Source organism: Triturus cristatus, chromosome 5_2 (assembly GCF_964204655.1).
Source record: "Triturus cristatus chromosome 5_2, aTriCri1.1, whole genome shotgun sequence".
Taxonomy (NCBI): domain Eukaryota; kingdom Metazoa; phylum Chordata; class Amphibia; order Caudata; family Salamandridae; genus Triturus; species Triturus cristatus.
The window spans coordinates 1,077,157,127-1,077,301,305 of NC_140588.1; the positions used below are offsets into that span (position 1 = coordinate 1,077,157,127).

Below are 144,179 nucleotides of genomic sequence, written 5' to 3' on the forward strand. Positions count from 1 at the left end.
GAGACTTTCTATAAGCTCCATGGTAGTATTGAGGTCTTTCACGATTTAAGAGTAGAGTTGGAACATGATGAGGATGTCATCTAGATAAATGAGGCGAATACCCCTCTCTCTCAGAAGAGAGACAATAGTCCTCATGATCTTGGTAAAGCACCAAGGGGCAGAGGAAAGACCGAAAGGAAGAGCTTGAAATTGGAAAAGACGCAGATGAATTGAAGAAAGCATTGGTGTTCTTGTGCCATAGGGATGGTGAAGTAAGCGTCCTTTAAGTCCAGCTTCACCAACCAATCTCCTTTCAAAAGAAGGTCCCTGAGGAGGTGAATACCCTCCATTTTGAAGTGTCTGTAAACTAGGTACTTGTTTACTTCCCGAAGGTTTAGGACTGGTCTCCAACCTTTTTCCTTTTTTTGAACGAGAAAAAGAGTGCTGACAAATATTTTTAGAGACCATGGGACTTGTACGATAGCACCTATTTGAAGCATTGAAGAGATGTCTTCTTCGACAATCTTCTGATGTTCTTCCGAAAGCGTTAGGGGTTTTGGGAGCTGTGATTGAAAGGGAGTGTCTCTGAAGTCTATTTTGAAACCTTGAACAGTCTCGAGAACCCATGGGTCTTGAGTTAGAGATTCCCATATATGGTAAAAGTATTTTAGTCTACCCCCTACTTTTGGGGGGGAAGAAGAGGAAGGAAGAGGAAGACTTACTTTGAAGGTTGCAGTTGTTGGGATTTCCACGGGATCTGTAGCCTCTGTTTCGTGGTCCTCTCCCTCGTTGAGGATAGAATTGCTGATTGGATGGGTAGAAGCCTCTACCTGTTCCTCTGAATGTTGAGAAGGGCCGTTGGTTACCACGGCCGGAAGAGCAGCCCCTTCTTCCAGCCTCTCCAAAAAGGTTGGTGTTGAAGACGCGTTTCATATTTGCTTGAGCCCTGTCAAGGGCAGTAAAGGTTGTGACATACTTTCCTATTGATTTTATCATGTCTTCTCCAAAGAGGAGGCCCTTAGGGTTATCGGAGGGTTCTTTTTCGGCTAGATCACCCAGTTTAGGGTTGATCTTGGTAAGGATGGTTCTCCTTCTTTCAATGTTGAGGCTTGAATTTGCGTTGCCGAGGAGGACGATGGCTCTTTGGTTCCAGCCTCGAATGAGGTTGACGTCGAGAGGGGTGTTGGAGATGTGGGATTCTTCGGCTAAGTCAAGAATCCTGGTGAGGGGGCAGCAGATGTCAAGAAGGCGATCCTGGCAGCCCTTAAGCGCTCTCTCTAGACCTTTTCTAGGGTCCTTCCCCAGTTTAAATAAGAATTTGTTCAAATCAGGTTAGGGGTTTGCGAAACCTTATCTTGAATGGAGGGTCTTGGGCACTTGGATTTGAGTGTGTTTCTAGTCTCTCTTTCGAGAGTTTCTTAACCATCTTCTAATACATTTGGAAACATGTTCCTGAGTGAACCATTTGGAGCTATTGGGGTGGGAGATATTGAGAGGGGAGAACATTTCCTCTCCTAGAGGGTTGAGGATAACGTTTTTAGAGGAAGAAGGCGAGTCGACATCGCCAGGGTTATTGAATTCGAGGTCTTGGGCATCTAAATCCAGTACAAATTCATCATAAGGGTTGTTAAAACTTTCTTCCTCCTCCTCAGAGTCAGTGTCTGCATCATTCTGAGCACTATTAAAATTTGTGCCGCGAGGGGCACCGGTCATATTTGTGCCGCTAGGGACACCCATCATATTTGTGCCGCGAGGGACACCATTAGCATTTGAGGCGCGAGGGCCTCCCATCAACAGTGAGGTGCTAGGACCTCCCAAATCAATTGAGGTGCTACGACCTCCCATAGTGCAGTCAGAAGGATGTTCGCAATTTTTAGATTTTTTTGCTCCTTATACCACGAAGAGTGACCTCGTCGGGCAGATCGTCGTGATCGAAGGAGAGAGACCTCTTAGAAGACATCACTTCTTTAAGAGTAGATAGCATACAAGATCTCATTTCTTTGTGCAAGAAGTGTTTAAATGAATCGTTGGCATGATTTGGAGATCTGGCAGTAGCGTCGTCTGAGTCAAATTCTGACATGTTAGTATTGAAAAGGATGTGTTATGGTCTCCCTTGATTTGTTCTCAGAATAGATTTTAAAATTAATTGGCCTTGAAGAGGTGGTTAAACTCTGCTGGTTCAGAGTAAACTGCCGTATGTTGATGGGCAGGGGTGTCAAGGGTTAATATATTGGTATTGTGTGAGCCTCAAAGTTCCTTGTAATGTTCTCCACGTTTTTTTGTTTTTTTTAAGTGAAGAAAGCTATCTGCGGCAGCAGCTGATGAGAGCGATGTAACTGAAACCCTCGCTCGAGCTCAGCTGCTGCCAGACAAGAGATTAGAGGAAAGGCCATTGTGAGCAGGGCAACACGACGGCACCGTTGCTAAGGTGTTTTTCTCTGTGGTATACACGCGCTCGTGAACACGGAGCGAGCGCGTCGGTGAATTTTCGGATAAAACTTGTAAATCCTAATCAATTTGAAAAATGAGCAGAAAATACCACCTCCCATTAAAAACGAGAGCGGGACGGCGCGAAGCCGAAGTCGGATGAATGAGACTGAAGCAAGCTCGTGTTTTTCGTCTCGACGGAGGAGAGCCCGTCAAGAGGTAATTCCTTCAGGAAGGGGAAGGGCGGGTGGGCTCCGACGACCACAATAGGAAGTAGTTAGGGCGAGGTGGGGGGGGGGGGAAGGGTGGGAGAGAAAACCCAGGATCACCCCACAAAACCGAAGCTTAAAGCCATGAAGATAGAAGCGCTAAGAAGAGATTCAATTTATAGAAGATAATTCTTCAAGATACAGAGTATGGTAAATATTACTTAAAAATATAAGCAAGAAGAAATGTGTGTACTTATCTGCTTGCGAGCCGCATTTCAAAGAGACAGTCTGTTTGCTCCACATGCCTTTTGTATCTTCTGCTCACTGCATTCTAGAACTGTTTTCTTTGTGATGTAGTGCGGCTGCTTGTGATCTGCATTAAAAGATTAATGCATAATGTATCCTCCGGTCTTGTAATGAAATTCTAATGACTGAGGTACGCATATTAACTGTAGCATGTGTTGTGCTAGAAATCTGGATGATTTATGTTGCTTTTGTAATGGTTTGCGTTCCTGGTATGGCGGAATGGTGAGTATTGTTGCTTTAAATGTTGCTATAAGCTAGGAAAATACTAATATATCATGGAATTAGTGTGGGTTTAAACATTAGAATCTTCATTTCCGTATATCAATTACTCTTTATGTTTGTTTTGCTTAAATTGGCATTCGGGCCTACTAGGCCATGATATTCAAAATGGAGTTCGGGAGTGGCCACAGTCATGTGAGTGCGATGTCTACTGCGCAGACTCGGATGGCTCTGTAGATCTCCAGGCGTCCTCCGGCCAGGGCACAGTGTTCCTCGTCAAGGATAGGAACGTGGAAGACTGCCAAAACTCAACCAGTGTGAATGACAGAAAAGACAATGGCCACCTGTCCTTAGAGTCCTGCATATTGATACTTCGGACCCTTTCACATGAGAATTGTCCAAACCACAGGATGACATCTTCGGATCCATGAGAACCAAGTAACTTTGAGAATTGCGTCCCATATTGCAAATTTTAGTGGCTTAGCCAATCCTAATCATCCCAAATTCAGCCAATGTTGCATGTTATCCAAAATTTATTATAAAAGGGGTTAGTAGAAGAGGGTCTAAGCTAGTGCGTTCCAGAAGTGTGATCCGAATCTCCGTTGATCGATTTGCTTGCACGATTGTCTGGTCCTTTGGATATCTTTGGGACTGTGTTGTGCTAAGCGAAAGAACTTTACTCTGGACTTATTTAGGTCGTGGCCTGCATTCGATCGGATGGTCATATCGAACAAGTAACTTACCTTCGGTAACACTTTTTCTGGTGGATACAGTTTCTGCCTGTGGATTCCTCACCTTGTGAATATCCCCTGCACCAGCAACATTCGGAAACATTTGTAGCAGTCCACGCCGATGAGGTCGAAGACTACGTCACAGAGACACGGCTCCGATCGCGACTCCCCTGATGTCACCGGCTCCATAAGTCCTCGTCGGCGTGATGACGACAGTTCCGCCCTTATTTCCATGCCTTCGAGGCACATGGATGGACTGACAGCAATATATATACACAGTACATAATATACAAAGCAACACACAGTGTGGAGAATAAATAGGAAGGCAAAAGAAATAACACAATGCCTTTGACAGTAACAAATACATTTTGAAACACCATCATTATGTCATGCCCCGCGGTCCTGCCCCCGAGAGATGTATAAGTATATAAGGAGCGTAGGCGCGTGCAAACGCTGCTTAGCGTTCTTGCACCTAGCCCCATTTCCGTCCCCTTGGTGATTTCCTGACTTCCGGTTTGTTAGTGTTTCTGTTTCCGGTTGCAGTCGGCCCGAAGTGAACGAGTGCTGGCGGACTCGTTGTTCCTTGTCTGGCGTGGCGTTGGCGTTGCCGTGTTTGCAGAAGCGGCAACAGTAGGCGCGCGTTCCATTTGGTTGGTGTTGCTTTACCCGATTGAAGTCCCGTTATCAAGTAAGGTCCAGGATTCCGTCTCGAGTCCTATGGTGTTACCTTGGGTCCCGTTCCACAAGCTGTTCTTCTGTGTGGACTCCTGTTTTGAATCCTGCATTGGTATTTTTTGTTCATAGTAGTGGAGCCTGCAGTTAAGGCGCCTCTCTGTCGTTGACATGCCGGTGTGAAACCTGTTTCTGTTATTGTTTATCTTGAATATCACTCGTCCTTTGATCTAAAGATCTTCCATTGATTTAGAAAGGTATTCCCGTTCTAAATCCTGCACTACGTTCCTCTATTCGTATTGTAGGTGGGGTTAACTAGCGTGGACCATCGCACACCATTTAGGAGGCAGCAGTGCATTACAGAAAACACAGTAATATCCCTTTATAACACGGTCATAGAGATAGGGTGGGGTTTACATATGATTATCCTCCATGAATTCCTGACCAATGAATATTTCTACCCTTCAGCCCTTTAGTAAACCACTCACCTTAGGAGATTATTAGAAGAAGACGTTATTTTGCCTCACTCCCAGTTCGCTTGGATACTTACGGGGTGAGCCCGGCACATACCTTGTTTAAGCACCGTCTCAAAGAGATTGCTTGTTATTAAACTTGTGTCTTGTCATAGGGATTTCTAGCATTGTGAGGCAAATAGAATCGTGCTGAGAGTTCCTCGAGAGGTGAAAGATAACCGTGGTAGGTTTCCCTAACCTAGAGGGTCCATACATTGAGGTCACTTGAAATGGATGCACATTAATTTAGATTTTGTTTTACAGCTGGGAGTTCCTGCCTTTTAACCCTGCGTGGCGCCTACCATCTAGTGCGTGTCAAGGAGGGAGACGAGTGGAAGACAGCCTTCTGCACTAAATACGTGTTATATGAGTATTTAGTGATGCCCTTTGGGCTTTGTAACGCCCCCGCTGTGTTTCAATTCTTCATAAACGAAGTACTCTGGGATATGCTTGATTTACATGTAATCGCCTATATTGACGGTTTGTTGATCTACTCTCCATCCATGTCTGAACATGTAGGCCACGTACGAAAGGTGTTGGAGCGCATACGCGATAACCACCTTTATTGCAAATTGGAAAAATGTACCTTCCATACACAAGAAGTGCCTTTTTGGGGTTTTATTGTTTCACCTCGCGGACTCAGTATGGATCCTGTCAAAGTCAAGGCCATTCTCTCTTGGCCAGCACCTGGTACTGTCAAAGAACTACAGAGCTTTCTGGGTTTTGCCAATTTTTATAGGCGTTTTATCCAGAAATATTCCGAATTGGCGCATCCCATCACTGCCCTCTTGAGAAAGGGAGTTCCATATGTATGGTCAGGAGAAGCGGAAGCTTCATTTCAGCAATTGAAGGTGGCCTTCACGCACGCTCCTGTTTTAAGGCATCCGGATCCAGCCTTGCCCTTTGTTGTGGAGGTGGACGCCTCTCAAGTGGCAGTGGGAGGGGTTCTGAGTCAAGCAGATCCAGAGGTCGGGGAGTGTCACCCAGTAGCTTATTTCTCCCACAAGTTCACTCCTGCGGAATATAATTATGCGGTGGGAGACAAAGAACTCCTGGCGATAAAGAAGGCTTTTGAGGAGTGGAGGCAGTATCTCCTAGGCGCCCGTTATCCAGCTATAGTATACACAGACCATCGCAACCTCCAATACCTTAAGTCGGCTAAAGCCCTGTCCATGAGACAACTCCGCTGGTCCCAATTCTTCTGTGAATACGAGTTCACTATACAGTACCGCCCACGGAGAAGAAACGGTAAAGCAGATGCCTTATCCCGGCTGGGATTTAAGCAACCCGAAGAGACAGCAGACGCACCCCGTCATTCCCAGTGATTTCATCGTAGGGGGGGTACTCACGGAGGAAAGTTTTAGGGATCAGATCAGACGGGGTCAACTCTCAGCGAACATGCAAGAAATTGTAGGGTCCAATGAGACAGTCACTAAAGATGGTTGTGTTTGCGTTCAAGGAGGAGTGGTGTTGCCCACTCCAGGCTTACAAGCTCAGGTATTGGACTGGTATCATTCGCACCCCATGTCAGGTCATCCGGGAATAAAAAGGACTACCAAAGTCATACGTGAACGGTTTTGGTGGCCAACTATGCTGAAGGACATAGAAAAGTATGTGAGAACATGTCATGTATGTGCCCAAACCAAGGTGTCCCATCAGAACCCAGTGGGCCTGCTTCTACCACTCGCCTCTCCACCTGGCCCGTGGCATACGGTGTCCCTAGATTTTATAGTGGAACTGCCGGTAACCAAACAAATGAATAATACCTTGCTTGTGGTGGTGGATCATTTCACGAAGACTGCTCATTTTGTCCCTTTGACTGGGTTGCCCACAGCGTCAGAATTGGCCTCTATATTTTTGCATTAGGTTGTCCGCCTCCATGGCTTCCCTGCTGTCTTGGTCTCGGATAGGGGGGCCCAATTTGTGTCTCTGTTTTGGAGGTATTTATGTGCCATGCTGCAGATCGATGTTCGACTATCCTCTAGTCATCAACCTCAGTCGGATGGCCAGACCGAGAGAGTTAATCAGTGCTTCGAGCAATATGTGAGGAATCAAGCCCTGCACTCCTTAGCGGAATGGGATGAGTGGGTGTGGGTGGCGGCAATCTCGTATAACAACAGTCCGCATTCTTCCATCAACCATACCCCTTTCTTTTGTTCTCACGGTTTCCACCCCAAGTTGTTACCTGTAGGGGTCCCCATTGACAGCCCGACTCCTGCTGCCAATGATCTGGTGCTGAAACTACAGGACATACACAAGAAAACATTGGAAGACCTAGACTTGGCCAAGGTGAGATACAAGGAGGGGGCAGATTTACACAGGACATTGGAACCTATTTATACTCCCGGGGATAAGGTGTGGCTTTCCACAAAACACATAGCGCTCAGTGGTCCTCACAAGTTTAACCCCAAATACATCGGTCCTTACAAGGTGATTAGGGTGGTCAATCCGGTGGCTCTGAAGCTTGAATTACCTGCTTCCTTCAGGATCCATCCAGTATTCCACGTATCGTTGGTGAAACCTGTTGAACCTGGCACTAAGATCCCTAAGAAACCTGCTCCTGTTGCCATCCAAGATAGTGACGAATATGAAGTTGAAGCCATAGTAGACTCTCGCACCGTTGGTAGATCTCTCCAATATCTTCTGCATTGGAAAGGGTATGGGGTGGAGGAACGCACCTGGGAGTCTGCTTGTGACGTGCATGCTCCCCGGCTAGTACGGCTTTTCCATCAAAGGCACCCAAATAAACCCAAGCCAAGGGGAGAGCATTGTGGGGGGAGTGTGCTGTCATGCCCCGCGGTCCTGCCCCTGAGAGATGTATAAGTATATAAGGAGCGTAGGTGCATGCAAACGCTGCTTAGCGTTCTTGCACCTAGCCCCATTTCCGTCCCCTTGGTGATTGCCTGACTTCCGGTTTGTTAGTGTTTCCTGTTTCCGGTTGCAGTCGACCCGAAGTGAACGAGTGCTGGCGGACTCATTGTTCCTTGTCTGGCGTGGCGTTGCCGTGTTTGCAGAAGCGGCAACAGACGCGCGTTCCATTTGGTTGGTGTTGCTTTACCCGATTGAAGTCCCGTTATCAAGTAAGGTCCAGGATTCCGTCTCGAGTCCTATGGTGTTACCTTGGGTCCCGTTCCACAAGCTGTTCTTCTGTGTGGACTCCTGTTTTGAATCCTGCATTGGTATTTTTTGTTCATAGTAGTGGAGCCTGCAGTTAAGGCGCCTCTCTGTCGTTGACATGCCGGTGTGAAACCTGTTTCTGTTATTGTTTATCTTGAATATCACTCGTCCTTTGATCTAAAGATCTTCCATTCATTTAGAAAGGTATTCCCGTTCTATATCCTGCACTACGTTCCTCTATTCGTATTGTAGGTGGGGTTAACTAGCGTGGACCATCGCGCACCATTTAGGAGGCAGCAGTGCATTACAGAAAACACGGTAATATCCCTTTACAACACTGTCAGAGATAGGGTGGGGTTTACATATGATTATCCTCCATGAATTCCTGACCAATGAATATTTCTACCCTTCAGCCCTTTAGTAAACCACTCACCTTAGGAGATTATTAGAAGACGACGTTCTTTTGCCTCACTCCCAGTTCGCTTGGATACTTACGGGGTGAGCCCGGCACATACCTTGTTTAAGCACCGTCTCAAAGAGATTGCTTGTTATTAAACTTGTGTCTTGTCATAGGGATTTCTAGCATTGTGAGGCAAATAGAATCGTGCTGAGAGTTCCTCGAGAGGTGAAAGATAACCGTGGTAGGTTTCCCTAACCTAGAGGGTCCATACATTGAGGTCACTTGAAATGGATGCACATTAATTTAGATTTTGTTTTACAGCTGGGAGTTCCTGCCTTTTAACCCTGACGTGGTCCACCAACACTACCTGCCTTTCTCCCCGCCTACCCTTGTTTTGTTTCCCTGTTTTCCCCTAGCGTGTCATCCGTTACTCTAGAGTCTGATAGAGTCGGAGGGCCGTAGGGGACGACTGAGGACTTATCTCCAGTTTCCTGACGCTCCTGTGGAACATACTCAGCGATCCTTACACATTAAAATTGTAGGTATACAAGGGTGGACAACGGGGAGGCGGGTGGGTCAGTGAGGAATCCACAGGCAGATACTGTATCCACCAGAAAGAGCATTACCGAAGGTTAAGTAACTTGTTCTTCTGATGGGTACTTCTACCAGTGGATTCCTCACCTTGTGAAAAGATTCCCACAGCAGTCCCACTCCCGGAGGAGGGTGTCCACCCTTCTATACCAGAAAGTCCTGAAGGACGGAACGAGCAAAGTGTCCGTCCCTCCTCACCTCGGTGTCTAAGAAGTAATGCTTCGCAAAAGTGTGGAGGGAGGCCCAAGCTGTCACCCTACAAATATCCTCCACAGGAACACCTCTAGACATGGCAGACGTGGAAGACTTAGCCTTAGTAGAATAAGCTCTTAAACCTTCTGGAGGTTCCTTACCAGCCAAAGAGTAGCATATCTTGATGCACAAGACAATCCATCTGGAAAGGGTGCGCTTGTGCACTGCTCTGCCTTTCCTGCAGCCAACAAAGCCCACGAAGAGCTGGTCGTCAACTCGAAAGTCTTTTGTCCTATCAAGGTAGAAGTTCACCGCCCGCTTAGGGTCCAGACGGTCAAGCCGCTCCTCCTCCTTGGAAGGGTGAGGGGGAGGATAGAAGGTAGGGAGGGTAATGGACTGCCCCAGATGAAAGGGAGTTACCACCTTAGGCAGAAAAGCAGCCCTGGTCCCGAGTACCATTCTTTCAGCATGAATGGTCAATAACGGGGGTTTTGAACTCAGAGCTTGAAGCTCACTTACCCTCTTTGCCAAGGTGATCGCAATGAGAAACACCGTCTTAAAAGACAGTCTCAAAGGACACTTGTGTAAGGGCTCGAAGGGAGAACCCATAAGATAAGTTAAGACAAGATTTAAGTCCCATTGAGGCACAATAAAAGGAGTTGGAGGAAACTTGTTTGTAAGACCTTTCAGAAACCATAAAACAATAGGCGATTTAAACAATGATGGTTGATCCGGCAAACAAAGGAATGCCGACAAGGCTGAAAGATATCCCTTCACAGTGGCTACAGCAAAACCTTGATGAGCATGAGCAAGAGAAAGGGCAAACTAAAGAATGTCAGCTAAACGAGCCCTCAAAGGATCAATTGACTTCTCCCCACACCAGAGCACAAATTTAGACCACCTTTAGGAATAGATAGATTTGGTGGAATGACGTCTGGCAGACAAAATTACATCTACCACATCTGGCGGGAGAGCAAAAGAATTCAGGTTGCCCCGTTCAATCTCCAGGCATGAAAGTGTAAGCTCTGGAGGTGGGGTTGTAGAACCTGCCCCTCAGACTGTGAGAGGAGGTCTGCCCTGAGAGGGAGACGGAGCAGAAGGCACGAGGAGCGGTGAAGAAGATCTGTATACCACACCCTTCTTGGCCACTCCGAGGCGATCAATATGACTTTGTTGCAGGGATTCTGCTTATGCACAGGACTATGCACAGGAAACCAGGACCTCAGTGAATTGTGGTGTACCAGAAACTTACCTCAGAACCCAGAACCCCTTATCCGACCAGCATCAGTGTCCCATTCGTTATCCGAGTTTTATCTCGGCGGTCCCAATGCATAGACAACCCAGAACAAGCGACTTAGTGTATTCTCAGGAATGGTGGGAATCAGAAATACCTGTTCGTAATTATTCTCATATCAGTCCACAACAGAATAAACAGAGACACGGTAAAGTTTAAAGAGTTTATTTTATAAACCTCGTGTCCTAAGATGCAGTACTTTGGCTAACATAAGCAGACAAATGATTAAAATCAAAACCATCAGCATAGTTACAATACCATAGAAAATGAAAGGAGTAATCATACTAAAATGGCAGTGGATCTCAGCCACCTTCCTTTCGCTAGCAAACTAATATTATTAGACTAGTAAAAGGTCTCTAGGCTTGAATGGGGAACCCCATACCGTAAATATCAGCTCAGTGAGATCACATCACAGGATCAGCTAGGCTCTGCTCCTGGGAAAGCTCTTCTTGCGAATGTAATGAAAAACATGTAACACTGCAATATTAAAAGCACCCGACTTTCAGGTATTTGCAGCTGTGTGCCTGTTATGGCTAAATAGTGGGCCGATCAACCTGAACCCAACAACATGCACCGTCAAGCGACCCAGACTGTTTCTTTACACGATGTGCAGACCAAGCTCGCTGCTCACTGTTTGGGATGTGAACAACAGACAGTTCTCATGTGAAGCAAAGTCGAGCAAGCATTTCTCAATTAATAACATGTGACTACAGTGTCGTGTGCAAAAGCAGCAAAAGCGGCAAGATGGCTTTCTAACATCTAACGCGGTTGTGCTAACTTAGCATTGTACGTATATAGATAGCAATCTTCACTACAACTTGGGCCCGGTCTTGGCGAATCTTCCTCAGAACCCGAGGAATCAAGGGTATGGGATGAAAAGCGTAAAGGAGATGAGTGCCCCAACTCAACTGAAACGCGTTCCCCAATGCTCCCTGCATCGGATACTGGAGACCGCAGAAAGACGGGCAGTGAGTGTTCTCGTGAGTGGCAAACAGGTCCACCCGAGGGGTTCCCCACATCTGGAAAACGTGACGAACCACCTCTGGATGAAGCCTCCAATCGTGGTCGGCGGAGAACTGCCGACTGAGACTGTCTGCACGAACATTTAGAACTCCGGCCAGATGATTTGCCATCAGACAAATCTGCTGATCCTGAGCCCAGGACCAGAGACGCAGAGCTTCTCTGCAGAGACAAAGCGACCCCACTCCTCCCTGCTTGTTGACATACCACATCGCGGCAGTGTTGTCCGTCACGACTTGAACTGACTAACCGCGAAGGGAAGGGAGGAAGGCCTTGAGCGCCAAACGTATCGCCCGTAATTCCAGAAGGTTGATGTGAAGCAACCTTTCCTCTGGAGACCAGAAGACCCTTGGTCTCCAGATCCCCCAGATACGCACCCCACCCTAAAGTGGATGCATCCGTTATCACTGTGGCCACCGAAGGAGGTAGATGGAAGGGTTTTTCTTGAGACAGATTGCCCTCCACGCTCCACCAAGACCGATCCAATGCAGCTTCTCTGGAGATCCTCAAAGACTCCCTGAGATTTCCTTTGTGCGGATACCACTGCCTGCGGAGGCACCACTGGAGCGCCCTCATGTGCCAGCGTGCATGGTTGACCAACAGAATGCAGGAAGCAACCAGACCGAGCAGGCGAAGGACCTTAAGCACTGGAACGACCGCTCCATTGTAAAACAAGGGAATCATTTCCTGTATGTCGTGAATCCTTTGTGGAGGTGGGAATTCCTGACACAGTAGTGTCCAGTACCGCCCCTATGAACAGGTTGCGCTGAGAGGGCACAAGGTGAGATTTGGGCACGTTTATCGAAAAACCCAATTTGTACAACAACGGAGTTGTAATCTGCAGATGATGAAGCACCTTCTCTGGCGACTCCGCTTTGATCAGCCAGTCGTCCAGATAAGGGAAAACTGAAATCCCCGACCTTCCGAGATGGGCTGCCACCACTGCCATCACCTTCGTGAAGACTCGAGGTGCAGTAGCAAGACCAAACGGAAGGACCGCAAACTGATAATGTTGCGACCCTACCGTAAACCGGATATACTTCCTGTGCGACTTCAGGATGGGGATGTGAAAATACGCATCCTGCAAATCTATCGACACGATCCAGTCCTCCTGATGCAGCGCTTGCAGAACCTGCGCAAGGGTGAGCATCTTGAACTTCTCTTGCTTCAGAAAAAGATTCAAGATCCTGAGGTCCAATATTGGACGCAATCTGCCGTCCTTTTTCAGACTCAGGAAATACCGGGAGTAGCATCCCTGACCCCTTTCCTGCTCTGGAACCACCTCAATCGCACCTTTTTTCAGCAATGTCAGGACTTCCTCCTGCAGGAGAAGGTGGTCCTCTGAGCAAGCCCCTTGACAAGGAGGGTAATTTGGAGGGAATTCCCGAAAGGGAAGGGCATACCCATTTTCTACAAGTTCTAGAACCCAAAGGTCTGTAGTAACCGATTCCCAATCTTGTAGAAAACGGGTAGGCCGGCCCCCCACAGGACCAGCATGATCCAGAATGGTGGATCTAGGGCTGCTTTGCAGTGGTGGGAGGGGCTGAGGAGGAGGAAAAGGAGGAGGAGGAGAGCTGTCGACCTAGAGTGCGACCTCTGATTCTGCCTCTGTAGCTCTTAAACAGAGTGTTTTGCTGCTGTTGATGCTGCTGCTGGGGCTGTCTGTAAGAACGAAAGGTGGACCTTCCGAAGCCCCTGTATCTCTTGAACAAACCCCTTGGCTGAGTTTGAAGGCCCAAAGATTTAGCCGTGGCCTTACTCTCCTTAAATCTTTCAAGTGCAGCATCCGCTTTCTTGCCAAAAAGTCCGGAGCCATCAAAAGGCAAGTCCAAGAGAGTTGACTGGACATCAGGGGAGAACTCTGAAGACTTGAGCCATGCACTCCTCCTCGTGGCAACAGAAGATCCCATGACTCTAGCAACAGAGTCCGCTGTATCCAAGCCACTTTAGATTACCCGACGTGCTGCCGCTTGGGTATCCAAAAGGACCTAATTGAAACTCATCCTATCCTCTTCTGACAGCTTTGGGGCTAGCTGCTTTGCGGAGTCCATAAGAGCATGGATATATCGGCCCAAAAGACAGGTGGCATGCGTCGATTTTAAGGCCATAATGGCAGAAGAGAAGACCTTCTTGGCCGACTGATCCAATTTCTTCGCCTCCCTGTCACTCGGGACTTGGGGAAAAGAACCTGTTGATCTTCTGGAACAGGCAGCCTGAACCACCAGACTCTCTGGAGATGGATGAGATGTTAAGAAGTCTGGGTCCCCTGGAGCCACCCTATACCTCCTAGCAAAAACTGCAGGAGCAGAGAAGGGCTTACGCCGTACCTCCATTACTGGTTCTATAATGGCGTCGTTATAAGGGAGTAAAGGCTCCGATGCAGTAGAAGGAGAGTGCAGAACCTCTGTCAGGATGTTAGACTTAAACTCTGCAGAAGGCAACAGCAGATCTAAAAGTTCAGCCGCGGAGGAGGAGCCTAGCGCGCAACCAAGATGGCCGCATAGGCTTGTGGCTCCCGAGGGCCTTCGCAACCTCCCACGTCTATCCTGTCATAATCCTGATTTTTTCGACGGGCTTTTGTTTATGATCTTGCGCTAAGGTGCCACTCGTTTTCCGAATCGAAATTGGACTCCGGGAACCGGTTTTTTGGCGATCTGAAGTTTGCGGCCTTCTCCGGCCTTGGTCCCGGACTCGGGTTGGTGAGGTGCCCGGCTGCGAAGTGAACAACAGCGGCATGCCAGGCTGGGCCTGCCCCGGACCCCGCACTTTCACTTTCGGTTTCGAGTTGGTCTACTGACACTGATGAGGAGACATTGGGAGAGCTGCGCAGAGTACGGAGTGCAAAGCCTAGTCTTGACCTGTAAACGGGCCTAATTCAGCTAGCGGCCAGGGTCTCCTAGCCTTCCTCCGGATGCTGGAGGGTGCTGACCTTGCTGATCGCTGACGACAAGAGTGGATGGTGACAAACTGAAAGCCAAATCTACCCGGCAGGGAGCCTATTCCCAGGCCAACAATATGGACCGCTATGCGCAGCCAAAGGGATCCCCTAGTGGATCACGTAAATCGCCTGAGCCGCCCAAGGAGGCCTCGGGCGCATCACCCGAATTGACTCTGCTGGATGTCATGGGGGCCATTGAGGAGATGAAGGTGACTGTGAACCAACAACTGGATACTCTGGCCAACAAATTGGACTCGGTGCTGATTGATGTCACCTTGGTCAGAGCGGACCTGTCGAAAACCAATGACCGGGTCGACTCGTTGGCTCAAGCGTCGTCGAGCCTAACGGTAGATGTGGCCGCTTTGCAGACGACGGTGCGGAGGTTGCAGCTCACTAGTGACCTGACTGAGCGTCGCCTCGAGGACTCTGAAGGCAGGGCCAGGCGGAACAACGTCCGCATTATCGGCGTGCCCGAACGATCGGAGGAGTCTGCTGTGGATCTCTTTGTGGAGGATCTAGTGGTGACTCATCTAGCAGCCAAAGGGCTGAGCAAGTTCTTCGCTGTTGAACGGGCCCACAGGGTTCCAGGGGGGCGCCTAAGGTGGGGGCCCCCCCGCGGCCTATCATTGCCCGACTTTTTAATTTTCGGGATAGAGACGCTATCCTGCAGGCGTCGAGGGTGGCTGGGCCATTACGATTTGAGAACTCTAATGTTAGCTTTTACCCAGACTTTACGCAAGCGGTTCAAAAGCAACGGATGGGTTTCTCGGCCATCAAACGGCGCTTGAGAGACATGGACTTCAAGTATGCGATGCTATTCCCGGCTAGGCTGCGGGTCGAGCTAGATGGTCGCTCACACTTCTTCGACCGGCCGGAGGCGGTGGGAGAGTGGCTGGATGCCCTGCCCAAGAGTCAGGAGCCGGAGGGTCGGATGACGGAAAACGGAGAGGGTCTGACGGAGTAGGAATGGAACAGTGATTTTGGCGCTGGACTGCACTGGTAACGTTTTGCACCTGTGGCTGCACTGGACTCCAGTTTGTGACACTTTGCCCCGTGGTGTTTGGAGGTTGCGGGGGGCTTACTGGGGCCCTTTCCTCCTTCTGGGGGTTCTTTTTTTGTCCTTTCTGTAGTGAATTTTATATTGGGGCGACAGGCACACTGCAGGTTGGGGGGGGCTGTTCGGGCTCACGCAGGGGTGCAGGGAGGGGGGAGTTTTGTTGGGGTTGATGGGGTGGGGTTGGGGGTTGTTTGTTTGTTTCACAAGGCGGGGTAATATTTCATGTTGTGCTACTATGATTGTGCTCCCCGGGAGAGGGATGTTTTGTGTTGGGAGGGATGGGGGGTAGGGGGCTGAAACTTCTTTCCTGGAATGTGAATGGGCTGGGGGACAGGATAAAGCGGGGGGTAGTCCTGCAGTTCTTGAAACGTATTTCGCCTGACATTGTGTTCCTGCAGGAAACGCACCTCATAGGGAACTCTTTCCATGCCATGAACAGACGAGGGTATCGCCTTCTGGCCCATTCTGGTTTCACCTCTGGCTCGAGGGGAGTGGGCATTTTAGTCAGGACCTCTCTCCCGTTGGTGGTGGATGAGGTGCTCCACGACGACAGAGGGCGCTACACTGCGCTGGTGGGGAGGTGGGAGGGTAGGTTGATTACGCTGGTCACGGTCTATGTGCCGCCGGGCCTGCAGACGGCCACCTATGCCGATTTGGGACGCCTGCTGCTTGGGCTTCCGGGGGGGGTGTTGGTCCTGGGGGGGGACTTTAACGCTGTGGTTTCCGGAGTCGAGGATCGATAGCCCCCTAGGGACCTCCCTCGGGCCCAGAGTTGGCTGGGGGGCTTTCTGGATACCCTGGGACTGATAGATTGCTGGCGGTTGAAACACCCTGGACAGGCGCAGTATACCTTCCATTCCGGGGCCCATGGTAGTCTTTCGAGGCTTGACTATATGCTAGTGCCCGCGGCCCAAGCTGGGATGATCGGGGAGGTGCGACATTTGGCACGCGGTATATCAGATCACTCCCCCCTCTTGTTACACCTAGATATCGCCCTGGGGGCGGAGGGGAGGGTGGCGCCGATCAACCCCTGGTACCTACGAAACCCCATGATTCGTGCAGACCTGGTTAAGTCTCTGGAACACTATTTTAATGACAACGTGGGGTCGGTGTCTTCCGCCATCTCCCTTTGGGAGCCCTTTAAGACGGTGCTCCGGGGCCAGGCCCTATCTCTCATTTCCTACACCAAAAAATGCGCTGCGCAGGAGGTTGTTCGGCTAGAAGATGAGATCACTGAGTTGGAGAGTGATTTGGAGCAAGGTGTTACGGGTGATAGATTGCATGTGTTGGAGCTTAAGCAAGCCGACTATAAGGCGCTGGTTACTGAATCCGCTAGGAGTATGAGCAGGGAGCAACAGGGGCGTTTGTATGATATGGGTGATAAGGCCGGGAAGTTGATTGCTTGGTTGGATAAGAAGGAGAGAGCGAGTCGAGTGGTACCAGAGGTTGAGAGGGTGGACGGTGTGTGTGTGACGGACCCCGGTGATATAGTTGATTGCTTCGCGGAGTATTTTCACGGGGTCTACTCTCCGGTCTCAGAGAGCTCGGAGGAAGACTCTCGACTGCTGCTTCGAGACATTACTCTGCCTTCCCTATCTGATGAGGATAAAGTATTGATGGAGGCGGCCCTGTCGCCAGATGAGATTGCTTTGGCCATTCGCTCTATTGCCTCGGGTAAGGCCATGGGTCCTAACGGACTTCCCATTGAATTAAACAAGTTGCGCCCAGATGTGATTGCGCCTTATCTCCGAGACATGTTCCTTGAGGCTAAGGCAGCGGGCTCCCTCCCCCCTGACCAACGTCTTGCTACTATTGTGGTTATCCATAAGGAGGGGAAGCCGCGGGATCGGTGTACTTCTTACAGGCCCATCTCCTTGTTAAACGCGGAGCCCAAAATCCTCGCCAAGGTACTGGCCAATCGTCTGATCCGGGTTGTGAGCGACCTGATACATCAGGATCAATCCGGCTTTATACCCCATCGCAATACTGCTTTGAACCTGCGGCGATTGCATGGCGTCCTTGCTCGCGCTCCATTCATTCGTGAGCCGGCCATTTTGGCGTCCTTGGACGCTACCATGGCGTTTGATACCTTGGAATGGCCGTACATCTGGGCAGCATTGGCGAAGTTTGGTTTTGGCCCGGGTTTTATCGGTTGGGTGAAATTGCTTTATGACAATCCACTGGCACAGGTGGTGGTCAACGGACGTGTGTCGGCTCCCTTTGTTTTGGGTAGGGGCACCCGACAGGGATGTCCACTATCGCCTCTTCTTTTTGCGCTTTGTCTGGAGCCCCTTGCGGAGTGGTTGCGGTGGGAACCCTCAATGCGTGGCCTTAGATGGACGCCGGAATACGAGGATCGGGTCTCCCTATACGCGGACGATATCCTTTTGTATCTTGCATCACCGCGCAAATTGCTCATTGTGTTGGTGGATGTTTTGAGCTCCTTTGGTCGCAATTCCGGATTGGTCATCAACTGGGCTAAGTCCTGTGTATATGTTCTTTCCGGGGAGACCCCCCCCCCTTCCGCGGGGGTGCCCTATCCAGATTGCGCCGTCGGGATTTACGTATTTGGGAATTTTTATAACACTGGACCCGGTGGCCCGCTACGAACGGTATCTTCTCCCCACCCTTCAGCGCCTAAGGGCAGATGTGGCAGGTTGGCGGCGGTTGCCGCTCTCGCCACTTGGCCGGGCAGCACTGTTCAAAATGATGTCGCTGCCACGCTTTTTGTACGCCCTGCAGAACACCATGGACGTAGTGCCGGCCCGCTATTTTCGGGAGGTGGAGTATCTCCAGCGTCGATTGTTTTGGGATGGGCGGCCGCGGATTGCTCTTGCCAAACTAACTCTACCGTGGTATGATGGGGGGGTCGCCCTCCCTGACATTAAGCGATACTACTGGGCCTCCCAGTTGGCTGCCGTCAATCACGGGATGTATGGCCCTGCTTTGAACCCGGCGTTTGAGATGGACAAATTGCTATTGCCGGCCGGAGACTATAATCGAGCGCTATACTCGGGGTCCCTTGATACGCGGTTGACGGGCCCGACGCGGGTCGCGGTACAGGTGTGGCATGCAGCAAATGCGGCGATGGGGTGGAGGGATCGTTTGACTCGGGCTACGCCATTGTATGCGTCCCAGCGTTTGGGTTATCTGTATACTACGAAAGGCTTTGATAAGTGGGATACGATTGGTATCAGCACGGTAGGGGATCTCTGGACGAAAGGGAAATTTAAGACGTTCGACATGCTGAAAACTGAATACCAGTTGAATGATAGGGAATACTATCGGTATGCTCAGGTCCATCATGCCTTGTGTTCCGTGTTTTCGGACGTGGCGGCTATTCTGGAGCATTCCACGTTGGAGGACAGGATATTGGACGGCTATGTGCCGGATAGCACCATTTCGCTGATTTATAAGAAGCTTATTAATGATCGGATGGGTTTGCTGGCTTCATTGCGGGAGACATGGATTGCCGACGGTTTAGAACTGGACGACGAGGATTGGGTGTCGGCGGTGGCCTCCCCGAAAGAGGTGGCTATCCCGGCCCGGTTGCGGTTCGTCCAGCTTAAAATACTCCATAGAGTGTACGTCACGGGGCCTGCCCTGATGCGTATGGGGTATTCGGTGGATGGTTTGAGTAAGCGAGGCTGTGGACTCCTGGGGAGTTTCCTCCATATCCTGTGGGAGTGTCCGGAGGTGACTCGGTTTTGGTGCAGAGTGCATGCGGTGTTAGAAGAAGTCACGCATGTTGCCTTGTTGCCGGAGGCACGAAGATGTTTGCTGAATGTCTGGGAGCCGACTGATTACAATGTGACGCAGACGCAATGGGTGACTCTGGGCTATATGGTAGCGAAGCGTGACATTGCACAATTGTGGGGCTCCCAGAGACCACCCACGGTCTCCGAGTGGAAAGAACACATGGACTGGTGTATGTTCAGAGAGAAAACGGTGTATGTGGCGAGAGGCAAGCCTGGGAAGTGGATTAAGGTGTGGGGTTCCTGGAACTCCTATCGTGGAGGTATATGCGCCCCGCCTCAGATGCGTGAGATAGATGCCGCTCTGTCTCCCTAGCCCGCGCATTCCTGGATGCTCCTGCGACATGCGAATTTGGTTTCTTCGGCCTTGCCCCCCCCCCCCCCTCTGTCTACCCGGGTTGGATTACTCCCTCGATACGAGGGGCACATGCTACTGCTATTAATTTCCTCTGCCTTGTGTGTTTGCTGTTTTTCGTTTCCTAAAAATATGAAACCTTTCTTGTTTGTTTATGGACTGCGGCTGCGGCCGACTGCGATGATTAACTCTCCAGTGACCCCCTTTTTTGTTGCTTCATCAATGTGAATGTTCAGCTGTGCCTAGGGTTACACTGCATTTTAGCGGCCGGCCTGTTGGTTGTAGGCCCATACTTGTATTTCTCTGAAATTGTAATAAAGGTTTATAAAAAAAAAAAAAAAGAAAAAAAAGAAAGAATGGCTTGACCTAATATGGTTTGTATTGCCATCAAATTCTAATAAAAATATATTTTCGTAAAAGTTCAGCCGCCTTCTTAATAACAGCGTGGTATGGAGCCACATCCTTTGAAGGAGCATCAGCAGGAGGAGTAATCTTCCATTCAGGCGATAAATCCAGACCACTAGCCTTCTTCAAATCATCAAACACATCGTCCGACTCCATCAGCTCACCCTCCTCTACTTCCTCCATCAGGTACCTCTGTTCATCCAGTACCCTTTGGGCTTCCCTCTTAGATCAGATCCTCACAGCAGGAGTCGGCGGCGCCGTGACCGAATCAGACGGCGCAGGAGCCGGCGTCGAGCATGGATCCAAAGGGATAGCCGGCGTCGAACGAGGTAGAGTCGGCGCCGGTGAAGGGAGCGGCGTCGATGTCCTCGGTGCCGGTAGATGCCAAGACGGTGTCGCCAGAAAAAATGGCATGAAGGGAGCCTGAGGATGAGCTTGGGGAACTCCCATAGCACCCGAAGGTGCACCAGAGGGGTACATGGCTCTGGGGAAGACTCCATACATAGCATTAAGATAATGCGTAGGATCCTGACCTGGGCCTGGAAATGATGAATAAGGCTCAGTCTGAGGCATCACCGGACTCAGGCCGATCAGCGCCGATGGTGGAATCAGCGGAGCCGAAGGCTCACCCGGAGCTGGAAGCTCCTCAATCGGAACCGGAGACGAAGCCGGAGATGGAGCCGGCGTCGGAGATGGAGCCGGAGAATGCTCCAGTGAAGCCACAGGTGACGACAGGCCAATAGGTGAATCAAGAACAGGCAAAGGAGATACAAAGTCCTTACGGCGTCGGGAGGGCGATGTCGATCTCGGAGCCGTATCCCTATCCGAGTGATGTCGAGATCCATTCCTCTTTTTTTTTTGTGCTTCATGGACTTAGAAGCATGCCCCGAAGTAGACTTCGACGCAGACCTCGATCTCCTCCGGCCTCTTTTTTCCTTCTTCATCTTGGCTATGAACAATTTTGCTTCCCTCTCCTTAAGAGCCTTGGAGCTCATCTTGCGACAGCAAGAACATCCTTCAACATCGTGGTCTGATGATAGGCACCACACGCAGTCTTCATGCGGATCCGTTATCGACATGTGCTTTCCACACTCCCAGCAAAGTTTAAAACCAGACTTCTTCGTCTACATTTCAGCTGAAGAAGAGAGAGAGAAACCAGCAGAAAACAAAGTAACAAGTACAGCTACAGAGAGAGTCCTGAAATCCGTTGGCGTCAACGGCGCGGAAAAAAGGGAACTGATGTCATCACGCCAACGAGGTCTTCTTATGGAGCCGGTGACGTCAGCGGAGTCGCGAGCCGAGCCGTGTCTCTGTGATGTCGTCTTCGACCCCATCGGCGTGGACTGCTACAAAAGTTTCCGAATGTTGCTGGCGCAGGGGATATTCACAAGGTGAGGAATCCACTGGCAGATGTATCCATCAGAAAGAAGGGATTTGATTTATGCAGGGCTGACAGGTTTCGGGGAAATGGTCGTCAGTATCAGAAATTAGGTAACTATAATTGTCATACTGATTTGTGCCAATGTTTATTTAAAAATTCTGATTATAATACTGATTATGCCAATGAAGGTGAAATTAATTAGATAAACTAAACATTTATTAACTGAAATTAAGTTTGATTCCTTGAAGGTTATTGATTGAAGGTTCCGAGGCTTTAATGCGTTTTAGCTGGTTCTAAATGACCATCAACCAGTCCAACTAATTGGTCCATCGACCAGGTGGTGGAGTGCCTTGATGTTAAGGTTAGTAGTCTATCGATACTGAGGGTATTTGTATTATAATGTAAATAACTTTTCTTCTAGAGGTAAGGTACTCTCACATGTCCAGCGCTTCTGTCCTCCAGTGTGCAGATTTGGAGTGAGACGTATGAGTGTTGGTGTTATGGGCCCCACCAATGAATGCGTGCATGAATGAGTAAGCGTGGTGACGGATCTGTGACATAGGGAGGATATGTAAATTTGCCCTTTCCGCTGGAGCAGTTTTTCTGGTAGCAGAGTTATGGTTTTATTGCATTGGTTTGGTGATTATTGATTTTTGATTGATTATTGTGCTAACATTCTATGTTGAGTCGCGTCGCGTTCTATGTTGTTTTGAAGACTTAAGGGATGTAGGAAGTTGAATGCCCTGTAGGTACATGGGGGAAACGTGTGGCAAGTGAAGTCGCACGACTCATTTTCTGGGTTCAATTTGGTAACATCGTCGTGTGTTCTCGTTAGGAACATTTTATGTGTTAATGTGCGCGAGTGCAATAGCAACAGGTTCTCTCGTGAAACTCTGGCCTTAATTCTCAGGAGCAGTGTAGTCTCCACATGTGTTTTATCCCCAGAAAAACGGTTAGCTTTTTTGCTCATTAGAAGGGTAAGGTAGAGGGAAGTGCTACTTTATCGGCGAAACTGAATAATTCTGTGGAAGGGCAGAGGTAAGCGCAGCTCTCAAGAAATACAGAATTCTTGTGTGATTGAATAAAACTCTTTGGTTTAGCGAAACAGGCAATGGTGGTGTTTTTATGTTGTTACTAACAGAGTCTGATTTAAGAAAACGTAAGAAAAGTTTGCCGATAAAGTTTGTAAAGGAAGGGTCAGCAGAAGCAGAGTAGTGAGAAAAGCGGACGTCAGAAAGATCGCGCTGGGATTGGCCAGCTGTAGGGAAACAAAGCATTCGCGGATTGGCGCGGAAGTGTGAGCCGTGCTGGGATTGGAGAATTACAGTGTGACGTAGACGCTCCTGAATGGTGCATTAGTGTGAGTCGCGCTGGGATTGGACAACAAACAGAATAGTCATAGAGAAGTGATTCAAGGAATATAGCGATACAGGATAAGAAAATCATGTATTACGATCCACCAGAGAAGGAGAAAAAGTCATGGTTTGGGAAAATCAAGAACCTATTTAAAAAGGATAAGCCAATTGTGACTAGGGAAGGACAGCTACTTCCCCCACCGAAATCGCCCGCATCCTTTATGGTGGTGAAATATGGGTACCATACGTGTATTTGGCTAGATAATTGGGCAAAGTATACAAAAGAAGATGGAGTTCTAGCATTTCCAGAAAGCGGTTCATTCAGTTTGGCTGTATTAAGGAACTTAAGAGAAAGGATGATGAGTAGAGAATCGAGACCTAGACCTACTCAGTTTGAAGCTTTAACGTAATGGGAAGAGATGTACGAAAGAACGACAGCGGAGTGGCGGACGATATAATTACATGTTTGGGAGACAGGAAAATCATGATGACAGGATGAGGAGATGGAGTGCAAACATGGCTGATGGGATGTTCCCGTTGAGAAACGCTGAAGAGACTAGTGGCAGGAAATGTACAGAGAAGAGAAACAATACAGGGTCAGAAGGCTACAAGTATGGTGTGAATGAGTCGGAGGATGATGTGCGCGAGGAAGTTTTATAAAAATCCTCCCCCGTATCAACCAAATTCCACGTTGCAGACGCTGAGTGCGCCAGTAAAGGAAGCATCACGAAATAAAACTTTTGAGCAAACGCCACCTGATTTGGGGAAAAATAACCCATTCAGAGAGTCTGAAATAGCGCAACCTGTTAGGATGGCAAATGAAAATTCAGCTGAATTAGCTAGGCCTACTTTGGAATTAACGGAGAAAATTAAGGAATTGGCCAAAAATATGTAAGCCATAACTGTTCCTGTAACTATAGGACCAGCGATGCCGGTCTTTGATAAACAGAAGGATAGTGAACATTGCTTAACAATTCCTTACAATAGTAATAAACAAATTGAAACGGGAAAGATTCAGTAGAGAATCCATGGGGAAAATTAGTAGGAACCTCAGATTTAAGAACTCCTAAAAATCTGACAAGTAAAACGCTGATGACAACAGAATCAGCACCAGCAACCCCAGAGAAGTATAGAGCGAATAAGAAAAGAAACTATTCTAGTAGGTCCCACTTCTGATGAATTGAGCGACTGGTTAAGGAGTTTACAGCGAAAAGATACAGAACCCTAACCTTTAGATGTAGCAAAATTAAAAATAACATAGGAATTAATAGTAGGGACTATTCCAACTGAAAAACTAAAAGCATATCAGGATGAAGAGCTAATGTTCCGCTGTAAAAGTATAACCTGGAGAGCGAGGAGTTTGCATGAAAAATTCGAAGTGGCGAGGGAAATGGGTATTGATTTTGAAAGAAAAAAATCATTACAGAAACCATATAGAGTAGATTTCTCTGAAAAGGATATCGAAAATTTAAATACTGCAGGAAGATTAACTCAAATTAAAAAGCTAATTGCATTACTAAGGAAATGGGGCGATGTGGATAGGTGGAAAAGTAGGTGGTTTCGGAAAAGGGACAATGCAACGGATAAGACTTTTTCGGCATTCCCGGTATGAGAAAAGGAGACGGTGGTAACAGAATGCCCCATGAGGGAGATCCCAGGAGGGGGTTATGTGCATGTTCCGTGGACTATACAGTGCATATCATTTACAAATGATTTTCCCCGGCTAAAGGAAAAGCCGGTGGAGTGGTATCGACAAGTCACTTGTCAAATTATCAAAAGTACTGTGGATAGATTTGAATGGTCTGTTTGATATAATTGTGCCAGCAGATCTATGGGCGGAATGTAAAATTACAGTTGGTTGGCCCACTCAAGAGCATCCTAGGGATCCTAAAACAGGTGCTCCTGATCCAGAAGTAATGAGAAAGTATGAGCAGGTATTCACCTTTTTGAAGAATAAAGTACCTTCAAAAGAAATTGATTAGGTGAAAATTGATAGCACTCACCAAGAAGTAAAAGAATCTGTACATGCTATTATGAGCGGTTACTATTGGCTTTTAAGCAATATAGTGGTGATGAGAAATTGAGTGAGAAGGATTTAAGTCATTTTGTATATCGATTTGTGTATGGGTTGAGACCTGAGGTAAGTGAAATGATTAAACAGCATACAGTAGATTGGCAAAATAAAAAGATAGATGAAGTACTGAGACATGCAAAATATTTTAGTGACGAAATTGAAGCAAAGCAACGCAAGCTAAAAGAGAAGGCCATGTGGGCTCAGGTTAAGGTAGCGGAAAGACAGGATGCCCAACTGATTGAACAAGCAAATGGCATGGGCCATGTGAGACAAAAACCTAATATTGGAAAACGAAAGGGACAGATTAGTTTAGACGAAGCCAAAAAGAAGTGGCCACGTCATAACTGCGGAAAGGTAGGGCATTGGAAATCAGAGTGTAAATTGCCCCCAAGTGCTAATGGCTATAATGCCTCATTGAATCCACAGGTGCAGAATGAGGTGAGTTGTCAACCACAGCGACAGCAGCAAGTTGTTGCCCAACAGTGTCAGGTTGCAAAGCCACCTTTCCCTCAGATACAGTAATGAGACAGGATTCTACACAGAGGAACAAGTAACAAAGCTACCGCGCGCTAGTGCTGGTTTGCAGTATTGGCTGCAACGCGATGAGGGTCAGAAGAAAGTTATTGACGGTGCCGAGGAGAGGAAGAAGAGTGCGTACTTGGCGCAACTCTAGAAGTAGACCAGACAGGCCCTTTTGTGGACGGAAAGGTAAATGATGAAAATATTACTTTCCTAGTAGATACTAGGGTTACTCGTTCAACTGTTAGATCAACTGATGTCAAAAATCTTCCTCTCTCGGATGACACAATTCAAGTAGTTGGAGTCTCAAACAGACAGATAACAAGCATTTACAATGCAATGGTCTCGGCATTGGTAAAGTTAGAGCTATTGGCATTGCTCATGACATTATTTTTGTTTATGTTTTTGTTTTTAAAACATTTAAAGAAACGGCATTGTCATGAGCAATGCCAATAGCTCTAACTTTAATAATGCCGAGACCGTTGCATTGTAAATGCTTGTTCTTTTAGGCTACTACATACTCCTTGGACACATATCCTCTTCCTGAGTAAAGTTACAAATTCTTTAGCATTGCCTGTCCATGTGTCCTGCCTTCAAGGAGCTAAGCAACAAAAAACACATGGTTTTATTCACCTGGATGGGACAAAGTGGAAGTCCTTGCGCTAGGTAAAACTATTGATTATAAAGTTAACAGGCCAAAAAGTCTAAGACGTAGGTCTTTGCCACTCAGTAGAAAAGTGGGTGTACTAATCAATGACAATCCATTATTTTCTCACTAATTAGAAACAATTTACCAAACCAGTCACTATCATTTGAGGATTCTGACAACAGTTTTACCTTTGATGCCTACATTTTCTAAAAGCATCCTGCTGTCTGCTACAGTCAAGGCTAGTGGAATTATGCAATTTCAACTGCTGCTGAAAAACCATAAACAGACCATTGTACTCACCCAAACTGCAGCAATATCTCACAAATGCACAAAGTTATGTTTCAGAACCAAGTCTGCAGCCCCCAGATTTCAAGTGCTAGAGAACTATGTTGCGTAGCATTGTCTCTGGTAGATGGCACTAGCATCTGCAAGTTGCCAATTTCAGGCAACATGGTAAGAAAGCAACAACTATGACGGAGACAACCCTCAAAACATCTAACTTTGATAGCTTTATTTCGGTCATTGACCATAAAAGCACAGGTAAAATATGTACATACAAAATAAAACATAAATATTTATACATACAGATAAAAAGTTATTAAACAGGAGTTATCAAAGTTGAAATTTACACATCATTAATTTGGTTAATAAAAGTGGACCTCCTCCGCCACATACTATGCAAAAAACGGGAAACGGTGAACACAATAGGGGGTGAAGTATCATAACGCAATATCCTGCATGCTTGTGCACATTGTTTTAAGCCTAAATTTCTACATAGTGGCACAAGCCATGATCTGCGTATTTCTTTATAGGCAGGACAGAAGAATAAGATATGAGCTAAGTCTTCTTTGGTTGCGTTACAAACCGGACAAAGTCCCTCACTTCTTCCTGCCCATTTGCAGGTCAGGTCCCCGATTGGAAGGCAACCATACCTTAGCTGAATATATAACTTTTTAGCAATCGGGGTCTGGATTTGGTCTAAAAACTCCTCCCTGCTGGGTACCATCTTAACTTGCAAGAAGTCTGTAGTCAGCCTACCCATAGTCTGTGAGCGGTATAGCAGAGCTAGTTTATGCTGTTTAAGTAGGACTAGCAACTCCTTCTTCTGTACCGCTATACAGCTCACCCCTGGAGACTCCCAGAGTTGTGGCAGGCCTATCTGATATATTAAGGCTTTGAGGTGGGATAACCAGGGTATATTTTTGGCCTTCAGTTGGTCCCAGATTGCTAAAAATTCAGCTCTATAGTCGTTAAGCTCGGGCACTGTCCATAACCTTCTCCAATATAGGAGGGGTCGGTTTGATAGAAATTCAGAAATGGGTTCCAGGTCTAGGTCTAACCTCATGGGTATGAGAGGTGTGCTCTGAGGGAGCCCTAGCAAGTTTCTAACGAATGTGTGTTCAGCCTTTGATAGGGGTGGTGATACACGAGTGTGGCCCCAGAGTTCTGCGCCATATGTAGCGGTAGGTCTGGCTTGAACCCTATACATTTCGAGGGCTGGGGAAACTGGTTTGACTCTTTTCTTATCTGACCTTTCCGAAGATTTTTGGCTCTAATGTTTGCGGCTGGTGTATCGGAATCGCTCTCCGACACTTCTTGTCTTCCGATGACTGCCTTCGCTGCCTTCTGGCTTTTCGGAGCCATATCGCGACTAATGTTTTTTCTTCCCCTTGCCTGATATACAGGGATACAAGTAACCGCCAGCTTTGTCAGCGGAGATAACTTACTCCGAGCAGTCAGTTTCCTGCCCAGTTTCTTTAGTAGCCACAATGTCACAGTATTTGGCTCCCAGAGCATTCTTTTTCTTTATAATCTTTGTATCTTCTTTTATCACATCAGTATATCCTCACTGACAACAAAATCATCAGGAGCAGGGTTCTGGGGCTGCTGCTTCCTACGGACTGTCGGCGGCCATCTTGCCTCCCTGTCGGCGGCCATCTTGCCTCCCTGTCGGCGGCCTGGCTGCGACTGAGAGGCGAAGGCAAGATCGAGAGTTTGAACGCAGCAGGAGGAAAGTGCTGCCTGGAAAAGGGGTAGTTAATAGCACTACGAGCGGCGAGAGACAGAAAGATAGCTCCCTCCGGCAGCCCACACTTTACGAATCGTTTACTTCGCTTCACCCGGAGCGGTCATCAGCGGCTGTGCCGGTAGCAAAACTTACAGAGGGAGAAGGTCTAGGAGAGAAGATCACGGAGGTGTCGGGGATATCAACGGCCTGCTTGGAGTCCCCAGCAGCACTTGCGGAGATAGAGACGGAGGAAGCGAGGCCGGCGTCAACAGCAGTGGCGGATCCGATGTCGGCTCCGTTACCAGCCTCAGCAAAAGTTACAGAGCCAATGGATAACGTGCCTCTTGTAGGAGGAGGCGGAGGCGGAGAGGGCGGGGCTAATATGATCGTGATCGACGTGCAGCCAGACGCCGCAGAGACCGCAGATACCGCAGAGATTCGGACGCTGTCACCAGCATTGACATTGACATCAATCACAGCAGCGGACGCCAGGGGAGCAGGAGACTTACCTGGTGAGCCTGATTTTTCTATCACAATAAAGTCTGTGGTTGCAGAAACAAGGCTGCTGGAGGGCGGTTTTGTGCGCGAAGACAGCCAAACAATGAGTACTGCTGGGGAGAAAAAGGAGACGGAGGGCAGGAAGGTGGGAGCACCAGCTATAGTAAATAGTCAGCCAACTGAGGAGAGTGAGTTGACCCTTATGAACCAAGGGGGGCTATTTAACTCCCAGGAGAAGCGAGGGGAGATGGATGGAGGGAGCACGATCGGATCTATAAACCACACTGTAAAGAGCAAACCCACAAGGGCCACACATGATAGAACTAGAGGCATTCAATTGAGAGTTACGGGCTCACCAAGTGACGAGTGCTTTTATACAGGGCTCGATGAAAAGGATGAGGATGACGAGGAGGAGGATGAGGGGAATGTGGGGCCGGAGGGCACAGGCTCCAGCTCTGTATCGTCTACAGACTTTTCAGTGGAGAGTCATTCAGAGGAGCTGGACTCAGAGACCTCAGAGTTGTCAGAGGTGATGGCGGGGAAGAATACCGTTTTAAGGAGGAGTCTCGCAGTAAAATCTAAGGCGAAACCCAGGAGGTCAAGGGGGGGACCGAGAAGGAGAACTAAAAGAATGGAGTACCCTCCACAAGGAGATATCGTTAAGAGGTTAGCATGGGAGACGACAGCTACCTCACAATCGAATGTGGGGGGCGCTACAGGCGGCAAACCACATCCAACCCAGGAAAGAGCCGGAGGGCAACCATCTGGGCAAATGGAGGGGAGTATTGATAAATTCGATCTGCTACTCTCAACTTTGAAACAGATCCAGGGAGAGGCTCGCCTGGAGAGCAGGCGGGCCAAACACGCGAATAAAAAAATTCAAGACTCTCTCCGCAAGGTTGATAAACTATATGAAGAAGTCTCTGGCAGGTTAGAGGAAGTAGAGGAGAGAACAGGCAAAGTGGAGGAGGCTGTGGTGGAGCTACAAGTGGGTAGACAAAAGCAGGAGAAAACAACATTGGATGTCCTTTGGAAGCTTGAAGACTTCGAGAACAGGCAGAGACGTAACAATATAAGAATTCTTGGTGTGGAGGAGGGGAGGGAAGGGGGGGATGTGCGGGCTTTTGTGGTGGAGTTGCTGAAAGGTGCATTTCAGGAGTTGGATAATTGGGACTGGGATAAGGAGGTGCAGCGTGCACATAGATTCCCGTTGGTCCAGAAGAAGAATATGGCAGGAGCTAAGTCTAGAGCTATTTTAGTCTTCTTGGGGAATTATCTATTGAGGGAAGAGATAATCACGAAAGCTAAACCAACGAAGAAGCAAACATATAAGGACATCTCCTTATTTACCCGCCCAGACTTCTGCCATATGACAGTCGAGAGAAGATGGCGAATGAGGCAACTTATTACACCATTTCAGAATATTGGTTGTGAAGTGTATCTAATGTTTCCATCACGTCTTAAAGTGATTGTTAATGGGCAGACTAGGGTATTCTTTTCAGAAATTGCAGCACAGGAATATCTAACTTTTCTGAAGGAAGAGAAGGGGAGAAGAGGGGAGAGAGAACGAGACAGGCAAAGTGATCGAGCCGCAGCGATTACTAACACAGAACGTTTGACATAAGAAGTGAAAAGTGAAATTGTATGTAATGAAAATGAAAGGGGGGGAAAAGATCTTGGCTGCACAAATGGGGTTATCACATCAGTGTTGAATGGGTTGAAGGATTCTGTTGGGTGGGCAGGGTGGGGCGCTTCCTGGGAGGACCGGCTGTCTCACATAGGTCGGGATCGACCTATTTGCCTGTAAGGGAGGGGGAGGGGGGAGGGGGGAGTGGGTTGGGGGGCTAGGGAGGGTACAAGGCATGGTGCGTACGGAACAGGTAGGGCAAGAGAGGCGAGATGGACAAAAAAAGCAAGGCGCGGGATATAAGGGTAGGCCAAGAGAATTGTTAGCAGATTCAAGTAACTGGGAAACAGTGATCACGTGCAAGTGGAGGGAGACTATTTCAGGGGGAGAGAGCCAGAAACAAAAAGAAATAATTCAAGGTAGGAGAAAGGATGTAAGTAATGATACCCTTGGGTTCTCATGGATATTAGGTGTGTAACGTGGAACGTGTGTGGGCTAAACGATCCACAAAAAAGAATGAGAATCTCCATTGCCTTAAGGCAAATGAATGTTGATTTAGTCTTCATACAGGAGACACATATAATGGACTCGCAGGTATATTTGCTGAATCAGCTGGGATTTTACCTATTAGTAAGTTCTAGGCAGGGGGTGAAAAGGAGAGGGGTAGCCATCTTCGCTAGGAATAGGAATACTGTGGTAAGGAAGAAAGCACATGATCTGTGGGGGCGGTGGGCTATGGTAGAGTGTCTCTTGGACGGGGTTTGGACCACGCTTGTTTCCGTGTATGGGTCTACTGAAGATGACCCGGAAATCTTTCAATTCTTGGATGTAGAATTAGCTACCTGGGCCCCGAGAGTCATTATTGCAGGGGATTTTAATATCAATGGGTCAGATGGGTTAGGGCAGGGTTCCTTTGGGAAATACAAGGGGAGAAAGAAAAGAGTGAGCCGAGCATTGGGAAGCTTAATTGTAAACAATGCCCTAATAGATGTTTGGGGGATTAAACGGATGGCTGATAAGGGGTATACATATTATTCAGCCCCACACCAAGTGTGTGTCAGGTTAGATTATTTTTTAGTCCCTAGCTCTGATGTCGCGAATGTACAGATAGGTAAATTACCAAGGATATTCAGCGACCATAACCCACTAATACTAACATTCTCGAGTAAAACAAATGAAAGACAGCGCACTAGTTGGACGTTTGAGAGGGGGCTGCTAAACGAGGAGGATTATATAGGACACATGACTAAGTGGATCAAAGACTTCTTTCAGATTAATAGAGGTAGCGCGGCAGAGGGGGTGGTCTGGGATGCCTTTAAGGCAGGAATCCGGGGTGAGACAATGAGCTTCAGCTCATTTAAGCGCAAACAAGAACGGGTAAGGAGTGAGGAGGCAAGGGAAAAGTTGATTGAGGCGGAGGCAAATTTGGAAAGCTGTCTCTTGAGTGGTATTCAAATTGATATGGCATGGAACGAGCTACTTAAGGCTAAAGGGGAGGCAGAAAAGGATGTCGCTATCAAAGCAGCTAAACTGTACACGTCTAAAAGGGAGAAGTGTTATGAGTGCAGTGAAGCCGTAGGCAGACAACTAGCTGTTCGGGCAAGACAGCACGAGTCTACGGGAATAATAAGGGAGATAAGGGATGCAGTGGGCGGGTTACATGCGGATCCGGAGGAAATCCGAGAGGTATTCAGGAATTTTTATGAAAATTTGTACACCGAAGAACTGGGGGATATCGATAACCGGGCAGTGAATGGGTACCTGCAAGGGATACCTGGGGATGCATTGGAGGAGGAGGACTCGGAGGGTTTGGAGGGTATATTGCAATTAGAAGAGATAAAAGATGCAGTATGGAATCTGCCGGCGGGCAAGGCAGCAGGACCGGATCAAATCCCAATAGAATTTTATCAGGTTTTTTGGGGGGCCCTGAAGGAGGCTATAACAATTCTAATGCAGCAGGCGCAAGCAGGATTCTCAGTTCCGGCATCGTGGGGGGGCGCGGTGATTGTGTTAATACTTAAAAAAGGGAAACCGCCGGAGGAGCCGGGGTCTTATAGACCAATCACTTTAATGAACACTGATGCTAAAGTGTTCTCCAAAGCGTTGGCAACAAGATTAGCTGGTGTGATTGTTAACATTGTGAGTAGAATGCAACATGGGTTTATTCCGGGAAGGGGGACCACCCATCATGTACGTAAAGTGATTACGTTATTTGATACAACGGATGTCGCAGGAGACCCGATGGCTGTTATGCTATTGGATGCGGAAAAAGCATTCGATCGGGTCTCCTGGGGCTATTTATGGAGGGTGCTGGAAAGATCTGGTATAAAGCAGGGATTTATTAATTCAATCAAGGCACTGTATTTAAATCCTGTTGCCTCGGTTCGGGTTAATGCAGGGTATACAAGGCAATTTCAAATAAATCGTGGAACTAGGCAGGGGTGTCCCTGTTCACCATTGCTGTTTGCTATTTATATTGACCCATTTTTAAGAAGAATCGAGGCGTGTGGTCTGGTTAGTGCTCTCCCTACCCTTACTGGGCAATGTAAAGTTTTAGCCTATGCCGACGATGTTGCAGTGGTCACCCCAACACCGATGGAGTCCGTCAATCAAATTGAAATAGAGGCTGCAAATTTTGGGTATGTGTCGGGGTATAGGTTAAATAGGGGAAAAACTCAAATAATTAAAAATAGATTTGCCATTTGTACCGACAGTCGAGTTATATGCTCAGGAACATACTTAGGAGTATCTATCTCGGCAGAGTTGGATTTATTAGTGGAAAGGAACATCACCCCGTTAATGAAAAAAGTGGAAAAAGACCTGGACAGACTGGAGAACTTGCACTTGAGTTTAGTGGGGAGGACGAATATAATTAAAATGTTAATTCTCCCAAAATTTTTATATTTGTTTAGGGCAATTCCCTTGCTGTTTGATGCTAGGTGGTTCAAAAGGATAGAACTCATGCTTAATAGATTTATTTGGGGGAAAGGAAAGACACGAAGGGCATTAAGATTCATGACATTGCCTAACGAAAGGGGAGGGTGGGCAGTACCCGATCTAAAATTGTATTATTGGGCAGCGACATTTCAAAATATGATAGGACTGGTAGGGGGTGCCGAGGCTGAAGGAGGGAGTGATCTAGGTACGGTGGCAATATTTGGGTTGGTTTTGGGTATGGAGGTGGAAAATGTGTTTTTGAAATTTACGGAGGCTAGCTACTACAAGAGAACAAAATTCAAGACCCTTATGGCAGTATTTGCAGTATGGAAAGCATTTATGAAAAGAGCAGGCCTGGGGAGGTATAACCGTTACACTAGATTAGCAGATAACCCTAATATGCCAGTAGAGATTTTTGGAGATCCGGTGTTTACAGAATGGGTAGTTAAGGGAGTTAAGAGTTTTGGGGATCTTATGGGGGATTCAAGTGTCTGCCAATTTTCAGAAATCCAGAATAGGTATAATCTACATAATAGACACTTCAAGTTTTTACAAATTAGGAGCTTCTTGTTGAGTAAAGCGGGCGGATTTTTGGGATTTGGCAGGGACTCTGTAATGGAATTGATACGATCAGGGAAAGAGTGTACGATTAAAAGATTCTATTCCGAATTAACGAAAGGAAAGCAGGATGATTTAGGGAAATGGGGTGATAAGTGGAAGGATGGCCTTGGAGTTAGCCAGGATTGTTTCGAGTTATCCTTGGGAAAGGGCCATAGACTTTTGCGTTCCGCATCATTGCAGGCACAGCACTATAAAACGCTGTTTCATCTGTACTACACCCCAGCTAAATTAGCTCAATGGGGAAGAACTGTAGGGATAAACTGTTATAGATGTGGAAGTAATTTGGCAGATTTAGAACATGTATTTGCCACATGCCCCCATTTATATTCTTTGAAGAAGGAGGTTGGAAATTTTATAAAGACGGTATTAGGATTAAATTCTTTCTCATTAACCCCTGCAATAATCTTACTAGGTATAAATGAGGAGGAAGGAGAGTTGCAGTTAGGGGGGGAATTTTTGTTCGTAGCGGTAGCAGTCTTAAGATTGTGCCTAGCCTCTGTATGGTTAGATCCTCTCCCGCCCACGTTTCACCAGTGGCTTGCGAAATTGCTATCGATGTATCATTTGGAGAAAGAGATATACGCCAGGAAAGGTAAAAACGGGAGGAAAATGGTCAGGGCAATCTGGGATCCCATCACCCAATGGAAGGAGGGAGGATAAGGGTCATGGTAATTAATGTCTCTTATAATCTCTTTCTGGTTGACCTCCCTCTTATGGTGCTATGTATTCTTGTCTCTATGTTAAAAATTTTAGGGCCCTTCTCGCTTTTAACACGGATGAAATATCTTACTGCGACCACTGTTGTCATGCTAAATTTGTTGCTTTGTGTTGTTCTGTGTTTTTTTGTTTTTTTTTTCTCTTTTGTCTCCTTTTTGGATTTTGGATTAGTGCACCATGTCTTGTACATAAATATAAAAATGCTCAATAAAAAGAATTTAAAAAAAAAAAAAAAGGAAACTGGTTTGAATTGCGTTTTCCTGTGAAACTTGCTAATGCCACCAGCTACCTGTGTCAACTTTAGGGCGGATTTGGTCACCTGGGGGCCCCAGCTGAAATCTTCGGTCAGGGTGACACCCAGGTAGACAAAAGTTCTGACCCTTTCGAGCGGGGTACCATTCAGAGATGGGCAGGGGCGGGTGCGCTTTGGAGGGCCGAAAATCATGTACTTTGTCTTATCTAGATTCATCTCAAGTCCCCTCAGAGCGCAGAATGTTACAAATCCGTCCAAGACCCTCTGGATGCCTGTTGATGTCCGTGATAACAATAGAGTGTCATCCGCGAACATCAGAGCAGGCACCCGCCCAGTTGACAAGCGAGGGGCGTCATTATTCCTGACCGCATCCAGGTCACCGACCAAGCCATTTATGTAAAGGCTGAAGAGTGTGGGTGCCAGGGCGCAACCCTGACGTACTCCTCTGGTGACGGGGAAAGGGTCGGATAAATCACCGTTCTTCCCACAGCGTACCTGGGCGTAGTTCCCTTTGTGGAACCGCTTTAGAAGCTCTAGTAAATATGGGGGGAGCTTTAGGTCTTCCAATACCCTCCATAGCTTTTCCCTGGGCACAAGGTCGAAGGCGGCCCGTAGGTCAACAAATACCAGGTATAAACTACAACCCTCCAGTATTACCGTCTTCCAGTACAAAACCTGTAATCTAAAAAGCTGGTCCAGGGTCGAAATCCCGGCTCTGAACCCGGCCTGTAGAGTGGTTAATATTTTCTTTTCTTCTGCCCATTCTAGAATTCTATCCAAAATAATCCGACCCATAAGTTTCTGTGAGGTGTCCAAGAGGCTTATCGGTCTATAGTTTGAGGGTGCCAGGGGGGAACCTTTTTTGAATATAGGTACAATTTCAGCCCCGGCCCATATGTCTGGGATGTTAGTTCCCTCAAGCACTGCATTAAACAGTGCCGCTAAATAGGGTGCCCAGATCCTGGGTTGGGAGTGGAAGAGGTCGCCAGGGACTTTGTCCAGGCCGGGTGCTTTATTATGGGGCTGCCTGGCGATGGCGTACTCTACTTCCTTGATTGTTATTCTAACAGTGCTTTCTGAAACTACCCCAGCTCTAGCGCCTACATGGTCCGGAGGTTCCACAGATGTCATAGATCCTCGCGTACTGGGCTCACTCTGATAATCCGGGTTCGTTATCGTACCAGTGAAGCCATCCGGTTGAAATGCCCTCTCACCGACTTGGTGCACCAATACTTCCCCCGAGGGGGAACTATATAGGGTCGCAAAATGGGCTTCCCACACTGCGGGCGAAATATTTGGGAGAAAAGGTTCCGCACTGTTTCTCCTGGTGTTATTCACTAAAGCCCAGAAAAGTTTGGCGTCCTTCAGCATCAGGGCATTCCTCAATTTTCCCCATGTATCCTCTTCCCAATCCAACCGGCTCCTATGTAGTTCCTCCTTGTATGCCTTCCTAAGGGTTCTGATGTCTGGCTTATTTTTTAGCTTAATTGCCATAAAAAGTTCCCTGCGTAATTTCCTACAGTCAGTGTTATACCAGGGGTGGGTGTTTGGTATGTGCCTCTTAGTACGGATTACAGGATGGAAAACATCCGCCAGTGCCACAACTAATTGTTTATGAATGCCCAGTATTTGCGCATGCTCTTTTCCTTCGGCCATCTGAGCTATGAATGGCGTGGCCATTTGGTAAATTTTGGCAAGTTGTAGAGGTGACTCTGCCAAATGGGGCCATTTCACCCGCCTTCTATTATTAGTTAGTACGAGGGGGTGGGTTGCCAAAGTGGGATTGGTCTCAGTATTTTCCAAGCCAAAGGACCCTGGCTTCAAGGTAAGGATCAATGCATTGTGATCACTGTCCTGTCTTTTCTCAATTCTGAAATCCAGCAGCTTGTCCCAGTTTTTAGCCTCAATCATTACATAGTCAATGATAGAGACTTTGTTGGATCGGTTAAATGTTCCAGTTGCTGGGCGATCGGAATCCAATCTACCATTGCATGCCCGCAGAGACATTGCAAGGGAGAAGGATTTTATTTGTAATGCCAAGGGTGTCCAGGCTCTTACTGGTACAATGTCGAGAGTAGGGATGTGCCACAGCTCATCTACTTCGTCCTGGTCACCCAACTCGGCTTCACCCAGCGGTTCAAACTGGCAGTTAAAGTCCCCTCCAATAACTAGGGCAAAAGAGGGATCAAGCCCTGAAATAAATGAGGCCAGGTCGCTAAATACGGGTGATTCTTTACCGCTTTTGGTGGGTCTTGAGTATACATTTATTATTGCCACTGGGGAGTTACCTAGGGGTTTTAAGAGGACACACTGGAAGTCCAGGGATTTTGTTGGTACTTGGGTGGCCTGGACTCCCAAGTGTGTGGCTATCCAGATTGATAGTCCACCAGAAGGCCGACCTTTGCCTGCGAATGACGCCAAGATGTCGTAGGTGGCAAAGGTCGTGCTGGCGCTATTTTCGAGTGCCCAGGTCTCCTGCATAAGGCAGATATCAAATTTGGCCATAAATCCTGCCCACTCCGGGGAGGGCAGTTTATTTTTGATACCAGCTATGTTCCATGAGACCAAGTGTATACAACATTGGTTCGGGTCATCAGAGCCCATAGTATCCCTGGTGTTGGCATTAATTACCCTTTCCTTGGGTCTTTGTTCAGGTGGTAAGGTGGTTATCAGGTCTTCTTGCAGTATTTTCTCCACCATAGCCTCTGCCCGGGTAGGAGTCTCGGCAATGGCATGGGAGTTTAGTTTTACTTCTGGGATAAGTCAATCCACCTCCTCCAACACACTGAATCTATTCCAGTGTGATTGTATCGGGAGAGGAAAAGGGCGGACGGATCCGCTTTCCCTATATGGCCCTCTATTTTCCGGGTAGGGTGGACGATAGTGCCCTCTGCTTGCTAGTCTGACGCTTTGCCAGGGTAGTTCCAAACTGGGAGTGGGATAAAAATGTGAGAGGTGTACTGCAGATATTTGAGTATTTTGTGCATAGGCCTTGGTGCTGCATATGTATTGCACAGCACTGGTGTCCCTAAAATTTAAAATTATCACGTCCCCTGCTATGGTCTTAGGATTCCTCCCAATCCATCCCACTCTTCTAGCAAGAAGGATTTCACCTGAGATATTATTTGGTAGGGGCATATTGACCGTTAGCCATTGGATACACTTATTTTTGAGTTCATCCTCCCTTTCTCTTTTTCCCTCAGTTAAGGGTGGTACTCCCACAAGTGCTACAACGAATGGCTGGGCTTCTGGGGGTAAGTTTATTGTTGGGAGCTGATAAGGACTCGTTCTCGTCATTATGTCATTTCCCATGGGTGTGATGGTTTTGGGCCCCTGGCTAATTTCCTTCATCTTCGTCACAGATTTATCAGATGTATTTGTCAAAGTTGCTGTGGGTAGGGCACTAGTACTTTGGTGGCCATTTTTAGGTGGAGCAAAAGTTGAGCTTTGTGTATCTGTAGTTGGGTCTATGTTACTACTCTGCATTGGGAATTTATTATTTCCGCCATTTGAATGAGAGGAGGTTTTGGATAGTTCGGCTTCCACGGTAATGGGTCCCATATTTTTAGGGGGATTGGCTATCCCTGTTTTATCTCCCCCTTTGGCATTAATTGCAGAAATAAGTTTATCAATTTTTGACACTAATGGCTTTAGTTGTGTTGTTATTATCCTCTCTAGGGACGTTTGTAATTCCGTAACCATACTGGCAACCCAGCAAGGTATCCTTGAGGTGGAATCAAGGGAACTATTGGAGGGGGTCACCAGATCATGGTTTACGTGGTTATGTTTACTTAGCCTGTTGGTATTACATTTTTTCCTAGTTCTAGGGCAGGATTTTCGTGTATCTAACTTGTTCCCTACAACAGCGGGAGGGATTAAAGTAATGGGCCTACTGTGGGGCTGCTTGTCATTCTCTACAGGTAGCTGACTACAGGGCAGGTCTACAAATGAAGATGTCATACATGAGCTGGCTCCCAACATCTCATTCGTGATAGTAGAAATGTCCATTTCCTGTGTTGGGATACATAGAGATGGGGTGATGGAGAGCCTTCTCTCTGTGTTCTCGATAGCGGTGGCCACAACCCCAATGGTCTGCTGTAGCATTTTGTCTATAGCAGTCAAAGTTGGTAGGGGCTGCGGTTCCATGGTCTGTAGTCTGGTATGTGACCGTGTGGCAGGAGATTTAGTATTGGTTTTTTTCCCCCCGTTTCATCATTTCGTTCAGTGCTGTGTACTATTATTACAGCACCGGTTGGTAACTGGTCTGGTACTAGCAGATAGTAAGCTGAGTAATACCAGTGAGGGGGATGAATAGCCTCGGTACTGAACGTGAGTGCCAATACAATATACTGGTTAAAATAGGTCACTGCCTAACACACTACAGAGTAGGGCGTATGGTCCAACAAAAGAAAGAAAATCAGGGACAACAGTACTGACCAAGAGATGTGGCCCTGCCCGGCCTCGATCGGCCCCGGACGGCCACAGACGGTCCCGCCCTTGTCCCGGGCTTCTCCCGGCGCCAACCCGCGCGCGGACCCGCGGTGCGGTGGCACGGCTGACCTTTAAGCGCCTCCAGGCGCGGATGATAGGCTGGCGGCTTCCGGGCCTGCCGCAAAGGGTGATGGGAGTTGTAGGCAGCAAGCGGTAGCGCAGCGGCGCTCAGCAGTGGACCCTCGCCGCACACCAGGCAGTAGACAGCACCTCCTCCGGTTACGTGGCAGGTAGGAAAGAGACTCGCCCGCTCTGTCAGCGGCACGGCTGACCTTTAAGCGCCTCCAGGCGCGGATGATAGGCTGGCGGCTCTCGGGCCTGCCGCAAAGGGTGATGGGAGTTGTAGGCAGCAAGCGGTAGCACAGCGGCGCTCAGCAGTGGACCCTCGCCGCACACCAGGCAGTAGACAGCACCTCCTCCGGTTACGTGGCAGGTAGGAAAGAGACTCGCCCGCTCTGTCAGCGGCACGGCTGACCTTTAAGCGCCTCCAGGCGCGGATGATAGGCCGGCGGCTTCCGGGCCTGCCGCAAAGGGTGATGGGAGTTGTAGGCAGCAAGCGGTAGCGCAGCGGCGCTCAGCAGTGGACCCTCGCCGCACACCAGGCAGTAGAAAGCACCTCCTCCGGTTACGTGGCAGGTAGGAAAGAGACTCGCCCGCTCTGTCAGCGGCACGGCTGACCTTTAAGCGCCTCCAGGCGCGGATGATAGGCCGGCGGCTTCCGGGCCTGCCGCAAAGGGTGATGGGAGTTGTAGGCAGCAAGCGGTAGCGCAGCGGCGCTCAGCAGTGGACCCTCGCCGCACACCAGGCAGTAGAAAGCACCTCCTCCGGTTACGTGGCAGGTAGGAAAGAGACTCGCCCGCTCTGTCAGCGGCACGGCTGACCTTAAAGCGCCTCCAGGCGCGGATGATAGGCCGGCGGCTTCCGGGCCTGCCGCAAAGGGTGATGGGAGTTGTAGGCAGCAAGCGGTAGCGCAGCGGCGCTCAGCAGTGGACCCTCGCCGCACACCAGGCAGTAGACAGCACCTCCTCCGGTTACGTGGCAGGTAGGAAAGAGACTCGCCCCATCATTAGGTCTTACTTTCTAAGATTTGTGATTTATTTTTTGGCTCCGAGTTATTGGGGAACATTATCTCCCCCACTTCCGCCCATGCAATCTAGTTTTCTTTAACTAGGAAAGAGATAACAGATGTTGATTTGCAAATCCAAGGTATCTCTGAAGTATGTAAGGTATACAGAGACCTTTCTACACTCCACTTGATATGGCATACTGTGTCCTTTCACCATCCCCAAATATCTCCTATCCCCATACTCCTGCTACGCGCATATTAACCCCTTCCATGCTGCGCAAATTCCGCCGCTGTGCTGACGGAATCTTGCGCGGGCGTGGTCATGACGGAACGGTTCCGTCATGAGCACAGCTCAACCGTGGCTCATGACGGAACCGTTCCGTCATGAGCACCGAAGGGGTTAACCAAGAACTTTCCATTGCTTCTGCTCGTCATATGAGCATTATACTACTACTTGGGGTCCTTAACTCTATCACACGTCTACGCCCAGTCATTTATTAATTGGTCCCTTTATGAATGTAGATCCGTTTCAAAATAGATAAAGGGATACATAAAGTGAATAATTTTTTGACCAACCGTATATTGTGTTTAAACCCACTGCTCCACATACGCTGCATAATGCTCAATCACTCTTCATTTGACAGCTTAGATGACAACACTGGGCTTAACGGGTATTATATATTTATAAAGTACCATGGCTGGGTCAGAATCAAAATATTTTGACTTGGAGTTTGGCAAATGCCTGGATATCAAGTCTGAAGCTGGCAATGTTTTCGCAGCTACACAAATTGTCAATCACACACACCTATCAATCGGGGGACACAGGGAAGACAGTCACAATATGTACTGACATCACTACTTTTAGATAGGCACTACTGTCAATGAAGCTTACATTTCAGAGTATCATTTAAAAATCAACAGAACTCTCACTTCGTCAGCAAGTGTCATATGAAATGATCAGTTGCCTAGTTGCTAAGACAGCAGTAAAAACGAATTGGTTGAATAAAACATAATATTGTGTATATCTTGACTCGAATGCTTAATCACTGCTTCGATTGAGCAAATATGAAGGAATGTATATCTTTTGATATAACTGTACGAACCTCAAACTCTTTAAATTGTGGTTTCCTTTAAGAGAAGTAGTAGGCCACAATGTAGCTTAGACGGCAACTAAACATCAACAACGCATAATTATCTAATTATGCCTTTAGTAAAAGATATGGTGAACAACGTAACCGCAAAAAGATGTTCGATGCGTAAATTAAGAATGAAAAGATAAAATGCTAACTTCGACGAAAACAATATTTTCGTTCTGTTTATGATGCAGGCTGTACGCACACTTCACGCTGTAATACGGCACAGACCTGATACTCCTAGTACTGTTGCTCTAATCAGGGTAACAGTGTACATTATCTTAAGCACCCATGGTCTCTATGGAAACCTTTTAAAGCAGTATAATTGCAAACCACTTCAGAAACACAATTTGTGCATCTCTATTTAAACACTATGGCCCCTATTGAAGCTGTATAATTTCCAAGACCGTTCTCCAACTCTAGAATAGGATGCTCGATCCCTAGTAAATCGACATTTTGCAGGCACATGGTGGATCAACCTTAAAATTGACATCTTGTAGCCGGCTAAGGAAAGCTTATACAAAACATAAGTGTAGACACAATACGGAAGGAAGGCACAGAACTGCATCGCACAGAAGTAAGATTTACTGGCAGAAGTATTACAATAAGCTGCGCCCTTGTCCCTGCTAGGTTGTGGGGCAAAATAACACGGTAGGAGTGGTCTGCACACTACAGATCGTTCCTAACGACACAACCCTGCAACGTCATGCTAGAGTGGGGTGCCCGTCACTTCAGCACATACTGTGAGGTGCTCCCAGACATTATACAGCCACAGTAGGATTCGACCATCATAAACATATAGGACGTAATCACGGTGGCAACACCATCTATATACAGGGTGGGATTGTACGCCTAACAGCGAGCACGGCCAGCCACAAACACAACAACACAGATCACTGCTCCACAAGATAGACTGTTGTGAATCAGAAAAGCAGCAGGCATCGGTCTTTCTTTGAGTACAAGGGCCAGTCTCAAGTGCACCATGTCGGTGACACACTCGCAAACCCGTGAAGACGGCCACTGGAAGCCATGACTTAAAAGCCCCCCACTTGTGCCGGTCTCTGATAAACCACCCACAGCCTCTCTTCCACACCTAGCACTGCAGGCAGCCAGCGGCCAGTCCCTGCCATAAACAACATACACACATCGCGGGCGGCGCGAGGCCGTCCTCGAGCCCAGTGTTCTAGGCTGCAGTCCGAGGGAGCGGCGCGAGCCTCCCACACGGGCGCGCGGACATAAGTTTCTGCTGTTCCCTCCCTGGTACGAGGAGCCCCCCCGGGGCTTCAAAGACAGGCCGCCAGGAGATTGTTAAAAAATATATATAATAAAAACAGCATCTGCGAGTCCCTTATTAATCAAGACATTAAACTGATAGAGCGAGCTCCTGGAGACCAGGGTACTCAGCGACAGAGGGGGTTGGGGGAAAGACCGGGAAGTGACGTATGGGGAGATGCGACTGGCGGGGCCGTGCACTGGGGGAAACACAGAGCGGTTCATGGGTGATTAGGCACTAGACCGCGAATGATTATTGCGGGAGCCATGATGGTGTTGTAAATCCTCGCGAAGGAGTGCTTCCTCACCTAACATGGCCTAACTTTCAAGCCTAGCCAATTCATTTTCAAGACGTCCAATGAGACGTTGCGGTTGATCCGATAAGACAGAGAAAGAAGGTTTTAATTATTATTTTATTTTGTTAAAAGACTTAAACAAGGCAGAGCAAAAGGCACACCACTGCCTTTCTCCGAGGTCAAGAAGAAATGCCTCGGAGAAAGGCAGTGGCATTTTCGGATTCGGGGGCGTGTTTGTCTTTTCTCTCCTCCAGCCATTGGCTGGAGGAGAGAATGGGACTTTCTTTAAAAAACACGCCCCCCGATCCGAAAAAGACGGGCCTTCAACGGAGTGACTGACCTGTTCTCCAGTGGCTGGCCAGCATTCAAGAGGCCAGCCAATGGAGAACAGGGGAGAAGAGGGGCGGGTGCAAGCCCCTCTTCTCCAAGTCATTAACTCTCCGGACTTCCGGTCTGCCGACCGGATGTTCCCGAGACCTAAAAACGTATCTTACTGAACCAGTTAAAGTTAAGATAGGGAAATTTTCTGACATGCACCGCTTTGTCGTGTGCGATACCAGCCCTGTAAATTTGTTGTGTAAAATGAATTGCACGATTTTCTGTACTCCTGATGGCATAGCTTTTGAAACTCCTGATGAGGAAGTACTGTATAAAATGACCATGGCCAATATGGAACCAGAGGTTACTGAGGCATTTGTTGTATTTGACCCAGAATAATTGCCTCAGGAATTGAACAAAACAGTGAAACCAGAGGTATGGTATTTTCCAGGAGAAGATATGGGATTGATGAGAAACGCAGACCCTGTAAAGATAACTGTAAAGGAAGGAATAAGTTACCCAAATATTCCCCAGTATAAACTGACACCTGAAATAATTGCAGGAGTGACTCCCATAATAGACAAAATGATCGAACAAGGTATTTAGAGAGAGATAATGAGTAGCCCATGTAATTCACTAATTATGGGACTGAAAAAGCCTAACAGAACTTTCAGGATAGCGCTAGACCTGGGAAAAGTGAATTCAATTTTTGTACCTTGTTGTCCCATTGTACCAAACCCTTCAGTGATTCTATACCAGATTCCACATGATGCAGAATGGTACACAGTCATTGATCTTATACCAGATTCCACATGATGCAGAATGGTACACAGTCATTGATCTGTGTCATGCTTTCTTTTCCATCCCATTGCACCCTGATTGCCAACAGATTTTTGCGTTCCGGTTCGGCGAACGTACCTTGGCATGGTGCCGAATCCCACAGGGGTATACCGAAAGTCCATCGATATTTAATCAAATTCTAAAGAAATCCTTGGAAGATTTAAAAATGCCCGAACGCTCAGTACTAGTTCAATACATCGATGACCTACTGGTGGCATCGAGAACACGAGAAGCCTGTGTGGTAGATACAGTTGCATTATTGAATCATTTGGCGGATGGAGGACTTGAAAGTATCCCCATCGAAATTACAATTTTGCAAAAAGGAAGTACAATATTTAGGCTATAAAATTGAGAAAGGTTTGAGAAAAGTGACTGCAGACAGAATCGGAATAATAAAAGGAATGAGAGCATCAATGACTCAAAGAGAAGGGAGAATGTTTCTTGGAATGGTTGGATACTGCAGTCAATGGATCAGCAATTTTTCATCGATTGCAAAACCTTTGGTGCGATTGACGAAGAGTGATGTGAAAAACCCCCTTGAATTGAACAAAGAAGAGTTGAAGGCTTTTAAACAATTGCGAGACAGTTTGTGTGAAGCACTAGCTCTTGGAATGCCAGACTATGAAAAAGAGTTTGAGCTATATTGCAGTGAAAGAGATGGGTGTGCACTTTGTGTTAGTACAGAAACATGGAAAATTGAGACAACCAATTGCATATTTTTCGGCTGTACTAGATCCTGTAGCTGTGGCATTGCCTGCTTGTTTGAAAGCAGTGGCTGCTACCAATAAGAGCTTGGAACAGAGTGAAGGAATTGTGATGGGATATCCTGTGAGAGTGTTTGTGCCCCATGGCGTTGCGATCCTTTTAACAAGGAGCCACACTCAATTTATGATGCATAATCGTCCAAGTATGAGAAGGTCATTTTGGGGGCAACAAATGTGAGCCTTGTGAGGAGTCTCAACGTGAACCCCTCAACGTTGCCTGATGCTGTAAATGTGGAAATGAAGGATGATGTGGATTATGATTGTTTGGAAGTGCTTGACTTTTGCACCAAGCCGTGTCCGGACATAAAAGATGTGCCTCTGAAAGAGAGTGAGTATGTGATGTTTGTGGATGGGTCATGTTTGAGAACCGAAGAAGGGACTTTGAGTGCAGCATACGCAGTGTGTACTGTATCGGCTGTATTGGAAGCGTCTTGTCTGAGAGGAGTGAGATCAGCTCAGGTTGCTGAACTGTTTGCGTTAACAAGAGCATGCAAATTGGGAAAGAGTCCAGTTAAAGGAAGAGGCAAGAGATGAGTAAAAGAAACAGTGGATAAAATCAGGATGCGCACCCCGAGAGGCAGACCGAGTTTGGGTTTATCGGGATGGAAGACCAGTCATGCCTGATAGCATGGTCTCTACCATGGCACGGATGTACCATGGACAGGCACATGTAGGAAGGGATGCTATGATCAGACTTTTCAAACAGACATGGTATAATGCCATGTTTCGGCTTGTAGCTGAGAGCCTTTGTTAAAGATGTATCGTATGTCAGCAATACAATCCAGGAAGAAAAACAGTGGTGAGCTTGGGAACAATAGGACGGGAGGGAGGTCCTTTCACCAGAATGCAAATTGATTTTATTAAAATGCCCCCATGTAACAGGCTACGATATTTTCTAGTGATTGTCTGTTTTCACGCGGGGTAGCGGCGTACCCAACTAGGAGTGATGGGGTTACAGTAGCGAAACTCCTGTTGAGAGAATTTATTCCTAGATGTGGTTTCCCAGTTACGATCGAGTCAGATAGAGGACAACATTTTGAGAATGAAATCATAAAATTGATTTGTGAAGCATTAAATGTACAACAGAAACTGCATTGTGCCTACCGTCCAGAGGCTTCTGGAGTAGTGGAACAAGTGAATGGCACCATTAAAAACAGATTGGGAAAAATGTGTTTGGCCACAGGTTTAAAATGGCCTGATGTCTTGCCTCTAGTGCTCATGACTATTAGATCTATTCCTGACAGAAATATTGGACTGATTCCCCATGAAATTGTTATGGGTAGAGCGATGAGACATGTTTTCATTCCGGTCAACAAACTACTGCCTATATCGGATGACTTAGTGTTGGATTATGGCAAGGGTTTGGCTGATTCCGTTCATTCTGTGTTTCATCAGGTTGGATCGGATGCAACCACTCCTGAAAAGAAGCCAGCTCATGATTTAACCAGGAGACTGGGTGAGAATCAAAGTGCATAGAAGAAGGAATTGTCTGGTCCCACGTTGGGGAAAACCACATCAAGTGATTTTGACCATGACGACAGCTGTGAAATGTGGTAGGGTAAAGAATTGGTTTCATGCAAGTCATACTCTCCGAATCCCTAGTCCAGTGAATAGACCTGAAGAAGAATATTTGGAAGAATCAGATACTAGTTTGGAGTCAGACTCAGAAGAAACAAGAGCAAGACCGACTCCGAGAAAGGGAGAGTTGGAACCAAGTCAAGTTACAGAACCAGAGAATTTGCCATTGAGTAGACGATTGGAGATTTCTGATACTAGCTCCGAGTCAGACACCGAGTAGGTGAGAGTACGGGAAAACGTAAAGGAAAATATTGGAGAGACTGTCAAAGACATTTTTGATAAAGAAGCTCCACATGCAAGTACAAGAGAAATTCCACCTGAGGTCATAGAAGTAGGATAGGAATTAGATACAGAGAGTGAGGGTAAGATTGTTGCGGAAGACCCCCGAGGAGGTATAGGGAAAACACATCCAGGTAGAAGAAGCGACAGTTAGCCAGCAAGAAGATTGCGTGGAAGAACCACGAGGAGGGACAACTGTAGACAGGAAGTTGTAGAAGAAAAGGCGAAAGAAGGTAAAAGTCACACTGAGACCTAATCAGAGGAAAGTGAAGGGGAAGTTCCAGAAGGACGAGTCCTGAGGAACAGAGCTTGGAAAACCGAGCGAGGTGAAAGAGGAAATAAGTTGAAAAGGCCAGCAAGAGAGGAAATTTGGCCAAACAAATTGAAAAGACAGAGGTATCTATAGACAAGAGTGAAATCATCTGAAGCAGAACAAGTGAATGAGGTGTCTAGTCAAGAAAAATCAGAAGACCTTGATCCAACACAATTGAAGAAAGAAAAACAAATTAAGAGACCCAACCAGAAGTATAAGTCACCAGAATGAACGTATGTGGCACTTCCTGAAGTACAAGAGGAAGCAGATAGCCAAGAAATTCCAGGAGTGACTGTACCGGAAGTGGTTGAAGAAGAATAAGATTCGGAAATCCTGAGTTATCTTGTCTGATATCAGAGAAGAGACGGATGTTCAGGAAATTCTGAACCAAGATTGTGAAAACAAAGTAAAAGACGATCTAATGCCAGACTGAAGTGTCAAAAGGAGATACAGAGAGATAGAATTACCGGATAAGACCTATAAACGAAAATAACCAAGTAGGCACTCAGAGCCTTGGGTTTAGACAAAAGCTAGTTGTGAGTAGACTGGGATAAGTAAAAAGACACTGGTCATTTCCGAAATGGCAAACAGAGTAGAAAATCTACGTGTGTGTTCCTTCGAAGATGGTGCAAAGCGTGCTGTTGTTGTACAGGATTACTAATGCTTCTGTGGAGTGTATTGGTGTGAGAAAGTGCCATCTCTCTTGCATGGTATGCCCCCACTTTTTGCTGAGTTGCTGAATGTACTTTGTCTGAGTGTGCCCTGGAATCCTGCCAATCAGGTGCCCAGGACCTATGTTCCTTCCCTAAAAACCCAAAACCCAAATTGGCAAACTCTGGCCACATGTCAGCCCCTGGTAAATGGTACCCTAGGTACCTAGGGCCTTGTGACCAGGGAAGGCCACTAAGGGCTGCAGCACTCATTGTGCCACCCTTAGAGGCCCTGTACCCTTACACACACACACACACAGTGCCCTTGCAGGCTGGGTGTCTGGGTGCAAGACAAAACAAAGTCGACATGGCACACATACCTGTGTGCCATGCCCGTCACGTACACTGCCATGGCATACATCAGCCACCCCTCTAGCTGGGTGCCCTATGCCAATGGTGTGGGTACAGGAGCAGGAGCCCTGTGCCCCTACAGTACCCAGGTCCATTCCTGGGCACAGTAAGTGCAGTGCTGCCCTTTAAGAGTACATGGTGCTGAGAGCTCGTCAAACACGAACTCCACAGCACCATAAAGGCAGCACTGAAGACTGAGAAGTTTGGTATCAAACTTCAGCACATTAAACCCACACTGATGCCAGTGTGGGATTTAATGTACCAAGCACCCCAGAGGGCATCTTCGAGATGCCCCCTAAAACCTAACCTACAATCCACGTCTGTTCTGAGGCTGCCACACAGCAGACATGTTGCTGGACCCCTGGGTAGGAGAGCACCTGCTCTCCTGGGCCTGCAACAATGCACATCCTGGGCGAGGTGCTAAATCTCCTCCCCCAGGATGGGCAAGGGGAAGCTTCAAAGGCATGCCGCCTCTGTGAGCTTCCCCAGGCCACTGCAACCCCCCCACTCTGGCGGGAAGCTTGGCCGGAAACCCCAAATAAGGACAGGGGATGTGCCAGCCTGCCAACCTCACCCCTCAGGTGGGGGAGGCGAGGTGAAGCACATCCCCGGGCTCTCGCCATCTTGAAGATGGGAAGCCCTACCCAATCAGGATTAGGCTACTGCCCCCCTCCCACAGGAGAGAGGCAGGATAGGGGGGGTGTACCCACCCCAGGACAGGGACCCATTGGTCCCTGCCCTTCACCTACCTGTAATGCCCCTAAATCTAGTATTTAGGGGCACCCTGAACCTTCCTTCCGCAGATTCCGAAATACAAAGAGAAGACACCAACTGCTTTGGCCCCAGCCCTACCGGCCTGTCGACCCTTGAACCTGCTCCCGCTCCAACCCGGCATCTCTTGTGGCCAGCAACCTTACAAGCCCCGGAGGACCTGACTACCCTTCAACTCTAAGCCCCTGGGACTTATCCTATGAGGGATAGGGGGGCCTTGGTTGGTGGCTGCTGACTAGCAAGCCACGCGGCTGTGGGAGCTGGGCTCCTGGTCACTTACTCGGGGCAAGTGGGGAAGTAAATAGGTGTAGAGGTTGCACTGCCAGGGCCACTCGGGCGGCTGGGTGCAGGGTGCTTTTGAGCCTTCGGGCGCTCAATTGATTTCAATGGGAAATCTCTGGTTTAGAAAGACTGCAAGCTCGGGGACGAGGATTCTTCAGGTGCCACCACCGCTTCGAGAGGTAAGTTGGTTAGTTGGAGGATAGGTAGGTACCCCGGGAGTGGGCACAGGGGGCCGCGGGGTGCCGCGTGCAGGAGTGCCTGTTGGTGTCGGGAAAACGTACCCTCCGTTGACCGCGGTAGGGGGGGGCACCTTGTTCTGAGGCTGCAGGGTTCTACAGGAAGGTCCTTGTGTGCCGGACTCGGGGTCACAGTCGCCATGGGGTCGTCCTCGTGGTCTTTTTTCACTCCAGCACCGGCCAGGCTTGGCTGGTGCAGAGTGTGCGGAGTTCACGGTTCCGGGCTGATGCCAGGGATTAGAAGTAAGTTTTTGAGTAGAGCCTCTACTCGGGCCTATCTCTCTCTGCACCCGGCCGCCATAGTGTTGCTGAGGGTGAACTAACTGTACCTACCTGACCCTGGGGGACCCCTGAGTCTATGCCCAGAACCTCAACTCTGTCAGTCGAGTACTTACCTTTAAACCGATAACTCTATTTTCCTCATAGGGTAACACTGACTGGCTTTTTCCTGAAATTTCTTCTAAGTGTGAACTTTTCAAATCTTAAAATATTCGCCAAAAATCAACCGAGTAACGAAAACGAAAATACTCACCTGCTCTTAGGTGAGCTCCCAGTGCTGGATCTTGGTGCCCAGCCCTGACTCTGAAAAATACTTACAACTGTACTTACCAGTAACCCAATTTTCTCCCATAGGAAACCATTGACTGTTTTTCTGTGAAATTTCTTCTAAGTGTCAATTTCTGCAATCTTTAAATATTCCTTAAAAATCGTATACTATCTGAAAACGTAATTACTTGCCTGTTTTGGATAAAGGTCCCAGTACTGAGTCTAGGTACCCAGTACTGGATTACAAAAGTAACGAGAACATACTGTACCTGCAACTTGAATTTCCTTCCATAGGGACTCATTGACTGTTTTCTCGGAAATATTTTCTAAGTGTCAACTTTTAAAATAGCTAAATATTGTTTAAAAATCATTACAGTAATTAAGTCGACTTTCATCACTTGATTCTAAGTACTGACCCAGGACTGAATCTAGGATCCAGTCCTGGAATTCCAAAAGTAATCTGTTGCAAATAACTTGAAACTTCCATTGAATCCAATGCATTATTGTGTTTAAAATAGTGTTGCCTATTGCAACCACTTGTAACTGTTTACAAAAGTCAATTGCATATTGCAAAAGTAATTATATAAAACATCTCATTCTGAGAAAGTATATTTTAATACCTATTGTTGGTTCTAAAATAAAACAAGCATATATTTTTTATATATAAATCATTGGCCTAGAGTTCAGTTATTGAGTGTGTGAGACTATTTGCTGACTGAGTGTGTACAACAAATGCTTTACACTGTCCTCTGATGTTTCCTTACTGCTCGACCAAGCTACCACTTTAGAGAGTAAGGTTATATCTAACTTTAGCCTCTGCCAAACCCTTGGGGACTGTGGACTCTGTACACCCTGTACCTATTAAATAACAGTATATACAGAGCCACATTCTCACAATTGGCTTTAATAATCTCATATAAAGTAACGTTCGAAACAGTAGAAGGTCATACGGAGAACAAGACTAATATAGAAAAGATTCAGGATAATCATGTAACTAGGCTGATCGACAGAACGGATTTGCATAAGGATAGGTCTATAACAGATTTTTCTAATAATGAGTTTTTCGAAATTATTGTATGAATATGTAAAAACTATGGATGTTAGGGATTGTTATGTTTGCATGCAATTACCTGCATCAGTGTCAGAAGGTGTTACATATCACCACCTTCCTGTGACATATGGAATAACCTATAGTGCGTTAGCAAGTTTGTTTTACAAAACAGGGAAATGAGAATACTATTTCTCTGATGTAGATAACATTTTCTCACAAGTACCTGTAGTTCCTGAATTGAATAAGATAAACCCCGGTAACGTTTTAGGTGAATATTTCCTAGAAACTTGAGAATTGGCTTTAGAAGCAGTGTTTAAGAATAATCTTACTTGTAGTCTGGAGGAAGGAAGAAAGGAGAATTAAGATGCAAAGAAAGATACCTGAGGGAAAAGGAGAGAAGACAGTTTGGGACGTCGAAAAAGAAAAACATTTAAAGGGAGAAACCAGTCCGGCTATGGCTTTAGATTGGCCTCTGAGAGGGAAATTGTGTATCAGAAGAAATGAAACTGTGTATGATAACTATTTTATAGGTGCGAGCGAATGCCATGATACATATAGAATCATGGGAGGATGGGGATTTAAAGGAGGAAACGATCCGGTATTCCCTGGATTATATTTTATCTGCGGGAACAAAGCTTATTATCGGTTGCCGGACCATTGGTATGGTACATGCTACCTAACCTAGGCCTGGTCTTCCCAAAGATATTTCGTGTGGAAAGGGGAAAGGATGGTGCGCATGAGATAGGTAGACAACTAACACGTAGAAGGAGGGAAAGTTGGTCAGAAATTATAGGGGATATTTTTAGAGCATTGATACCAGCCGTTTGAATATCTCTGAATGCACATAAGATTAGAAAATTGTCTACAGTAGTGGATAGCTTCTCGTCAAGCACTGCTGGAGGGTTCTTACTGGTAAATACTGAAATGGTAGCCATGAGAGCCATGGTTATGCAAAATAGACTTGCCCTTGATATTATTTTGGCAAGAGGGAGGAGTTTGTGGAATGCTGAAAGTGCAACATTGTTGTACTTCTATTCCTGACGAGAGTCAAGATTTAAAGAAATATATTAAGAATATAACAGACTTGCATGAGGAAATTGTTCCATTGAAGGTTGAAAGTGTTTGGGAGAAGATTGGTAAAGGGTTTTCTACTATAAAAAGCTTCCTAATTAAACTAGGTAGTTCATTTGTAGGTAAGATTCTAATTCCAGTAACTTGTGTGGTAATACTAGTATTAATTCTGAGATTTGGGTGTGTATGTATAAAAAGAAGAAAGTTACAAAATAAAATAAGAGAAGTTGCCAGGAAAAGAGAGAAAGAAAGGAAAGAGAAATGGGAGATATAGAACTGGAAGAATGGAAAGAAAATATGTATAAGAAAACAAAGGAGGATGAGATGGGGGAAACAATGATGTAACATACTGTAAGAGAACTGAGAAATCATTTCCATAAAATTTAAAATCAAAATTGTATACCTTCTCCATTTTGCATGATAAAAAAATACCAATTACGCAACTATTCTAAATATTAATTGATTAACTGTTTGGAGTGTAATACTAACCAACCCTACACCTTAATGAACACTAATTACACACGGGACTACATGCAAATTGCATGGCAAATAATTCTAATGAGAAGCTGAGGTACGCATATCAACTGTAGCATGTGTTGCGATAGAAATCTGCATAAATTATGTTGCTTTTGTAATGGTTTGCGTTCTTGGTATGGCGGAATGGTGAGTATTGTTGCTTTAACTGTTGCTATAAGCTAGGCAATACTAATATATAATGGGATTAGTGTGGGTTTAAACATTAGAATCTTCATTTCCGTATATTAAATTTCTCTTTATGTTTGTTTTGGTTAAGTTGGCATTCGGGCCTACTAGGCCATGATATTCAAAATGGAGTTCGGAAGTGGCCACCGCCGTGTGAGCGCGATGTCTACTGCGCAGACTCGGGTGGCTCTGAAGATCTCCAGGCGTCCTCCGGCCAGGGCACAGTGTTCCTCCTCAAGGATAGGAACGTGGAGGACTGCCAAAACTCAACCAGTGTGAATTACAGAAAAGACAATGGCCACCTGTCCTTATCCCGCATATTGATACTTCGGATCCTTTCGCATGAGAACTGTCCAAACCACAGGATGACATCTTCGGGTCCATGAGAACCAAGGAACTTTGAGAATCGCGTCCCATATTGCAAATATTTGTGGCTTAGCCAATCAGAATCATCCCAAATTCAGCCAATGTTGCATGTTATCCAAAATTTATTAGAAAAGGGGTTAGTAGAAGAGGGTCTAACCTAGTGCGTTCCAGAAGTGTGATCCGAATCTCCGTTGATCGATTCGCTTGCACGATTGTCGGGTCCTTTGGATATCTTTGGGACTGTGTTGTGCCGAGCGAAAGAACTTTTCTCCGGACTAATTTGGGGTGTGGCCTGCATTCGATCGGATGGTCATATCAGAAGGGATTTGATTTATGCAGGGCTGACAGGTTTCGGGGAAATGGTAGTCAGTATCAGAAATTAGGTAACTATAATTGTCATACTGATTTGTGCCAGTGTTTATTTAAAAATTCTGATTGATTAGAATACCTATTATGCCAATGAAGGTGAAATTAATTAGATAAACTAAACATTTATTAACTGAAATTGAGTTTCTGATTTTTTAAAGGGTATTGATTGAAGGTTCCGAGGCTTTAATGTGTTTTAGCTGGTTCTAAATCACCATCAACCAGTCCAACTAATTGGTCCATCGACCAAGTGGTGGAGTTCCATGATGTGAAGGTTAGTAGTCTATCGATTCGGAGGGTATTTGTATTATAATGTAAGGAATATGCTACTTACCAGTATGCATCTGTTCTTGGCATGTAGAGCTGCAGAGCCACACACTTAGGATAGTAGATCGCCAACTGGTTTTGGGCTTGGATGCTTGCAGGTTGTCGTCGTCTTCGGAAGAAGTCTTTGGTCACGAAATAGGTGGCTCCTCCCTTGGACTACAGTGCACATGGGCATCAACTCACGAAATAGGTGACTCCTCCCTTGGACTACAGTGCGCATGGGCATCCACTCCGTCCTCAGATTGTTTTTCGCCATGATGGGAAATGATGGAGTTTGTAGAAAAGAGAGAGATGTCCATGTGTGATGTCCAAGTAAGACGATGCTGTAACAGATACAGATCCCAGGGAGGTGGGTGGGCGTGTGTGGCTCTGCAGCACTACATGCCAAGAACAGATGCATACTGGTAAGTAGCATATTCCGTTCGAGGCATATGAGCTGCAGATCAGACACTTAGGATAGACTATATAGCAGTGTCTCCCCTAGCGGTGGTCACCTGTATCAGTTACAGCAGTTTGAAATAAAGTTTTAAGGACAGCCTGACTCACAGAAGCTTGTTGCTTTGCTTGCACGTCAACACAATAGTGTTTAGTGAAGGTGTGTGTTGTAGACCATGTGGCTGCCTTACAAATGTCTAAGGGAAGGTTTCCTAAGAATGCCATGGAAGCCCTTATTTTGCGAGTGGAATGCGCTCTAGGGGGAACTGTTAGTGTGCGTTTAGCCTTGTGGTAGCATATTTGGATACATTTAACTATCCACCTAGCTATCCCAGATTTGGAAAAGGGGTTGCCTTTATGTGGTGGAGAGAAAGCAACAAACAATTATTTTGCGGAAGGATTTGGTTCTGTCAATGTAGTAAAGAAGGGCTCTTTTAACGTCTAAGGTATGAAGAGCTCTTTCAGCTACCGAGTCCGGATTTGGGAAGAACACTGGTAGCTCTACGGATTGGTTAAGATGGAACGGTGATATGACTTTTGGAAGGAATTTCGGATTTGTTCTAAGAACCACTTTGTTGCGGTGTAATTGTAAGAATGGTTCTTGTATGGTTAAAGCCTGGATTTCACTTACCCTTCTGCGGGATGTGATAGCGATAAGGAAAGCCACTTTCCATGTGAGGAACTGTAGTTCGCATTTATGCAGAGGTTCAAATGGGGGTCCCATGAGCCTTGTAAGAACAATGTTTAGATTCCACCCTGGAGAGGGTGGTAATCTGGGAGGAATAATCCTTTTAAGGGCTTCCATGAAGACTTTGATCGCAGGTACTCTAAATAGTGACAAGTGTTGTCGATTTTGTAAGTAGGCTGCTAATGCTGCTAGGTGGAGACGTATGGATGAGTATGACAAATTACATCTTTGCAAGTGCAGTAAGTAGCAAATGATGTCTTGGATGGATGCATCCAACGGGTTTATATGATTGTTAGTGCAGTAAATGGCAAATCCCTTCCATTTTGCAGCATAGCAGGCTCTAGTGGTAGGTCTTCTGGCCTCCCTTATAATATTCATGCAGTTTGGTGGCAGGTTTAGGTAACCGAACTCTAGGACTTCAGGAGCCAGATCGCTAGATTCAGTTGATCTGGGTGTCTGATTTCTCCATGGTTCTGGGTTAATAAAGACGGGGAGAGGTGCAGTTTTTGGTGTGGAACTTGCGAGAGTTCCAGTAGTGTTGGGAACCACGCCTGGCATGCCCATGTAGGAGCTACTAGGATCAGTTTGAGAGACTGTTGCCTGAGCTTGCGTACCACTAATGGAATGAGTGGGAGAGGCGGAAAAGCGTACGCAATCTGCCTGACCAGTTCATCCATATCGCATTGCCCTTCGACTCCGGGTGGGGAAATCTGGCGGCGAAGGTTGGGCATTTTGCGTTTTCGCGTGTGGCGAACAGATCTATGTCTGGTTGGCCCCATTGTTGGAAAAAGGGCAGTAGGACTGTAATTCCCATTCGTGGATCTGTTGAGTTTGCCGACTTAACAGATCGGCAATTCGATTGTGAACCCCTGGAAGGTGTTCTGCAAGTAGGTATATGTTCTGGGGAATGGCCCATCTCCAAATGTTCTGTGCGAGCTGAGACAGCTGGAGAGAATGTGTGCCTCCTTGTTTTTGTATGTAATACATGGCTGTCATGTTGTCCGTCCTCATGAGGACAATTTTGTTCTGGAGATGTAGTTGGAATGATTTTAGTGCTAGGAACACTGCTAGCAGTTCCAGGTAATTGATATGGAGCACTTTCTGTTGAGTGGTCCATTTGCCCTGAGTGGTGTGTCCGAGGAGATGGGCTCCCCATCCTGTGAGTGATGCGTCCGTTGTCAGCACTATCTGTGGACGAGGCTCTAGGAACGGCCGCCCTTTGGACAGGTTTATTATGTTCCACCATTTGAGAGAGCGATGTGTGCGGCTGTTCACCAACACCAGATCTGTAAGTTGTCCATGAGCCTGGTTCCACTGACGTGCTAGACATTCTTGCAATGGACGCATTTGAAGACTTGCATGAGACACAATGAAGATGCATGACGCCATCATGCCTATGAGTTGCATGAACACTCTTGCTGGAAGAGAGTGTTGGGTTTGAAATTTTGCGATCAGAGCTTGTATATTGACTATCCTGGCTGGGCTGGGCTATGCTAGGGCTTTGGAGGTGTTTATGGTGGCTCCTAGATACTGATGTATGTGAGAGGGTTGGAGATGAGATTTGGGATAATTTATTGTGAATCCCAAGTTGTGTAAGATTTAGATAGTTTGGTGAGTGTGTAGAACACATTTGTTGAATGACTTGGCTTTTATTAGCCAGTCGTCTAGATACAGGAAGACATGAATTTGTCGTCATCGGAGATGTGCTGCTACTACTGCTAGACATTTGGTGAATACTCTGGGCGCAGTTGTTACTCCGAATGGAAGGACTGTAAACTGATAGTGTTGTCCGTCCACCACAAACCTTAGGTACTTCCTGTGAGCAGGATGTATGGGAACGTGGAAGTAGGCGTCCTTGAGATCTAGTGTGGCAAGGAAATCGCCTTGTTGTAGTAGTGGGAGCACTTGTTGAAGAGTGATCATATGGAAATGATCTGAGTTTATGTACAGATTTAGGGATCTGAGGTCGAGTATTAGTCTTAGAGACCTGTCCTTCTTGGGGATTAGGAAGTATAGTGAGTATACCCCTGTACCCTGATGTTGTAAGGGAACTGGTTCTATTGCGTGTTTTTGAAGCAATGAGAGAACCTCTTGTTTGAGGAGCGTAATATGGTCTGGTGACATGGAACGCTGCTTGGGTGGTATGTGTGGGGGGTAGTTGCGAGTTCCAGCCATACTGGATAATTTGTCTTACCCACTTGTCTGTTGTGATTGAGTTCCAGACAGGTAGGAACTGTTGGAGTCTTCCCCCGACTGCAGTGGAACTGTCTGGGGGAGTGGAGGAAAGTCACTGTTTTGTGGCAGGGGAGGTGCGAGTGTTGGTACTGCCTCGACCTCGTCCCTTTTTGTTGTTTCCTCTATATCCTCCTCTAAAATATCCTCTACTGGGGGATGTTTGTGTAGAGGGTTTGAACGTAGAGGAGGTGTCCACTACCATATTCTTGGAGGCTCCTCTGTAGAAAAGCGTTGAAAGGAGCCACGTGGTTGTGGAGACTGTAATGCTCCCATGGACTTAGCAGTCTCGGTGTCTTTTTTTCATCTTTTCAAGGGCAGTGTCTACTGCAGCCCAAATAGTTGTTCTTGGTTAAATGGCTGACCAAGTATGGTAGTTTGTACCTCTGGCTTAAAGCCTGAAATGCATAGCCAGGCATGGCGTCTAAGGAGCACACTTGTGTTTATTGCTCTAAAGGCGGTGTCTGCGGCGTCAAGTGCACATTTAATTGACGCATTTGAAATAGGTTTTCCCTCCTGGATAAGGTCATTTGCCTGGGTTTTATATTGGTCTGGCAGATGTAACAGATTCTCCAACTGGTCGTAGTGAGCCCTGTCATAGCGTGCTAGTAGGGCTTGAGTGTTGGCAATACGCCAATGGTTAGCGGCTTGTGCTGCTACTCGTTTGCCAGAGGCTTCTAAAAGTTTGGATTCTTTGTCGGGGTGGTGTAGCTCCCGTGGTTTGGGAGTTGGCGCGTTTCCTTGCATTGGAAACGACCAAAGAATCCAGAGGGAGCTGTCCTTTGATGTAACAAGGATCTTCCGGGGCAGGCCTATATTTCTTTTCTATTCTTGGGTTAAGCACCCTGGCACGGATGGGGTCTTACCTCTGGGGCATGTTTTAGGACTCCTTTAATCATAGGTAAAATTTGTACAGACTTATGAGACTGTTCAAAAGTATCTAATAGGAAGTCTTCCTCGGGTGCGTCGGAGTGAATGGTGACGCCATGGTAAAGTGCTGCTCTATTTAATAATTGGCCAAACCCCAGGAGGTGATGGTTTGGAGGGATATGGTGTAGGGTCAGGCATGTCTGGCAGAGGGTATGCCCAATCATCCAGTGGTGCGGTATCTGGATCCGTGAACGGATCATTAGGATCACCCCCTCCCCCTAGGTCATCATCATCATCCTGTGGAGGTGGTGTATGTGATGGAGGATAGAGGTAAGGGTGGTGTAGGCAGAGGGGGTGGGGTAGAAGGTAGTATGGGAGAGGAAGGAAGAATAGGTGATGTTGCAGAGTCCTTTTTTATAGGAACTGGGACAGGTGGTGTGTCCAGTTTCCGTTTCTTACATGGCACCGCGGTGACATGTCCTGTCTTTGGATTAATATAGATCTTTTTCGGTTCCGATCGAGGTTTTGGTTGATCGGTGGAGTTTTTGGCTTTTGGAGGTGTGTGAGAGTCCTTAGCCGGTGGTTTCGGTGCCGATGAAGGTTTCGGAGCCGAAGTTGAATCTTTCAGCTTGGGAACGTTCGAGCCGGTTTATTAATGGGCCTCGATGTTTTCGGTGCCGAAGACGTCGGAGCCGATTTCGGTGCCGAGAGGTCTTTTGTCTTCGGTGCCGAAGGAACAAGAACATGCGGCTTGCTCGGGCCCGAGCTACCGGAAGACTTATGTTTCTTCGGAGCCGAGTCCGGAGGCGGGGCTTCTGAAGGATGTTTTCGGTCTCGACTGAGGCCAGCAGGCGAAGTCTTGACCAATGCCTTTGGAGGGGTTGGGGCAGTAGTACTCACGCGTTGCCCAGGAGTAATGGGGTCGTCTGCTTCGGAGAGGATTTGTAGTTCCTCGGAATCTTCTTCCGGGACATCGGGACCCTCAAAGATGTTTTCTGGTTCCGGAGCTGGTCTCTGTGCCATGATGTGGCGTCGAGCCCTTTGATCTCGAATGGTCTTTTTGGATCGAAATGCTGCACAGGCTGGATAGCTGGACTCGTCGTGTTCCGGTGATAGGCACAGGTTGCAGACTTTGTGGTTGTCACTGTGCGGAAATTTTGCTCCACACTGGGGGCATTTTTTGAAAAGCGTCCTTTCCATGAGCCGTAGGCCTCAGAGCGTGGATAGGCCCAGCAGCCTGCGTCGACATCCGGAATCGAGCCGATGAAATCTATGTCGAGTGAAGGTGCTTCGATGTTTTGTAGAAGTTTTTTCGCTTCGAAAAGCTTGTGAACTGAGATTTCCAACCGGAGCGGAAAAGGTGCATCCGAACCCAATGGCGGAAAAAAACAATCTAAGGATGGAGTTGATGCCCATGCGCACTGCAGTCCAAGGGAGGAGTCACCTATCTCGTGACCAAAGACTTCTTCCGAAGACAACAGCAACCTGCAAGCATCCGAGCCCAACACCAGATGGCGATCTGCTATCGTAAGTGTGTGATCTGCAGCTCATATGCCTCGAACATAACTTTTCTTCTATAGGTAATAAGGTACTCCCACATTTCCAGAGCTTCTGTTCTCTTGTGTGCAGATTCGGAGTGAGACGTATGAGTGTTGGTGTTATGGGCCCCACCAATGAATGCGGGTATGAATGAGTAAGTGTGGTGACAGATCTGTGACGTAGGGAGGATATGTAAATTTGCCCTTTCCGCAGGAGCAGTAGCAATATGAGGCTGGCACCGACACCACAGTGGCTTTAGCATTCATGACCTGGTCATCACCACCACTATGAACGCCCGGTCCTAAACCTCATGTCTGTCAATAGCCTCTGTCAATTTAACATCTATGATCGATCAATTTCCGATACAGCCTGCTTTATATCTCACTAGCTTATGGTATCTGTCCCACACAAATACCTATATGTTTATGCAAAATGTCCAATACTGTTGCTCAAATATAAGTACGCCTGTCTGATTATCAGAATTCTAGTGTCTTACAATCGCCATCTGAGCCTGGTGCAAACCAAAGAAAACCCGTAAATTGAAAAAATGTTTTTTTACGAAAGTTAAAAAAGGGACTAGCATCAAGGTTTCGATTTGGAATATTTCCACTGTCAGTAGTGCTGAAAGTGATTATTAAAACATGAGACTAGGACTACAAAGCAAGTGGTTTCATTTCACAGTGGTTTAATATGAACAGAAGTTTGAGATGACATGGATACAAAGGAAACTGAAGGCATTCTGGAAACCTAAAGCCCCTCAAGAAGGGAATAGATATATATATATATATATGTACATAGCATACAGGCAGCCGTCTGTCTCTCAGAATACAGAATAAGGCAGCGAAATACATGGATAAGCAAACAATAGAAAAGCAGCGAGTATAAGAATGCACCTCACAATCATTGTCTGTCTGTGACTTGGCAAATAAAACAAGCTTTGAGAGTTGGTGCTATAATTTACAACCTGAGGGATGCTGTGTGGGAGAGGAGACACACATGTACTTCAAAATCATGAGCATTAACCCTCAACATACGTGGAACAAAGGCCACAATACATTTGGCATTATCGACCTTCCCCCAAATACAAACTTCCAGTCAGGAGATACCAAAGCTTCAGTTGTTCTAAGGGCAGACTCAATATGGCATGAACGCAATTCCTGTCTCCATCACCACAATGCCAAAACCTCAGACGAATGACATCATCTTAAGAGGTGAACAGGTGTTGAACGGAGTCAGAGAGGTCATTTGTACAGTGTTGTTCACTAAAAATAAACTCCTCCTAGCAATGCCGGGACCCTCACACAGTGGGATCCTCCGGCTACCAGTTCTCCAGAAGGCAAACCACAAGGAAATGTAAAACTAGAGGTTTCTTACATTAATACACATTTTCAAGAACACAAATTGTGTTGTTCATGCAAATTGTGTGAACGAAACATCTGCATCCATCACCTGACGAGCTGAGTACAGACAGTAACCAGACATGCAAAGATTATACAGAACCAAGATCCCTGCCAGCTCCCTAAAGAGTCTCTCAAGAAGGACAAGCCCAAAGAATAGAGTGCAAGGGCAGCTTGCCTAGTTTGGAGTCACTCAGAGAGAAAAAGGGACACTCAAAAGGGGAATATGTACCAAGGATGTCAACAGCAATCCAAGAAGAGATAAGGGGACACAGTGAGAAAAAGGACGGATGAGCTAGACTGACCAACTTGAAATGCTCTTTATACTACAGCGGTCCTTTGTAATTCCAGACACTTGAGCACTTTTTTACATTAGCTACATACAGAAGTATAAAAATGATCAAAACTTTGTCCCATTGCATCACCAACCAACCGGCTGATTGAAGTAGCAAACAACACTTTCATTTTCAGTAATTCAATTCATGAATCTGTGCAGGTCACCATTAGGTTGGAGATGCTAAAGAGCCCACTTAAGTTGATAAATACAAAATGCTTGTTAGCTGCTACCGTTTAGTCCTCAGAGTACGACCGCGAATTGCGGACGACGGAAAATGCTATATTTACAAGCACACTGCATGTTAGAAGCAAAGGTCTCTTAACCAGTGATCAGAGTGCATCAAGGAGAGTTATGAAATCTGCTGCAGATACCTGCTCTGTATTGTATGTAGGTAAACACACGTCACTAAGCAACACGCACAAAGCGGTTATGTGACGATGAGGAACAAACATGTAGATGAACTATTACGCAATAATGTTGTGGTCATTTAAAGATAAAATCGGTAGAAAACCACTATAATGTGAAAGATGGAAATCTTAACTGTGTGCGTTGCGCACTTTTTGGCATGTGTGATAAGCTCAGTGTCATTGAACAGCAGGTGCTCAAATAGCTGTGGAACACTCTTTTGGATGAGAGGAGAAAGTACTGTGAAAATCTGGCACAGTGAATATCCATAGACCAGTGGCGGGAGAACGCATGGATAAACAGACTGCAATGAAAAGATATTCATGGTGATACAGTGTACAGAATATCCCAAGTGCATGCAGAACCCCAGTGGGAGCATCTGTGTGTGATGTCACTTCCTAGTTCAGCGGCAAAAACATCCACTGTAGGGTAGGTCTGACTGGAGAGGAATCCTCAAATTGAAGCTTTTCAGCTACTGCAGCTCCACTTTAACCACACTCATTTGCTCTTTTAGTGCCACGATGACAGTAGAAGCAAAATCTTCAGCACACGATGTCGTGTGCTGGGGATTTTGCTTCTGTATGCTAAGGTGGCCCTGATCACTGATTTAGGGAGACTAGTGGTTCTCCCTACCTTGCAGCACTGAGATCAAGATACTATTCCATATCAATACCAGTGCTACCCTCCTGAGTGGCGCCGCTAGCCCAAGTAATAATACCACTGATCCTTAGTATACCACGATGACAGTAGTTCAACCTACCCTTTACTGGAAGGGCACACAATCCTTCCTTTAGAAAGGTTCACCAACTCACACAGAGCAAGACAGTGCCATATCCCACCACAAACCACACACCTACCCAATAAATAAGCAAATCTGAAATCAATTTGTAACGCAGTTTGCTCCACCAGTGTCTTGCAATCTCACTGAGCAATACTAAGCCACATGCCACACTAGCTCCTGCTATAACCCCATACCCCACCGGCAAATATACAACAGGTGAGTGAGCCACTTCAAGACAAATGCTGTGTAGTCCAGCAATACTGCTACCGTTTAGTCCTCAGAGTACGACCACAATTGCGGAAGAGGGAAAATGCTGGATTTACAACTACACTGCATTTGGAGGCAAAGGTCTCTTTTAATCAGTGATCAGGATGCATAAAGGAGAGTTATGAAATCTGCTGCATGTACCAGCTCAGTACTATAACTGGTAAATACACAATGTCACTATGCACAACACACAATGTAGTTATGAAACAATGATGAACAACCACTTTGATGAGCTATTTTGAAGAAATGTTGTGGAAACACAAAGATATTTGTAGAAAACCACAATCATTTGTTAGACAGAAATCTTAAGTGCGAGTGGTGCATTTTTTGTCATGGGTGAGAAGCTGGTGTCATGAAAAGGAGGATGCTCAAATAGCTGTGGAACACTTTTGGATGACAGGAGAAAGTACTGTGAAAATCTGGCACAGTGAATATCCATCGACCAGTGGTAAAAGAATGCATGGATAAACAGACCACAACAAAAAGGTATTCACGGTGAAAAAGTGAACAGAGTATCACAAGTGCAGGCAGAACCCCAGTGGGAGCATCTGTGTGGGATGTCACTACACATCCACTGTAGGGTAGGTTTGATTGGAGAGGAATCCTCAAAGTGAAACAGTATTCAACTATTGCAGCTCCACTTCCCTAACCACATTTGTTGCTTTTTTAGTGCCACGGTGACTGTAGTCCAACCTACCCTTTACTGGAAGCACACACAAGCTTCACTTTAGAAAGCTTCATCAACTCACAGACAAGAGGTGCGCCATATCCCACCACAAGCTACACACTCGCCCAATAAAGAGGCAAATCTGAAATTAATTTGTAACAGTTTGCTCCGCCTGCCTCTTGCAACCTTACGGAGCCATACCAAGCCACATGCCCCACTAGATCCCGCTATAACCCCGCATCCCACCAGCAGATATACAACAGGTGAGTGAGCCACTTCAAGACACAAATATTGTGTAATCTAGTACGCCAAATGCTAGAATCACAAATCCTTCTAAAGATTAGCACACACCAACAATCTGCAGAGAAGAGTCCCACTAGCCTTTGCTGCATTACATGACCGGGTGGTATAAGGCACCCCAATGTTGAAGTCTAGTGCAAGGGCCCTCCAGTAACTCCCCCCAGTCAGGACCAGGGACTGTTAAAGCAAAGCACAGCATCCAATCAAGCCCTGGCTGCAACACACAATGCATTCCATGATCTTCACAGGCAAGACGCACAGCTTACAGAATTGACGTTTGCTTGCCTCACAGTGAGCTACAGTTCCTCGTGGCTTCCCCAGTCATGCACGAGGAGCCATACAGCTTTCTGACACTCTGCAATAACAACTGATTGATCCTGGACACACGTGAACACAAATAGCAGCAGACACCAAGAATGCGAGACTGCAGACACTTCGATTCATACCAGAGCTCTCCTGACTTACGTGCATCAGGGAAGAGACCCCGATAAAATACTGATGGCAAATTATAAAAACAAAAAGACAAGCTGTAGAGACTTAAAAAGTTGAAGGAATGAAAGCCGGCTCAGGGTGACGGAGACCTAGTGTAAAAATAAATGTCATTTTTGCTGAGTAGGAGGTGGCATAGAGGAAGACTCGTGCCAGGCCACTGCCTACTGGCGCACTTTGCCAGGCACGTAGTTCCGGTCGATGGTCTCATCCTGCAGGAACATATGTAAGCAGCGTTCGTTCTGTGCCAGCGGGTGCCCTGCAATTCTGTAAGGAAAGCAGAGCAGAGGGTCAGCCTAATCAGGTAGTGTGTGAAGAGAAACTTTAAACACAGAGCCCGCATTACCCTCCCAAAGCATACACTGCGTTTCCTTCCCACCGCAGAGCCCGCGTTGCCTTCCCACAGCAGAGCTCTCATTCAACTTTCTCACTACATAAACCCCCCCAAATATTCAACAGCCTAATCACAGGTGAAATGACTAACATACATCACTAATTCTATCCCAGAAAACACCACTGCCACTTTGGCGACGGAAAGGCCAGTGTACTTTACATGAACACTAAATTTGCTCTGGAATAATAAAGTTAGCAAGGAAGTGAAAAGGTCAGAGAGGTAATAAAAGTAATAGGCCTCACAGTGGTGTAGATATAAGGCCATAGCTATGAATCCAATTAAATGATAGGCCTTTTTGCCAAGTCTTTAAACCGTGAGCGATGACTGGATAACATCCTTGGTTGGCAAGGTCATTCACTACTTGTGTCCAAGGATCTTGGGCACAGCAGCTAGGCAAATAGTTAGCTAAAACTTTATATACTTGACACTTCAATGTTAGCTTTTCAACAGCCCTTGAGAGGTGGTGTACACATATATGAGAAAATCATAATAAGAGGCCAGTGAAATTTCTTTCCAAAATGAATAAGATATTATATATACACCTTTCACAAGAAGCCATTAGGTAGAACACTGGTTTAGAATCCCAGTTGTTCAGCGTTCTGCCGTTCAAGCATTAAAAAAATACATTGTGTTATTTTTTACTGCTTGGATGTCAGTACATCGTCCCAGCTGGTACTGAACCACTGTTCTTACTGGTGGTGACCCCCACCAACCATTTCTGTTCACTAAAGAGGTGGAGGGGGGCAGCAGAGGGCAATGAAAATAGTGCATTTGTGCTACAAACAGCCAGTACACCTGTGACTCTGCAATGAAAGAAAAATGACTAGGTTCTTATATAGGTGCTTTAACAAAAGCATAGAGGGAAAGAAAAAGGTTTTCCTTTCCTCCGATGCCCCCTTGGAGCATTCCTGCTGTACGACCACGCATGGAGAGGCGATCGTGCAGCAGGAAAGCCCACTAGACACCCAAGATTTCATTTTTTTGTTGATTTTGGCAATGTCCCGGAGCAGCCCCATGGGGAAGGGGTGCTACCCTTGGGGGAGCAAGTATTTTAGCAGTTTCTGCACCCCCGGAAGATTAGCTTATATTGGGCAGGCCAGTCGGCACTACTAGTCCACTAGGGATACGTTTATTTTTACGCTGTTGGGGAGCAGCCCCCTCAGCACGGGTCCCTCTGTAATTATTCTGACGGTTTCTGCTTCCTAAGTGGGCAGATCACCAAATGTTATTTTAGACCCATCTGCTCCCATGGGGGGCAAAAGCCACTTGACACCAGCGATTTTATATTTGGGTAATATTTTTGTTGTAGGGTGCGGCCCCTTGGGCAAGGGTCGCTCCCCTTTGGGAGTGAATGTTTTGGCCCCATTTTAAGGGCCAGCTGCACCCCCATCACCCACCCCCGCAAGCTAGGCTGGTGAATTGTGTGTGGACTGGCACATTATTTGCATATCTGATTATAATGTTTTATTGCTCTTTTTTATTCTACTGTAAAGCTTTTGATTCCGTTGATGTGTTTCCGGTTTTGGCAGGTGATCTCCATTTTGCATTGTTGCAAGAATTTGGAAAAACCTTTTGTCCCGTTTACTCCAAATGAGTATTACTGTCATGCATGAATGAGTTTTTTGTAAATGGTGTCATAATAGCAGCATATTTAGCTTAGGTTTTATTGTGTGTGAAATTCTTCTTGGATTGGTGCACAATGTGTATTGCGACGTCTTGTATGGAATATGCTACTTACCAGTATGCATCTGTTCTTGGCATGTAGAGCTGCAGAGTCACACACTGAGGATAAGATCGCCATCTGGTGTTGGGCTCGGATGATTGCAGGTTGTTGTTGTCTTCGGAAGAAGCCTTTGGTCACGAGGTTGGTGACTCCTCCCCTGGACAACAGTGCGCATGGGCATCCACTCCATCGTCAGATTGTTTTTCGCCATGATGGGAAAAGATGGAGTGTATAGAAATGAAAGAAAGGATGTCCATGTGTAATGTCTAAGTAAGACGGATGCTGGAACAGATACAGGTCCCGGGGAGGCGGGCGGGCGTGTGTGACTCTGCAGCTCTACATGCCAAGAACAGATGCATACTGGTAAGTAGCATATTCCGTTCGAGGCATATGAGCTGCAGATCACACACTGAGGATAGATTATACAGCAGTGCTTCCCCTTAGCGGTGGTCGCCTGTATCCGTTGCAGCAGCTTGAAATAAAGTTTTTAGGACAGCCTGGCCCACGGAGGCCTGTTGTTTGGCCTGCACATCAACACAATAGTGTTTAGTGAAGGTATGCGTGGTAGACCACGTGGCTGCCTTGCAAATGTCTTCTAAGGGAATGTTACCTAAGAAGGCCATAGAAGCCCCTATTTTACGCGTGGAGTGTGCCCTAGGGGGAACTGTAAGTGTACGTTTAGCCTTGAGGTAGCATATTTGGATGCATTTAACTATCCACCGGGCTATACCTGATTTGGAGATTGGGTTGCCTTTATGTGGTGGTGCGAAAGCAACAAAGAGTTGTTTTGTCTTTCGAAAGGGTTTTGTCCTGTCGATGTAATAAAGCAAGGCTCTTTTGACATCTAAGGTATGTAGGGCCCTTTCAGCTACGGAGTCTGGGTTTGGGAAAAAGACCGGTAGCTCTACTGATTGGTTAAGGTGGAAAGGGGAAATCACTTTTGGAAGAAATTTAGGGTTTGTCCTAAGAACCACTTTGTTACGGTGTAGTTGTAAGAAAGGTTCCTCTAGTGTAAGGGCTTGTATTTCACTTACTCTGCGTAGGGAAGTGATTGCGATAAGGAAAGCTACCTTCCATGTTAGGAATTGTAACTCACATTTGTGCATAGGTTCAAATGGGGGACCCATGAGTCTTGTTAGAACCACATTGAGATTCCACACTGGTGCAGGTGGCAATCTTGGGGGAAGGATTCTTTTGAGACCTTCCATAAACGCTTTGATGGCTGGTACCTTAAAAAGGGACAGGTGTTGCCTATTTTGCAAGTAGGCTGCCAAGGCTGCTAGGTGTAAACGTATAGAGGAATACGCTAGATTGCATCTTTGCAAGTGTAGTAGATAGCAAATGATGTTTTGGATGGAAGCGTCCAATGGATGTATGTCATTATTAGCGCAGTAGATGGCAAATCGTTTCCATTTAGCGGCATAACACGCTCTAGTAGTAGGGCGTCTGGCTTCCTTTATGATATTCATACAGTCTGGAGGGAGATTGAGGTAACCGAACTCTAAGACCTCAGGAGCCAGATCGCTAGGTTCAGTGTTTGAGGATCTGGGTGTCTGATTTCTCCATGGTTCTGGGTTAATAGATCCGGGGAGAGGCGTAGCCTTTGATGTGGAACTAAGGATAGTTCTAGAAGCGTGGTGAACCACGGTTGACGTGCCCAAGTGGGAGCCACTAGTATTAGTGTTAGTGACTGTTGTTTCAGTTTGCGTACCACAAATGGAACTAGTGGGAGAGGCGGAAAGGCGTACGCAAATCTGCCTGACCAGTTCATCCATAGGGCATTGCCCTTGGACTGTGGGTGTGGAAACCTGGCGGCGAAGGTTGGGCATTTTGTGTTTTCGGGAGTGGCGAACAGGTCTATGTCTGGTTGTCCCCACTTTTGGAAGAAGGGGAGTAGAACCTTGGGGTGTAGTTCCCATTCGTGGATCTGCTGTGTGTGGCGACTTAGGAGGTCGGCCACTTGATTGTGGATCCCTGGGAGATGTTCTGCTAACAGATAGATGTTTTGGGGAATTGCCCATCTCCAGATTTGCTGTGCCAGTTGGGACAGTTGGGGAGAGTGTGTCCCTCCCTGTTTCTGTATGTAATACATTGTCGTCATGTTGTCTGTGCGTATGAGGACAGTTTTGTTCTTTAGGTGAACTTGAAAGGATTTTAGTGCTAGGAACACTGCTAAGAGTTCCAGGTGGTTGATGTGGAGCAGTTTTTGTTGACTGGTCCATCTGCCCTGAGTGGTATGGTGAAGGAGGTGGGCTCCCCACCCCGTGAGAGATGCGTCGGTAGTTAGCACAACTTGTGGAAGAGGCTCTAAGAACAGTCGCCCTTTGGACAGGTTGATGGTGTTCCACCATTTGAGTGAGCGAAGTGAGCGACTGTCCACCAACACCAGATCGGTAAGTTGTCCGTGAGCTTGGTTCCACTGTTGTGCTAAACATTCCTGTAAGGGACGCATTTGAAGTCGTGCGTGTGGGACTATGGAGATGCATGACGCCATCATGCCTAGGAGTTGCATGAACACTCTTGCTGGAAGAGATGGATGAGTTTGAAACTGAGAGATGAGATTTTGTATACTGGCTATCCTGGCAGTGCTGGGATAAGCAATGGCCTTGGATGTATCTATGGTTGCTCCTAGATACTGATGTAAGTGGGAGGGTTGTAGGTGGGATTTGGGGTAGTTGATAGTGAATCCCAAATCGTGGAGAGTTTGAATCGTGCGATGAGTGTGGAGAACGCATTTTTGGTATGTATTGGCTTTTATGAGCCAATCGTCCAGATAGGGGAAGACATGGATCTGTTGTCTTCTGAGATGCGCTGCCACGACTGCTAAGCACTTGGTGAACACTCTGGGTGCTGTTGTTACTCCGAATGGGAGAACTGTAAATTGATAGTGTTGCCCATCTACCACAAATCGTAGATATTTTCTGTGAGCGGGATGCATAGGGATGTGAAAGTATGCGTCCTTGAGGTCTAATGTGGCAAGGAAGTCTCCCTGTTGTAGGAGTGGGAGGACTTGTTGGAGAGTGGTCATATGAAAATGATCCGAATGTATATACTGGTTTAGTAGTCTGAGGTCCAGTATGGGCCTTAGTGTTTTGTCCTTCTTGGGAATGAGGAAGTATAGAGAATATACCCCTTTTCCCTGATGTTGAAGGGGGACTGGTTCTATCGCCTGTTTTTGTAACAGGGATTGAACTTCTTGTTTGAGGAGAGAGAGATGATGTGAGGACATTGGGCGTTGTTTGGGTGGTATGTTTGGGGGGGATTGTATGAGTTCGAGGCAGTAGCCAGACTGGATAATTTGTCTTACCCATCTGTCTGTGGTGATGGAAGTCCAGACAGGTAGGAATTGTTGGAGTCGCCCCCCGACCGGAGTGGAATGGTCCGGGGGGAGTGGTGGCAAGTCACTGTTTGGTGGCTGGGGAGGTGCGGGTGTTGTTGTTATTGCCCCGCCCTCGGCCTTTGTTATTGTTTCCCCTATAACCTCCCCGGAAATAACCTCTGTTAGGGGATGTTTGTCCAGAATTTTTAAAGGTGGACGTGGTCTCAGTTGATGTGTTTTTGGAGCCTCCTCTATAAAAGGAGCGACGAAAGGAACCCCGGTTTTGAGGAGACTGCAGTGCTCCCATAGACTTGGCAGTTTCATTATCCTTCTTCATTTTTTCTAATGCAGTATCTACTGCAGGGCCAAATAACTGCTCTTGGTTGAAAGGTTGAGCCAGAATTGCGGTTTGAACTTCCGGTTTAAAACCGGAAATACGGAGCCAGGCATGTCGTCTGAGTAAGACGCTAGTATTGACCGCCCTAGAAGCGGTGTCTGCTGCATCTAAGGCGCATTTAATGGAGGCATTAGATATTAATTTGCCTTCTTGAATGAGGTCAGTGGCCTGGGACTTAAAGGGTTCAGGCAGATGTTGCATAAGGTCCTCAAGTTGGTCATAATGTGCCCTGTCATACCGAGCTAACAGGGCCTGGGTATTGGCAATACGCCAGTGGTTCGCCGCCTGTGCGGCGACTCGTTTGCCTGAGGCCTCTAAAAGCTTAGACTCCTTGTCTGGGGGGGGCGTTTCTCCAGTTGTCTGTGAGTTAACGCGCTTCCTGGCATTTGATACGACCAAGGAGTCTAAAGGGAGCTGGGCTTTAATGTATGCAGGGTCCTGCGGGGCTGGTCGGTACTTTTTTTCGATGCGGGGGTTGAGAACCCTCGCTCGAACAGGGTCTTTAAAGACGTCAGTGGCATGCTTTATAACCCCTTTAATCATGGGAAGTATATGAACAGTTTTTTGTGACTGCTCAAAGGTATCGAGGAGAAAATCCTCCTCAAGGGGGTCCGTGTGCATAGTGACACCATGGAACGTTGCTGCCCTATTTATTAGTTGGCCAAACCCTAGGTGGTCATCAGGAGGGGAGGGCTTGGAGGGGTAGGTAGTGGGGTCAGGCATGTCAGGCATTGGATAAGACCAGTCATCTACCGGTGCTGTGTCTGGAAAGGTAAACGGGTCGGTTGGATCAACAGGATCATTAAATAAATCAGGGTCCGCCCCTCCCCCCAAGTCATCATTATCATCCTGTGGAGGAGGTGAATGATAGGGAGGTGGTAAAGGTAAAGGAGAAGCAGGAGGAGGAGGGGGGGACGGGTTAGAAGGTAAAACAGGAGAAGAAGGACGAAGTGGTGAAGTGGCACAGTCCTTTTTTCGTATGGGAGCTGGGGGAGGTGTAGTGTCCAGCTTCCGTTTTTTATATGGGATGGCAGTCACATGTCCAGTGTTAGGATTGATGTAGATCCGCTTTTGAGTAGGATCTGGTCGAAAAAGTTCATCTGGCTCCGAAGGTGGTGGCGGCGACGCCCGCTTCGGGTCTTTATGAGCTGTTTTTGGTGTGGACGTAGTTTTCGGTGTCGATGATGTTTTCGGTGCCGAAGAATGTTTCAGTTCCGATGGATTTTTCGGAGTCGATGGAGTTTTCGGTGCCGATGTATGTTTCGGTGCCGATGTATGTTTCGGTGCCGAGAGACTTTTAGGCATCGATGTCGAAGAACGTTTCGGCGCCGGTGGAGACTTCGGTGCCGAGGAACGTTTCAGTGCCGAAGGAGATTTCGGTCTCGAAGCCTGTTTCGGTGCCAATAGTGGGTGTTTCGGTGCCGAGGGTGTTAAAGGCACAATCACATGAGGTTTGCTCGAGCCCGAGCCACCTACAGGCTTAGATGTCTTCGGAGCCGGGCCCGAGGGCGGGGCTTCTGAAGAGGATTTCCGGTCGCGACTGGGCCCAGCTGGCGGAGTCTTGACCACTGTCTTTTTGGATGGGGCAGGGGCAGGGGGGGTGGTACTCACACGCTGCCCTGGAGTGATGAGGTCATCGGAATCGTCGGCCTCGGACACGATCTCGAGATCTTCGGTGTCGTCTTCGGGAACATCTTGAGCAAAGATGTCCTCCGGTTCTGGAGCTGGTTTGGCCATAATATGGCGTCGAGCTCTTCGGTCCCGGAGGGTCTTCTTCGAACGGAAAGCGGCACAAGCTGGACAGGTGGACTCGTTGTGTTCCGGCGACAGGCAGAGGTTACAAACCTCGTGGTGGTCACTGTGGGGGAACTTCGCTCCACACTGGGGGCATTTTTTGAAGGGTGTCCTGTCCATCAGCCGCTTCCGGAACCGGTCCGAGTTGATTTCGAGTCGATGGAATGAAGATTAAAGAGTTAAATTGATTGCTAGAAGTTTTCTGCTGGAGCGGAAAAAAGTTCATCCGAACCCAATGGCGGAAAAAAACAATCTGACGGAGTGGATGCCCATGCGCACTGTTGTCCAGGGGAGGAGTCACCAACCTCGTGACCAAAGGCTTCTTCCGAAGACAACAACAACCTGCAATCATCCGAGCCCAACACCAGATGGCGATCTTATCCTCAGTGTGTGATCTGCAGCTCATATGCCTCGAACATAATGTTATTTTATTTTTTAGTGTGAAATCGTTGGTCCTTGTCGGTTTGTGCGGAGTAGGTGGTGGCGAGTCTAGCCGTCTCTGGAAAGTGTCTTGTATCGTTTTTGAGATTACAGCTCTTTACGATAAAGCCACATTTTGTTTATTTCTAATTTTACAAAGTGTTTGTTTTCGAAGACCTGTTGGTAAAGTTGCTTCAATTAGTAAAGATCATGGGTAGCAGCAGGATTACCGCTCAGCACGTTGTTGAATTGAATGGAGGCATTTATAGAGCGCATGGCTACCCGGGAGCATCCCAGCGCTGAGAGCCAAACACAGGGGAGGCAGAAGAACTAAGGAAACAGAAAGGTCTTCAGTTGTTTGCGGAAAGCCTGATGGTTCGGAACTATGCGAAGATGCAGTGGCAGAGAAGTCAAGAGTTTAGCGGCATTATAAGAGAAAAGCCGTCCGCCACTTCTGGCCTTCTTGATCCTGGGGACCTCGGTAATATGCAATTGATCTAACCGAAGTTTCCTCTTCGCTTTGTAATGACGGATCATGGCGGAGTTGGTGGGAGGCCCGATCCCCTGCAGAGATTTATGTACTAGGCACAGGGCCTTGATTCTAATACGTTCCTGCACTGGGAGCCACCAACTCATGGTACAACATTTGGGAGATGTTTAATATTCACCAAAATATTAAACAACTGCACAGACTGCTGCAGTTTGCCTAGTTGCGGACTCCGGTAAAAGGGGCTTCCTCTCCAAGGGGTAGAAGAACCTTTCCAGCCTCCACCTCTGCAGGATTTCCTTTAGGACTTTATATTTTGTTATTTATGTGAGAATAGCCATATAAACTAGACAAACAACCTTTCTTTGCCCGGGACAGTTGTCGTGTAGGGTGTGCCAACGAAAATAGGTTTGGACTACAATAGTTACAGATGTACTCTATATTTAATCACACTAGTTAATCGCATCCCAGGGTATTTTTAAACTCGTTCTGTTGGCCTTTAAATGATTCCACAGTTTGGCCACCTTCTTGGCATTTTGGGACCAGCGATACTGTATGATTCACGGTCTCAACTTTTACCTACCACCTCCTGTTAGCTTACATGAATGGGGAAAGGAGGTGCGGCTAGTACAATAACAGTAAATCCCAGTCATTCCTGGAAAAACCCCACTATGACTTACAGAAAACACAAAACACCCTTTCATCCTGCAGTTCTCGGTCCCCATCTGCTTGCTTTTTTTTTTTAATGTATTTTTTTCTTGCCACGAAGCAAAGGTACAACATTCAAATGCCACCAGTAGACATGCACGAATATGCCATTAATGAAACCATTAAAAGGTTGGTCCAGGCAAGAGGTGAGCCACTGTGTCCCCGTCTGTTTTTAAGCAGCAGGCTTGAGATGCTCAGAGTAAGGCGAGTTTTATAAATGGAGTTAAATAGCAGTGCAGCGGCCCTCACACCTAGATGCAAGCCTGTGGGAAGGCCTTGATCTCCCACCCTAGCCTAGAAGCAGGAGTAAGAGGGTCCACATCAGCACTACTTCCTCTACACAAAGGGAACTTGGCCATGCATGCTCAGAAAGTATAAACGGTGCAGTTGGCAAAACAGCCTCTTACAGATATTCAACAGCTTCAAACTCCTAGGGACCGTAAGCTCCGCCCACCAGGGATAGAGCAGGAAGGACAGCACCCCCCAGCATGGAGAAGCATCCTCCCACTCACAACACTGCACTTCTAGCCTCTGCTAACGTCTAGCAAACTATACATCTGAAAGGCAATGCACATGGTGGCTGCTGGTCCCTCCCCAGTCACCGACCATGAACTACTGCTGACAGTAAATAAAAGATGAAAAGATATGACATTTTAAAAACACAAATATTCGAAGACTTACTTGTTAATAAACTGTTCTAGTCCTTGTCTTCTCTCTTCAATAAAGGCATCCTCAAAAATGCCCTCATCGCCTCGGAATGGAAGTTGTCTCTTCAATGCTTTTCCAGGCAGTGGCGGTACTACAATCTGTATAAAATAAATAAACGACAAAAAAAGAATAAAAACAGCCATCACGATTAAACTAGTGAATAAAACAGTGGGCAAATATATCGATCTATGACAGAATTAGGTCCTCGTCACAACATTAAAAGTGACATTAAGCGTTAAGACCAAATGTGATCCGTACAATTATTAACATTTTCAGTCCTGACGAGATGCACGGGTAGAAGCAAATTGTTCTAGGTAGCAGGAAACCAATACTACAGACAAGCAATGCAGGCACTGTGCAAAGCCATTTTAAAAACATCCAGCAACTTAAAATTACAACAATTAACCAAGCAAAACACTTCCTGGACCCTACCACGTAACACATTCTCCAAGAGCTGCCATATCAGTGCCACAAAGCTTACACCAAGCTAAAGTGCCGGATTTTGTTTAATCTACTGCTGCTGGCCCTGCCCCCATCTACCTGGAGAGTCTCTATCCTTGGAGGTCATCTACCCGTGGACCAGCTACCTCGACCCTGCCGACAGGCTGGGTGAAGTAGGCTCTACTTCTCTAAACAGGTCACAACAGCAAGGCCATTCCACAGGCTTCCAAGGCCTACTCTCGAGGGAGAGGAAAAACTGAAGATCTTGCATTCCTGTCCAGTGTCTTCTCTACTGCACTACTGTGTAGCGGATTACAAAGAGCCAATGGACCCTGAGTAAGGCATGTATATCCATCTCATGGTCAAGGTAGAACTAACCAAAGGGTCAGTGCCTAGAGTCGCCAATGAATCCCTTCTGACCAACCTGGGTGTTGTGTACAGAGAACAAGCTCGCCCCATTAACAAGGGATTGGGGTTTGGGGGGTGAGGGGGGTGTTCACACGAGGCAGGGGAAACATCCTCTGGACAAAGCAGATGTGCTGAACACCATCCAATCGACCAGGTTCGGAGGTAGGTGGACACAACAGCAAAAAGGAGACGCACTGCCTTGTGCTGCATACAAAACCAGCCCAAATTGACAACACCATTAACTAGTCCACCCGTAGAGTGCACATCCTACACACAACTTACATCATTTGTTCATGTGCTAGACACGATTCATGCAATGGATCCAGGATGGACGTTAACAAATGAGAGCCGAAAGGCAATTTACCCACAGGAATATAGGTAAAAATGCCTTGTTCTTCTTGCAAAGCTGGTGATAACTGGAAGGCAGCAACACCATCTTTCTTGTCGGCTTGGAGTAACGTCCTCAGAGTGGGCAGAAGCTGAAAGCAAGGTCTCGCATAGTGAGGAAGCCAGAAGTCTCCATAAAAGCACTAGAGCCAGGGACTGGGATGCCATCTTGAAGGACGTGAAGATGTCATTTCATGCTGAGATGCAGACATAGCAATCCCAGTAGCCCCCGCCCCCATCCGATAGGCTTTTCTACTGGCACACTCACCATTGTGTTTCCACAATATGAGAAGTCACCCTGCTTTCTAGAACCATCACGGCCCAGAAAGTTGCGTAATGCAAAGAATAAATAGTCCTGAATCCCAATATTTCACTCTCGCATTGTCCAGATTTAACTGGGTCCCTCCCCTTCCTTTCCCCTCAACTCCTTATCGCCCAATCCACCAGTTCCATACAATGGTAGTGTCGCCATGCTTTCTTGATTCAGAAGTTTTTTTTAATGGCTATGCTGTTGTAATGCCCTGTCAATTGTTATAATCAGTATACCATGATTGTTGTGAAACAGTTCTATATTAAAGAAAAATCAAATGAAGTTTGAGAGAGAAAAAAAAAAGTCTTCTCACAGTCTGGGTAGAAGGGGGTAGAAGCTAACCTTACCAATAAAAACAGGTCCCCCCAACAGAGCAAACTACCAAACACTGACAGTGGGCTTACAAAACAGCTAAAGTCACAGGAAAATAAACAGTGTGGTACAGGTTACGCTTAATGATTGGGCAGCAGAGTTTTACCAAGTTATGCAGAGAAGCTCCCACAACAGAAACTAGCTTTTTTGGTACCAAGATCTCTCTTTGATGTTCCTCAGACTCAGATTTGGGTGGTTGGTTGCTGGGTTCCTTAGTGTTTTTTATAAAGTATTTTAGGCTGAAGTTATGCACGGTGAGCAAAACAAAAAGGTATTCAGCAGTTTCCTGCTCTTGCAAAAATGGACTCAGGAGGTTATGTCCGTATCCTCGGTTTGGTTTCGGTATTTTCCTCCTTCAGTGTTGCCAAGCATGGCAAGAGTAAAGTAAAACAATACAGGAGAAGCCACCAAAGTTAGTGTTCTGCTTGGATTAACATGCAGTGTGTAGTGAGGGGGCAGAGGAGGGGAGGGGACAAACACGAGACTTCTGGAAATGAAAATGTACATTGGTCAGCGATAGAGGGTAAGCGACAGAGCTGCTTGTTCTTATTTTCTCCGAAGAACAGGAAGCAGGGGGTGACTGCGCTCAGCAAGGACGAGCGATGCGCAGGAAGAGGAAGGAAGGGCGGTTGGGTTACAGCATTTAACCTTCACTGAGCAGTCAGCTGATGAAGGCAGCAGTGAGTGGGCTCCATTTCTGCTACAGGATACAAATTGAGATAGTACAAATTCGCCCAGTCAATGAGGGTAGTTGTGATTTCAGATGCTACAGTCATGGCATCAAGGATGTCATAGAATACTGTCAACCAGTGATGGAATATCGGAGGTAATTAGCTGTGCATAGCTAAAATAGAACTTACAAGAAAAAAAAATAAAAAATAAATGGGCATACAGACCTCCCTCTGCAGTCCGGAGAAAACCCTGTTGAACCATACTCTACAGCATTCACAGTAAAGGTCGATCACTACAGAAGTAATTTCGTTCAAAAGACCTTGTAATGCCAATGGCAATGAAATATTTCAAAAGTTGAGGAATGAGTGCCATCTTAGACCGGACTATCCTACCCACAGGTGAGGGGGAAGGAGTAAAGCATATGCTGCTTAGACACGTTACCAGCTATGACATCTTTAATACATTTTTACTCCAAGACTATTATCGATATACAGCTCAAAGGCAGTCACATTTCTCTGAGCTCTTACAGTGGTTGGTGAACAGAAGAGAATAGATTTATTTTTTGCTAAAATGACTCCAGTTGCTATATTGGCCCGAGGCCTGGAGTTATATCCCATATGTACAGGAATAAATTGTCGTGCAGAACTGTAACATGAACCTTCTCATCAATGCCTATGCCATGAATCCTAGCCAGTAATCTTAACTGATCTGCCAGTGGTTACAAAGCCAAGGATAACAGCAGAAATGATGGTCGACAACTCGGGTGAGAGCATTTGCCCACCAGTCAGCGATCAGATAGGAGTCTGCCCACTTTAACACTGTGATGAGTACAGAAGACTAATTCACTCTATAACATCTTCTCATGCCCAGCCACCTTAAAACACTGACCAGGAATCAAGGGCAGTCTCCACGCCAAAAGATTCTTCCGCTCTCCAGTTCATTTTTTATGTGTCTCATCAAGAACATTGAGCCAGCCTCAAATGAGGGGAGGTATTTCTACCAAGTAGAAACTTTCTGTTATGGATGCTTTAGGTCTAGTAACATTGTGAAGTCGATCGGTAATTACTTTTCCTAACAACATAAATTCAAGATTTAGCAGGGACAAGGAATAATAAAAGGAGTATTCAAGTAGCCCTCAGGCCTGCCTTGGCCGTATCATGGTGTGGGGAGATTTGTTCTCCATAAACAGGATTACTATCTTAGAATTTCATCCATTCTCCCTCTGGCTTGATCGGACCATTGTGCTGTGATGTTTCACATTTCTCTGGAAGCGGAAGACTATTTTGTGCACCCCCTTCTGGTAAAGAAACGAAATTGCCCATGGCACAAAATTACTCCCGAGACTTTCAGGGCTCACTTGATATGCTCTAAACCTGAAACTCCGGCTGACTTGGATGAGGCTACCAATACCTTCCACAATTGCATCACTGGTAATTTAAACCTCTTGGTGCCTTTAAAAACCACAAAAAATAAAATTACTTCCCCATCCAAGCCGTGGTTTGATGATAGCCTTAGATGACAAACAAATCTGCTGAAGACTTGAGAGGAAATGGTAAACTCAATATCACAATGATAAAATCTTATATAAAAAAATAAAATAAAAAAATAAAAATCAATTCAGGATTCCAAAGTAAATGTTTCTGCTGCTAAAACATGCTATTTTGTCAGTAAAATCAAGACCTCTCAATACTCCTAAAAAACATTTTGCAAAAGTAAAAATGCGGAGCACACTTCCTGAACCGAAGAACACTGGAGCAACCAAGAATTCTGCCATCTTTTAGCAGGCTTCTTCCAGGCCAAAGTACAAGCAGGCTTCGATTCTTTTGCCTCCTCTCATTTGGCAGAGGGAGTGCTCACAGAGGTACCCATCTCCTCTTACTTAGAGGGAATGAATTTCAAGGATGCCCTAGCAGATAATACCCCTACTTTTGAAACTTTTAATCCCATTTCCAACTCACTCGTTCCGACTCTCTGGGTCGCCTGGGGACCCGTGTCCCCCAACGTTTCTTCATTAAGTTCCAGAGGTTACGGCTAGTTACCTTAAAGGTATCTTCAATAAGATGTTTCTAGATGGGTACTTTCCCAGAGTGGAAGAGAGCACCCATTCTCCCTTTGCTGAAGAACCCAAATATAGATTGTAAGGACCCCAACAACTACAGGCCGCTCTCAGCTGCCTTTTCCAGCTAAGATCGTAGAGAAAGCACTGAAAATAGAACGATCATAGTTCATTAAAGAAAAGTCTCCTGGACGGCTCACAATGTGGGTTTAGAAGACAACATAGCACCAAGTTGGCACCGATTAATGTCTTGGAGGAAATCAGGGAGGTTTTGGACAAAGGTGGGAAGACGGCCTCGATCCTGTTGGACCAGTCTGAGGCGCTCGATACGGTCAATCATGGTCTTCTCATTGATCGACTTTCTGCATTAGGCATAAGGGGCAGGGCATTGGAACTACTCAAATCTTCCTTTGAAGACCGGGAGCAACTGGTGGAGCTTGAGGGGTTTAGGCCCACCTGGTTCTTTTTTTTCCTGCGGGGTCCTGAAAGGCTCATCATTAAGTCCATCACTTTTTAATCTTGGTCCCCCCTCTTGCCACTCCAATAAAGTCATTCGAATTTACGGTGGCGTCATATGCCTATGACAAGCAAATTGTGGCATCTTTGGCTGGTGGTCTGGAGGACACCACTTCTAGATTCCATGGCTGTATGAAGGAAGTTGGAAAGTGGATGTCCAAAAATTGTCTCAAGCTGAACTCAGGACAGAGGTTCTTTTATTTGGGTGTGACACTTCGTTTTGGACACACAGTTGGTGTCCGCGGGAACTGGGAGATCTTCCTAACCCGGTCATCAAGGTAAAACAAGCATTTACAAAGCAAAAGGTCTGGCAATGACATTGTTTTGAGCTATTGGCATTGAAAATGTTTTTTTTTCAATTCGTGAAGCATTAATCAAGTAATGGTGTTGTAAATGACAATGTCTTTTAACCCTTGTTGATCCCCGCATACAGACAAACTTAGAAACCGCACTACAAACGGGCCCACATGAATGCACACGCTGAGAAACACACGCACCCGTGAGACAGACACACTAATACATAGAGGCACACGGTGCACCAAAGAACCTTATTACACACGCAGGCACACTCAGTCGCAGGCACACCGAGTCACAGGCACACTGAGTCACAGGCACACTGAGTCACAGGCACACTGAGGCTCTAGGTCTAAATAGCCCTGTTCAAACCTGGCTGAAGCCTGACTGATTCCCTCCCCATCTGACCATCATTCTGAAGGTTGATAGGAGGAAGGATTACACAACCTCAACTTAGTTATGCTGTTACAGTTGAGTCAGGCACGTGGCTGACTTTCCCTCACTTTTAGGGATTTAGCGAGCGACCCTGCCCCAGTCAGTCTACTGTCCTGTGACAGACTTTACCAGCCTTATAGCAGTTGACTGTGCCCCAGCCCCGCCAACCTTTTGGTTGCAAGCTGGACAAAAAAATAACCTTCTCCAATCCCTGCCTCACTCAGTGTTGAATCCGGTGCCAGCAGTTTTCCTCGCTACCAGTGGCCTACTAGGAAAGTGGCAGACTCTCAATCACACTGGCCCATCAAAGGTGACTCTTAGATGTGACTGACTCGGTCCGTGCACTGCCATTCCTTCCATGTCGCTAACTCACTTCCTGAGTTTGTAGATGTGAACGAGGGGGGACTAGGGGACCCAAGAGGAAGCACCTGGTCCAGTGACGTAACCAAAACGATGCCAGCCCCTGCAGAATGTGGTACACCCCCACTCCATGTCTCATTGATCTCGGGCTGAACTTGTCACCCCCTTGTAGGAAGAGGACCAACTGTGCGGCTAGGCTCTGCGTTAAGCCTCTGGCCTGATCGATCCACTGTATGCTCCGATATACCTCTATAACGCCACCCAGAGGATTTCAGTGCGCTTTCTTCAGCAAAGTAATTCTCCAAAAAGTGGTGGCTTTCAAGCCAGACTGAAGTCAGGGCTCGCTCGGAAATGGTTTGGTAAATATGAGGCGAGTTGCCCGGTTTAAGAGGAGGCACATTGGTGGGGTAGCGAATTTGAAGAGAAGCGGCCTCAGTGCAGGTACAGCAGCGCCAGCCCCATAGGAAGGTGGATGGGGCAGACAAAATGCACATTCACCAACCAAGCAAAACGTGTAAGATGTTCGATCACCTTGAACACTGACCGACCCAAATCATTTCCTTTGCACGCATCTTTGCTTCTGCAGGCATCTAAAGTTACCTCAGCAGTTGTCTGTTTTTTTTAGAATCACATTTAAAGCCGAGTTCCCTATGTTTTGTTGGCCGGTGTTGGTCATTTTATTTTAAGCAAAAAATGCTGTTTTTGAAACCGGAATTGCATCTTAAGCATATATCCGTTTACACACCCGAAAGTATTGCCTTCTTTCGGAACATTACAAACTGGACATATTGCTCGGGGCCAGCCTCGTGGTGCCCAGATAAAAAGTTGGGTCTGACCTGCTTAACCTGCTCGCAACGATAAACCACAGATGGAATATCTAAGGGGCAGCGAGGAAGCGACCAGTGGCAAGGGCCCCCCCTCTCAAGTGTCATTTAATCTGCTTCCAGAAAAGCCTCCCAGCTTCACAGGATTAGGCCGGCCTTTGAAAAGGCACCTTCCAGCCACAATTCCAGCTGCTGAACCACACTGGTTTCAACGGCACTGCCAAACGGCATCAGGCCCAGAAGAGTGGCCACTTCATTTGCAATTGATGTGGTTTTCGGAGTCTGAGGTGGACTGTTACCAGGACTCATCAAAAGGGGTGTCCCACGTTTTAAGGAGGAGGCGAAGACACCAGGACAGACCTGTTCCACACAAGTAAGTGACCCTCGCAAACAAGGGTCACGCCTTTGATGACCTGGTATCTTCATGTCACCGGAGCACAAATATTTAATTCCTGAACTTTGCTTTTATATATCAGTGCATTCTGGGCGTGGGGGTCTTTGCTCATATTAATTGAGCCGTTCGGACCAACATACATAATAACAATAATATGTAAAAGCTACATCCAGGAATGGAAGCGTGGTATCTCAGTGAGGTGATGCAAACAGTTTGTTCCTTTGCTTTCACGGTGTATATGTATATATATTTGTCTAAAAAACAAAAATGTATGTTTGTGTCCTTGTGCAATATAACTTTTGCTCATGTAAAGCATGGATCGGATTTGTGATCTAGATATATATATATATATATATATTGTTAGAAGGCGACCTCAGAGGAGCCCGGAGGGGGCCCCGACTATCCTGAGACCAACCCTCGAGGTATCGTAGCCGGGCACTGGCGGGAGACTCCTCAGGGGAGGAATCTCGTATCTAGGATCGTACACTCGGCACCAAACGACAAAGAGACGCCACACCGTGAGTTCTTAAGAACAAATCTTTATCAAATCGGAGTCGAGGATCTTTATGATCAGCAAGGCAAATATATACAAGTAGAGCACGGCTCACAGAGTCTCGGGGGGAGGTAGGAGGTAGCGGGACAGTCTTTGGGGATATGGATCAAATGCAGGGGCATACCCGGAGCACAGCTCACAATCCTCGAGCTGGGGGATACGGTTGTCGTCGTCGTCGGGGTCCGGCGGGACCTAGGAGAGTCTGTGGGGGCTCAAGCACAAGTTCGGAGGTCTTACGATCTTCAGGGAGCCGCGAGTCACTCAGCAGGGCTCAAGCACAAGTTCGGAGGTCTTACGATCTTCAGTGAGCCGCGAGTCACTCAGCAGGGCTCAGGTGTTTCCAAAGGCGAATCTCCCGGGTAGTCCCAGAGCACCCCTTGTTATAGGTCAACCCCTCTTTGATGTCCGGAGTCTGGGCAGGCAGGGGTCTTGTCACCTGGGGGTCGCTTGTCGGGGTTTCCTGCCATTGTCTTTTGATCCTTTCAGGGCCGGGTCGGGAGGAGCCCCAGACACCCAGCAGGCGTGGAGCCAGCCCTCGGGGAGGCCGGAGGGCCGATCGAAACCCACGTCCCAGGGGAGCTCAGAGGTGAGATGGAAACTGCTCCTCCCTCTCTCATCCCAATAAGAGCGCGATGTCCTCCAGCCGGAGTGGCGCCTCTAGGCCAGGGTCGCGCTGGGGCCGGGCGGCCATCATGGTGCATGAAGTGGGCACGCGGGCCCGGTGTGGCCGAAAGGAGGAAGGTCACGGACGGGGGAGTCCGGGTCGGGTGTGTGTGTGTTCTGGTGGGAAGGATCGGCTAGGCCGTGTGCTCGGGGGCTGCATGAGGTGCATGGGTCAGGATATGGGGGGCGGGGACAGGGATGGCCATGCCACGAGGCCGGGTCTAACATATACACACACACACGCACACACACACACTACGGTCTCCCCTACTTTTTCACATTTATTTGTTAACCCATGGCCAAACTACGATTTGAATAGTGGCCGTGTGAAAGGAGGTCTTACCTCTTTTTAATAATTTTTTGCAACCATTTTTTTAACACCTGGCACTTGCGCTATATATTTTTTATTATTATTCATTTTATTACCCTCTTTTTATCAGCTCATTTAGCATACCATGTCTTTAGGATCAGGACAATGCACTGTTAAGTAATTGACCACTAAGGTGTTATTCATTAATTATGTTTATGAATTTAATGGGCAGTAGAAGTCTGTCTCTGATACTTAGAAAATATTTCTTTACATGCATTTTTTCTGTTCTTAGCAGTATGTTGATTAGTTTCACTGTATGTTATTTTTGGCTGAGTAAGGAGGAGGGTATTCTGTGTTGCTATATCAACAAAAAACGGGTCCTAGCGTGTCATGTGATAAAGGTGGTGGCAACACAGCCGAAACGCGTGATGCTGATCCACACAAAATAAAATTGCACTAATTGAATTTGCAGCACGGTGTGGTCTGTACCTGTGTTTCTGAAGGTTTGGAGTAATGGGATGTTGAAAATATGTACATGTATGTATATGTGTATATATATATATATATATATATATATATATATATATATATATATACACACACACACACACACAGCAAACTCGACTCATGCTTTACATAAGCAACAGCTATATTGCACAAGGACACACTAATTTTTGTTTTTAAGCACGGAGAGATTAAGTGATATGCACAGAATCACACGATGTTGAGCAGACGCCGAACCTCAAACCTGGTTTCCCAGTCGGCTTCTCTGCCCTAACACCACAATCTCTCCTCATGTTTGTTATCAAGAACGTACGTCTTGCTCTCCTGTGAAGAGTACCAATGCCTTTGTATCAATTTCAAGTAACTTGAAATCATAAATAATAATAAATAAATATGGAGCCATCTGGTGACACACTCAGTTTCTGTTGGTTATTGGCCCCTAGCGGTAACTCCACCTTGCAGACCAATGTCGATCAGCTGGATGACCACATCCCCATGCCAAGCCCACACTTCAAGGGGCAGAAAGCCATCAGAGTTGATGCACCTGTGTAAAACCAGTAGGAACTCAATCGCGGAAGAGGGCCTAATGTTCGGTTCAAGCGCCTAGAAGCAGCATGCTCGGGAGTATCATATCAGGGGTTTTAATTTGGTTACTGCAAAAAGGATCTTCCGGATGGACTATGAACTCAAGATTGGAAACACAGACACTAGAGATGATACTCTACACTTGGGCACCGGAGTGCCAGCTTTACCTCACCCACAGGAAGCGGGTGCGTAGGTGTCGAAGTGCGTCGGGTTTCTTCTATCTGTTCAGTGGAGCCTGTGGACAAAGATGCTGCAGGCGGTCAGTCCGGAAGAGATGCGGTGGATCCAAGGGTGGATCGGAGTTGTAGAAGACCTGTAAGCAGAGGGGACAGTGTTCACAGTCACTAGCCAGTGACCAGCGTGGCACCAGGTGGGTACCAGGCGATGTCGGTGCAAACAGGAAGAAAGGTGCAGCTTGTCTCTGCAGCCACGTGGTCCCTGAAGGTCGACGACGTCCAGGAGTCGGTTCACGAGCTGTCCCACGCAGGCTCTCGCTGTCGGCGACTTGATCGAAGCAAACAAGCCTTGGCAAAAGCAATTGTTGTGGAAAACGAAATAAGCTGATGGTTCTGACCAGCAAGGTCAGAGGGACTGCTCCTTTGGAGGGGAGCAAGGGCCAGTCTGGAGCAACCAGACCAGCGGTGTATTGCTTGAAGTTCGTCGCCAAGATGGCCACTAGCCAGCGGGCCAGCAACCGGTTAGGCGCGTCGAGTGGCAAAATGCAGAAGGGCCCCACGCAGATCGTGGAGATGCTGGAGGGCTCACCTTTGGTGCAGATGCTGCTCGGATGTTGGGCTTCTCAGATCCCAAAGCACAACTTGGAGAGAGCCTCGGTTGTTGCACTTGCAGCTTGTCGTGGTCGTTTCAAGATGGCTGGCTCCACGTGTCTCGTTGCCTCCACGGGTCTCCTCTTTTCAGGGACTGTGGATCGGGCGGTGAGAGGTCTGGAGGTCCAGGTCTTGTCAGTCTCTGGGCTCGGGCTCCGGCGGGAGGCGGCGGCAAAGCAGACGTTGATTCGCTGGATGGTGCTTGCGTTAGCAAGGTGGTCACTCCCTGACCACAGGCGAGATTTCCTTCAGTCTTCTGTGCAGCAGAATGTCGAAGTTCCCGTCTTCTTCTTAGTTTCAAGTTGATTCCAGGATGTCTGAAGTCTTAGGACACAGCTCCTACCTTTAAGCGGATTCTAGGGGCCGGACTACCTGCTAGGTCCCTCCCTATGGGTGGGACCAGGAAGGGGGGTGGTTACACCCCCAATCCTTTCTCCAGCTCGCCCCAGGCCCGGGACTGGTGTGCCCCAGGACCGGATTGAACTGGCATATGCACCGGGGCTCCTTGTGAACCACAGGCATGTCTGGTATCTTTCAAGCCCTACCTGACCAATACACAAAATCCTGTCTGGGGTGGTGCACGCACCTCCCCTGGCAAGAAACCCTTTGTCCACACCTCCCAAGCTGGAAGGACTCCCAGCAGCAGGAGGGCAGACTTGTGTCTGTGGTGGCAGCATCCATTTTGTGGAGCTGAGGCTATGTCTGATTTTACCCGGGTTTCAGGTACTGTACATGTCGTGTCCCTCTAGAAGGGTGAAATGCTAACCCCGCCGCCAGAATTGGCGAGGGGTTAGTATTCCAATTCGTATGACACCTTACTCGACATATTTTGATAAAGCCAAACCAAAGATAGCATTTAACCGCGAGGTTCATAATGCACTTAAGAGTATATGGTATGACGATATCTGGAAACAGTAGAAGGAAGTGGTTCCGACCACTGCAGACAGGCTCAGCTCATGCCAGAGCACCATCTCACATGGAACCAAGCACTCTGCCTTCAGGATTGTTAAGGCCTGCCATAGGAGTGACTTATAGGTTAACATGTGTCCCATTTAAGGTTAGGTATAGGTATACTACACCTTAGTAAGAGGTGGTTACACCAACTTACCCCAGCTGAGTGATCAGCCAGTTGTGTCAAATTTGTTAGGCCAAGCCTGGGGTGGCATAATACATGCTTCAGCCCCTGGCAGGCCTTAGATACACCAATGCCCTGGGTACCTAGTGTACACTGGTACAGGGGCTCACAGGGTGATCCACTTCCAATTGGTTATGCACCTAGGGTGCATAGTGTAAATTTAGTAGAGAGAACAGCAGGCTGGGGGTCTGATTGGCAGGCCCACAGCCTCAATGTGTCAAAAACCAGTGAAGCAAAACGCAAAAATTTGGGGTGACCATAGGATAGCAGACCCTACTCTCCTACAGGTAGGATCAACTTTTTGTCTCTACAACAGAACCGTGAGTAATGAGTCCGCGTTTCTCTCAAACGCCTCTACGCTCCTGCCTCCCTTATTTCACAAAGCTCACCGCTACGTTTGAGCGGGCGCACTATCCTAATGAGAAAGCACTTTTCTCCTCTTCTCTCGACATTAATGAGTGTGCAACATCATTTGTTTTTACCGCGCTACACAGCTACCATGCTTCGAGCTTGGCTTGGGTATTTACAGTACCTATTTATAGTAGCTTGCATAATCAGAAAGGTGTCTTACCCCATATTTTAACCACTCCACGTTTCACCATAACTGGATTAAATTTTGTATATCCATCTCTGTATTCCACCTTATTAATAAATTTTTGATGGCATACACGTTTACCTTATTTCCTGTTTCTAGACACGACTACGATACCCGCGTACTCTTGCGCTTTTCATCATGTTCTTTGTGTTGAATTAACATCCTTTTTTCATATATCAGGACACTAGAATTCTGTGTCGACGGCGACCGGTACTGTTATGGCCCGGACCATAAAATATTAAGGGTGAGGACTGTCCTGATGTCTGTTCGTGCCTTTGTTTTACACTAGTCTCATCTTGCCTTGTACTTATCTGTTGTGATAATCATGACATTTTAATCATCACCTGAACATATTTCGATCTTTTAATGATTAGTTGGTTGCATCAAACATGTCACAGCCCATGGGCTTCTTGCATGCGTGTGACGCACTATCACTTGCTGAATCAGTATGATGAATTTACTTGTAGGGATATTACAATGTTATTCCTTGACTGTTCTAACTGTTTTTCTTTTTACTGGTTACACTTGATTAACTTCATTGACACCAGAGGTACCCCCACATTTTTTAGGGTGCTGTAAGGGTGGTCACTTTTCACTACATGTGTTGGGTGTCCACCACCAGAAAATGTGTAGGTAGTCTTTTTATTAGGTCCTGAGGAATTGCCATCAAACTGATAATAGGGCAAGAAACAGGTTGACCTCACATTTCAGCGTATAACATCACAACATAGGGTGACCATACGCGATTCTTTTTCATTTTAATTAGGGGGAAGAACCAAACTCCTAAAAATTATTTTGATTGGAATATTTTTCCCTATTTTAACTTCACTACACACTCTCACATTCACCTACACTAAGACCCTCACTCATACTCCACCTGACGGCTACGGAATAAAGATCTCCGTTAAGTAGGCCCCATCACGGGCGCCTGATCGGGCATTGCAGCGCCGGCCCAAGTAGGAGCAGGCCCGATGATGAAGCAAGACACCTTCTTGTCAGGTGTGTGAGGGCCTTTTTCCAACAAGGAGACCACTCTCCTGCCTTTTGACTGGTGGTTGTTTTACAGTTAGAATGTGTCTTTGCTCTCTATCTTGTTAGGAACTGCATACTCATTGTATACATAGTCTTTTGGGTACGTATGCTGGACCTGTTTACCAAAACCCTTGTTTTTCTTTCCCCTCGCCTTTGTTTCCATTCTAAGGATGGCCACCAATAATACAATTTAATGAGTGGAGAGGTTTTTGAAATCCCCAAATGACCATGATGTGCACATTTAATGATATCCTCCCTTAAAACTCGATAGGGGAACAAAGGATTCGTGTCTCATAACCATTCCGTTGACCAAAGAAAGTTCAGAAGCAACCATGGAAAAGGCTTTTAACTCATTTGAAAGCTTCCTATTTTCTGGCCAACCTTTTACAATATATTGCATGACCAGTTTAAGAGTATCATCTTTACTATAAGCTTCCAACCAAATGTTCAGTAATGTTAGGACACTCTTTGATGGCTTCAAGTACCGCAACAACACATTCTGTGTCCTCAACAGCATCCAAATCAGGAGCCTCATGAAATGCCATGCTTGAAAGACAATCAGCCCTGAAATTTCTTCCGCCAGGTCAGTGAATAGTTCAAACTCACGCCCCCAAATGTAATTCCTGGACTTCTCGATTGCCCAGACGCAAGCAAGTGCTTCGCGTTCAATTGTACTATAATGGGTCTCTGCAGGTTTAAGCATTCTTGATGAAAAAGCTATGGTGTGTTCCTTTCCTGCCACCCACTGACCAAGTACTGCACCCAAACCTGTGAGACTGGAATCCACCATAATGAAACATTTCGAATCATCTTGAAAAGCATTAAGTGCGGGGGCTTCAACAATGAGTTTTTTTGTTTGATCAAATGAGGATGAAACCTCATTAGACCAAAGAAACTTTGAAGCTTTGCGCAATAGGGCGCGCAATGGCTCCACAGTCTGAGCATATCCTTTAACAAAACGGGCATAGTACTCTGTCAAACCTAAAAATGATCGAAGAGCATCTTTGTCTTTGGGAGAAACAGCATGACTGATGGCCTTGACGAGTGAAAACTTTGGCTTGATTCCTTGAGAAGAATGACCTAAGTGGTCTAACTGTTGTTTACCAAGTTGACATTTGTCAGATCTGATAGTCATACCAGCATCATTCAATTTGGTCAGGACACAAATTAGACTTTTTACATGCGTTTCCCAGTCATTGGCAAAAACAAGAATATCATCTTGATAGGCTTGGACCCCTGGCACATCCTGAAATAGATTATCCATCATCTTTTGAAAAACACTGGCCGCAGATGCCAGGCCAAAAGGAAGCCTAAGGTATTTGTAGACACCAAAGGGTGTGACAAAAGTGGTGAGATCTTGGGAATCAACTGTTAAGCGAATTTGGTGATAGGCTGAGCGAAGATAGATTATTGAAAACAATTTGGCACCCCCTAAGCTGGCAAGAAGATCATGGATTTTTGGGAGTGGGCGACAGGCAATTAAGATGTTTTTATTCAAAGTGCGCAAGTCCGCACATAGCCTGACCTCACCAGATTTTTTTCGGACAATAACGATGGGAGAAACCCATTCTGATGAGTTGCAAGGTGCAATGACCCCATCATGACACAATTTTTTAAGTGTAGACTTGAGTTCATCCCTAGCACTGAGTGGTAATGTGCGAACCTTATGTACAAAGGGTTGAGCATTTGGTTTTAACTTTATCTGATGTTGGAACCCTTTGACGGTGCCAAGTTTGTCAGAAAATAAATCAGGGAATAGGTCTAGAATCTTTTTAAGATCATGTGAATGATCTGTGACATCAATACAATCTAATGTGTTCAGTTCGTTTTCTGACCATCCGGCTGGGGAATAACCTTGGGGAGAATCACCACGCATGATGGGATTATCCCAACAAGGAACAAGGTTCAGACCCATTCTAGCAAGATCCTGCCAACCAACTATATTGCGTCCCCTAACTGCGACACAGACTTTAGTGTATATTGACCTTTGAAGACATTCCAACCCTGAGTTAAAATATCCTAACATCTCTATGTCAAATTCTCCAAACGCTTTTGGATTGATGTCTGTATTAGTCAAGGTAATGGAATTCTGCCACTTCTCAAAAAACATTACATCTGATAAAATAGTTACTGGAGAACTAGATTCTGCCATAATTGGAATCTCAATTTTTCCAAATACTGCAACACCTAAGGGACCTTTGACATGATGAGGATTGAAAATCGAATTACATTCAATTGAAACAATCATATCATGAAATTGTTTTGTACATTCCTCAAGAGATTCTGTAACTTCTATGCTATTAACTCTTGTAGGTCTCTTGGCAGATTTGCAGACACTTTGAAAATGGCCAATTTTTTGGCATGAAACGCATCTTTTTCCTGAAGCGGGACACATGGGATGATTGCCAAGATGTGATCGAGAACCACACCTGAAACACATTGTGTTAACCTTTTTAAAAGGCTGCTTATAAGATCTATGGACATTAACAGAATTTCCAGGATCATTTGAAATTCGACTTGAAAGAGTTAATAGATTGATCTTGTTGAAGAGCTTTTGATGTAACGATAGACCTTTCAATACTCTTGGCAATATCAATTGTGTCTTGTAAAGATGGCTTTCTACAGCTGAGAAGGCGCTCTTGTATTTTACTAGAAAAACAAGCAAACACGAACTGATCACGTATGTAAATTTCTGGATCTGCCTCAAACTCGCAAGTGGATGCAAGAACACGTAATGCAGCAATGTATTCATCCACTGTTTCATCCTCACGCTGTTTTCTCCCGTGGAAATTATGTCTCTCAAGTATAATGTTTGGTTCTTGGTCATAATGTCTTGCCAAGCGAGCTAAGGCTTCTTTATAAGGATTCCAATGTTGCGCATCCCCAGCTGGTGTGGGAAATTTTGGTAAATTCTCAAATACATGTTGCGCAGCAAGACCCAGACAACCATAAAGAATGGCAACTTTGCGATCATGAGAAAATTTAACAGCGTCTATAGCCACAATATGATTTTCAAACGCTTTAACCCATTGACGCCATGGAATTTCAGGTTTGCCAGGTTGTTGTAAAAAAGGAGGAGGTTGCGCAAATTGCTGAGAAGAGGCCATGAAAGGAATTGGATGGGCAAAGTGATTATATCTAAATTATAGATAGTGAAACTAAAATAATAAAAGGACTTATTATGCTATATTGAATGAAATGATTTTAAATACAAAGTAAGAAAATGAGGTGAAAAAGTCACATTTATTTCTATTTTAAAGGAAGACTGTATTGAGGTTAAGACAGCCCCTACCAAAATGTTCAAAAGTGATAACAGCGCTGAAGTAAATTGTAAAGTGCATATGAAAGGTGTGCCTGTCACCGTGAGAAGTGCAGGCTGAAATGTACTCAAGATAAAAGTGTGCCTGTCACTGTGTGGTGTGAAGATTGGATCCTACCTGGGAACAGAAGATCAGCGTTGAGTTACCGGTGTAAGAAGGTAAATTAAAAGTGGCCAACAGCGTGATGGAGCTTCCATGTAGCGATGAACGAAGAGCGTCGAAATGCCTGTGTGAAGCTTGCTCCCGTTGCGAAGATACGCCTTCGTAAAGCGTAATGAGCAAGGAGCGTCGGCTTAAATGAGGCTTACTTTCCCTCGTTGCTAGGTGACAGCACGTTGGATACGCGATGTCTCAGAGAGTGAGGAAATCACCCCAAAAGCTTAACGATGCAGTCCGGAAGTCAGGAAGCGAACCGAAATACACCAGTCAACAAGCTGCCAGCAGAAGCGAGGAGAAGCAGCGAGAAGGAGGAGGCTCGTGAAAAACAAAATACTTTAAAAAAAAAATAGGAATCATGCTGGTGGGTGCCGGATGCGTTGGTTCGTCCTTGTCGCCAATTGAAGTACGAGAGGTACAAGGAGGCAATGTTCATTGGTAATAAGATTTTATTGTGAATTCACGACACCCACAGCCAGGCGCTCCCGCTGCGTACCAGGATCTCCACCAACTGATTAACGTTGGTAGAATCCTGGCATGCATCGTTCAGGGCCCGACTGTGGAACTACAATCAAACCAACACATGAGCTCTCGTGCCACCAGCACGACAGCATATAACAATATGCAGCATACTACAGCCGGCAGTCATGTTTAGTGATTTTTACGACGTGTGTACTTATTGATATACAAAGCAGGATCGATGACATGGGACTTGTTCGGATCCACTTATTTGTGACTCCAGCAACTCCTATTTCTGCTTTAAAACGATCTTCTGTAAAACACTGTGAAGGATGTCCTGCGAGGACTCTCAGAAGTCCGCGTCAGAGCTCAGGGGACTAATGCTTCTCGGCCGCAGCAGTGTCGCCCACAGAAAGGCAGAGCACTCACTCCCACTCGATTTAATAGATCCATCGTTCATGCTTCCCAAACAACAACAAAAAGTCAAAATACACCACCGGTGTCTGGAATTCTTGAAAACAGTTACACTGCCCATCCCGGTCAGGGAAAAGCAACCAGCGGTAATTGTTTTCCGCCCACCCCACCCCACCCGGGGGAGGGGAGGGCAGGGGGCATGTCTCGCCTCACGCCCCAGCCTCCTCCAGCTATTTATTAGTCTGTGGACGTCCCTCCTCTACACACCCGGTTTCTCCTCTCATCCCCTGCAGCTAAAAACTTCAGTCTAGGAACAGCGCCCTCAGACCCCGGTCTTTTAGAAGACTGCGCGACAGTGCCACTGAAAAGTCAGACATTTAAACATCAATAAACAGCGCAACGTAGCGTTCAGCGCACAGCGAGTGAATCTGCACTAGCCCCATCCAGCTGTAGCTTCAGTTCTCCCTGAACACCGGCCAGTCTTGAAACCACAACCGCACGAGATGTAGCGCCCACAGAGATGTAGCGCAGAGAAGTATGATTCGAGACCGAAGGGTCGGATCCACCTGTACTCACCTTTCCGCTTAAAGGGCGGTTGACGTTACGAAAGTCCATTCCCCATCCCTCACTCTATGCTATTCAAATACTAAAACATAGATCCATATATACTAAAGTCCCTAAAATAATTTGGAGAAGTGGAGGTATACTACACTTGGCGACGAGCGGCACAGCTGGGTACATGCACCACACCAGGATTTCCCTCGGGTGTACAATTGTGTTACAACGCAAATATGATTCGTGTTTATTTTGAATGACGCGCAAAGAAAATGCATCATGCACGCACAATGTTAAAAGTACAAATAGATTGAAAAGTGCTGAAGCACTGCACAGTGCCCACTCTCCCCACTGGTCCGGTCCTTGGGGGCAGCGGCCGTTGGTCCGCAGCTGGACAGCCCAGGCTCCTGCTCCTAGTGTGAATGTGCCTGTCTGTGTCTCTCAGGGTCCCTACCTCGGCTACTACCCTTGAGCTCACTCGGCGACTGGAGCCTAGTACAGATTATTCACCGGCAGTCCCATCCCAGAAGCAGTGATCGTATAGATCAGCTGGGTCGTGTGGCTGCAGCGGACATCTTCATGATTGTGCCCGTGTTTCACTTTCTTATACTCCTCCGACCCCTCCTATCTCGGTGACACGAGACAGCCCTTGCAGTGAACTCACCCCGGTGACACGAGACAGCCCTTGCAGTGAACTCACCCCGGTGACACGAGACAGCCCTTGCAATGAACTCACCCCGGTGACACGAGACAGCCCTTGCAGTGAAGTCACCGGAGCATGTTCGTAGCAGCGCGCGACAACCAGACAGACACATAGCGCAGAGGATTAACACGCGTGCAGCGAGTGTCTCGCTCTGCCAGGGCCTCCTCTCTCTCAAGCTACCTGACAGGGACTCAAAAGCTGCAGGTTTAGTGCAGCTGCAACCCCAACTAAATCAAGATTGTGTTTGAATGATAGCGCAAATAGTGTATTTTAGGATAAGACGCTGCCTCTCATTAATTAATAACCGTCACAGCGTGAACCGCTATGTTTTAGGCACAGTGTTTAGTGCTCGAGAACGCTTTCAAAGACATTACAAACGCGGTCCCGAAAATGAAAGAGGACCGCGCTGCAGCCGGAGCAAGGGGATCTCTCATCTTTATGGGGCCATGTGTTTAGCCCCATAAAGATAAGAAGCTGCTTTGCGACAGCAGCAAAGCAGGACACAGAGTCCGGCTGGGAGACAAAGGGCGTGAACCAAATTCCCTCATTTCCAATGGCAGGCCACCGTTCAGCATAAACTGACGCCAGCCAATGGAAATGAGGGGCGGGGCTTAAAGCCCTCTTCTGAAAATCCTCTCCTACAAAATCTCTTGGAGGTGGAGCAGGGCTCTGCCCTGCAACACACGTGAAACCTAAAAACGTAGGAGTCTATTTGGACACTAAACTGTCTTTTGAAGGTCAAATAAATGCTATTACCTCCTCCAGCTTTTTTGGATTCAAATTCTCAGGAAAGTTCTACCTTTTAATCCTTTAGACCTCCAGAAAGCTGTAATTGCGGCACTTTTCTATCAAAGACTCTTTACTGTAGTGCACTCTTTAATATTCAATCTAGATTTTTAAATAAATTGCAGGTCCTCCAAAATACTACAGCACGCCTTCTGCTTGCCATTCATAAATCTCAATCGGTATCGCATGCTCTGCCAATATAGCATTGGCTGCCAGTTAGAAGGCTAACTGAATTTAAGTCCCTCTGTATTGCTTTTACAGCACTTCATGGGCTTGGTCCTGATTGTTTTAAACATAGATTTATGTGGTATGTTCCCGAAAGGCAGCGTCGATCGTCTTAATCTCAATCTTGTAATTCCAAGGGCTAAAACAGCTTCTAGGGGGGCGGTGGGGAGAGGTTTTGTGGCAGGCACGGTCAGGCTGGGAAATTCTTTGCCTTTGGTACCTAAGAAAAAAAATTCTCTTTTCGCAAACTTCTAAAAACCTGGTTGTTTAAAAAATAAAATGAGGTGCTCAACCGGGCTTTTCCATCTCCTGTAGTTCCCCCTTTTAAAATCAGAATATTCGCACCTGGACATACCTGGGTATAGTGCGCGTTATAAATTAATTTTATTTTAATTACTGATCCTTCCAAGTTCAATCCAAGGGGAGGAGATGGTCACACTTGAGACAGATGGAGGCCTGAACTATATTCTTGATTAAGTAATAAGAGGGAAATTATAGTCTTCAATATTGATGCCTGAAGTTTGGTCTGAAAGACCAGATCTGACACAAAGAGCTTGACAGTACGAGTAACACATTGGGTGTCAGTTAGTAACAAACTTGTTTGAATATTACGAAACAAGAAGGGATTTTGTTTTTCCTCTATGCCTGTGGGTTAGCTCTAGAGACTAGCTATGATACGAAGGGCATTACCAGGTTCTAACCCCACATTTTGGACCACTTATTTCAAACCATTGAAAGGTTATTTTGAGTCTAAAACATATGGCCCTGGGTTACCATTATCAGGCATTGGGACATTATAATGGCATTAACTAACATTAGATTTTTCAATTATATCAGCGGTGTGGAATTCCTATAGACCCACGCCCAGGATTTATTGTTTGGGGTCAAGGGCAACAAGATTTCATGTGTATTTTGTCCTTGGACAAGTAGGTCAAGCCTCCTGCAGCACTAACCCTTTGGCTGCCAGTTTATAGCACTGCATTATGGATCAGGGAAGGGCACTGTCTGCAGTGAAGGAGATTCTTTCCCCCCGTATGTGAATGCTGTTCAAACTTGTATTTATGGTTCATTAACCCCTTCCATGCTCATGACGGAACGGTTCCGTCATGAGCCACGGTTGAGCTGTGCTCATGACGGAACCGTTCCGTCATGAGCCCGCCCGCGCTCGAACCCTTCAGCACCGCGGCGGAATTCGCCCAGCGCTGAAGGGGTTAATGCAAAGCATTTATTATTAGGGTGAGGATTCTAAGGAAATGTTGTAAGCTCGAACTGCACTGCTGACAGCGGTTCAGTATAAACAAATGAACACACATTTTCAAAGTTTAGCAGCATGAGGCCAGGTATAATGCTCCCAGAATGCTATCTGATTAGATGCAAATATTTTCAGAGGCTTGAAAGCAAGGACTAATCTTTGCTTTCAAAATAAAATGTTCACAAAAAAATGCAACTAGGAAAAAAACATGTTGCTAAACTACTGTAGAATTTTAGGTACCATTTCGTACCATTTTTTCAGCATCTTTTATAAAGATGTGTTGATTCACGCTAGTATTTCCCAAAAATCGGTATAACCAGGTTCAACAAAATTATGGGAAACAGAAATAAACCAGCATTGGCAAAGTCAGTAGGTCTGAAATTGGTGATCAGCCTTTTGGTTCTGTCAATGTGTCTCTTGTTTTGGCATGGTTTTTGTAAAACCTTATTGGCATGGGAGCTGCTAGGCCTTCACCATTATAACAAGCATTTGCAAAAGGCAAAAAATATATTTTTGGTCTCAAAATGCACACATTTCCACATTAGTTCTTGGTACTGAACAAAGCTGCTGTGTGCGCCAATCGGCTCATTGTAAAAGAGCAGAATGCTGTCACCCGTAGTGAAGATAGACAGATAGAATTTTAATAAACACAAAAGGTCTCGGTTAATACCAGACCTAATTAGGGGCCTAATTATTAAAGAAATCTCAAAAGTGGACCCAGGGTATATGTTCTTGCACAGGTGCAGATTTACGGCTTTCATGAATTCAAAACAATTTACAGAAGTAGGTCAAGAAATCCTAAACATAGAAAATATTTGTGAACTGCTTTTGAGCATGAGCAAACATACATGTGTAGATTTGCTCATGGGAAGATCTATTGAGTGTTTGCAAGTACACTTTCCCTCCAACCACTTCTTTCCCAACCCTGGAAGAAGTTTCACATCCGTCATTGTCAGGAGTACATTTCCAACCTTTTTAAGTGTACTAAAAGATTAGAGAAGAGCTATGAAAACCCTGAAAACATGCAAGTTAGTAGGTTGGCACAGACTCAAAAAAGCATTCCAGTCCATGGAGTATTGCTTAGCGCTACCTCCAGCCCCAGTATGTAGATCTGCTGAAAGGTGGAAAAATAAGGGAATTGCTAGTATTCAGACCCTACTAGGATACGAGTCCTGGCATAATCAGAGCGGCAATAGCAGAGCTCATGTATAATGAGATTGCTGCTATAATTTGCCACCGCACTACATGGCACAAAAGGGGCAAGTGGATTTTGATACAGGGTAAGTAGATTTATGAAGCAACCTGCACCATGGACAAGTACATATTTGATTAAATTCCATACCCCTGGATACACAGGTATGTTACACGCACACACCAAGATGTAATCCCGAAGAGCATCCTATTAGATTGGGTGTTGGAAATTCTGTTTAGGTACCAAGTCGAAGGAAATTTACAATACAATGTGGAGTGTATTTTAGATGTAAATATACATTTATATGAAATATAACCTTCATGATGTGCACAGGTAACATTTTAGTTTGTACTTTCTTCTCATTTAGAAAACCTATTGGGATACAAGGGACTAATAGAGCGCCGTCTCGTTACATCAAACTAAACGTAATGTGCTCGTCACGTACCCTAAAACATATAACTTGGTAATACATATGTTACTAACTAGTACTACATATAAAATTATGTAAAAAACAATTGTAAAAACAATTTCTTGTATGTACTTTATATATTGTAAACTTTACGACTCAATGCCTACAGAGACTTAAAAGCACAAAGAAATTGGTACATGGGGAATATAGTACTTAAATAGATTGTTACAAGAGGTATTTTGAATGCTAACAGTGATGATGTTCGTGCAAGTCCTTGGTGGTACAAAGCAATAACCATGATAGGAGTGTTAATCGCTAATAGCAACGTAACAGAAGATTGAAAAACTGGTGTCATTTCGATACTTATGCATGTTCGATTAGAGGAAAGATTGCTATGTCTTTCAATGAGGCATTTGTGGTATCGTGCATGTGGAACTATGAACACTGAATATCCGGATCATGCTTTATAAAGGCAGTTGATATTGTGCTCTGGGTGGGAGTAATATTTTGACGCTTGTAATGATCATGTGACAGTATGGTGTCTTTTCCCTACTTTGCATAGAAAGCCTGGATGACAGACTTTTAATCAAACCAAACGTTTAAAATACATAGATTTTAATTAAAACCTTTTGTGCTTAATGGTCCCAATAGACCTAAGGAAGTTCTAGTTGATTGTAATAAGGTGTTGGATGGCGAAATTTTTGTTGGCTGAAGGCTACAGAAATGTAATCCTAGTTTGAACCAGTCGCGTTGTGTCGTTTAAAGGACGGGAGAGAGGTCAAAATCAATAAGTTTCATGCTAGGGTAATGTCGGGGGCAGAGCGAAGCCGGGAAGGCAGTGGCAGAAACGTTAGGCGGGGGGCGGGGGGGGTCAGTAAAACCCAAGAGAAAGTGTCATGCAAGCTAAAATTAAAAAGGAATTTACATTATAGTAAGAGAGAAAAAAGGCATTTTGAGCCAATAAAGAAAAACAATTGCATGATAGGGTCAATTGGACCCAGGTATGCGAAAAGCAGTCCAAATCAAGCGAACACACGCAGTGAATAAGCACGAATGAAAGAGGGTACATGTGTGTGAGCAGCAGCACCAAAGAAGGATGATGGCTCTGTGCTCGTGGACTATATACTAGATCTAGATTGTTTCGCAGTTCTATATTCTCTTCATTGTTACTGCTGAGCTGTGGCAAAGGAGATTTGCATAATATTAGCCTCCGTGTCTTTAATAAAATCCAGATTTTCTGCCCAGCAGGCTGTGAAAAATCTAAATTGTCTGCCGTTCTACGATTGAGGAAAGGCATTGTTACTACTGGAGACCACAATGGTTCAGGAACAATGGAGAGCAGACTAGCCAAACTAAACAGTAGGTCACTCACCTTGCTGTCCCTTTCCAGCTCATTCTTTAACCATTCAAAGTCGCTGTAGCGTCTCCGCACACATGAATCTTTCATTTTGAAGATGGGCAAGTTGGTCTGTGGGTAAAAGCAGCAAACCTTAAATATACAGTACAAAGAGTAGCTTAGTAATAACAGCCTACTGAGGATCCAAGCCAACAACTAGTGCCAAACTGAATAATCTGCCTTGCTAACACCCTCATCTAGTTTGTGACCTACCAGTCCAAAGATGGTACATGAATAATTCACCTTTGACGAAATCTCTTGTTTAGCTTCGCAGAACTGAGTCAAGTACACTCCTCAAGCTTAATACAAACCCAGTGCCCCACCAAAAGCTGCCAAGCCTCGTGCCTAGTCTACCAAGAAGCTGAAATACCAAACACTGCCCACGATATGGCATTATTTTGTTGCTGCCCTATGCAGTTAACCCCCACTGACCCATTTGTGATGTCATCCTACTTCTGCCTGAAAACTGGCCGCTTCCCCCAAAAGGATCAGGATGACATTACATCTAGATTGCCGACTGCCCCTTGCTCTCCGAGCTGCTCAAAAGAGCATAAACTCATTCTTCTACAAAGTCACACTTGATAGATGATGATCTCCAGGAAGGCCAGCCAGGATTCTGCATGTGTGGGCTGAGCTCTTCAATTCATCCGTGCCTCGAGTGCTACTCAACCCACTGACTGTCTAGGCACAGGTAATGTACATCTACTACATAACTTATGTTCCTGTATGGGCACAGCCAACACGGTCCTTTCACGGTTTGCTTATTTAGTGGAATACGCTGTGCAGAACATAAAAATAGTTCCAGATTGGAGAATGCCTGTATTACACATTAACTGCCAGTGACACACAAACCCTCTTCAAACCATAAAAATCGACCCCACAACGATTTATTAAGACCAGCCCCCCTCAGAAGACAAGCATTTACAATGCAACGGTCTCGGCATTGTTAAAGTTAGAGCTATTGGCATTGCTCATGACAATGCAGTTTCTTTAAATGTTTTAAAAACAAAAACAAACAAAAATAATGTCATGAGCAATGCCAATAGCTCTAACTTTACCAATGCCGAGACCATTGCATTGTAAATGCTTGTTGTCTTCATTTCCAGGGCTCACTACAGCTCCGAGAACGATGCGCCTGCTGCGGAGATAGCTGTCTGTAGACACTAGCGCAATACAGTGACGTAAAAGATGACTAACTCGTGGCTCCAATAACACAAAGAACCCTGAGGTCTGAAGTCACCAAAAAAGGAAAAAAGAAGAAAGACGAGAAGGTGGTGTGTAAATGACAAAAGGGATTGCCCTTTCATTACATGAATTGGGCTTTTTTTGTTTAAGGACGTAATCCCTCACTCACCCTGGGTGACATGCTTCATCATATGGGATTCTCCTCCCAGAGAAAAATCCTAGTTTCTCTGGGGGCTACGACCCCCTCTATGAGAGGGAGGAGCTCAGGGATGTTTTGATTGTGCACTAAAGGATAGACTAAATCCACATATGATGAGCTACGTATGAGTGAGGGGTGCAGTGCTAACCAATTGATAGTGCAGTGAAAATGTATTAAAACTAGTCACGGGACGGCAAGGAAGGTTCTATTAACACAACCGTACCGAAGCTAGATTAAAAACGTGAACACCACTGGTCGAAAGTAGGCCATGGTGTTTAACAATGAAAAAAGGTCGACATGTTTCAGCCTAAACGCCTAAGTTGGCTCGGCTTTCATCAGGACCAATAGCTACTGCAAAATGAAATAAGGAAACTGTGTCCTAACTACACAGAAAAAGGATACTAGGAACACCCAATGGTTGCTAGAAGGGTGTACGTCGCTTAGTCATCTCAAACATCACCCGTGAGCACTGGGTGCGACTCTAACCTCCACCTGGCATCCGCTCAGGAAGGTACCACCGCTCTATCCGTCGGGGGACCGCGGCTGAAATGAGCCTGAAGCCGGAGGTGGGTGCGACTCTAACCTCCACCTGGCATCCGCTCAGGAAGGGAACACCGCTCTATCCGTCGGGGGACCGCGGCTGAAATGAGCCTGAAGCCCAGTGCTCACGGGTGATGTTTGAGATGACTAAGCGACGTACACCCTTCTAGCAACCATTGGGTGTTCCTAGTATCCTTTTTCTGTGTAGTTAGCACACAGTTTCCTTATTTCATTTTGCAGTAGCTATTGGTCCTGATGAAAGCCGAGCCAACTTAGGCGTTTAGGCTGAAACATGTCGACCTTTTTTCATTGTTAAACACCATGGCCTACTTTCGACCAGTGGTGTTCACGTTTTTAATCTAGCTTCGGTACGGTTGCATTAAGAGAACCTTCCTTGCCGTCCCGTGACTAGTTTTAATACATTTTCACTGCACTATCAATTGGTTAGCACTGCACCCCTCACTCATACGTAGCTCATCATATGTGGATTTAGTCTATCCTTTAGTGCACAATCAAAACATCCCTGAGCTCCTCCCTCTCATAGAGGGGGTCGTAGCCCCCAGAGAAACTAGGATTTTTCTCTGGGAGGAGAATCCCATATGATGAAGCATGTCACCCAGGGTGAGTGAGGGATTACGTCCTTAAAAGGGATTGCCCTTTCATTACATGAATTGGGCTTTTTTTGTTTGTCATTTACACACCACCTTCTCGTCTTTCTTCTTTTTTCCTTTTTTGGTGACTTCAGACCTCAGGGTTCTTTGTGTTATTGATATTTGAATTGGGGATCAAACCCTGTGTGGTCTTAAAACTTGTTCCCTTTGACCCCCCGGTTTTGAACCGTCTGTGTATGTAACTCGTGGCTCCTCCAGGGACAACCAGACGTCACTTGTTCGAGCTGTGACCACGCTGGGAGCAACAGTCGAGTGACACATGGGCTCCAAAACGATTTACACCTTCGTGTCAGCTAAAACACACCATGGGGAATGAAGTTAAACTTGTCTGTCGCTTCGTACGGTGCTAAAAGACATTTATAAGCGCCTTGTGGCTGTGCCATATGTGGGGCTGCATGTGCTGTACAGGAATGTCAGATATGTGTGCATGAATTACACGACCAGTGACTCCTTACATAGGACGGAACACAACCAGATCTGTTCTTGCTTCATACATGTTTATTATTACTTAGTGGAGTCTTTTTATCAACCTTTGACTAAATAACGACAGAGTAAGGTATTATGTTCTTGGATTACATTGTGTGCCCTATAGGTTAGATACCACTGTTTACAGGGCGTGCAGAACTCGCTACTAATTTACAATAATATAACCGGGACCGCCAGGTTACACCCGGATCACTACAAACGCACCAATCCAGAGTTACCTTTACATAAAATACACATCTTTGACCACAGATTTCAGTCACATACATTTCTCCTGTCGGTGCATTAACCACCGATGCTGGTGTAGACACGGGATAAACAAAAGGTCTCCGCAGCACGTGCTTTAACTCTTTAAGCTATCTCAAATTACAGTCGGTTAGCGAACAATTAAGTAAACGAGCTTAACTAACACGTCTTCCTTCTTGGGACTTTTTGTGGGGGTAGTGTTTGTGGAAATAATGAATACACGCAGGCGGAGCATATGGCGACTGTCATTGGCTCTACTCCTCGTGACGCAGCCTATCATAACTTCGCGCCTGCCTGGGCCTCACAGTTTTGGTTTCCCGGACTACAGTGTCTGCCCACAGGGTGTCTTCTCAAACAGATAAAAGAAAGTCTATCGTGCAGGGCGGCCTGGGCTGGTAGTTTCCTCCGGTCTGTGGCCGTCTGTCGACCCACGCAGCTCGCGTTGAGCCGAGCCTCTATGCCCCTGCACAGAGGCCTGTTGAGCGGAGGGTGCTCGCGAGACCCGGCAGCTATTGACACGGACGCTTTTTAAACACCGAGGTTTGCTTTCCCCAATAAATAAGGGCGCGGCCCGTGCCAAGCGCGCCATAGAACCAGCGCCGCTCCGAGGACAGGGTGAGGAGAGGTGAGGAGACCAGAGCAGCAGCCGGACGCAGGGGGAGCGGACGAGCACACCACTGCCTTTCTCCGAGGTCAAGAAGAAATGCCTCGGAGAAAGGCAGTGGCGGATTCGGATTCGGGGGCGTGTTTGTCTTTTCTCTCCTCCAGCCATTGGCTGGAGGAGAGAATGAGACTTTCTTTAAAAAACACGCCCCCCCGATCCGAAAAGGACGGGGCATAATCGGAGTGACTGGACCTCTTCTCCAGTGGCTTGCCAGCATTTAAGAGGCCAGCCAATGGAGAACAGGAGAGAAGAGGGGCGGGTGCAAGCCCCTCTTCTCAAAGACATTAAATCTCCGGACTTCCGGTCTGCCGACCGGATGGTCCCGAGACCTAAAATACCACAGACAAAAGCAAAGCTTTCAAATGGTCCTCTTCTGGTCTTTGCCTACACAGCCAAACTCTTGAGATAAGTTGAGCGAAGTTCACTTTTTTCTTTTTTAATCCAATTCTACCTCCTCCCTACATTTAAGAGAAAAATAAAATAAAAAATGTAGTCCTCGCAGTCAAAAGATCCTGTCTTAACTTGCGAAAAAAGTACGCGAAAAATAGATTTGAAAAGGTTTGAGATTAATCAATCAAATATGAGAACCCAACCCCAGGGACCCGTTCGAACCCAAGCACAATAACTTGCATCCCTTGTTTTTCCCAAGGTAAACAATAATCTGAAAATAATTGATCAAATTCAAAAACACAATCAAAAATCTTCCTTTGATAATGTAAGCAGCTGCAGTGAAGTCTCCCTCATCTGAGGTCTCTCGTTTATTCCATCGCTGACAACCCTCAGTTTTCTCTGATCATCACCTTGCCCTAACCCTAGCTAGCAAACTATCTGACCTTGCACCCACACTGACGCTTGCTGACAAATAGCCCACTACAACATTGCAAGTCGTTGATATTTTGAAACCAGGTCACATCAAACGCTCCTTAAAAAAAACGAATAAATAAATAAAATGCACCGAGTGACATACTTGGTTGAAAATAACATGCTCATTTACGACCAAAATCAATTAAAAATATAGCATTTAAACTTAAAGACCACATCCCGCTCCATTTTCATGTCAGATACAGGCATATGATGGAAACTGTTACACTGCAGGATATTGACAATATACCCAAACTTGAAGTAAGCTACCACTGCCTACTTATTTATGTGTCGAACAGTAACATTCCATATTATAGACCATGGGTACTCACACACATTGGCCCAGGGGTCACAAAGTACGGTCTGTAATGTGACCGGGGGCCTCACTGATGCCAGCAGGGTGGCAGTAGAGGGTCTGGGTGGGTCAGGGATTGTGTAAGGAGGTCTAAAAACATGTTAAACGGGCAAGAATTTATGTGCGGGTTAATAAATGCTTGCTTAACATTTTTCCTAAATATTACTGCTCAGCACCTGAACAGCAGCGTGTGCTGCTGTTTTCCAGGAGGCCGCATGAGTATCCCGGTTATAGACCATGATATCTGGATCTGCATGTTTCCAAATCCCACCTATACGACACGTTCAAACGTATTAAGAGTGTGAAGTCTTTTTCTGACAGCCTGTACCCTGTGAAGTTTCATAGGTGTTCATCAACTTTTCAAAAACATATTCTGTGATCTGTGTGATCTCTACATCTTCTACCAGCATGCAGAGGCTACACTGCTGTATTAAAAGAAACCCTCGAGTCCATCAATAACTTTACATCACAGCTAGCACAGATTCAGCACGCAAGGTCTGCGGCTTTGTGCACTCGAATTGCAGCTTGTAGAATGGCTTAGTGCTTCGAGACCACTGGAAAGTAGCAACAGCGCTTTCTAACAACCCCCAAAAACGTTCAATGAATGTAGTGGCATAACGGCAAAATAAAGGGCAACAATCACTGAGTTAATTTGTATTTTCTAGTTTTAGCATGTGTGAAATACTAGATTTGTAATCACCGATGTGATCCCCGTTGCCTGGAAAAGTCAAGAAATACCACACTATGAACATAATAGCTTTTCTATACAGAAAGTGGCACACATCCCATTATTCCCAAAATAGATTTAACGATCACTTGAAGCAAAAAAAAAAAAAAAAAAAAAAAAAAAACACAATCCGAGAACCCGTCGTCAATTACAAGATCGCACTTAATTTGTACATAATCGTTGAGTATATGGTCTCTTCTCACTTGGGGCTTTCACGCTGAGGCGCATTGTGAAATAATTCCTATATCAGGCTGGGGTATTTCCAGTGTTCATTGTTGGGAGATCATTACAGCTGGATGCCAGTTAATGGGAAGGGGCTCATTCCAGTTTAAGTTGCTAAAAAAGAACTGCGGCGAAGTGTTATTTCTGGGTGAATTTTGTAACGAAACGGAGTGAAACTGGTGTTTACGAAAGTCGCTCAAAGTGCAAGTGAGGAGCACCCATGACTGAACTCCCCCTTCTCGCCCCATTCTTTGAGCACAGCCTTTCTCCTTCCACTGTTCAGGCTATTCTAAGTGCAAGGGACTTGAAACACTCTGAAGTATAAGCAACTTGTGTAACTCCTTCCTTGTCTCCAATCGAACCCTGCCGGTACCGTCCGGTAAACTATGGGCAAAGTCTGCGCCAACATTACCGTTCGCTGGGTCATTGATCGGACACTTCCGTTCTTTCTTTCGTTTGGATGCGCAAACTCCAGGCCTGCCTCCAGCAGCCCTCCTTTCCCCCACTTCAATACACAGAGTTTCTTTTGTAATGCAATAGGTCTCGCATTTACGCGAGTTTGAGCTATTGGCACTGTAATTGACAAAGCCCTTTATATAGGTTTTGGTTTTTAAAACATAAATACAAGACATTGTCATTTACAATGCCAATAGCTTAAACTCGCGTAAATGCGAGACCTATTGCATTGCAAATGCTTGTTTTACATTATGAAGCCTCGGCCTTTCCATCATGAAATATTGTTTGCATCACATCCCCCATACTACATTGAAGAATTAGAAAGAAGGAAAAAAAAAAAAAGGTACGTTATTGCCTGTTTTCTATTTTGTTTTGCATCTGGAATTTGATGGCATTCGGAATGTTGTGTAGTGTCAGGTGAGCTACAGTTCAGTGCTGGCTGCAGAGCTCCCCGTTAACACAAAAGTTATGCGAGAGTGATGCTACTGATGCGAGAGTGGAAGAGGAGGCTTCCTACTAGAAACAAGAGGCCTGCTTGGAACACGTCTCTCTGTGTCGTGTCATGTTAGTGCACTTTCATTTCTGATGCTTTGCAGCAGTTTTAAGATCTTCTTGGTGTTTCTTGCTGCTCAGATGGGGGTAATTTCTGATATTTTTATCTTCATTGCTTGATTTTTGCTTGCGATAAAAGTGTCACTCAGTTGCCGAATGCCACTCATTACACTGAAATTATGAAAATGTCACACATAAGCGATCTGAAACTTTATCAGCTAAGTGACGCTCGGAATTCGACTAAAATAAATGTTATAACATGCTAAAAACAAAACTGTGTACAGCGCCCGAGGTCGCCCTACGAAGGCATAAGATATGGGGGCGATGGAACCATTATAGGGGTGATATTTGTGTGCCCCCGGTTACTGAGACGTTAGATGTGCAACTGTCCCCCTAGCTCTATTTCCAACTTTGGACGTAAAACTGACTATAACTTGGAGTCCATACCTCTGCTTCCCCCCCCCACTTCTTTAGCGTGTTGTACTGCTCTGCTGATGGGAGTGGGACCTCGCCCCGACTGAGAACTGGCGCATGTTTATTGTATGCTTTGCCTTGCTTTTGTTTTTCATTTTTGGTTTAATTTAAAACTAAACCTTTGTTACTCCTGCTCTATAGTTATGGACCCTCTCATGTGTTGTTCTTATGCTGCCGGACCTACGGGATGTCGGCTGAATAGCTGTGATCCATGTTGGCATAAATAAAGGTTTAAAAAAAAAAAAAAAAAACATGCTAAAAACTCACCACTTCCTATTGGATAAGGGTTTTCACTCATAACCACATTCAAACCATGGAAAGTCAGTGAGCGCCCAATTACAAAACTGAAAAAACTCCAAACACACCCTTAAAAATAGCACAAATAGATTACACCACTAAAAACTGTCATATATGCAACAACTCACATCAAACAAGCAGTGTCAAAGCCAACAGATCTGGCCTTTGGGAACTATAGGATTTGACAATGAGTTTCAGTGATGCTGCTGCACTGCATGGAACATTTTTTTTGTTTTAATAAACAAAACAATATATGGGGCAATGGCTACAACATTTTGGAAGTGTGTCCATGTATGACTTAAGCAGGCATATGCGCCATTATGCATGCACTCCAAACTAATGATGCAGGCACCATGCCAAAATGCATTGGTTAAAAAAAAAATTTACAAAGAGAAAGGAAAGTTACGCTTTTCTTTCACATAAAGTGATTGGATCAGCAGCAATTTACAGCCTTCATCCCGCAACCCAGAAAACAAAAAGACAATGGCAATTAAGGTGCGGCAGGGAAAAGCAGCACATGAGGGAGAGCAATACTTAGATGGGGGAAAGCACATGAGCGAGGGAGCACGGAGAGGCAGGGAGTTTGGCAGTAAAGAAGCACACAAGAGAGCACTTGCAAAACAAGGGACAGCAACAGAGTGTAGGAGGGAGAAACAGAGGAGACAGATGAAAACGTGCAATTTTAAGGAATGCTTTAGCAAAAACGAAGTCGTTTTCTAAACGTGAGCAGCGGAAGGACAGACACAATGGACAAGGAAAGTCACCTAATAAGAAGGAAGCAACTCACAAAGCCATCCAATGACAAACAGTGCAGGCTTTGAAAATCTACTTGCCAAGTAACAAATGAAGAGTCAGATTTTATCAAGGTCCAGCTATATTTATTTAGGACCTAATCGCCCTACCTGGCAAGTTGACAAAGAACAGGTGTTCTGTTCAGTCAGAAAGGGAAGGAGCAATAAAGATGCCTTTAAATATTGTTTTTATCTTGTCATATTTGCTCTGTGTTCACAGACAGAGGTCAGAAGTCAGTGTACAATTATTTTTCCTTCTCCAACTGCCGAGTTCCAGGATTTTGTAAAGTGAACTTTCTGAACTGCTGTATGAAGTGTGAAATGAAATACTGTACGGTATCATGTTATTCATATCACATTTAAATAACTAATAAGGAAACTGTACAAACATTTCAAAATATATTTCAGCAGTTGTGAAAGCCCATTTTTGTACTTGTGTGATGCGCAAATGGCAAATATGTTTTCTGAAACCTTTTCACATATTATTGTTCATACACTATATAGTTTTATTAGTAAAGCTGCAAGGTAGTGGGAAGATTTTTTTGCCATTTCATAGAAATTTACGGTCTGTAAATAACAGTGCGCTTCATGCTTTAGTAATATATTCATTAAAAGTGAGAGTTTAAACATGAACTGAGAAACACTCCTGTCCCAGCCCTGATGGCAAAGCTATTATCCATTAAGGATGGCCTTCTCATACTGAACAGTCTCACATAGTAAGTAGTGCTTGACCCGGGTCCTGCGCATTCTGTTTTATGGGCATCCTACTTTCTTGTGGTTAGCAATTTCTTGATTTGGAGGACAGTAGGGTTGCATCTTGCCTCCCTTCTCTCTTGTGTGGTAATCATTGTGTGGGATCATTTGTACCATGTATGTGGGCTAGATTCTTACTACACATGGGTCCAATGCTTGGTCCATTTAATCAAACAAAAGAGTTTTGTACAGCAGAAATGCTGGACTCACATACTTGAAGATGCAATCAAGTGTGAGAATGAAGAAAACTGCAAAATAAAATATTTGCCAATGATCAGACGATTTGAGACCAGTTTACGGGTCAAGTACATTATACTTAGGTCGAGTAGATTATTCAAGGGCTGCAAAAGGCGAGCTGTAAACCCCTACAGTTCCTTAGTAAGCCCAATGGGTCTTTTAAAACTAGAATGCTTGCACTGTCTGGTAGGTTCGACCTAAAAATGCCCCTTACCCAACAAATTTATTTTTTTCAACTGAAAAAATGCCTCAAAAACTAGTATTTTAAACACCGGTTTCTTGTTGAAATCCATATCCAGTTCCCGGTACTCCACCTTGCGATACAAAAAAATATATATACTTATCCTAAAACGAGACTAACGGGAGACAAAATTTCAGGAGGCAGCGGAGGAGCCACTGTCCCAGAACGCTGGTTCCCCCACGGTACATGCGCATACCGTGGTATACACAGCAGTGCCCCTGTAGAATAGGCACTTAATGGGCCAGGGACAGTGGCCTGGGGCATACGATTCCTATACCGCTCCCGATCGGAGGTCCTTGCTCCTTTACACAGCACCGCGCACTCAGCAGCTCAACACGGAAGTGTTCACCCGCTGGCCCCGATTATACAATACCATTTTGGACACAGTGTACCCCTGTTCTACTCCCCAGTTTGAAGAGTTCTGATCGTTATCTGCAAGTTTAACAACAATTCACCCACAGGGCTGGCGTTGAGAATTCACGTCCGGTCTTCAGTACAGACCGTCTCTCATTGACACATGCTTTATTCCCATGTACCTCTGCACTTCAGCGGGGCTACTTACTGGACTGATAGATGGGATATGCTCTATGAAATGGCTATAACTGACACCATGATCTGTAACCAGCATGATGTTTATTACCCATGATATCTGATACATATGTACTGTATTATACAATGAAATGCAAAAAACAAACAAAACGATTTTGAGGAAAAAAATGGATGACAAAATTTATTGTTAAAATGAGCTTTTAGCTTGGGCCGTGGATCAGCCCACTTCAGCCACCTGATAACTTTAATGTGAGTGACAGAATTTTGTTCTTTCACGAGGAACACATCCACCCACAATATGGGCACTTTAATGATATAGGATACTAAGGAAATGGGAGCTTTTTAAGAATTCATTTTTTCTTTTAGTCATCTTTTTATACTTACGAGGGCTCAACAGCTCCCCCAACAATTACGTTTTTGCAAAAGCCCATACGAAACAAAGCAAGCATTAGCAAAACCAAATGTTTGCCATTCCACAAAAGGCGTACTAGCATTCTGGTTACATGCAATCACAAAAAGCTTAAGCTGTTTTATGGCCAGGCTTAAAAATTATCTTTGAGAGTGATCCAGAGGCAAGAATAATAATTAGGAAATAATTCTGCAAGGGAGCATGAACTGGACTTGTGTGCCCAGTACCCAGCCACAGTAAAATAAGGATAATTAAACATTCACAAAACCGTCATGTATTCTTCCTGAAACTGCATCAGCAAGGCCTCACCCCCAACCTGCATATAAACATTCAAGTTTAAGTCAGAGTGTCTGAAAATTAGCTGCCCTGGATCAACCAAAACAATTGAGGGAATTTTCGTCTTATGAACAAAATTTGCACCTGAAATCTTTTCTGGGTAAGAGCATATTGGCAGCCTGGAACGTTCCCCAAAAAATGGTGGATTGAAAGAGAATCCTATATGCCCAGTAGATACTTTCTTACTTCATGTGGAGTGAGACTTACGGCCTCATTACGATGTTGGGCGGAATCACTTCCACCCGACACCACATTGGTCATAGGACCGACAGACACCCGGTCAGCGGTCCCGACCACCCCTTTAGGATGTGACCGAACACTGTTCGGTCGCATTCCTACATTTTACTATGGGAGCATGCATTCCGGCTGTAATGCAGGAACCATAGTAAAATGGGAGGTGCGGTTCATCCTAGCAGTAGGGATCAACATGGGGGCACTGTAGGTACTCCCTCGGCTTCCGTGCACCCAAGGCCACCCTCCTAGGGGCCCCCAAAGACGCTTTCCAACATAGTTTCCATGTCAGACAGACCGGCATGGAAAACAGGTCTGAAAACGTCACCGTATTCTCAAGGGCGGAAAAGCCTGCCCACCCCCTTCAGATTACTTGATGCATTCGGACCGGCGGACGGGCTCTCTGAGCCAGTCGGAAGCCATCCAGAATGACGGGTCGGATTCCTTTCCCACCGCCTCCATCAAAATGAGGAGGTCGGAAAGGAATCCGACGGGCACATTACGATGCGGTTCAGGATGGGAGCCATCCGAACCACACCACTATCGCCCCCTTAGTGTGAAATCTTAATCCTGAGCAGTTCCCTTGCAGCACATGCGCAATGCAAATGTGACATGTGGATCTTTCCTTGAAGAAAAAAAAAAAAATCAAGCTACCTCATGTCAACAATAACTAATTTCAGTCAGAGGCCAATTCAACTTTATGTTAAAATGAGTAACTTACACTAACTACCTTACCTTCACTTAATTATATAGCACTGAACGACATTTAACCCACTGTAAGCTCTCACAGTGTTAACAGATATCGGAACTGAAGCATAGGGACAAGAGTTACCCGTGATCACACAGCATGATCAAGCGGAGAAGTCACAATTAGTCCATAGTACCCTGGGTCTGGAATACACACCTTGCCCTTGGAGAATAACAGCTCAGTTTTTCCTTTCAAAGAATGAAATGACTTTTTGCTGGAAATCATACCACCTTGCATCCTATTTTTATATCCGTTCTCCTTTTTTTGTTATTAATGCTCTGAGCAGCTCCTGTTTCTTCTCATTTCACCTGGGTTTTGAAGAGACATCTTATTTAGATTATGTGGGAGTTTGTGTCTCAGTGTGCTTCCTTAAAATGTATGCTTCAAGACCCTATTTAGAAAAGACTTATGATTCATTTATCATCCCAAAATAACTAAACACATTTACTAATCATGCGCTTAATTTCAAAGTTGACTATTGTGCAAAAATAATCATTTTCACTGTTCTGTCTAGAAGAACAGGATGTTGGGCACTTCAAATTACCAAGGAACCTTTTCTATTCTCGTAGCTATCAGAAAATGCTGCAATTCTCGCAGTGTATGTATTCAGAATTTAAAGTACATCTGCAAAATAACATCTGGTGTAAAGAAGGAAAATGTGGTCTCATGTTTTGCTTGTCAGTTGTGGGTACAAGGCACCAGAGTTCCAATCTTACTATTCTCAATTAACCAGCAAGATGCAGGACACAATTACATCAATACCCCAGCTAGATTAAATATATATTTTTGGTCAAATATGAGAGTGCCAAGAAGAGCTTTTCTCATCAAAATAGGATGGCATACACATACTCGAGAAATCAAAAGCAACTAAGAGAGGCATAAAAGTAAGACACTGTGACCTGTAATCACTGGCTTCTTGTTATAGACCGGAAAAAGGAATACAAGACAAAAGAGGCGTTCTCATTACCGGGCCGGCAACTTAAATGCATGCTCTAGATTAAATAGCTTGATTTACCGATAACTGATCAACCAAAGATCACGAATCAATATTAGTCCATATAGAACTTTCTAAGCGTGTAACTTTAAACCATGTTACAATTGCACTTAAATCTACTGGTAGTGCATGGCTTACTTAAATGATATAGTTCTTGGGTTAGAAACCGCGAGAAAACATTCTCCATGATGAATACTAGCAAATTGTAGCCCAATTCCACCGCACCAGTTTTGGAGAACGTTTGAAGTGTGCTTGATTTCAACCATAGATCAACAATAGTGCAAACAGTCTGAACTACCTGTAGCACCTGCGTGTGGCTTTTTAGACAATTGTTTGGGCAATGGTGACAAAGATGCACCATTTTATCTTTGAGGCAGGTGAAACTTCAGCACTACTGGAGAGGTACGTAATGATAGTACTGGAATTTTTCACAAGTTTACTTTCAGAACCTAGGTATTTTCTTCAAATTCATAAACAAAAAAGATATGTTACATGTGTATTAGGCCCAATTTTTAAAAGGGATTATTAGGGGGAGAAAACACTGAAAAAAAATTGGAGTGCACGTCTCACCACATTTAAAGACCACCAGCCCAATGACATTCACCTAGAAAATCTGAACTTCATTAAAACCCCGTCACATTCAATTTGGCGATTACCTGCACTTCTCTTTTCCCCCATTTGAACCACTACAAACCTTCACCTCCCAGGCTCCCCACCTGCTGCTTCCCTTCTTTGCATTGATGCCAGGCAGCCTCCAGCACCTGCTCTTCTCAGTGCATGTCACCATCACTCACTCCTGTGCAGCCAGCTTCACCCCCACCACCTGCCCTTCTTAGGGCATCTTGCTATCACCCAGCCCCTGCTCTTCTCAGGGCATCTGACCACTGCACACCCCTTTGCTACTCGCTTCATCCCAGCCACCTGCCCCCTCTTAGGGCATCTTATTATAGCTCTCTCCTTTGCTGTCAGCTTCGCCCCTGCTCTCCTCAAGGCATCTTACCATGGCACACCCCTTTGCTGTCAGCTTCAGCCCCAGTTCGTTTCAGGGATTCTAACCATCACACACCCCTTAGCTGTCTGCTTCACCCCCTGCTCTTCTCAGGGCACTTTACTATCACCCACTCCTTTGCTGTCATCTTCACCCCAGCCCTTCTCGTGGTAAGTTACTATCACACTCCTTTGCTGTCAGCTTCACCCCAGCTCTTCTCGTGGTAAGTTACTATCACCCACTCCTTTGCTGTCAGCTTCACCCCAGCCCTTCTCATGGTAAGTTACTATCACCCACTCCTTTGCTGTCAGCTTCACCCCAGCCCTTCTCATAGTAAGATACTATCACCCACTCCTTTGCTGTCAGCTTTGATACTATCACCCACTCCTTTGCTGTCAGCTTCACCCCAGCCCTTCTCATGGTAAGATACTATCACCCACTCCTTTGCTGTCAGCTTTGATACTATCACCCACTCCTTTGCTGTCAGCTTCACCCCAGCCACATACAAATTAAGGTAACAGTTCCTAAAGAAATATATATGCCAGTATGGTCTACTAAGCAGGGAAGAAAAAAGGGGGGGGGGGGGGGGAAATGACAAGTAGTCTTGTGTGTGTGTGAGGTTGTGTGTGTGGACTTGTCATTTCCCCCCCCCCCTTTTTTCTTCCCTGCTTAGTAGACCATACTGGCATATATATTTCTTTAGGAACTGTTACCTTAATTTGTATGTGGATTGATTTCAGGAGCACCGGTACAGGACCTTCTCCCTCTCCTACTTATCCCGCTCCTTGTCCCCCCATTCTCTTTACAGTGTGTATACAGCTTCACCCCAGCCCCTGCTCTTCTCAGGGCACCTATCACACTCCTTTGCCGTCAGCTTCACTCCTGCCTTTCTTAGGACATCTTATCGCCCCATCTCTTCTCAGGGACCCCAGGCCGGTTTGACACACAGGGACAATTCCTCTCTGGTGCAGTAGCTCTCCAACGGCTGAACCCCTGGCCCTCGCCTCTCAGTTTCCTACATTTACCCCTCACCCCTAAGGACAGGCCTTGCCCCCGCCCTCCCTCCGTTTACGGTTGCCATGCCCCTCACCCGCATGCGCAGCTCGTAGCTGGTGTAACGGGCCCTGCCTACGCCCACGGTCTGCGGGCTGAAAAGGTCGATCTCCAGGAAATTGCTGGGCGGCCCGTAGGCGTCCGTCAGGTCCTGGGGCTTAGAGTTGAGGCGCCTGGTGTCGGCCACCGTAGCCTCCGCCATGTCTAGCGCCGCGAACCCAGGCACCGGGGCAGCGCCGCAGCGGTGCTACTGGGACTACTAGGAGGGGCTGACGACGTACGGCGTCCTTACATCACAGCCTAGCGGCGCACACAGACAACCAGAGACGGACGTCAGGCACACGCCCTGGCGTCACTGGATAGTGCCCAATGGGGGAGATCGGGGCCTGTGGCGTGATGACGCCCAGGCAAGCCCCCTCCCAAGCGCTAGACGTCTGTTACGTAATGACGTGTATAGCGAAGCGTTGCAATAACTGGCGTCTGCCATCTAATTATGGACCTATAATCCCACACCTGTCAATCAGTCGTTGAAAAGGGTGTCCCGTTAAGGTCAATGGCGAATTAACATATTTTAGACCAAGATATAAGATTTGAACAGTGGCTGCTTCTTTTAAAGGCTATGAAGCGTTTTGTTTAATAGGCAGGTGAATAGAAGTAGTTAATAGGTTTGCCTTTCAATACAAGGGTAATACTGTGACATTTACATAATTTACCCACGAGTAACATAAATATTGCATCATAATGCATTGTTAACACTAGCTCTGCATGTATAGTGATGGAGCAGGTAAAACAAAATTTGTATACCTCCTCTATTCTGCATGAAATCAATTACGTAATCATTCTAAAAATTAACTCGTACTAATTAGTTTGAAGTGAGACTACTAACCAACATTTACACCTTGATAAACACAGGATACACGTGGGACTAAAATGCAAATTGCATGGCAGAACAACAAAGTAATTTACTATGGTACGCAAACTAACTTTAGATTGTGGTGAAATAGAACATTGCATGGTTTATGTTGCTTTTGTGATGGTCTGTGCTTTCAGTACTGCAGAATGGTGAGTATTATTGCTTTAAATGTTGCTACAAGCTAGGAAAATACTAATATACATTGGGATTAGAGTGGGATTAAACATTTGAATCTTCATTTCTATATTTTAATTACTGTTATGTCTGTTTTTGCTTAAGTTGGCATTCGGGCCTACTAGGCCACAGTACTTAAAATGGAGGTCCTATGAAGCCGCCGTCATGTGAGCGCGATGACTTCTGCGCAGAATCGGATGGCTCTGGAGATCTCTAAGTGACCCCAGCTCTGTGAAACCGTGTTCCTTGTCAAGGATATGAGCGTGGAGAGTTGCCCAGTGATGGACGGTGTGAACCACCAAGGGGACAATGGAGGACGTGTACAAGGATGCTTGCTTGTTATTCAAACGTTACTTTCGGAACTTTCGCCTGTGAACCGAATGAATAATATACATTTTGCGCTTTGCTATGCCAAGTCTCATGGAAAACCAGTTGGTCCTGGGAAAGTTTGAGAAATTACAAGTTGACCCCGGACTGTCCAATCAGAGAATTTCTCTACCCCTAAACTGTTGCATGTTGAGCCGAAGTAAGAGGGAAAAGGGTATAAAATACTCTCATCGGCCAAAGGGGGGTGGTTCATTGGGATGATCTTCCATGGCGTTTGGTCTACGTTGAGCTGATGAAGATTTCCATGGTTTACCTTGGGTTTCTTCGATTTTTGGGAATTTATTTCATCTGATGGTTTGATTATTGCTGTGGGTCGGACAGTTTATCCTGGAGATTGTAGCTGAGAATTTGGAGAATTCTCTGTGTGATCGGAGGGTCGCCAAAGTTTGATATTTGGTAACTATTAAATGCACTTTCTAAATCTATGCTTATTTACCAAAGGTTTGATTTTTCCTTGAAAGAAACCGAATTTATGTTATGATCTGTAGTGCCTAAATGCTAATGCAGAGCAAATTATTATTAGATAAACAAATTTGGATTAATAAGAAATGAGTTTGTGAATCTTTAATTGAGTACAGAAATTAATCAAAGGTTTCCTAAGATTTAATTGTGTTTTAGCTGGTTCTAATTCACCATCAACCAGTCCAACTAATTGATCTGTCGACCAAGTGGTGGAGTGCCTTGATGTTAAGGTTAGGATTCTATAGGTGCAAATGTATATAATGTATATAATGTAAAGAAATTGAATCCTGATAGGTAATAAGGTACCCACATGTCCAGCGCTTTTCTCCTGTGTCCAGGATTCAAATGAGATGAGTGCGTGTTGGTGTTATTGGCCCCACCAATGAATGAGTGTATGGATGAGTTGTTGTGATGACGAGTTTGTGACATAGGGAGAATATGTAAATTTGCCCTTTACGCTGGAGCAGTTTTCTTGGTAGCAGATTGATGGTTTTATTGGTTTGGTGAATATTGATTTATGTTTAACACTTTATGTTGAGGTCGTGTTGCGTTTTATGCTGTCAATTGTTTTAAAGACTTCCGGGAAGTAGGAAGTTGGTTGCCCTGTATGCAGGCAGGGAAATGTGTGGCAAGTGAAGTCGCACAGTGCATTGTCTGATTTCAAAGTGGTAACATCGTCGTGTTTTATCTTTAGGGACATTTTCCGTATGAATATGTGTGAGTGAAATAGCAATAGGTTTTCTTGTGACACTCTGGCCTTAATTGTCAGGAGCATTGTAGTCTCCACATGTGTTTTATCCCCAGAGAAACAGGTTAGCCTTTTGTTTGTTAGAAGGGTAAGGTAGAGGGAAGTGCCTTATCAGCGTAACGGAAAATTCTTTGGTAGGGTAGAGGTAAGCGCTGCCTAATGGAAAGATGATAGAATTCTAGTGTAAATGAACAAAACTATTTCTTCGGTTTAGCGAAACAGGCAATGAGATGTTTTATGTTGTTACTAACAGATTTTAAGTAAAGAAAACGTAAGAAAAGTTTGCCGATAACATTTTGTAAAGGAGGGGTCAGCAAGAACAGGAGTAGCGAGAAAGGCTGACGTCAGAAAGACCGCGCTGGGAGTGGAGAATTACCGGTGTGACGTAGACGCCCAGGATTGGTGCGTTAGTGTGAGTCGCGCTGGGATTGGACAGAATACGGAGAAGCCATGAAGGAAGTGATTTGCAAAGCTTAGTTGAGTAAGAACTCTGAAAAATAAAAATGATGTACTACGATCCACCTGAGAAAAAGAAAAAATCATGGTTTGGAAAAATTAAAGCCTATTTAAGAAGGATAAGCCGATTGTGACTAGGGAAGGACAGATACTCCCTCCACCGAAATCGCCTGCATCTTTTATGTTAGCGAAATATGGTTATCATACATGTATTCGGTTAGAAATTGAGCAAAGTATACCAAAGATGATGGAGTACTAGCATTTCCAGAAAATGGTTCATTTAGTTTGGCAGTTTTACGAAATTTAAGAGACAGGATGATGAGGTTAGAACCAAAGCCCAGACCTACCTAATTCGAGACTTTGACTGAATGGGAAGAAGAGATGTATGAAAGGGAAAGGCATCAGAGTGGAAAAAGGTATAATTACATGTTTGGTAGACATTGTGGTCAAGAAAGTCATGAAGACAGAATGAGAAGATGGTGGAATGCGAATATGACTGATGGTATGTTTCCTCTGAGAAATGCTGAAGAGACGAGTGGCAGGAAATGTACAGAAAAGAGAAATAACACAGGGTCAGAAGGTTATAGATATGGAGTGAGTGAATCAGAAGATGAAGTGCTGGAGGACATGTTCTATAAAAATCCACCCCCATATCAACCAAATTCCGCGTTAATGACGCCGAGTGCACCGGCAAAGGAGACTGTAATGAATAAAAATGTTGTGCAAACGCCACCTAATTTGGCGAAAATGAATCCATTTAAAGATTCTGAAATGCCACAACCCGTTAGAACTGGAAATGAAAATTCAGCCGAGTTAGCTAGAACTACATTGGAATTAACTGAGAAAATTAGAGAGTTAACTAAGAATATGGAAGCAGTGACCGTACCTGTAACTATAGGGCCGGTGATACCTGTCTTTGACAAACAGAAAGATAGTGAGCATTGTTTAAACAGTTCCTTATAATTGTGGTAGGCAAAAGGAGACAGAAAGAAGTGGTTCCGGAGGAAATGAATGGAAGACTATGGCAGGAACATCAGGATTAAGTACTCCTAAAAATGTAACTGTAAATCAAAGTCCAGCGAGTAAGACACTTATGACAACAGAATTAGCAACCAAAACCCCAGAGAGAATAACAGATAAAATAAGAACCGAGACCCCTGTAGGACCCACATCTGAAGAATTAAGTGATTGGTTAAGAAGTTTACAGAGAAAAGATACAGAACCATAACCTTTAGATGTAGCAAAATTAAAGGTAACATTAGAAGAATTAATCGTAGGAACCATTCCAACTGAAAAATTAAAAGCATATCAGGATGAGGAGCTAATGTTCCTCTGCAAAAGTATAACTTGGAGAGCGAGAACTTTGCATGAAAAATTAGAAGAGACAGCGAGTGAAATGGGAATTGATTTTGAGAAAATAAGGTAATTGCAAGAACCATATAGGGTAGATTTTTCTGAAAAGGATATTGAAAACTTGAATACTGCAGGAAGGTTGACCCAAATTAAATAAATGATTGCATTGCTAAGGAAATGGGGTGATGTGGATTGGTGGAAAAGTAGATGGTTCCAAAAAAGAGAGGAAACTACAGATAAGGCTTTCTCAGCATTCCCGGTGAGAGAAAAAGAGCCAGAATGTCCCATGAGAGAAATCCCAGGAGGAGGATATGTGCATGTCCCTTGGACTAGACAGGATATTTTGTCATTTACTAATGATTTTCCAAGGTTAAGAGAAAAACCAGTTGAATGGTACCGACAGGTAGAAAAGTTTGTCAAACTTTCAAAGGTGTTGTGGATAGATTTGAACGGTCTTTTTGATATAATTGTACCTGCAGATTTATGGGCAGAATGTAAAATTACAATAGATTGGCCAACACAAGAGTATCCTAGGGATCCTAAGACGGGAGCCCCTGATCCGGAAGTAATGAAAAAATATAATCAGGTAATTAGTTTTTGAAAAATAAAGTACCTCCGAAAGAAACTGACTGGGTAAAAATTGACAAAACTCACCAAGAGGCTAAAGAATCTGTACATGCGTATTACGAGAGGTTATTGTTGGCTTATAAGCAATATAGTGGAGATGAGAAATTAAGCGAAAAGGATTTGAGTCATTTTCTGTACAGATTTGTTTATGGTTTAAAGCCTGAGGTTTGTGAAATGATCAAGCAACATACAGTAGATTGGCAGAATAAAAAGATAGATGAAGTGTTACGACATGCAAAATATTTTAGTGATGAAATTGAAGCCAAACAACGTAAACTGAAAGAAAAGGCAATGTGGGCACAGGTTAAGGTAGCTGAGCGACAAGAAGCCCAGTTGATTGAGCAAGCTAATGGTATTGGCCAAGCAAAACAAAAACCTAATATTGGAAAAGGAAAAAGACAGGTCAGCATAGAGGAAGCTAAGAAGAAGTGGCCATGTCATAATTGCGGAAAATTAGGGCATTGGAAATCCGAGTGTAAATTGCCACCGAGAGCTAATGGTGATAATTCATCATTGGATCCACAGGTGCAGAATGAGGTGAGTAGCCAACCGCCGCAACAGCAGCAGGTTGCTACCCAACAGTTTTCCAACAAAACAGACCCAGTCTTATTAAGTACAGAAATAATTTGAACACTGTGTAACAGAAGGAATCAAGAGGTATCAAATTAGCCTCTTCAGAACCACCCCCAATTGTCTCGATTTTTGAGGTGGATTCCCAATTTACCAGGGTCTGTACTAATTTATAAAAAAGTTTTGCAAGAACCCTAGACCAATATAGCAGTCACTATGTTCAAAAAAATGTATAGATGTGTGAAGAGAACAATTCAATCACAGGGATGTAACACCCCACACCGTGGATATCAGTGAAGAAACATATGTGCAGAACAAGGTAGCACCTCACGTGTGCAACACCTTAGCGGGCTGACACTGGTTAAATCATCACCAGTACTGCCACCTTGCTCAAAGAAAACTGGATAACTAAACCAAAAAAATCAAGGAAAGCAAAAAAGGTGAAAATATGTGAACATCACACACCATAGTCCTGAATTAAAATTGATAAAGAGCCATGGCCACCATAATTTTATTCTTTGCTCATGGGTCAATTCAAAGATAAAAAGTGCTGTATTTTAACAGACAAGAAGTCAGTAAGCCGACATGTTTCATTGCCTTACTTTTACGGCAATTTCTTCAGGGCAACAGGACTTCATTCACCTTATCAGCACACTTGCAATGAACTACTTGTGACTGCAAAACATAGAAGCAGAGGGTTCTTGCCGTTATACACTGAGCGCCAAAACAGAATCTCACATAATCCATATTCTTCCAATCGTACATATAAAATCACATGAGTTGTCATTACCCGTTGTCAGCCAAGGTTTTTCATACGAGCTCGACAGCGTGTCAGACAGGTACTGTAAATTTTGCAGTGATCCTGTATATCGCAAGCCCTCTTATACTTTGGGCATTCTGTAAAAAGATTTTTAACAAAACCTTAGATCAGAAACCAATCTTTCAACCAATGTGTTCCAGAGAACAACTAGCACATCACCTATATTCATCAGTTATAGAGACTTAAGGATATTAAAACTAATCTCAACTTTATATCCCTTCTCTACCTAGGGATGTGATCATACTGGTTCCGCTATCTAGCGGCATCCAAAAGCATCTTATTAAACAATGTAGCCCGTGACAAAGTTCTGCACAGGACCGGAGCCCATAGCTCCCCCATAGGTTTACACTCACCATGCCCAAAAATGTAAATGTACTCATGCCTGTATCGCTCCCTCACTCATACATTTCACCGCACAATAATCACGCCCCGAGCTTCGTCTCAGCCGCATCGAGATCTTTGCACGGCCATCTAATAAACACAACAATTACCCCGTGACTTCCGCTGATTTAAAAAAAGTCACTTGGTGCATCAAGTATATCGGGGCGCCATCTTGGAATGAGCAAATATTCACTTTCTTCTCTTAGAAAACTGAATATAAGGGGTTCTTAATCCCAGAATGTATACCGTACATACACTCCAGCCAGGTGATCTCGATGTATATGCTAATATACACCCGACCTTGTTCGAATGAAAACACACCAATTACCCCGTGACTTCCGCTGATTTAAAAAAAGTCACGTGATACATCAAGTATATCGGGGCGCCATCTTGGAATGAGCAAATATTCACTTTCTTCTCTTAGAAAACTGAACATAAGGGGTTCTTAATCCCAGAATGTATACCGTACATACACTCCAGTCAGGCTATCTCGATGTATATACTAATATACACCCGACCTTGTTCGAATGATAACAATGATTGCCCCAAACTCAAACATTGCACACACGCGATCATGTCTATGGACCAGACATAATAAAATAAAATGGACAGCAAAAGATGCCATATTTCTAAAACGCAGTGAGATGGTAAAAGAAAAGAAATGGATCACTGCAAAAGAGGCTGAATTTCTTGTGAATGTCAAATCTAGGACACCGGCATTCTATATACTCCCAAAAATTCATAAGGCCGCCAGGCCACCGCCTGGTCGCCCTATAGTATCGGGAATACAATCAGTCCTCGAGCCCCTTTCGCAATTTGCGGATTTTTTTCTAAGAGAATCGGTCATCAAACAAACCTCCTTTGTGCAGGATACTAGAGACATTCTTAATGTACTAGAAACTGTGAATTTTGACACACAAACTGAATTTTTATTGAGAGATATTTACCCACAAGAACATAGAACGCCTCAAGCTAAAAGGAACATCACGCGATACCTGATGGTGGGGGTCACTTGCCATCTGTCAATCTTTCAAATTATTGTATCTTTTGCTAGCTTTAATGTAACTAAGACATGCAACATGGCGTGAGAATATTACCTAAACCTTTCTAAATGTTCCGCTTTCTTATAAAAATTTCTGAGAAGTGACGCAAACCCTTTTTGATAAATGTTCAATTTCATTATGAATTACGGTCAAACATCAAGTGACCTTTTGGTAAACTTATGTAATGTGGGTGTCACTTCTGTGTTCCTAATATTTCCGAGAAGTGACCAAAGTGCGTCATGCGGTCAAAGCACCTGATAATGTTGTGATTTTGTGGTCAATGGTTCCTCATTAAAAGAGTATAAATGATCTGCCCACAGTCCATTCGTCGGACTACCTCGTAGAAGTGACCCCTTGGGTCACTGACGCCTGTGTGGTCTCCTTTAGCCATCTACCTGGCGTCTTTGGCTGAAGCTATAATGCTCATTGCATTTTGAAATGGTCTCTTTCTCTCTTCTCTGGATGTCCATTGATCTAAAATATATTTGCATTGCATGAGTTTGTTCTTCATTCCAGAAATGTGTCTTTAAATGCCCAGTCTTTGCTAAGACTCCCAGGCTCATTATCGAATTTTAAAGTGTTTCTTTACACTTCCGGTTGAAGTGGTTTCATTGTAATAAACTGCACCAAATCCTGATTCAATTTCGTTCTCTTACACTTGTGTTTTCTCATATTATGTAGAAGCACCCCCTCAAATTAAGCCACCCTGGTTCAGTGCCCCGAGACCATAACATTTCACCCTCCAGCAGATGCACCTTTTCCTGTCTGGTCATGCCATCTCAAATTATTGTTTACAGGTCCGAGTCCAAAGCGAGAGAAACCAAAACTACATGTCCCAGAATGCACCAACATGATAAACAAAACCAAGGCTGGGACACAGGTTTAATTGTCCTTCCAGGCATGGAATTACATGGAAACAGTACAACTGTAAGATTAAAAAAATCTACTCGAGAGATTGGCCTCAATCTCTGAAAATAAGCTTGTTAAAAATGCGATCTTATAGAATAGAAATACACAATCCAAAGTTCCGCTATTTTCTTCATCTGCCAAATAAGACTTCTAGTGCCAGTGTATCATTTTTAGGTTCCCCTGTCCACTGCCTTACCTGTCGGATCAGCAGTAGTTACTCTAAAGTACTCTACATTTTTGTAGTGTAAATTCGCATTCACTTGCATAGCTGCCAACTGGCTTGAGGTGCCACATTTCCAGTCAGCTCTGGCTTATGAGCCAGAGGCCACAAATAACACCATAACTACCTGTCCTAGAATGCATCTTCTGTTTGTTAAAAAGACTGCACCACAGAAGGTGTGAGGTATAGGGGCGTTTGGTAACTGGAACTGTGAACTCTCTAATGCCCCCTCTCGTCCCTAGCTCTTCTTCAACAGACCTCAAGTGACCCTCTGTGGTGTTCACACTGCTCGTTGCAAAAAAAGTTATTTTCCAAATTATTCTGGAGTCCTAAGCTTTTAATGTCTACTAAAAGTTCAGTAGTGAGAACTGTCCACACTCACCCTGTGAGGAGTAAAGAGTTCATGGCGTTAGCTCCTCGTGCACCAGAGAGCTCATCTGACAAACACAGCTCTCAGAAAGAAATCTACCAGTGAGGCAGGAAAACCTGATAGCGTCACAAAATGGAGGTTTTATAGCCAAGCTGCCACAGCCACTTGCAGACAGGCAGGACCATGTGGAGCAAATAGACAAAGCGATGTAGGAGTCCGTAGCGGTAGATAATGAGGCATGGAGCCTCATTGCTGATAAAAGAAAGGTGTGTGGCCTTTTCTTAACAATAACACCATTCATAATGTGCAGGTGTGGTTTGCATTACATTGGTTTGACTTCAAGGAAGGTCAAGATAAGAATTCAGGAACATCCAAGCACCATCAGAATAGGGAAATTGACCACTAAATTTGTGCAGCATTGTGTCACTGAGAAACATGATTCTGGATCTTTAACTTGGACAGTTTTAGAGAAAATCAGGTGTGATTCTTCGAATATGGATACACTATTAATCAATAAGGAAGCTCGCTGGATTTTCTCTGAAAGAGTCGATAAAATTGGATTGAACGATGGGATAGAATGGACCAGAATCTCCCTATGAGGGTGAGGCTGGTGACTGTTCCTTTGTGTCAGCATGCCCTTTATACGAGCTTCTAAACGAGCCTGGTTGTGTCCAGCGAATATTGTCCCAGGGCTGAAGTTATAGTCTCCAATTTTTGGGAGTTTGGGCATTTCTGTTGTTTGAAATCCCCTCTATGAATTGAAAACCTGGGGTTACGTGAGGAGAAAAACTTTATTAGCAAAAGCATGTCTAACGAGAAATCGTGCTTACACTATTAATTGGGTATATTTGGAGAATTCCCCGAACGATTGGATTGCTAGTTGTTGGGAGCTGTAAAGGTACCATCTCACTGCGTTTTAGAAATATGGCATCTTTTGCTGTCCATTTTATTTTATTATGTCTGGTCCATAGACATGATCGCGTGTGTGCAATGTTTGAGTTTGGGGCAATCATTGTTATCATTCGAACAAGGTCGGGTGTATATTAGTATATACATCGAGATCGACTGGCTGGAGTGTATGTACGGTATACATTCTGGGATTAAGAAACCTTATATTCAGTTTTCTAAGAGAAGAAAGTGAATATTTGCTCATTCCAAGATGGCGCCCCGATATACTTGATGTATCACATGACTTTTTTGAAATCAGCGGTAGTCACGGGGTAATTGGTGTGTTTATTAGATGGCTGTGCAAAGATCTCGATGCGGCTGAGACGAAGCTCGGGACGTGATTATTGTGCGGTGAGATGTATGAGTGAGGGAGCGATACAGGCATGAGTACATTTACATTTTTGGGCATGGTGAGTGTAAACCTATGGGGGAGCTATGGGCTCCGGTCCTGTGCAGAACTTTGTCACGGGCTACATTGTTTAATAAGATGCTTTTGGATGCTGCTAGATAGCGGAACCAGTATGATCACATCCCTGGGTAGAGAAGGGATATAAAGTTGAGATTAGTTTTAATATCCTTAAGTCTCTATAACTGATGAATATAGGTGATGTGCTAGATGTTCTCTGGAACACATTGGTTGAAAGATTGGTTTCTGATCTAAGGTTTTGTTAAAAATCTTTTTACAGAATGCCCAAAGTATAAGAGGGCTTGCGATATACAGGATCACTGCAAAATTTACAGTACCTGTCTGACACGCTGTCGAGCTGGTATGAAAAACCTTGGCTGACAACGGGTAATGACAACTCATGTGATTTTATATGTACGATTGGAAGAATATGGATTATGTGAGATTCTGTTTTGGCGCTCAGTGTATAACGGCAAGAACCCTCTGCTTCTATGTTTTGCAGTCACAAGTAGTTCATTGCAAGTGTGCTGATAAGGTGAACGAAGTCCTGTTGCCCTGAAGAAATTGCCGTAAAAGTAAGGCAATGAAACATGTCGGCTTACTGACTTCCTGTCTGTTAAAGTACAGCCTTTTTTATCTTTGAATTGACCCATGAGCAAAGAATAAAATTATGGTGGCCATGGCTCTTTATCAATTTTAATTCAGGACTATGGTGTGTGATGTTCACATATTTTCACCTTTTTTGCTTTCCTTGATTTTTTTGGTTTAGTTATCCAGTTTTCTTTGAGCAAGGTGGCAACCTATGATGAGAAACGTGGCAGTACTGGTGATGATTTAACCAGTGTCAGCCCGCTAACGTGTTGCGCACGTGAGGTGCTACCTTGTTCTGCACATATTTTTCTTCACTGATATCCACGGTGTGGGGTGTTACATCCCTGTGATTGAATTGTCCTCTTCACACAGCTATACATTTTTTTGAACATAGTGACTGCTATATTGGTCTAGGGTTCTTGCAAAACTTTTTTATAAATTAGTACAGACCCTGGTAAATTGGGAATCCACCTCACAAATCGAGACAATTGGGGGTGGTTCTGAAGAGGCTAATTTGATACCTCTCGATTCCTTCTGTTACACAGTGTTCAAATTATTTCTGTACTTAATAAGACCGGGTCTGTTTTGTTGGAAAACTGTTTTGAGTGGGGGATGACCCAGGCTTGTACTTTTCCCCTTTAGCTCCTTGTTGCTATGTCATGCTACCCAACAGTGTCTGGTGCCAAAGCCACCTTTTCCACAGCATGTAAATCCTCAGAGATACAGTAATGAGACAGGATTCTACACCGAAGAACAGGTAACAAAGCTACCGCGCGCTAGTGCTGTTTTGCAGTATTGGCTGCAACGCGATGAGAGTGAGTCAGAAGAGAGTTATTGACGGTGCCTAGGAGAGGATGATGAGTGCGTACTTGGCGCAACTCTAGAGGTATACCAGACAGGACCCTTTGTGGATGGAAAGGTGAATGAAGTGAACATTACTTTCGTAGTAGATACTGGTGCTACTCGTTCAACTGTTAGATCAGCTGACGTTAAAAATCTTCCTCTCTCGGGTGAAACAATCCAAGTAGTTGGGGTCTCAAACAAACAGATAAAAGCTTATCTTACTGATCCTGTAAAGGTTAAAATAGGGAAATTTACTGACATGCATCGATTTGTCGTGTGTGACACTAGCCCCGTAAATCTGTTGGGGAGAGATTTGTTGTGCAAAATGAATTGCACTATCTTCTGTGCCTCTGATGGTATAGCTTTTGAAACTCCTGATGAAGACGTACTGTATAGAATGACAATGGCAAACTTAGAACCTGAAATCACTGAGGCATTTGTTGTATTTGATCCGGAAGGATTGCCTCAAGACTTGAAAAAAACAGAGGAAACCGAAGTGTGGGATTTCACAGGAGAGAATATTAGATTGATGAAAAGAGTAGATCCTGTGAAAATAATTGTAAAAGAAGGAGTAAATTACCCGAATATTCCTCAGTATAAACTAACACCAGAAATAATTGCAGGAGTAACGCCTGTAATTGACAGAATGATTGAACAAGGAATTCTGAGAGAGATAATGAGTAGTCCATGTAATTCTACGATCATGGGTTTGAAAAAACCGAATGGGACTTTTGGGATAGTACAGGATTTGAGAAAAGTGAATAAAATTGTTATTCCATGTTGTTCCATTGTACCGAACCCTTTGGTAATCCTATATCAGATTCCCCATGATGCAGAATGGTACACAGTCATTGACTTGTGTCATGCTTTCTTTTCTATCCCATTGCACCCTGATAGCCAACTAATTTTTGCGTTCCGGCGAGCATATTTTGGCGTGGTGCCGTATCCCTCAAGGGTATACAGAAAGTCCATCAATATTTAATCAGATTCTAAAGAAGTCCCCGGAAGATTTAAAAATGCCCGAAAGTTCAGTGCTTGTACAATACATCGATGACCTATTGGTGGCATCGAAGATGCAAGAAGCATCCGTTGTGGACACAGTTGCACTGTTAAATCATTTGGCTGATGGAGGACTCAAAGTATCCCCATCAAAATTACAGTTTTGTCAGAAAGAAGTAAGATACTTAGGTCATAAGATTGAAAAAGGCCTGAGAAAGGTGACTGTGGACAGGATTAAAATAATCAAAGTAATGAGAGCACCAATGACACAAAGAAAAGTCAGAATGTTTCTTGGGATGGTAGGATATTGTTGCCAGTGGATCAGTAACTTTTCGCTGATTGCAAAACCTCTGGTACGTCCAACAAAAAGTGATGTAAAAGATCCCCTTGAGCTTAATAAAGAAGAGATGAAAGCTTTTAGACAATTGAGAGACAGCTTGTGTGAAGCACCCGCTCTTGGAATGCCTGATTATGAAAAAGAATTCGAGCTCTATTGCAGTGACAGAGATGGACGTGCACTTTCCGTGTTGGTACAAAGACATGTAAGATTGAGACGACCGATTGCCTATTTTTCAGCTGTGTTAGATCCCGTAGCTGTAGCTTTGCCTGGTTGTTTGAAAGCTGTGGCAGCCACGTGTAAAAGCTTGGAACAAAGTGAAGGAATTGTGATGGGATATCCTATGAGAGTGTTTGTGCCCCATGATGTGGCAATCCTTTTGACAAGGAGTAAAACCCAGTTCATGACGCATGGTCGTCTAACCAAATATGAAAAGGTAATTTTGGGTGCTACAAATGAGAGTCTTGTAAGATGCACTAATGTGAACCCATCGACATTACTGCCTGATGCTGTGAATGCGGAAGTGAAGAATGATGTTGATCATGATTGTTTGGAAGTGCTTGATTTTTGCACCAAACCGCGTCCGGACATAAAAGATGTGCCTCTGAATGAGAGTGACTATGTAATGTTTGTGGATGGGTCATGCCTACGAACTGGAGAAGGGATTTTGAGTGCTGCCTATGCTGTGTGTACGGTAACGACTGTGTTGGAAGCATCTTGTTTGAGAGGAGTACGATCTGCTCAAGTTGCTGAGTTGTTTGCACTGGTCAGAGCATGCAAGTTGGGAAAGAATCTACGAGTCACTGTGGTTACTGACAGTCAGTATGGGTTTGGAGTGGTGCATGACTTTGGGCAGATCTGGCCCCAAAGAGGTTTCTTGACGTTGAGTGGAACTCCAATCAGAAATGGAAAATTACTTGAGGCGATACAGCTGCCTAAACAGATTGCAGTTATAAAATGCGCAGCACATACGAAGGGAACTGACTATGTGTTCTCTGGCAATGAGTTTGCCAATGACCTAGCACAGTATTGTGTGTGAAACCAAACTTCCTTAAACCGTAATAGGGAGAAGGAAATGGAGTCATGTCCCTTGCTTTTTACTAACACTGTGAATACATGGGAAGAAGTGAGACAGTTACAGGAAGAGGCAGGGGAAGAGGAAAGAAACAGTGGATAAAATCAGGATTTACACCACGAGAGGCAGACAGAATTTGGGTTTACTGTGATGGAAGACCAGTAATGCCCGATAGCATGATCTCTACCATGGCGCGGATGTACCATGGGCAGGCTCACATAGGTAGGGATGCCATGATTAGACTTTTTAAACAGACCTGGTATAATATGCCGGCAATATAATCCAGGAAGAAAAACTGCGGTGAGCTTGGGAACCATAGGACGGGAGGGAGGTCCTTTCACTCGAATGCAGCTTGATTTCATTGAAATGACCTCATGTAACAGGCTAAGATATGTACTGGTGATTGTCTGTCTGTTTTCACGTTGGGTGGAGGCTTACCCGACCAGAAGGAATGATGGAGTTACTGTACGCAAAACTCCTACTGAGAGAGTTCATTTAAAATGGCCAGATGTCTTGCCTCTTGCCCCCATGACAATTAGGTCAATTCCTGATAGGAACACTGGTCTGAGTCCCCATGAAATTATCATGGGCAGGGCAATGAGACATGTTTTCATTCCTGTCAACAAACTACTGCCTATATCTGATGACTTCGTCTTGGATTATTGCAAAGGATTGGCTGATATGGTACATTCTGTGTTTCATCAGGTTGGACCAGATGCAACCACTCTTGAAAAGAAGCCAGCTCATGACTTGAGTCCTGGAGATTGGGTACGCATCAAAGTACACAGAAGGAGAAATTGTCTGGTTTCACGCTGGGGGAAACCACGTCAAGTGATTCTGACAACAACGACTGCTGTGAAGTGTGCAAAGGTAAAGAACTGGATTCATGCCAGTCACACTCTTCGAGTCCCAAGTCCTGAAGATTGATCTGAAGAAGAGCATCAGTAAGCGTCAGATACCAGCTCTGAATCAGAAGAAACGACAAAACCCAGGAGCAGGCGATGCGGGGTTTAAGTCAAATTGTGAGGCAGGAGAATATATCACTAAGAAGACGACTTGAAATTTCCGATACCAGTTCTGAATCAGAGACAGAACCAGTGGGAATATAAGAAAGAATAAATGAGAATACTGGAGAAACTGTGAGGAAATATGAATTTTTATGATCAATTGTGTCCCCTATCTTAGACCCCAACGGCTCCATGTACATGCTACAAGTACATGTATGTTCCCTCCACTTCAAGCTATGAAGACGCAAATACATATGCGTCCAACGTTAACATGTCCTCTTTCAGATCCACCATGAATGGGTCGAATATTCCGTTCCTAAGTATGCCTTGCCACCGTCATTATATGGTGTACCGTTCACGTTTTTCAGCTCTGGCAAGGTAGGCCCTGAATTCTGCCATCGAGCTTTTCCTGCCTTCTGCCTCTGAATGCTCCAGCCTGGACCTGCATCTGTATCCATGACCTTTGTCTTACTTCCTGCGCGGCTAACGGTGCCTGGCCCGGCCTGTTGCCTGCCAAGACTGTATTCAGCCTTCAAGTTATCTGCTCCGCTCCTCGAGAAATGCATTCCTGTCTAGTAGTTTAGGTAAACATCCTTCCAGCTACAGAGCAAAGGGCCCGGCCTTACTGTCTCCGTGCAAGTAATTCATGGCTTCTGTTGCCATGGTAGGCCCATGCCCCCTCGCATCTCATGTAGACACTTAGACGCTTATACACGCACTAGCAGTCAGTATAGGATAGCCTCTGCCTGAGAGACCTTTCCTTCCAGATAATACAGTTCCTTAAACACAAGATATTAGATACGATTTGGGATTAGGTTGTTCTGACATCCCAGACTTCTGTCTCCTCATGTAGGGCTAAAATGTCAAGTCCCCTTCACCCTCCAGTTACACGTCAGTCACACGTCATGCTGCTGCACGCGCATCTCTGCCATGTATTTCTGCTGACTTTGCAGGATTCTCTTATGGATCCACCCACCTGTGTCATCCTCAGAATGACGTTTCTAGTACACGCCCCTATGCACGCCTATTGTAACGCCTTTTTTCATTACGTATGTGTATTCTTATCTCTCTTCTCAGCTGTTACGCCTCCTGCATCTGTCTTCACTGTAATGCATTGACTATATATATGATAACCTGTCAATAAAGTGGCGCTCTATCCATTCCCGAACCTTCGTGGTGACGGAATCCGATTGCCTGGTTCGAACCAATTCCTTTGTAAGGAATAAATCCCATTTTAAAACCTCAAATACCACGGATTCTGCCTCTTATTTTTACTGAGTTATTCTTATTGAATTTTACCGCATAAATTAAGTCCAGGTAATTTAAATTTACCACATAATTGGCGCCCGAACAGGGACACCTCCCCCACCTCACGCGCCGGAGGTGCGTTGCAGACCCGGTCTCCTGCCACAGCCGGACGGACAACTACGCGTACCCGCAGGATTTCCTGTATCTCCCTCAGGCCAACGGGGGTGACTGAGGCTGCGATCAACACCCAGACGAGGCGGTGAGGAGTGCGGAGGATCCCGACCAGAGCCTAGCTGAGAGAGCAAGATCCGAGGTATACAGAGGCCCACCAGATTCCGAAGTTCCGAAGTAACTAAGTCACGAGTCGAGTCCAGTCCAGTCTGGTCTAGTTCAGTCCAGACTTTCCGAGGCCTTCTGTTCCGTTCCGTGCTTCCCGGTGAGTACCGTTGCTGGGGACGCATCTAGACGTGCGCATTGGTTTGTGCCGGTCAAGACGGGTTTGGGTACACAGACCTGGTCTGCACTGTTTCAGCAGTGTATCTGTGCTGTTTAGCAGTACATCTAGTATTATGCAGTTAGTTAGTTTTATTCTAATTATCATTGTTCGTTTTAAAATGTTTTAATATGTTTTAAATGTCGTGGTATGAGTGATTGTTCGATCTTCATTACTGTGTTTATTGTATTAATTGTGTTCAAGTCCGAGTAAGAATCAGGTAGCAAGGTTTAAGATGCCGTTATTCTCAAAATGAAGACAGATAAAAACTAGAAAAGGGATACTCGAGGAAGCCGTTCCCGTTCCACCTAGGGACACTCTAGGGTACTTTATGTACCATAAACATGGCCTAGATGCCGTATTATATCTCGATTTGTGGGTAGACTACACCAAGGATTTAGCAGAGAATCAGAGATGGCCCGCTGCTGGGACATGGGATGCAGATTGCATCATGAGAGTAGAAGAAGCATTATGGAAAAAGAAAGCCAGACAGTCACAAAAAGATGCCATTGAATTATGGCGTAAAGAATCGCATAGAAGCACAGAGAAAGCGCTCAGAAAAGAAGAGAAAAGTAGGGAGGATTCAGTCAAAGCCCGAGAAAACGTATTGGTTGAGGAAGGTATCCGAGTAAAAGCAGAACAAGTAGACAGACAACGAAACACTCTTATGAATGGTATGTATCCTCTTCTGGCCGAGGGTTTACCTAAGGCCACCCTGGAGGTACCAAAAGATCTGCCACCTCCATTGCTTCCGACTAAATTGCACCCCAGGACCGCAAAGGACATTTTCCTTTCTTCCTATTTAGACGATGTAGCCCCCGAATATGTTAATACTCCGCCGCCACGCACGCCACCTGCTAATGGCGCTCGACCCCGAGATAATCTGCACCTACCTCTGCAGCAACATACTCCTCCTTCCGTTCCAAACCTTCCGCCCGTTCCTTCACTTCTTCCTACACCTATTCTTCCTACCTTACACCCAACGAATCCTTTTGGACCTAGCACCTCAGGAGGTGCGACAGGAAGTTTTCATACGCCGCCATCAGTGCGTCGATTGACTTATAGGGATTTAGCACACCAACGCACCCCTCAAACAGCGAATTATGACATATATAAAGAGCCTCTTACAGACTGTAGATATGATCCAGTACCCGGTAAAGACGACAGAATGATGCTATCATCAGTACGTCTGCGACGAGTTGCGAACTATTTAATGATACTACCAGGAATGATTGATCATCTAGACAAAATATATCACTTTGTCCAAACAGGGCAAGGTCCTGAAAGTATTGGCGAGGCCATGGCATACCAGAAAGTGGACACGCAAAAACTGTTGTTACGCTTCCTCATAAACTGCCTGATAAGACACAGAGATAGGCCAGGTGTAGACCCGGAAGAAATGAAAGCCCTTAACAAATGGGGCCAGAATATAGCAGACGGAAAACATGATAAACAGAATAGTATAGAAAGTATGTACCGAAGGATCAGAAAAACAGTAGAATAAATATGTGAAAGAGAACAGCCTGAAAGAGAAATAGATGCAGATAAAACCGAGTCCTCGGGGGAGGAGGAACAGCTAGAAATGACAACAGGACAATTACAATTACCAGCTAGAGAAACGATAGCTTATGTAGGTAAGGGAAGATCCTTCAATAATCCAATACGTCCGATACGTCCAGAAAGTAAGAGAATTTTTCAAGCAGCCATGTCAAACCCAAAGACCCCTGAACACTTATTCCAGGCTACTGATAAAATACTTCAAGAACGAATGGGGTACCATGTACTCGATTCTATGGATGAACAAGAATTAGCCAGGTCAGCAGTACAATGGGCTGACAGTTCTGATAAATATAGTGATGACGCGCTAGTACATACGTTTTTGAATCTTTCACCAGACGAACAGCGTTTAGCTGGTATATACATGATACAACACCTCCTTATATTGTATAAAGGCCAACACTCCGATCCTGGTCCCCTACCTGATATACTGATAGAACTACTCATGAATAAATGGAGAGGTCTAGGTACCGATCTAATTAAAGTAATTCTAGAATATCGGCACAGATATAGTGCCTTTTTGTGTTCAGAGCATGATCCAGCTCCCTCCATGGAAAGAAAGACGTATTACATAGACAGACAGAATCCCTTACGCGAAGTGCACCCAGTTAGAAATGATGATAATACTTTTAGACGCGTGTTCGTGTACACGCCTATAACTAAAATAGAACTATTGGAAATGAAAAAATTAGTGCCCAGCCATGACAGAGATCCAGCAGGTTTTCACCGTGAAATAAAAGACATGTTACTCATGGGTGATTATACCTATCCTGACATTATGAAAATATTAAAAGTATTATTGCCTGCCGGTATTTACGAGAAACTCAAAGAAAAAGAGTGGGAGGTGGGAGAACAAAAGATTGATTGGACAGCATTAGAAAACGAAGAAAATGCCCGAACTGCAGGCCTAGGGCTTGGGGACAAAACTAAAGCATTACCAGGATTATTAGTACAAGTATTGCCACGTTTATTAACTACGAAAAAGGAGGACTGGGGAGCAATCTCAGCTTGCAAACAGAAACCCGATGAAGACACTAGTGATTTTTATTCCCGATTTGAAAAATGTTTCGGTATTAATAGCGGCCTGAAAGCAAGTAGCGATTCATATCCACATCTTTTTGTAACAAAATTAGTCGAGAATTCCTTGCCTCAGGTTAAGAACAGAGTATTGAAAGTAGAGAGCTCTTGGCAAGCTAATACCCCGTCACAAATGTTACAAATGTTACAGTACCACCAGAATAGAATTAGAGAAGAACAAGAACACGAACAAAGACGTATGAAAGACACGAAAATGAAAATGCTCGTTGCCCAGTCAGTTCCAGCTGACAGTCATAAAAAGGGTGCGACACAGTCCAGTAATTCAGCGGTTCCTGTTAAAGGGACATGCAACTATTGTAAACAGCCAGGTCATTATATAAACGATTGTGCAGTTCTGAAACATAATATCTCTACGGGTAAAACCAAGGAGAGACCACGTCCACCTAGACAGGATCAGATCCAACAACAAGTACCTCAGAATGTACAGCCTATGCAAGCTGCACAACAGACCGTAGCAGTACCACAGTCACAGCCTATTGCCGCAACACAAAACACGACACAACAGATGTACCAGTATGCACAAAATGACTATCCCGATTATCAGCGATACACATGAAACAGCCTAGAGAGGGAAGTTGGCTTACCCCTTATTGAGGTTCCTGTAGATCAAGAGGGTCCTTATGTACATAGTCAAGTATTAGGAAAAGACAGAAAGTTCTTAATTGATACAGGGGCAAGCAGAACAACTATAAGTCACGACGAGGTTCCAGGGGCACCCCTCTCAGGCTCACAAAATGTTTCCCTTGGATTTTCAGGAAAGCCTATTGTTAACGAAGTATCGCAACCTCTGCCTCTTGCAGTTGGTCCATTGACACGGACTACAGATTTATTGCTTACAAAATCATGCCCAGAAAACTTGTTAGGTATAAAGACATTGAAAGCTCTAGGAGCTGTAATATGTTGTTCCCCGGAGGGGGTACGACTATTTTTGCGTGACTTTAAAGGTCACTATGTATTTAGAGACATGGATCACAGGTTACAGAATGTCCCTGCACATTTATGGGCACAAGGCCCCACTGATGTAGGTTGTATGCACATTACACCATATCGAGTCACACTCAAAGCGGGAGTGGTATTACCACGAATTCGACAATACAAGTTACCTCCAGATGCTGTAGTGGCTTTGCTGCAAATAATTGACGAGCTCATTGCACAAGGAGTGGTTGTGGAAACCGACTCCAATGTATGTAATTCTCCTATTATTCCAATTCTTAAACGAACTGATCCAAATGCACCCCCAGTTTATCGATTAATTATTGATCTGCGCGAATTGAATAAATGCATTGTACCACAGTATCCCGTGGTTCCAGATATCTCTTCATTATTGACAGCTATTGATTCAGAAGCAACGTTCTTTACTGTAATTGACCTCAAGAACGCCTTCTTTAGCGTCCCAATCGATCCGGAAAGCCAATATTTGTTCGGATTTTGTTTAAATGGACGAAGCTTCAAATTTGCACGCGCACCTCAAGGATTCACAGAAAGCCCCAGCATCTATAGCCAAGCACTGAAAAGACAACTTGACAGTATCCACATGCCTGTTAACACGACCCTGCTTCAGTATGTCGATGATCTGCTGATCACCGCCCGAAGCGAACCCGAATGTGAAAAAGCATCACTGACGGTTTTACATTTTCTGGCCGACAAGGGGCACAAGGTGTCCCCTTCGAAGCTGCAATTCTGTGTTCAGCAAGTTGTGTACCTTGGGCACTTGCTGTCCAAGGGGGGGAGACAGCTCACACCTGACCGCATCCAGTTAATTGTAAACATGCCACCACCCAAGACACAAAAGGAGGTGCGGGCCTTCATAGGTCTCACTTCGTACTGTAGACAATGGATTCCCCAATATGCATTTCTAGTAAAGCCACTCATTCAGTTGACAACCCAGGAGGCAGCGACTTCGACTGTCCTCCCTTGGACTCAGGCACATACACAAGCTTTTGAAGACTTAAAGAAAGCCTTATGTCAAGCACCTGTTTTAGCGACACCATGTTACAGTAAGCCTTTTACACTTTTTGTTACAGAACGCGAAGGTACTGCCTTGTCAGTACTCACTCAGGAACAAGCAGGTTCACACAAACCGTGTGCTTATTTTTCTAGCACATTAGATCCAGTAGCCCAGGCTCTGCCTACGTGCCTGAAATCAGTCGCAGCGACAGCTTTAGCGATCAGACAAAGCGATTCCATAGTATTAGGACATCAATTGACAGTGCAAGTTCCACACTCCGTGGAAGTTCTTTTAAACCGAACACAGACTCAGCACTTGACTATAGCACGACTGACAGGTTACGAATTAACATTGTTTCAGCCACACATAGAAATCAGACGTTGCAGTACATTAAATCCTGCCACACTTTTGCCATTAAGTGGAACAGACCCATTGGCACATGATTGCATTGAAGTCATTACTATTACGACGAAACCCAGACAAGACTTGACAGACATTCCATTACCGGATCCAGACCTGACACTTTATGTGGATGGTTCATGCATGAGAACAAGTACAGGAGAGTTAGTGGCCGCTTACGCAGTCACGACAGACACCGAAGTTATTGAAACAAATTGTATTGACACATTGTCAGCTCAAGCAGCAGAGCTCATCGCTCTGACACAAGCCTGTATTCAAGCCAAAAATAAGAGAGTTAACATATACACAGATTCACGTTATGCTTTCGGAGTTGTACACGACTTCGGAGTCCTTTGGCGAGAAAGAGGTTATTTGACTTCTCACGGTGCCAACATTCAACACGGTCCCCTCATCCAAGCTCTGTTAGATGCAATACATCTGCCTACTGCGATATCTATCATGAAATGCAAAGCCCATACAAAAGTTACCGACATCATTTCCCAGGGTAACGACCTAGCAGACCGAACAGCTAAGCAAACAGCACAGAATCGAACTCATGCAACTGACTTGACAAAGACAATAGTTCCGACATCGACACACTGCATGACAGTTAGGGATCCCGCCCTTGATGTGATTGACATACAGACACATGCTACACCAGAGGAAATCAAGAAATGGACTGAACTAGGAGGGATCCAAACAGACCAGGGATGGATGACGAAGGGAAAATCTACATGGTTTCTCCCCGACTCAATGGTTCAAGTTATCATTAACACAATACATAGTCCAGCGCATCTAGGAGAGAAAGCTATGTTAGACAGTATTCAAAACATTTGGTTTAATAAACACTTACGAGCTGCAGCCAAACAGAAAGTGCGTACTTGCATGATTTGTTGTCAGTTCAACCCAGGTAAAGGCGTTCCTGTAGAGCAAGGTGGATTTCAACCTCCCGATCACCCTTTTGAAGTCCTCCAGATGGATTATATCCAGATGGAACGTTGTCGAGGATTCAAATATGTTCTCGTAGTTGTATGCGCACTTTCTCGTTGGACAGAAGCATATCCAGTCTCAGATTACACTGCCCCGACCACTGCCAAGCAGCTGGTTCGTGAATTCTTCCCACGGTATGGTTTGCCCCGTATCGTGTACTCAGATAACGGTCAACCGTTCTCATCCGAGCTAATGAAACACATTTCACTCCTGTTAGGCTATCAATGGAAATTCCACTGTGTCCGGCATCCCGAGGCAGCAGGTCTCGTGGAACGTCATAATCAGACTCTGAAAATTCGACTTTCTAAAATCTGTAGAGAGAAAGGCGTCGACTGGATAGTAGCCTTACCAGTTGCACTCTTTTACATGAGAATGATAGCACATTCTCGAACAGGGCTATCCCCGTACGAGGTGGTCTTCGGTAGGCCACCAAATATGTGGGGGACGCCTATACCTCGTAAAATCACTGATGTTGATTGTAATATGCTGACAGATTACCTTGCTTCCTTGATGTCTGCACTACAATCTTGCCGTTCACAGGTAGCTGCAGCCTTTCCCGACAACACCGAGGTGAAGCCCCATGAAGTGGTTCCCGGAGATTTTGTTTTTATAAGAAATTTCGACAGGAGGAGCCCGCTGGAGCCTCGCTGGCAAACGCCGAAATTAGTACTTCTGACCACGAGGACAGCAGTGAAGATCGAGGGTCGCAAGGGTTGGCTACACTCGAGTCATATCAAGAAATTTCATGGACTGCCTTCTGATTTGAACTCTCAGCCCTGCCCCCCTCCACAGACTGATTCAAAACTCCCCCTGGTCGAGAAAACTGCTGCCCAAGAATATAAACTGAAACTAAGGTCTAGCAAGTCAGACAATTTGATTGTTTAAGTCCTCTCCTAGGTGAATCGGTTAAATTAGTCTCTGACATGTATCCTCTAGACCGAAATAGAGAGAGAGAGAGACAGAAACAGCTCAAGAAACGTGCATATTGTAAATCACTTCATAGTCACTGTATAGTGACATTGTTGATTATGTTTTTTCTAAATCTTCTGATTATTGCTGCAAGTATACTGTTGCACATATACTATCCTATTTTCAAGCGTGCACATTCTGCTTACAATGTTACTGCCGAACATTCTTTTAGCGAATTACCTCCACATGAGTTGCCCTACAGACTTGCGCTGCGCAACAACACATTCATTAGTATGTTACATCACTCCCATCAGGCCAACAACGCTACAAATTGTTGGATATGTGGCCGACTCCCTCCCTATCAAAAATACAAGGGAGTTCTGCCTCTCTTTCCGTATCCATTCACACACAATGGTTCCTGTGGCGCATGGTTTAGTTTGATTAATTCTTTAGATTCAAATACCGTAGTTTACCAGAGCAACTGGGTATGGGGAAACCTGAACTTAGTTTTGCTTAAAGCCTGCTACCCTAACAAGGAGGGACTTCCCAAAAGGACAGGAACTGATCTAGAAAATGAAGTATATGGATTAGGTAATTTTACACTTAACCTCATGATTCTAAATGTCGAATCTGAAACTGCACCAGTCTTGCCTGCTATGTCAGTATTACCAGTCAAAGGTGAATTATGTGTAAGAAAGAATGGTTCAGTACACCTGGGTCATAGTAAATGTACTACTGTGATCGAATTCAGTGATAAAGGCAAGTCTACATTTAGAGCTTCCCGTCATTCCTACTTCATTTGTGGTCATACCGCATATATACGTTTACCTCTAGATTGGGATGGTACCTGTTACATTGCATTCCTTCTGCCACCTGTTTTCCTAGCCCCTCCTGATTATCATAGAAATACCCATCTAGTACACAATAGACCCCAGAGAGATCTCCCGATTGTCGACTACACTGAAACAGCATGGGAACAATACACAGACTTCAATAAAGGTCTCTTTCCCTACATAGGTGTTGTCTCTAATAGTAAACTGATACGCAGATTAACCAGAACCCTTGAAGCAGTAGTGAATGAAACTACCTCTGCCCTAGGCAACTTAACAGAGGAGCAGTCTGCGTTGCGGATTGTTGTTCTCCAAAATCGTCTTGTCCTTGACGTCATCCTGGCCGATAGGGGCGGAGCCTGTAGAGTCATCGGATCAAGTTGCTGTGTTTTCATTCCAGAAAACGCGCCATCCGTATATAAAGCCATAACTCGTCTTCATAAGATTGCAAGCCAGATACATCAGAATCCAGGCACCTGGACATGGTCCGGTTGGTTCTGGAGTGTGTTGTCAGCCTGGGGATGGAAAGTCCTATCCTTCCTAGGTATTGGCCTTCTCATAATATTCAGTTGCTGCCTATGTCTACAATGTGGACCAGCGATTTGCGGCCTGTGTGCCACATCATGTATTCCACGTTCAAGTTCTAATTCAAAATCCCGGAAGAAGAAAGAAGAGCAAATGATGTTACATGAACAGATTGATGGATTCCTGAGGATCGATATCTCATGAAGGGTCCGTAGGGGACAAGGAGGGAATGAGGAAATATGAATTTTTATGATCAATTGTGTCCCCTATCTTAGACCCCAACGGCTCCATGTACATGCTACAAGTACATGTATGTTCCCTCCACTTCAAGCTATGAAGACGCAAATACATATGCGTCCAACGTTAACATGTCCTCTTTCAGATCCACCATGAATGGGTCGAATATTCCGTTCCTAAGTATGCCTTGCCACCGTCATTATATGGTGTACCGTTCACGTTTTTCAGCTCTGGCAAGGTAGGCCCTGAATTCTGCCATCGAGCTTTTCCTGCCTTCTGCCTCTGAATGCTCCAGCCTGGACCTGCATCTGTATCCATGACCTTTGTCTTACTTCCTGCGCGGCTAACGGTGCCTGGCCCGGCCTGTTGCCTGCCAAGACTGTATTCAGCCTTCAAGTTATCTGCTCCGCTCCTCGAGAAATGCATTCCTGTCTAGTAGTTTAGGTAAACATCCTTCCAGCTACAGAGCAAAGGGCCCGGCCTTACTGTCTCCGTGCAAGTAATTCATGGCTTCTGTTGCCATGGTAGGCCCATGCCCCCTCGCATCTCATGTAGACACTTAGACGCTTATACACGCACTAGCAGTCAGTATAGGATAGCCTCTGCCTGAGAGACCTTTCCTTCCAGATAATACAGTTCCTTAAACACAAGATATTAGATACGATTTGGGATTAGGTTGTTCTGACATCCCAGACTTCTGTCTCCTCATGTAGGGCTAAAATGTCAAGCCCCCTTCACCCTCCAGTTACACGTCAGTCACACGTCATGCTGCTGCACGCGCATCTCTGCCATGTATTTCTGCTGACTTTGCAGGATTCTCTTATGGATCCACCCACCTGTGTCATCCTCAGAATGACGTTTCTAGTACACGCCCCTATGCACGCCTATTGTAACGCCTTTTTTCATTACGTATGTGTATTCTTATCTCTCTTCTCAGCTGTTACGCCTCCTGCATCTGTCTTCACTGTAATGCATTGACTATATATATGATAACCTGTCAATAAAGTGGCGCTCTATCCATTCCCGAACCTTCGTGGTGACGGAATCCGATTGCCTGGTTCGAACCAATTCCTTTGTAAGGAATAAATCCCATTTTAAAACCTCAAATACCACGGATTCTGCCTCTTATTTTTACTGAGTTATTCTTATTGAATTTTACCGCATAAATTAAGTCCAGGTAATTTAAATTTACCACAACTGAACAAGTAATCTTTGGTAAGGAAGACCCGAGTACAAGCACAAGAGAAATGCCGCCCGAAATCATAGAGATAGAAGGTGAGGAATTAGATACAGAGAGTGAGGGTAAGGTAATTGCGGAAGACCCCCGAGGAGGTGCAGGGACACAACACACTCAGGTAGAAAAAGGGATAGTTAGTCAGCAGGAAGATTGCGTGGAAGAAACACGAGGAGGGGTAGATGCAGATAGTGAACCTGAGGTCCTGAAGATAAAATCCAAAGAAAGTAAAAGCCAGACCGATAGAGAATCTGAAGAGAGTGAAGAAGAAAGCAAAGGGGGAAGAACTTTAAGGAAAAGAGCTTGGAAAACGGAGCGAGAAGGGAAAGGAACAAAATTAAAAAGGCCGTTAAAAGATTTGGCCCAACAGAATGAAAAGATTGAGATACCGATTAACCAGAATAAAATCTTCTAATGCTGAACAAGTGAATGAAGTGTCTAGTCAAGAAAAACCAGATGACACTGATCAGAAACACTTGAAAGGAGCAAAGAGGATGAAGAAATCGAACCAGAAGTACAAGTCACCGAAATGGACATATGTGGCACTTCCTGAGATACCGGAGAAAGCAGACAGCCACGAAAGTCTAGGAGTGACTGTGCAGGACGTGGTTGAAGAAGAAGAAGATTCGGAAATCCTGAGAATTATCTTGTCTGACACCAGAGAAGAAACGGATGATCAGGAAGTTCTGAACAAAGATTTTGAACTTAAAGACAAAGACGATTCGTGCAGGGATTGAAATGACAATGGAAATCGCAAGGAATTAAAACCTGGACAAGACACGTGAGCAGAAAAGAACCAAGTAGGCAATCAGAGGCTTAGGTTTAGACAAAGGTAAATTGTTGAAGAAAAGAGGCTAAGTCAAAAGACACTGATCATTACCGAAATGCTAAACAGTGAAAGTAGAAAACCTACATGTGGGTTTCTCCAAAGATGGTGTAAAATGTGTTTTTGTTGTACAGGATTACTAATGCTTGTCTGGATCATATTAGCAATCACAATCTCGTTTAGAGTAACATTTGAAGATATAGAAGAACACACTGAAAACAGAACTAATAAAATCAAAAGAAAAAAAAAAAAAAGAAAACAGAACTAATAGAGAAGAGATTGATGAAAGTCATGTTACAAAACTGGTAGATAGAACAGAACTTCACAAAGATAAGTCCATAAATGATTTTTCTAATAATGTTTTTTCAAAGTTGTTGTACGAGTATGTAAAGACCATGGAGGTTAGGGACTGCTACGTCTGCATGCAATTACCTGCATCTGTGTCAGAAGGTGTCACTTATCATCACCTTCCTTTGACATATGGGATAACTTGTAGTGTCTTAGCTAGTTTGTTTTTCAAAACAGGAAAATTAGAATACTATTACACTGATGTAGATAATGTTTTCTCACTGATACCTGTAGTTCCTGAACTAAACAAGGTGATTCCTGGTAGAACATTAGGCAAATTTTTCCTGGAAACAAGGGAGTTAACTTTAGAACAAGTGTTTAAGAATAATCTTACTTGTAGTTTGAGAAAAGAAGAGAAAACTTTCCTGGACATGGTAGAGGAGAGGAGAGATGAGATGCAAAGGAAGGTGTCTGGGGAAAAGATGGAAACAACATTTTGGGATGTTGGAAAGGAAAATCATTTAAAGGGAGAAACAAATCCAGCAATGGCTTTAGATTGGCCCCAGAAAGGGAAATTGTGCATCAGTAGAGATAATAGTGTTTATGATAATTATTTTGTAGGTGTAAGTGAATGCCATGACATATAAAATCATGGGAGGATGTGGATTTAAAGGAGGAAATGATCCGGTATTCCCTGGAATATATTACATCTGTGGGAATAGAGCTTATTATAGGTTACCGGACCACTGGTATGGCACATGTTACCTAGGCCTGGTCTTCCCAAAAATATTTCATGTGGGAAGGGGAGAGGACGGTTTGCACGAAATAGGTAGGCAACTAACACGTATAAGGAGGGAAAGTTGGTCAGAAATTATAGGTGATATTTTTGGAGCACTGATACCAGCAGTTGGAATATCTCTGAATGCGCATAAAGTTAGAACATTGTCTACAGTTGTGGATCGTTTATCATCCAACACAGCTGGAGGGTTCTTAATGGTGAATACTGAAATGGTTGCCATGAAAGCTATGATTATGCAAAATCGACTTGCCCTTGACATTATATTGGCCAAAGAGGGAGGAGTCTGTGGAATGCTGAAAGTGCAACATTGTTGTACTTATATTTCTGACGAAAGTAAAAACCTAAAGAAGTACATTAAGAATTTAACTGATTTGCATGATGAAATTGTTCCACTGGAGGTTGAAAGTGTTTGGGAGAAACTTGGTAAGAGGTTTTCTACTATTAAGAATGTATTAACAAGATTAGGTAGTTCCTTTGTGGGTAAAATACAGATACCTATGACCTTTGTGATTATATTATTGTTAATATCGAGATTAGGATGTGTGTGCTTAAAAAGAAGAAAATTACAAAATAAGATAAAAAGAGAAATTAAGAAAAGAAAAGAGAAGGAAATAAGAGAAAGAGAGATAGAAGATATAGAATTAGAAGAGTTGCAAGAAAACATGTACAGGAAAACAAAAGAGAATGATATGGGAAACACTATGATGTAACCTAACAAATGCAAGGGAACTGAGTAACCATTTCCGTAGAAAAATTTAGAAAATTTAGCGATTAGTGGTGATGTTAAAAAAATCACCAAAGGGGGGGACTGATGGAGCAGGTAAAACAAAATGGGGCCCGATTCACAGAACTAACTTAAGACAAAATCCTAAACTTACTACCATTTTGGTATTCACAGAAGGCACTTACTCATTTTGGTATTCACAGAAGGCACTTACTCATTTCGGTATTCACAGAAGTTAGGAGTCCTAACTTTAGGACTCCTAAATGCCTTCTGTGAATACCGAAAGTCTTAAAATTAGGATTTTTCTCAGTTTAGTAGTAGAATAGTTA

The 144,179-nt window shown here is 45.3% G+C and overlaps 1 protein-coding gene across 1 annotated transcript; it reads right to left on the minus strand.

The window, feature by feature from the left end:
* Window positions 1-60,379: 60,379 nt before the first annotated feature.
* SNX12 (sorting nexin 12) lies at window positions 60,380-114,426 on the minus strand. Its single transcript, XM_085608409.1, has 4 exons — window positions 114,144-114,426; window positions 98,821-98,916; window positions 74,278-74,402; window positions 60,380-64,621 (listed from the first exon to the last, which is right to left on the minus strand). Exons 1-4 carry the CDS (start codon window positions 114,306-114,308, stop codon window positions 64,519-64,521), a joined length of 489 nt encoding a protein of 162 aa, XP_085464535.1. The 5' UTR covers window positions 114,309-114,426; the 3' UTR covers window positions 60,380-64,518.
* Window positions 114,427-144,179: the final 29,753 nt, after the last annotated feature.

What these genes read in the sequence shown, in the direction of transcription:
- SNX12 (XM_085608409.1), bottom strand. Translation starts at nt 114,308, where the DNA reads ATGGCGGAGGCTACGGTGGCCGACACCAGGCGCCTCAACTCTAAGCCC. An exon ending in GCTACGAGCTGCGCATGCGG is followed by an intron (nt 98,917 to 114,143) that starts GTGAGGGGCATG and finishes TTTTACCCACAG; the next exon opens with ACCAACTTGCCCATCTTCAA. An exon ending in CTAGAACAGTTTATTAACAA is followed by an intron (nt 64,622 to 74,277) that starts GTAAGTCTTCGA and finishes CTTTCCTTACAG; the next exon opens with AATTGCAGGGCACCCGCTGG.